At 29.1% G+C, this 125966-nt stretch overlaps 1 protein-coding gene across 1 annotated transcript; it reads right to left on the reverse strand.

The window, feature by feature from the left end:
* Nucleotides 1–41287: 41287 nt before the first annotated feature.
* On the reverse strand, nt 41288–120494 carry LOC107439320 (carboxylesterase). Its single transcript, XM_043042697.2, has 11 exons — nt 120371–120494; nt 89855–89913; nt 77266–77427; nt 75593–75806; nt 65727–65939; nt 61230–61505; nt 58035–58356; nt 56901–56972; nt 55683–55841; nt 50329–50474; nt 41288–43856 (listed from the first exon to the last, which is right to left on the reverse strand). Exons 3-11 carry the CDS (start codon nt 77364–77366, stop codon nt 43545–43547), a joined length of 1815 nt encoding a protein of 604 aa, XP_042898631.1. The 5' UTR covers nt 77367–77427; nt 89855–89913; nt 120371–120494; the 3' UTR covers nt 41288–43544.
* Nucleotides 120495–125966: the final 5472 nt, after the last annotated feature.

A 125966-nucleotide genomic window follows, 5' to 3' on the forward strand; every position in this document is an offset into this window, starting at 1 on the left:
ATTAAAAAATAACCAAAATTAAGTGTTCTTTTACTGGATGTTCATTCACTGGTAAGAGCTGTTCCTTCACTTGGTCTTCTTACTTCTTGTTATTTGAACCTCCAAAACTTTAAAACAATATTATGTAAGTTCTCTACAATTTTTTTTACATAATTTGCAATTAGTAAAAAATATGTTGACACTGTTATTTAACTAAAATTACGAATTTTGAAATTAATATGATTTTTTAAAAGGCAAAAGAAACTTAAGTGTTCCTTCACTGGCTAGTTTACCCTATGTTAGCATAAACAGCACTTAGTCAGGGGACACACTGTCTGCTAACACACATTAAAAATAAATAATAATAATTATTTATTTTTATTGCTTTTTCTTATTTAATTTATCCATCATGGGGCCTCGGAGCACAATCAGTTTTTGGTATTACCACTGACGACAAAAGGACTCCTGTGTGCAGGCAATGTTTCTCTTGATGAAGAGCTGTTTTTGTTACATTTTGAATTTCTTTTTTTTTCTTGATTTGTGTTTCTAACTTTCCAAATTATAATAATTTACTCAGACATTTATTACGGTTTCAAACAGCTGGAAAAATATTTGCATCTAATGCATTTGCTTTTCAGAAGTTATTTATTGCACAATTTTATTCATACTCTCTCAAAATCATTTTCAAGAAATGAAAGAAATGATTTCAATAAATTTCGGAATACTGATTGAGAGCATTCAGAATCGAAAACTGCGTATCATAAATGCTAGAAGAGATTTCAATGATTTAGTTCTCGACTGGCTCATTTAACATATTTAACGATCCTTATGACGTCAATACAGAACTAAAAAATTCGAATTTCGTTAAGAAATATTTCATTCCATTGGATAGAAATTATTTGAAAGACACTTTAATATCAGTAAGATTTAAATTTGTGAGGTAAACTGTTAAAAAAGGAAAGTTTTCAATAAAATTATTATTAAGTGTTTCGCGTACTTTTAAAATCCTCAAAACACATTGACTATTTTATTTATCTTTCCCTTTTAAATGTAAAATGCGTTTTATATTTATTTTAACCCCTTCGGTCCTAGCGTTTGAGTATTAGAACACTTTAAATTACTCTATATTCCTTATTTTTAAGAGTTTTAACTGTAAAACTTAATGTCCTACTGTTAGAATTTAATTAGTTCGGTAATTGGCAAAATGTTGTAAGATTTAATATTTACTATTATTATATATAGTACAGTGTGTGGCTCAGGGGATAGAGCGCTCGCCTTCCAAGGAGGTGAACCGGGTTCGAATCCCATGGATCGATTTGAATTCCGCACCCAGCTTGCACTGACCACAGTGCTGGCGCATAATATACACAGTGATAGACGGATCTGAGGTTAGAGCCCCCTTGACGTCAGGTTAACCATAGGAGGTTTTCGTGAATTTCTTCTCCATGTTATGCAAATACAAGTTAGTTCCACTCAAAAAGTCCTCCACGAAGGCAAATTTCTCCCAATACTTTATCCAGGAGTTCCCTTGTCTTCTGGAATAGGTTAAAAATAACAAGGCTACGGAGATGAACATTTGTAGATCGTTAACCCGAAATTGGATCAAATGTTCAGTGACGGTAATAAAATATAGTACAGTGTATCTAATCAGTCATTGATTTTTATTTTCACATTTCAGTATTCATCCCCGAAAGGGCTAAAATGAATCAAACTTGTTTAATTGATAATGGCAGCGTAAACAAATAAAAAAAATGCAGCCGACTATCATTAATATTGTTTGTTATTTACTCTTTTTCTAAAAGATTTTTAATAACAATGATATACAAATGCAAACCTTATGCTTTTTAAACAAAAGATATAAATAGATAAAAATAATAAATCCTATTTTTGTTTCAAATTCCTATTCACGACAAAAACTAAAACCAATAAACCATGATATTGTTTTTTTCGTCACCTTCTCTTTCCCCCGTTTTCTCTTTTCTTCGTATTGGCTCGTTTTCTACTGTGTTTCTCCCCCCCCCCTGAAAATAGGCGGATATCTCATGAAGGTCCATTTTTCTCATTGTTTAAAAAGAAGTAGGCACTAGGGTTCTTTTTCGTCTGCAAATCTAGCGTTGGGATTTGAAGCGAAAGAAAGAAGTCGAAGAAGAATGATCAAGTTGCCATTTTATAGCTCCAGGGGGTGCAACTAAAGCACCATCTAAAAGTTCTATATCTCGAGAACCATTCTCACGGAAGTTTTTACCCTGTAAGAAACTTATCGAAGTTGTTTCGCAGCTATTTAAGAAAAGAACTGCGCACATCTACAATAAAAAAATTCAAATACCATGTGCTTTTTTTTTCCATATATTTTCTTCAAACTTTTTCATCATAACACAAGAATTGTTTCTGCTTAAATCTGTGTTAATTAAAACACAAAATTCGATAATTGGTAAGCTTTGTACTAATGTAACTAATAAATTATTTTTTATTAATATTGTTAATAGTGTTTTTATATAAATAATATTGATAAAGTATATTCATTTATGGAAAAAAGTATTTTAGTATTGTATATTACTTTTTGACGTGGCAAACCGAAATGACGTGAGAAACAGATGGTAAACCATTTAGAGAATGTCCGGTTATTTTACAATTAAAAAAATAATTAAAGGAGAAGAGAACAAGATTTATGCTTATAACAGTAAAAAAACATCGTGAACATCAACTGTATTGCAATATCCTATATTTTTATTTTTGAAAAAAAAAACGGCATTTAAGTACGTAAAAAAATTTTAAGGATGTATTTTATAATTTCATATCCGTTATTGAATTTTTCTTTTGTTGAATCATTTGAGTTTACGACTATCAATGTTCAACTTCGTAGCCTTGTAAATTTGAGCCCAATCCAGAAGACAAGAGAACTCCTGGATCAAGTATTGGGAGAAATTTGCATGCATGGAGGACTTTTTGGTGGGAGTACTTTGGCGGGAGACTTTTGATGGGAGACTTTTGATAGGATGACTCGCATTTGCTTTTCATTGAAAGGAAAACTTGGAAAACCCCTACGCTTAGCCTGAAGGCCGGGGGACTCTGACAAATAATCTGTCTACCAATGAGGATAATATTATGTCAGCGCTGGGGTTGGTGCGAGCCGGGTGATGTAAAGGATATTTTATTTTTATATTATTTTATAACCGTCGTTGAACAGCTGACCCAATTTTTTTGGGTTTATGACTACTAATGTTCAACTCAGTAGCCTTGCAATTTTAAGTCCAATTCAGAACACAAAGGAACTCCTGGATCTAGATTATAAGCGTCGTTGAACAGCCAACCCAATTTTTTGGGAACATGACTTCTAATGTTCAACTCCATAGCCTTTTAATTTGGAACCCAATCTAGAAGACAAGAGGATCCAGGATCCGGTGAACTCCTGGATCCAATGAACTCCTGCATGGAACTTTTTTGTAAGTTCATTGCTGAAAAACCCCTTTCAATCACTGCAGTTCTCTCAGACAGAGAAAACATCAATTCCACCATGCGCAGTATGTTGCTGTATTTCTAGATTAGAGGGTCATTTTAGAAGTGAGCAGCTAGACTCTTGTAAGATAATAAAAAGTGAAACTGCATCACGAACATTAACCGGAAAAGTGCCGTCCGCGTGGCCGTTGGATTCGGACGTTCGGTCCGCGGGGAATTTTTGACCACCGAGGACGGGCAGACGGGCGGTTTTTCGAGCCCTGGTTCATACTATCTTAAAGGTGTAAAGTATGCCCTTCAGGCCGGTTGAAAGAGTCGGGCACTTAATCTCTGTCCACTCGTCAACAGTGAAACAAAGACAAAAGATCTCTGAGCTTGCTGACTATGAAATGAATTTGACCCTTAAGATTCCACATTCGTATGAGTATAGATGGACAAACTTATTCAGAATTCTCTTTTCCGCTTTTCGAGACGCAACGCTTGGCAAACATGCTACTCAGCAGAAGCTATTTTTGTTAGTCTGTTTAACTTTAGTGAATTTGTTACTTTTAAATAAAGATTTGAAAAGCAAAATTAAGAAATCAGACTCTCAGTCCAGGAAAGCGAAAACAAAACAGTAAATGGAAAATCCAAAACCTTTAAATCATTGTCAGTATTTAAAAGTAAATTAAACGAATTTTGCTCACTATTTAAAAGTACTTAGTTGGAGGAAAGTGTGAAGCTTAAAACAGGACAGTCGCAAATAAGACGTGAAAGATTGCTACGGACCCATCTAATCTTTTACTCAAGAATGATCCTCTGAGGTATCCAAAATGTAGAGAAAACATGGAAAAATTAAAAATTACAGAGCAGTGAAAAAAGGAAAAAAATAAAGTAATAACAAAAATAATAAAAAAATCCGTAAAAAATATTCCGAAAAAGGAAAAATATATAATCTTTTTATGAGCTCACACGATTATACCCGCAAAAAGGCGTGCTTTCTAATATAGTATAAATATAGCCAAAGTAAAATATATTTTGCGGATTTTTAAATTTTTTTCCCGTTTTTCGGAATATATTTTTCAGGATTTCTTTTATTATTTTAATTATTATTCTTTTTTCTTTTTCTCCTTTTTGTATTTATCTTTTATGCTGTATATATATATATATCTATAGATAGATAGATAGATACGATTGTTAATCATAAAACATAAAAAGGATGAAATTTTGAAAATAATAGCAATTACGAAAAATTTAAAACATAATTTAGAAAACTCAATTTTCAAAAAGATAATTTTTTCTATATTTTTATTTTTTTAATTAATTATTTTTTCTTTTATTAATAATCATTTAAAATTTTTCATAACACATTAACGTTTTTTTTCTTTTTTCCTTCATGCAATTTTCTTACATTAAATGTTTTACGGACTTGCAGCTTATGTTCAATTATTAAAACTCTACTATCTCTTTTCTTTCGTTCTTAATTATTTATTACTATTATTATTGTATAAATTTTCTAGTAGAATATTTTCTACATTAGGTAAAAAAGGAAAACACGAAGGTTTAGTTATTTGCAATAAATGAATCAAATATTAACTTTAATATGGATATTCAAAAATTTAAATTCATTATTATTTAAAGCTTTTAAAGACTAGAGCATTACACAATTATTGAGAACTTAAAATGCGATGTTTGAACAACTACAGCATTTTTAACAGTTATTTATTTTGCTCTTGGCGTTCAAAGTTAAAATTTACTGACTTCAATATTTATCTAGTACCGAACTTATTTGACTTTTAAAAACTTGGTTAATATATTCCAGCGTCAAACATCTATTTATGTACTTTAATTAGAATGATTATATCTTACCTATGCTTGAGCATTTAAAATTAATAAATCACCGACGAAGTTTTAGTTTTAAGACATAGAAATAATATTTTTAAATAATGCTTTAGCTAAGGAATATGATAAACGTTCATGAAACACTTTCGGATAGTTCTTTTAAAAAAATAATTCTTCTCACATTTTATTTTTATAATGAACTTATAGTTCATAGAATGCACAATCATTATTAGTAGGTTGGTTAAGTTGATAATTCAACCGATTTCGTTAAAATTTCGTAGATATTTACATTAAAACTGCATAATTGAAATGATAATGTTCTTTTAAAAGTACTATCAAATCTGTATCATATTTACAGTGTAAAATAATAGTTTAAGGCTATAAAAATATCTAACAATAATTATTTTAATTATTGGAAATATTATTGATATAACTATTCATAAAGTTATCTTTGGCATAACAAATTTCATAATTTTATGCAATTAAGACTAAAAAGTCAAGGGCAATAATTTAGTCATTAAAATATCATTTTTTTTCTCTAAAATATATAATTATTATAATTTTATGTAAGTTTTAGGATATTAACACTTTGGATATTAACACTTTGGGTATCAACATTTGGAATATTAACACTTTGAAAATACATGATGTTTAATAACACTAAGGGACACGTTGATTTTGGTTAAAAGCTGATTTTGAGAAAATATCTTTACGATAACACATATTAACAAAAAAAAAATAACTTTAAAATTCCTTGAAACTTTGTAGGTAGATTTTAACTTATAGTTTTGCTCTATGTTTTGAACTAATAGTTAAGGAGGTCTAAGTATAAATTCGTTATTTTTATGTATTATTCGTTATTTTTATGCATTATTCGTTATTCTGTATGTAAAATTTTACTTTAAATCACTAGTAACTACATTATTGACAGAGAAAAAAAGACTATCTTCTTTATGCATTATAATTTGTTGTAGAGCTGTTTGCATGTAAAAAACAATTATTCTAAAATTTGCACGTGTTTTGAAAAAATTTTTTGAAGATTTGTAATGTTTACCTTAGATTTATTATTTTAAAAATTTTGCTTATTGAAGGCAAAAATAAAATCTTTATTAAGTATGTCTTTTAAAAACAAACATGTATATGACTCAGTCGGATACCTAAACTCAGTTTAGTCAGAGCGAACTAACATGAACTAATTATGCCTTTGTTCCAATTTAAATAATGGTTGATGCTTTTAAATTTCAAATTTAAGCTTAGTTATGCTATTCTTAGATCATTAATATTTCAATTGCTCATTATTTATAGATTCTTTATGAATTTTAGTTGGCCAAAACGACAGGTGATAAATAAGAAATGTATGCAACATAAGCTTGGAAAAAAAAGTATTTTTGCCATAGCAAAAATAAATGCTAATGAATTAATAAAATATTTTTTTCTTTTTTTACTTGAACAGTATTTTTTTGAAAAACTACAAATCTTAACTCATAATTATAAAGTAGACTTTATGGTCACATATTATTACATATTAAAATGCGGTTCGTTCAAAGACCAAGTATTGGTAGCCTCATTGATCATTAGCTAGTTGAATTCTATATTTTAATAACTGTGCTTACCAGCAAACATGCTAACTACAAATGTAATAATATTTCAGCAATAATCATTTAGATAAACTGCAATTAATTTTTTTAGACTTTCAAGTAAAATTGTCCTTCAAGAGAGTGACTTTCCTTAGTTAAATACGGGTTCAACCATTTCATAAGGTCAGTACAGATCTTTCTTTTTTTTAATAATTTAGTACTACTCTCAGCTTCAAACAGTAATCGATGAGCTAACTCAACTCTTTATAATGTTTAGCACAGTACAGCCGATTCAAGTTCTAGTAGAATTATTATTTATATACAATATAAATCCTGTTGGCTTATTTTATCCTCACAAATTAGACATTTAAAAAAATTTGTATGATTGTGCAAATTATGCATTCCCTTATTCATAACATTCATTGCCTAAATTTACATGCATGAAGCGAGTTAAAACATTTGTAATTACTTGTGATATTTATTAATAAGAATTAACATAAAAGGTGGTTTATAGTGGAGTTTAACTTTTTCGTCTTCTATTTTAGATACTCAATTGCAACATTACACCAGATTTTTTGTTTCATATTAGTGATTTTTTTTCTAAACAATTTAATATTTCATGATAACGAGTCTGTTAAAATAATTTATAGCACATTTTTGCGAGATGTACAGCAATTTGAAATCCCAGACAACAAGCTAGTTTTTGTATCAAATTGAAAAATTTCGCAGAAAACAAGGACGTAAATTTTTATAAAGTGACTTTATGGCAGCAGTAAACCAAACTGTAGTTTCGAGGTTGCTCTAACAAAGAGAGTAGAGCTTCATATTCGATATTCTTGCCGACGATCTTACCTCATAAACTGAAAACATAAATCTCGGCATACATTAAAGTCACTCTCTTGTGTAACGGAAAACAAATTTCTTAAGTAAAATTCTTACTTGAAAAAGATTAGCGTATACTTGTCTGTTAGAGACGGGTCTGTTCATTGTTACTATAACTAATGTAAAACAATAATTTAATTTCAACTGTGCATGTACCTTGGAATGGCAATTAAAGTTACTTTAATTGATGAATTACAGTAATTGGAAAAGACTGTTATGGCTTAGGATATAGTATAAATGTTTTTATTTCTCGGGTATAAAATTTCCTACTAACATATTGCTGTAGACATTTTTCTGTAATTTAATACTAGATTTGAAAGCCGTGATGGCTCAGTGGTTATGACTGGTTAATTGTCATTGTGAAGACCTGGGATTTGATCCCTAAACTTGAGGTTTGATCCCTGGAGTATACCACTGGCTTAGAGTATGGTATAAATGATTTTCTTTCTCTGGTATAAAATTTCCTACAAACATATTGTTGTAGACACTTTTCTGTTATTCAATACTAAATTTGAAAACCGTAATGGCTCAGTAGTTATAGCTGGTTAATTGTCATTGTGAAGACCTGGGGTTTGATCCCTAGTGGTGGCTTGCAGCCCAACAAACTTCCAATCGATGGGTACCAGACAGACTGTGAAGTAAAGGTGGCTCTTACGCCCCTTTCCAGAGTCAAGTCGTATGTCAGGAAATTGTGGAGCCCTCTGGCACACAACGGGCTGTTGCGGGAATGCTTTTGAAATTAAATTTAAAACATGTGTGCACACATATTAATTACGCGCAAAATGTGAAAATTTAAATAAATGTTTATTTTTCCTTCATATTAGATTAAAATAATTTACTCAAAAATTTTAAATACTGTATACCAGCAATTTATTGCTAAAATAGTTGCACATTTTAAATAATACATAAGGTTTTATTAGTTTCATAAATTTTTAAATAAATGTTTCAAAGTTTCTTTGCATTTTCAATTAGTAATTTCTCTTAAATATGCTTAAAAAAAACTTTTTTTTCTCCTTAAAATTGGTATATGCAAGTGGAATGAAAAGGAAAACAAACTAGAAAAAAAATCACATCTTATCTAAATATCTAATATCTTTGGAAAGATATCTCGCTTTTCCAGGAAATTACATATAAAACTGAGAACATTTCTTTCGTTATAGCAGTACTAAAACAAGTACCAGTAACGAAAACTACTTTAACAATCAGAGCAAATCTCCCAACCTAGATATTCCTTCTGACGTTCTGATCTCATAAACAGTGAACATAAATCCTGCTGAACATAAAATCCCTTTCTAAACAGAGGCAAAGGTACAGATTCCGAACTAAGAAACTTTACTAGTGCTGACAATATCCATGGGTTTAATGGGCAGGAAAAAGAGTCCGACTTAATTTCCTTGGTGAAATTGTTTGAAATGTTTCTATAAGGAAGATACTTTAGCAAATGCTATGCAGAGGCATAATCCGATATCTAAATTGTGCATGGTTTTTGCTGTAATCTGAAAAAAAAAAATTAAAACTATTTCCTTTTATTAAATAATTTTCCATATGAGGAGCCTTTCGCTTACTTATTTCAAATTGATCTTTCTGCATGTTCTTGATTATTTTAAAGATACATTTTAAAAATAGATAGATAAGAAAAAACTGCAATTTGGACTTTTCAGTTTGAAGAGCAAATAACCGTTATACATTAGAAAACAAAATGTTTTCGTAAATATTGGTTAATATTAATGGTATGGACTGCTGCACTAAACGTTTCTGTTTAGAAAATTTTGCCCAACCAATTAAAATATATAGCTTTAAAGAAGTATTAAATTTTAAGACTAGACTAAATATTTTCAAAGATATGTATTTTTTTATTCAAAACGAAACTTAGAAATTATATAGATAGACTAATTATTTAATTTCTATCATTTGGTATAAACTTTCCAGTTAAATCTAATCGTATGCACAATTGCAATAAAATTTCAGAAGTATGTGTTTATGCTAATGACATATTTTCATATTATAGAATCATTTTTGCAAAAAATTATACCTGGGTTTTAAAAAATACAATCTGCATTTTGAAAAATAAATTAAAGGAAAACTGACAAAAATAGAAATCCACTGTTCGTTTCGTTCTCCTCAGGAAGTCAGCTTATTTACTATTTGCATGTTTTAAAATTAGTTAAAATATTTATTTGCACATTGAGTTATTAACTAATAAATAAACATGGCGCAGTTTACACAGACATGTAATAGATAGCAGCAAGCACTCTTCTAGAGTTTGTTTTTTTTCGAATAAAACGCTCCATTGATGAACTTCGTAACTAATTTTTTAAAGTTGGTTAAAATGTTTCCTAAGTAGATGTTCCATGTCTCTTAAGTAAAATGCAGCTAAATTTCCAGAACTCTAAAATTTCCAGAGTCCTCGATTTTTTTAAACTGATTTTTTAAAATTCTCTTAATTTTTGTGAAACCCAGTACGCTTCTAAGGATTCTTTTTTGAAGTGTCTGTGTACTTTTAAGTTGTCCAAAAAAGTTACCTAAAGTATTCTATATGAAAAGACTTTGTTTGAAAAATCTCAAAAGCAACTTAAAGGCAGCGCTTTTACAGTAACAGTTTGCTAATTTAGCAATGCAGAAATAAAATAGTTTTTTTTGCTGGACAATATAATGTTTAGTTAAATTTTCAAATGGTTAAATAGATTTTTTTTTGTCACACACCGCCATCAAATAGATCATGAGATGTATTTCGCTGTCATTAAGTAGAAATTATAAACACCTGTAAAGAACCTATCTAGAATAAATAAAGGGCAATTTGGTGAAAATAGCAACTTTGGAATTGGTGTGGCTTCTCACTATATTGCTTCAAGCCGCTTCATTATAAACGTATTTAATAATTATGTGAGTCGACTAACTTTTAATATAAATTATGTATTGAGCATTAAGATAAATGGGGAAATTAAAATTAAAATTTTCCTTTTAATTTACTAAGTATTTATTTACTTTAAAACAACTGCTTAAAAGGACTAAAAATTGTTTCATCCAGTTTTGACCAGTTTTGGATTTTATACATTCCTTCACATAATAAGACTAAACACAATGTATGTAAAAGTATATTGACAGCACCACTGATAGTACGAATTGTTTAGTAGCAAAAAAAAGATTATTATTGATAAAATGATCAATGAAGACAGCTTTAAAGATAAAAAATAATTTTGAAAACACATTTTGTGGAAAAATACCGTGATCAATATTTGGAACTGGGGGTGAACGTTGATAACACTTTCTAAAACTTATCTAATTTCTTAAGAGTTTTTGAGTCTAAATTGACAATTAATAATAATAATACAATTAGGGATAAGAAGTAAGATCAGAGACAGAATTTAATAAATAATACCTTATTCTGTGCTTTCGAGAATAAACTGTGAATATTCATTTTTCATTGTAAAATTATTCGAAGAATAGCATTACTTTGTTGTTTTATATACTGCTAATACTACAACTATAAAAAATTTCGTCATTTCTTCAATCATAACAGAGACGCGACTGTTTTTGATTTACTTCAGAACAATTTTAATATTTTAAAGTTAGTAAAATATTCGGGATGAATTTCAGTATAAATCATCAGCTCTTAAGTGTCATTAAAATTTATTCGGTACAAATACGAGTATTTTGTAAAAACCAAACCTTAAAACAATTGATATTGTAGCTGACTGGTATTGTATCCACACTTCTTACAAATAAATTGCATCTAAATTATTACAGCTGTTTTTTTATACAATTAAAATAATTAAAAACGTATTTTTTGATACAATAAGAGTTTTATATTACGATACAATTTTCTACCAGAAGTAACTTTTCTAGATTAGCTATTGATGTTTTATACTGCATTAATTTTAAAACGAGTTACGATCCAAATTAACGTGAAAGAGTTCTTTTGACATTTTTTTTCTAATATTTTATATTTAATTTGTATTGTAACATGTAAATTTGAAATTTAACTCTAAAATTTGAGCCGCTAACAGATTATTATTCGTATTAAAATAGTTACAAAACCCAATGATGTAAAAGATGAATATTTAAAAATACATAATATCGGAATCACAGCTGAAGTAATACTACATCCCATACATAATAAAATAATACACACACATACTACATAATAATAACCCAACAGTATTTTATATATTCTGAAAGAAATGTTATCTTTACATTTTGGGCGAGCGTTTTGCTTCCCGGAAACATAACGTATTATTTATGCATTCTGAGAAATGTTTCTGACATAATAATGCTCAAAATGCCACATATTAATGGTAGATAAAAAAATCTCTTATAAGTTTCGAACCGTTTGAACTTTCGCCCGAAATTAATTTTAATAATAGGCTGTACCTGAACTTTGGAAAAAATCAAACTCCATAAGGATAATAAAATGACCTGTCATTATTCTGCAAGCAGAACTACCAAGTTTTCGTTTTGAAAAAAGTGTTCTGAATATAAGGTTGAATTATGTCGAATCAATACTTAAAACGGTGTCCAATTGTGAAAAAAACTGCTTTTTTCCAAATATTATATTGTTTTGTGTTTGTTACTCGAAGAACTCGTGGCATCGGAAGCATTATCTTTTACTTGACTACCCCTGATGATTTTTCTTTTCTTCGAGTATGTATACTGATATCATGCCCCAAGATTCATCAGTATTTTTCGTATTGTAATCATATTTCTGACATTCAAAATTTACTTTCTTTGCCAAGGATCTATTTTTAATGTATTAATATCCACTTACATACAATATATTTTCAGTCTCACCTTTCACTTAAAGAAGTTCTTTTTTTAATCCCCTGACACTGTTAATCTCTTAACATCAATAGTTGTAATTAAAGCTAAAATAATATTTATTTATTTGCAAATTTAAAAATACCATTTTAAATACCCTTCCTATGAGAATCACAATCAGATATTCATTCCACCAGTTGGGATTGTATCGTAAAGACAACTTTAAATGGTCATGTCAACAAAAATAGCACTAAGTAGGAAATCGTCTATTCATCTAACAAAACAATTTAATACCTTGTAGTTGTTGAATGTTAAAGAAGTATTAAAACTGACTCCATTAAAGAAACAAATAAAATTTAAAGCTTTAGTTGTGTATGTAACATATTTTCTGTGATGGGCATATACGTTAAAGCTTAAAAGAAAAAGAAAACATTCTTAGTATAAGGGTGTTTGGTATATATTTCAACAATACGAAGGCAAGGAAGAAACTATATTGGCTTCCATTTTATGTTTGTATATGAAGCCATGTTGTTACCCAGCAAAAACATTCTCTCTATAAACAAAGTTAAAAGCCTCATGAATCAATTCTTTGATCAACACTAGAACATTTGAAAATACTCAACATATACTACAAAGTCTGCGATTCTGAAACCAATAAAATTCAGTACTGTCCTTTCTTCACATTTCCTTTCCTTTTCTAGACTGTTTAGCTCATTTCGAAGATTCATTTTGCTTGGAAATGGAAGAAACTTTTAAAAACCCCATCCTTCTTGCAATTTATAAAAAAAAGTACTAGTGGTGGATCTTATTTTTTTCCACAACGTCGTCTGAAAGTCTAGCCAAGGGATTTGAAGTGAATAGAGAAAGTCGAAGAAAAACGATCAAGCCGACCCTAAAACTCTTTCTATAAGTAGTTTTCTAGTCGAAAGCAGTGTATAGATGAGTAAAAACTCCCGCTAAGTGACTTATTGAAGTTGTTTTAAAAGCTATTTACAGAAAAAGCAGATCATTTCTATTCATAAATGTTGCATTGTTGTTAAAAATATCTTTCTCCAAGTATATGTTTAGAAATATTACATTCTGTTTAATATGGGTATCGAAAAACAGTTTATGCACTATAAAATTTCATCTTTATGATAATTACATGGATAGCAAAGTACGGGCAATAAAGTAGCTTTGTATAGTGATTGATATCTATTACTTATATTGAACCACTTTATTTTAATTTAGCAACTGTATTGTGTGACAATTCTATATGAGATACTTAGTCGCTTTTTTTAAAGTCAAGTGTCCATTCTCAGTGATGAATTCTGGCGATACTTTTTATGATATTAAATAACAATTCGCCTAACACTGGCATTGATAGCTCTCGCAGAATACCAAACAATTAAAAATACGTAAATTTCAGTTTTTTAAGGATAAATTATAGCTGATAAATGATAGCGCTGTTTTAAATTTTTGTATGTAATTATTAGAAACTTATTTTGAGTTGAGGAAAAATCATTACATTTACATATTATAAAGGAAATTTTCTTGATTTCTCAATTTTGTATGAAAAAGAACATAGCTATATGGAAACGTGATTCTTTTTCACTAAGTATAATGGCTTGTGCTCTCTGCTGTGCTTCATTTTATATTTCTTTACATCAGAGGTGGAGCTCGATTCTTGTATGTACTATAAAAACATACTGTATACCCAATCATTATAATAGAAACTCCAGTTTATAAAAATCGTCAGAGTAAAGATTTAAATATCATATTAAGTCAATGTCCAATGAATAAAACTACACTGTAAAAAAAATCCGAATCAATAAACGGTAAGTGCCAGTTATTTCCATCATTAACTTCATTTTTACCGGAACATGTTACGGAACAAAAAAATCTGATATACTGTAATTCATACAGTAATAATTACCGTAAAATCACTGACTCACTCTAATTAAATAAATATTATTCTAAAAGTATGGTATAATGTTTTAAGGTAAAATGGATTTTACGGATCATGCATCTGAAGTACCGGTACTTTTTACCGTAATTTAATCCGGAATTTTGTATAGCATAGCAATAATGATCTATATGCAAACACTAAACATTAAAAAAAAACAAAAAAACAATAATACTCCAAAAACAATCATTTAAAAAAGCCCCCCCTCTCTCTCCCTCTTTATACATATATAAAAAAACTACTGCAAAAAATATGTATAAACGATAATAATTGAGACTATTTTTTCTTTCGCTATAATAACCAAATTAAAAATATAATAAATTTCCGATAACTGAGTTGTCTGAATTAATTGCAACATAGTGCATAATTGAATACTAAAATATGATTTAAGTTTGTCAAAAAGGCAAAAGATTTTATTTTCTATTCTCTTTAAACTCTATTTTTTTGTTTAGGAGAAAAAAAAAGTTTTGCATATTAAGATAATATATTTAAAATATTTTACTTTCTTGAAAAAGCTAAAACAGCTTAAAATGTTTCTGCATTATTTATAGCTTGAAAGACCATTTATCACACAAAATGATGTAAGGGAGGCTTAAAAAATGTTTCTTACCAAACTAAGGTTTAAAAAATACAACTATAAAGTAGCTCAAAAAGCTCTCTAGTTGTTTCAGACTAAATTGAATAAAGCCCCATTTTGCTTCATAAAATGCTCCCTATAGTTTCCTCTACTATGTCGGCATAGTTTTGACTGAGAATCGTTGAAAGTTTACAGAAAAACATGACATGATTATGACTGCAGCATAAAACGGAACTTACACTGTAACAAAACATTGATTTTAAAGTAAAATTAAATTTTGTTTCTGCATTATGTTTTTTTTCACATTAAACGAAAATTATACTTTATTAAGCTAAAAAAATTCTGCCTCATGCTTTACATCCCCTTATATTTTGAATGTTTTTAACTATTAAGTTGAAAATTCAATTACTGCTTAGACAATGAAGTATCATTTTGATTTTAAATGTGACATGTATGAAGTTGTATAAGATAAAACAATTGAAGTAGAATAAATATGAAGCATAATTTCCGATATTTTTTTAACTTAAAAAATAATAAAATATATGTAATTAAATATAAGTACAAAGAATTATGCATAGTTTTATCATTTATTAGAATTTATTTTTGGGTAGGTTGTTTAAAAAAACCAGTATTGAGAGGTGATTCAATCCCTTATTGAGTGGAGTTAAGTGGACTCATAACTTTCTTCTTGCTATTCATATCAGCTAATTATTTGTCGGCGTATTTTCTGGTTTTTTTTCCACCTATTCATATATTTATTTTGGTCCCGAAATCTCATTACCATACAGTACAGTAATTTTACCAGATTTTTTTTCTCCGTGTAGCATAATTTAAAACTTGATTTTGGTGTGACATGTTTCTTTTATTTTGCACCATGCATTAAGACCAATGGTCTTTAACGCATGGATGCGTTAACCAATTTATTCACACCGGTAAGTGAGTAAACTAATATCAAGCTGAGTAAAAGTGTGTAAAGTTATTTAACAAGCACAAGCCAAAGTAAAAAAGTTCTTACAAGTTACATAGATATTAGTTTAAATAATTTTTACGCATTAGGAAAATAATGATTCGCCACAACAATGTCAGTAAAGAATTTTGATCAAAAATTTCATCTTAATTTTGTTTTATATTCGTAGACTAATTCTAACATTTTAAATAGGCAATTCATTTTGAAAATCTCTCTAAATAAATAACAAAAGTCTCCAGCCACTTTTCCCAAATTGAAGCTATTACAACTATTTAATCCATGTGAGTTACGTTTTTTACACATTTTACTTTAAAACCAGTTTCAAGTTGTTTTAAAAAAAACAACAATAAATAATTAAATAACAATTATTATTATTTGACACGATTTAGTGATCCACATCATTTAAATCAAAATTGTCGAAAAAAATGTATTTAAAAAGCATAAAAGTTTAGCCATTCGCTCAAAAATCATACATAACACTGACAACAACCAATGCATCTTTTTTTTAGGTTTGTGTTCGTATAAAAATAGCTTTGTTAGGATGAAATACGAAACTATTACAATTAGTTAATGCTAAAACTATCTGCAGTTTTCAGATACTCCAGCTGAAATACCTTAATAAGTAAAAATAAAACCATTTATAGACTTCTAATGCAATGCTGAATGATTCTTACAAGTCTTGTTGAAACTTAAAATGCAATAACACTCAGACTATGTGTAAATTTTATAAATGCCTAATATGGTTTTTGCACTCGAAATAATAACTAATTCAATTTTATATATAAAAAAAAATATTCATGATCACATATATTTACAAATTAAACTAACATCATTTCGCTGTTAATCCATCAATTCAATTGATTTCTTCATTTGCGACAATTTACCGAAATCAGTTTTTTAGTTGCTTATTTCTTTCTTTCTTTCTTTTTTTTCTTTAAAAAGTTCATGTGTGCGAACAAAAATTATGCACGTGTCGGTTTGGTTCTCAAAAACTTAAAGAAACTATGTTAAAATGAGAGGAATTAATTAGTTTTGTTCAGTTACAGCATGGTATCGATATTTATATGACTTAAAATTTAATTGTTGTCGTTTAGCTGTAATTACAAACCACTAAATCGTAGCTTGAGAGAAGTCGGTCAATCAATTATGCTAAAATGGAGACATTTTTCAATATACTTTTTCTAAGAAACTACTTATGATATCGGTTTGATAGTTTTTGGGGATATTTGAGATTATATCAATTGTGATAATGTTTTAGCGATGACGGGGATACTTTTTGAGTTATTAACGATTTATTGCCAAAAAATGAGGAAATTTTTAAAAAAATTGAAAGTACTCAGTTCAAAATTTTTTTAAAAATAGTTCTACCGAAGAAATATGTAAACAGTTATCACAGTGTAAATGTGTTTGTGTAAATATTCTGTGACAAAGCAATATCTTGTTTATATGCTGAGAACAGGAACATCGAAAAATGCCAGTTTTAGCATTATTTGTATATGCCCTACTGATTCTCTTTAAGGGAATGTGATAAAATTCAACTTAAACTACAATTTACAGTGATAAAAATTTCCAGACAAAAATTTAAGCAATTTTTTTTTGTACAGTTGCAAGTAATATTAACAAGGAACTTTGAAGCATATTAGACTGTTTACATTTATACTATTACTGCCAGTTTTACTAAAAGTCAAAATCTATACGAAAAAATCTAATGTTTTATAAAACTTAACAGCCAGGTACATATCTTATTAAAATCCAATCCAAAATCTTAAGTTTTCAAAGGAAATTTTAATATAATTCACAACAAATACATGTCCCAATTTTAAATAAGTGTTTCTTTGCACTTCTAAATGAATAAATGCATAGATATTGCTAATTTTCTAGAAATATTTCGAATGATGCATACTTAGCGTAATCTTCTTGCTCTTCATTTGGAGGAATATATTCACCATAATTCGTAAAACTTATTCAATTGTTTTTGAATAAGGCGAAAAAATGCATTTGAATATTTTCAAAATATTTATAAAAATTCTTGCCAGTGTTTAATTTTCTAAAGATAAATATGCATTTATTTTCCCACTAGAATAACATTTACAACAGAAATGAAGATCTATTATAAATATTTGATTTAAGAAGACGCGAAACGCGTTAGTTTATCAGAGGCTTAACTAATTATAACTTCAAGTATTTACTTTTTTTGTAGTACTTGTAGTAATTTCCGATGACATTAATAATTGAAGACCTCGGAGGAAATATGGTCTATGCTATTAATAGGTGATGCGAAGAGAAACTGATTCGATTGCAGGGGAAAGGATGGATTTTTGTCACAGAATGGCCAATCTTCACTGTGTAATAAATCTTGAGGAGAACTGATTTCAAAACTGAAATCACTATTTAACAATTCTGAAAGTTTAACAGATGGCAATACAATCGTAATTTTTGCGTAAAATGGCCGTTCTTGGTCTTCAATTATTGTTGCTTGATAATAAACTTAACAGGTATCTGGATTCTAATCATTTCATAGTTTTGGATATAACATTCGTAAGTTTGTTTGAGAAAATAGCTATTGTTACCAATCATTTTCAAGTTCATGTAATATTCTTAGTTGAAGTGTATTAAAAACTGAAATGACAGCAATACATCTGTTTAAATTAAATCATTGGATAATGTTTTTCATTTTTATTTAATTATTTATTTTAATTTCATGGTTTTAAGAACCCACAAAACTAGAATGTGATTCAATTCAATTTCTTAATACGTAAGATTTATTATGACATAAGAAACTTTTAGTTTACTTTCATAACATTTTATTTAAACTTATAAGCTTATTTCGATACTCTGTGCTCGGGGAAAAAGTACAAGTATTTGTAACGAAATTGTCCAAAGTAATAGTTACTTTTTATAATTTCTTTTATAAATGTATTGCCTAAATATCATATTTTCCAGTTACTATTTACATTGAAAAATTTTCAGAAAATTTCAAATCGTATTATTTTAAACGACAGTTGCTGTAATATTCAACATTCTCTCTAACTTAAGTCATAATTACATACTATTTAAATGAAATAAATTTCGCTATTCGTGTTTGGCAAGCTTCTTATAAACACACAAAATTTGCATTGAAATATTCTTCAAGATCAAAAATAAGCATGCTTTAGATCTCTCGTTCACTTCAAAAGCTTCAGAAAAAGAACATCGTTATTGCACTAAAACCTAAAAACCTTAAAATGAAGCTCTTCTTCATAGAGTCGAGAAAGACTTATTGATTGACCTGTACCCTCATAGAATTGAATAGGTTAGTTGCAGTCGCTAAAAAAATGCCACCAAATTACAATAATGTAAACTGCTTTGCTTGACAAGAAAATGCCAAAAAAATAAATATGCATTAATCTTTCTATAGCATAAAAGAACAAATATTTAATCATTTACTAGTGGGCATTTCCAAATTATTCTCTTACATGGTTTTTTTTTTATGAATACGATAAAATTATTTTTATGTATTTAAATTTGGTGCTAAGACAAATATATTACTGAATGTCTTGCGTCACGTACTGGTTAAAATTTTGGGCTTAAAATCAATATACAACGATAATTCTTTTCATACTTCAAGTATAAAGCTAAGACTTCTAAAGCTAGTATAAAATTTTAATTTTATTTCTTAACACATGTTCGCAGCAAGCTGAGCATACTCACGTTTAGATACTTAAGTTTTCTTGATTAAATAATAACGTTAAATAATATGTTATATATAAATCTTCAACTGGAAAATATTTTGATTCTTTATTATTATCCTCTTAATTATTTTCACCTCTTTTAATAACAGTTTATGTTACTTCAATTCACTTCATACATTGTTCTTTAAAACTGTTTAAGCATCATTACCTTTTTGTTTTGTCAATTTATACAATTTTCCCTAACACAGTTTAAAAATAGTAATTACCTGTATTGTTTGTATTTGTAATTTTACTAGTATTTCTTGACCTGATGTTTTTAATAGATAACGTTTTCATGTATTTTCGTAACTCAGCAATAATATTTTAAAAGCAATAACCTGCAAATTAATGTAGTTTTTTTTAAAAAAAAAGCAAATACGAGATATTGCTTGTAAAATGCAAATTTATTTCATTTCATTAAACACGCTTTCTTTCGTTAAAACCCAATGCAAATCATTTTGACTTATTTGTACAACTGCAATATAGATTTTGTATATAAATGGTTGAATAAGGTTTTTGCTAAAATGCAAAATCTTTAAGGGCACAATCTTTTTACTTAAAACTATGAAAATGATTTTCATTTGATGAGGCAAAATATAATTAAATCTTATAAGCGATAAAAAATACTATTTTGAAATATTAAAATACTTTTAAAGGTTTTTATTTGAAAAATAAGTTAAAAACTAATTTTAACCATTCATTTTATAGTTTTTCATTATTGAATTTTTCATTAATAAACTTTTAAACACCTTTCGAGGCAGGTCAGAATGAAAAAAAAACATGTTGGTAACGAATATATTTTGTGAAAAAAAGAAGTTGAAAAAAAAACTATGAAGAAAAATAACTGAAAGGAAATTTAATTTCTGGAAGAGAGTTTCCTTTTAACTTTCTATGATTCTTTTATATCATTTGGTAATTTAATTTACTTTTTGAATTTGATTTATTTTTAGAAGGATTCACAATAAATACCATTGATGAAAGTATTCTCATTTAAACATTTTTTTGCCAACAAAGCTTTTGTTAATTATTCTTTTCCAACAAGATTTATTTTGAGTCTATTTTTATTGGAAACTATATAGAAATAGGAGAATCAGAGGTTTCTAAAATCTAGGGAACTAAGAAAACAATCAAATCAAATCCTTAGACAGGCTACAGGACTTACTGTTTGCTAAATATTGTTTAACTCATCATGGCTTAGCATAGTGTATATTTTTTAAATGCGTGATAAAATTAATGCCAAAAAGACATAAGAAAGAAATAAAGGAGCAAAAAACGATGTCAAAAACTAATGAACGGTAACTAAGAGAGTTGGGTTTGAAATCCTATAAGCAAATTCATTGTGAGGTAAGGATTGGGGGTGTTTCTTATTATAATGTTTTAAGTCCACAGTTTATTTTGTTGATTTCAGTTCTAATTGACTAATAACAATCTGATGGTGTTTTTTTTTCTTGGGTTAGATATTGATTTCATCACGTTATTGGATTGTCAGATAAAGCTTGAAAGCTTTTGTTATTATAACGTTTCAACTTTATAGTTACTTTTGTTTATTTCAGCTCTATTTAAGTAATGAATTCTAACAATTCAATGGCGTTTTTGTTTTCCTGGGTTTAGTAATAATTTCATTATAACATTGACTGATTTTCTGATAAAGGGGTTATTTTACTAATGATTCCTTGCAATTCGATGGTGTTTTTTGTCTTCCTGGAGGGATTTTGTTTTCTGTTTCCCTGCAATTCATCATAACATTGATTCATTGTCAGATAAAGTTTGAAAGCTAACTTTCGTTCATTTTGCTCATTTTATTTTGTTCATTCAATTTAACTAATAATTCTTTGCAATTCAATGGTGTTTTTGTTTTTATGGGTTAAGTATTAATATCTAATAAGATTGATTGATTGTCGGATAAAGTTTGAAAGTGTTTCTTATTGTAACGTTTCAACTCCACAGTTACTTTTGTTTATTTCAGTTCTATTTTAACTGATGATTTCTAATAATTCGATGACGCTTTTGTTTTCCTGGGTTTAGTATTAATTTCATCATAGCATTGCCTGATTTTCAGATAAAAGGGTTATTTAACTAATGATTCCTTGCAATTCGATAGTACTTTTCGTTTTCCTGGAATGATTTTGCTTTTAGTTTTCCTGCAATTCATCATAACATTGATTGATTTCCAGATAAATGGGTTATTTAATTAATTATTCCTTGCAATTCAGTGTTTTTTTTGTTTGTTTTCTAGGAGGGATTTTGCTTTTTGCTTTCCTGCAATTCATCATAACATTGATGTATTGTCAGTACCGAATGATGATGTTGTATTTTATGTATGATGTTGTATTTTAAAGTTTACTTTTCTTCATTTCAGTCCTATTTAACTAATAATTCCTTGCAATTCAATGGTGTTTTTGTTTTCCTGGGTTGAAAGTATTAATTTCTTCCTAACATTGATTGATTGTTAGATAAAGTTTGAAATTGTTTCTTATTATAACGCTTCAATTCCACAGTTATTTCCGTTCTTTCAGTTCTATTTAATTAATGATTTCTTGCAAACCGATGACGTTTTTGTTTCCCTGGATGGATTTTGTTTCTCGTTTCCCTGAAATTCATCAAAACATTGATTGATTGTCAGATAAAGTTTCAAAACGTTTCTGATTATATGGTTTCAACTCCCCAGTAAATGTCAAATTTAATGCTAATTGCTAAATAATGAATTTTAAGCGAAATGCACAGTTCTTTATGGATATTATACTAAAAACACAGCGATTCATAGATATTCTACGAAATGTGCAGGTCTTCATGCACGGCGGATATTATACGAAATGAGCAGTTTTTCATATATATTATACGAGTTACACGATTCTGCAAGGGATTAAAAATTTCTAAGGTAAATAGAGGCTTAGAAACAGTAAGGCACACTGATGATATATAATTTAGGTTCTTTTCTTTTTTTCTTGCGCCATGCATTATCTTATCAGCTTGAAAATTTTGGAGCTTATTAAAAAGTAAGATCCTTCAGATTTTCTACGATCTTAATTTGGCTCTAGATTCTATCCAATTATCGTATCCATTTAGGGCTGGATTGCAAGATACTATGAATCAACCTTAACTGAAACATTTACTGTAACTTCTTACGATGACGCATGCTTGCACCATATTGGAATTCAAATTAGCAAACTTTAACGGTGAACTGAATTGTCTGATAATATAACAGAATTCGCTTATATCAAATTATATTTTTTTCCATGTGGCAGCATTTAAAAAGATTACTTACTATTCTTTTATATAAATGTTTTTAATTCTTTATTTCTGCACTAGTGCATCAAGTTTCTAATATATTCAATAACTATACACAATCTGCAAAAGCAAGGATCACCTTTATGGTTTTTAAATAGTTGATCAGATTATGAAGTACTATGGCAATGTCTCAGAGAAATCTCTTTAAGTATATTTACTAGTTAACTGTAAAATAATACTATTATGCTGGTGTCCAAAACTTTCTAATGATATTTGAAATCACTACAAATAAGTACGGATGCCATTATTGGTTTTGACGAAAATAATCAACTGAATTTTGAAAAAGTGCTGAGTAGCTGAGTAAACGTTAAAAAAGTGATCTTTTGATGATGCAGCAGATTATTAGTCTGTAGTCAAATTCTTGCCACGCTCGATGAGACATGACACGATCATTTGTGAGGAAAGTGGTTGTGATCACCAGTCTTAATTCTCTTAAGTGATCTGGCATAGGGGCACGAATACATAATCTTGGATGTAGCTCCATAGAAATTGCTAGGAATTAAGTCTGGAGAGCGTAATATCCATGTCAGCGTCCTATCCGCAACCAATCCAATGAAGAGAAAGCTCGTTAGGTAGGAAATCACAAACACCTGTCAGATAAGTAGGGAGGAGTTCCCAGTCTTGTTGAAAAAATTATGCATGAATAATCTTCCTGTTAATGTGATATTAATCACATTTGCAACACATCGAAGTAAATAGCGCCATTAACTGCAAATTGACTTTAGACTTGAAGTCTGCCGCCTATCCAAATGTTCACTTAGTAAGCATCCATGGAAAAAAAAAGCCTTTTGGCATTTCTATATCTGATAAAGAAAGATTTGTATCAGCAATGTTTCGTTTGTTATGCGCCTTCCAAACCCCGAAGAAAACTGTGACACACCCTGAATTTAACATCAAAATTCTATTTAACTTCAAAAATTTATGATTACAAATTTTGACAATAAGTGTGTTTCGAATACGCGAAGTTAAAGTCATAATCCAAAGACATTTTCATTTTTAAAATAAAAATGTTGCTGTTTTTCTGGTGTCTTTTAAAAGTTAACAATAGGATCCAGCACTTTTACGTATGGCATTATTGTTGCCAAATTAGAGAGGGAATACCTGATTTCTTATGGGTTTTTTTCGCAATAGTATTAAGTATAAAAACAATGGTAGAGACATGGAGAGAGGTAAAATATGTGGCCACAGAATGAGTTGGAGAGATATAATGGAGGCCGTATGCTTCAATTCGGAGTGAAAACGAATATGTATATATGCATTAACACTAAATTGCCCAAGGAAGCCATTTTGACTGCTATTAATTTCAATTAGAAAAACAAAGATGCATATAATGACACAATTTCTTACAATGTTGTACAACATATAACTTTTTTATTGTTAATATTTACTAATAACTAGTAATATAACTGTAAATAATATAAAAAATATTGCAAATTAATTTTAACAAATTTCTTTACACACTATTTATTCTTTTACAATCCAGTCATTTTGACTGCTTTTGGGCAATATAGGTATATACTAAGTTTCAGTCTTTCTACTGTTAAGCATAAAATTTATTTTTATTTCCAAAAATCTTCTAAATACCTCAAAGTTGCTTTTTAATCTAGTGAATTAAATCTAAATTGGGAATCTGCAACTCGAAAAAAGAATGGCATTTAAAAATACATAGTTGCGCATAGCATGTTAGCTTTAAAGGAATAAGGTTTGGTTATCAAGTTGAATCTATTTTCAAATCTATATTGTATAAAACGCTAATACGTACGTATGTATGTATCAGTAAAACCGATGATATTTCTTTTCTCGCGCTCGCAACAGTTTTCATTTTTAATTGATTGGATTCGGCGCGCAAGAGCACGTAGTGAGCAACCAGATAACAATAACCAGAGTGAGCATTATCAGGTTGTTCAATTCAGATTCATGCACTAAAAACATGACAATATTTAATTTAAACTCAATTAGGAATTAATTAATTAATTGAAGTGAGAATGCTTTAAAAGGCCGCTGTTGAATTGATATTTTTCTACTGGGAGCTACCTAAACGTCTAAAAAACGTTTAAGTGTTTGTATTGAATGCATTGAATTTTTTTATATTTCGCGTTTATTTATGCATTGAATTTTCACGCTTTAAAATGCAGAATATTAGTGAAGCAATATTTGATAATTTATTTTGCTAATATGTTTCTTATTTAGCTAATGTTTTGATTTTTTCACCATGTACAATCTAAATAGCTAATATACTTTTTTAAAAGCCAATAAGAACATTGGTAGAATTCTTCTACATAAGTACAATACTATGTCTTTGATGATAAAATACTATGTCTTTGATGATAATATATTATGTCTTTGTGCTAGAACATTGTGTTCATTGGCGAGCGAGCGCAGCGAGCCATGGTTCACGGCGTGAACCACATAGGATTGCGTAGCAATTCTCGGGGGTTGGCGAGCTTTAGCGAGCAGGGGGCGGAGCCTCCTAGTAATATCTAATTGGCTACCTTCAAGTGAAAACATGCGTTGGTGTCAAACTTGATTATCTGATGAATTTACCAGTCAATGAGATTCAACACCCCCACGTGACGTTTGCATTTCCCAAATTGAAAAATATATCAACACTTTATATTTTGTTTATACTTCTTTAAAAGTTAAGGAAATTTTACAGCGGCCTAGGCCTATATGCCCATTCGCCGAATGCAGTGGAACAACAATTTTTAATTTGACAACAATTATATAGAAATAAAATGTTAAAAATTTTACAGTAACAGCGATGGCAACAAGCCTCGAAAACATTGAAACACATCAGAAAGAAGGTCAACGGACCCTTAAAATTTAACATATCGTTCAACAATTTAACATAAAAACAAATTAAAACAATATTGATCGTGCTTGGTGTTGTACCGTTCAGGCCAACAGACCCTTATACTAACGAAATGTTTGTAACATCACGAACTCATTTTTACTTACTAGATACTACAGTTGAATAAAGGTATCAATAGGATCGAATTGAGAGCTAGAGCTAGTTGCTGGGTAAAAGGAAAAAGTTAAGAATTACACACAAGATATAAGTACACATTAGCACTAGCCTGTCCTAAAGAACATAAAATTTGTATAAATCAGTAAAATGAAAATTTTAAAAACGTTACAATTTTAAAACATTATGTTTAAAAATAAAAATTGACTGTACAAAGCCGTTTACATGCATAAAATTTCAAGATATAAAATTATTTGTGGATAAAAGATAGGATAAAGATGTAAAAAGACAAAATTGATAAAATAACAAGTATAGATAAAATATACCCTAAGATTAAAATCATTAAAATATATTCGTCCAAAAGGGACGTAAAAATTCATTTAAAATTTTAAAATATTTGCAAATCAAAATTTAAAAGCGTGTTTTTAAAAATACTAAAAAATGGTGGTATGCAGAATCAAGGATAAAAGCTAATTGTGTATAAAAATTAAAAAGAAAATCATTTAAAAGTTGAATAATTAACAGTTAAAATCAATAACAGACCAGTGTAAAACAACCAGCCGAGCAACAATTAAAAAGTGTTGAGTAAAAGGGAAAGTGATGTCTAAAACATAAAAAAATGTAAATACAAGATCTAAAATTTAAAATATGATATATTAAAAGTTTGAAATTTAAAATACTACGAGTAAAATTATTAAACGAAGTGGTCCAAGGAGTATTTAACTATATTTATTGGGGAGAGCAAATTAGTTGTTAAATTGGGCCAGCGTCTCCTCGAGAGTCATTTTAATGATCTCTTTAATAATGGATTTGCAAGTATTACTCGTGAAAATTTGTTGTTCATTTCTCCCGAGGAAGTGGTTTTGTCTGAGTGTCCGGAATCTGTCGCAGTGAAAGAGTAGGTGCTCAATCGTTTGAATATCTTCACAGTTATTGCAAGTATCACTTTTATTAAAAAACTTTTTTTGGTAGACCCCGAACACTCCGTGCCCCGTCAAATATTGGTTCAGATAAAAATTTGTTTGTAATCTTTTAACTGACGGGGTCTTAATAAATTTAAATGTTTGACGGCCCTTATTACTGCTCTCCCATTGATTCTTCCATATTGAAGTTAAGATATTTCTAATGTTTGTTTTAACCTGTTTGGGGGTCCTCAGTACCTGGAGATCTATTGTGCTAGAACAAATGGCGTTTTTGGCTGCCTCATCTGCCTCCTCATTGCCCTGGATCCCCACATGTGCTTTGACCCAGTTCAATTTAATGTTGTTATGCCATAGTTTTTTTGTTTCTTCAATAATTTTTGAACTGGGTTCTGGATCAGCCAGGGCCTGTAAGGAGGACATGGAATCAGTATAGATTGTTACATATTCGATATGTTGTTGATTGATCCATGCTAGAGCTGTTTTAATTGCCATGAGTTCTGCTAAAAAGATATTTGTGTTGTCGGTGACTCTGGTGGAGACCTTATGTATTGTGATACCATTCTGTTTAATAATCATTGCAAAGGCTGTCTTATAGTGATTAGGTTGTTCTGTATCCATCCTAGAGCCATCCGTATAGATCTCCATTCCGTATAGATCTTTAAAAGTTAAAAATAGAGAATTTCTTTTTCTCTTTTAGTCGACTCATGTCTAAATTTATTTCATCGAAATTGAGTCAATTACATTAAAATCGACGGTAATGACGCTAGAGTTACATTAGAATCTTTCTACTTTAAATATTAAGAGACATTGAACTATTTCTATTTCAAAAATACATTAAAGTACTATCCTTGAATAAAATAGCTGAAATGCTTAAAATTGCTGTTTCTCTTTACCTTTAAAACTAACTCTTTATCCATTTATAACAAAAAAAAAATTAAAATAATACAAGCTATTTTAAAAAGTTAATGACTCTAATGCCTTTTTTTACATTTTCAAATTTCATTGACGAGAAACAGAAGTGATTTTTCCAGTAAATTCAAAAAGTTCTAGTTTCTAAAAGTATTCTAGAGTGACTAAAGGGTATGAAGTAGGCTTGAAAAGAATTCAATGACGTCGCTTTCAGCTGGCTCATTTAACAAATTTAACGATCTTCATGACAGAAAAAAATCTGATATTTCAATAAAGAATATTTCTAAAAATGAAGTAAAACTTGTATTGAAGAAAAAGTTTAAGAAAGCGAATTGCTTAAGTAAACCTTAAAATGAAAGCTTTCAACTCCAGTTTTCTCAATCATGCTAGAAATGGGTAATTTATCAAAGAAATAATGACTTTCAAAATGTATCTATAAATATTTTTTATATATTTTTTTTACATTGAGTATTAATAGTATCTGGATTTTTAAAAGAGACTTTTCTTAAAAATTGGATAATTTATTGATTATTCCTTATTAATTTTCGCATTTTTAATTGATGCCACTTTGATGTTTGATTTTAGGTAAGTGATTTAAATACGATAGTAGAAAATGCATAATCAATTAATTTATACAAAATATGTTCATAAATTCATGGAGATTCCGTGTCATTCCATGTACTTGCCACGCTATTTACCTTTTTTTTCTCATTAATTTCATGCCATTTATGCGGGTAAATTTGTAGTACGTACTTAACCTTCAGATCTTTTTTAAAACCTATAATTTGGCACTGTATGTCCCGTTTCCTAGTTAGATTAAATGTCACTTTTAATTTATTTCTATGCCCTTCTACCTTGGCTAATATTTTCTCTGATTCCATAATACCGGATACCTTATGACTTTTTTTAAAATTTTCCCCCAATAAAACTAATTTGTGATATCGTATGTTTACATTTTAGAGGTATGCAACTTATTTTAACGTTTGTCGTACAGCAACCAACTTCAAGAGAGTAAAATTCAAAAGAAAAGAGAATTTAAATTGTGCAAAAGGAAAAATTGCCTTTTTACTTGTGATCTAAAATTAGATTAACAAAAATAATGTGAAATATAAGGCATTATTCTAAATTTTCTCATGTAAATTGATAAAGAAGATTAAATATATTTTTCATTTTTCTTCTCAATAAGTCTTGATAATCGCGATTCGATTTAACATAAATATTAATTTTAAGAAATTTTAAGGAATATGTTCGATAATAAATGTAATTTAAAGTTGGATTCATAGGAATTTCCTCAATTACAAAGTGAAAAAAAAGGAATTACGAGGTAGTAATTAATATTGCATGCTGTTTTATTACTCATTAACCAATTTTTTAAGATTTTATTTTTAAATCAGGAGGGAGTTTTCCAGATAAACGTTGAAATCAATAACTTACTTCGCCTCATATGGATCATTCAAATGTAAACAAATTCATGGAGGATAACGATTTTATGTATAATAGGCATTGTAGATTTCTTTTTGAAGTGCCACTAAGAGAGTTCGCTTTTCTTAAAGAATACATGAGCTCCAAAACCCCAAGATACCTCAGTGATCTCCCAATTTTTTTTCCAAATATACTAGATAACGTTGTAATATAGTCAGACTTTCACGTGTTTGAATTAATTCAAATTATTGGATCTTCTAACTCTCTATTCAAGCCCATTCAATGCTGTATTCCGTCTATTTTAGCTAAAAGTTAAATGAAAAAGTTTGGTAAATTTCACTATCATTTTACAATAATGCTCTGGAGGGTTTCTCACGTATACATTTGTTCTTTTATTATATGGCTGTCGAATTTTAAGGCTCTATATTTGCTTTGAAAAAAAGCATGATATATAGCATAATGTTTAGGTTACGTAGAATAAATTGTAATATTTTAAGTACCATTTTATTAACTGCTTTTTTTCCTCTTATTTAATATATTTGTGGTACAAAACTAAATCATTGAGATCTTGTTATGGAGATTTAGGGTTTTTCTCTCAGAAATATTGCTTGAAACCCAACCAACTTCAGATCGACCAGCACACAATTCTGACTTCGTTTCCACCATTGTTTTTTAAATTGTATCTGCCCGATCAGTTAGTTGATGATTGCCTGTTCCATACTTTACTTTAGTATTTCTATAAAAATTATTTTTAGTTTACTTCATGCTTCATGTCTAGTTTGTTGCTTTATAGTTCAAAACTTATCTATCGTCATTTTACAGTTTAAACAAAGGGAATAAAATGAAACTCATTTATATTTAAGCAAATATTGGCAGGGAGGGAAGTGATAGATTTACATTTTGTGGCACTTACATTTTAAAATTTAAAGTTCACTTGCATATGATGCATCATAAACTCAGGTATTTATCTCTACCTATGTTGAACAGCAGTTGTACGTGCTAAGTATTTTTTTTTTGTTGAATTTTCGTTAATTGTGTTTTTTTTTATAGGAATAAAAACGTAATTACGAAGTTATTAGTTAGATTTATTGTGAATCCTTTTTAAAGTTATTGCAGAAATTTTAAGCATGAATAGTGATATGGTGTCACATACTGCCATACCACTCAAATTGTTTTTTTTTCAACAATAGTTTAAATATTCTACGATACTCAAGCTGTGGCTCGAGAGGTGCGTGAGCCTGTAGTACTGCAAAAAATGGAAGTTAGGGATGAATTTTCTATCTTATCTCATGACAGAGACGGAAATAAAGTTAATACAAATGCCTACACTCCACTCTGTACTATGCTGAAATATCCTGAACTCATACTTACTGTAGCTTGAGTGATTTCATGACTCACTAACAGATTTTAACCAATGCCAATGTTCCAAAATGGGAACATGGACTTCGAATTTGAATTTAATGAGCATTTAAAGTCCAAAAAGTATCATTTTTCATACATTTAAAATTTACGGTGTGGATTTTCTTTCCATTTATTTTGGTTCTGTTTCCATAATTATTTTATGAATTTTAGAAATGAGATGTAGTTCGTAAAGTTTTATCATGCGTGTAATATGATTCGCCACAAATCAAATCTAATTTTTACAGTACTACTACGTAACTTGCAAGCTATTAAATAGAGAATAAAGTTAGGCATCATATTCGAAATTTTAATAAAAAATTTTAAAGTCAAAGCAATAGTTTAAATCTTAATGTCTTATTTTTGGAACATCGGTGTCTTAAGAGTTCTATTTTCAAATTGCAAGTGATGCATTGAGTTTGGTTGTGTGAATTTCATTCAATTGGTATAATGACTCATATTCAAGATAAAGAATGATGTTTGAATAGAAAAAGACGTGATGCAAGTGACTCTTTTCACGTGAATTTTCAAGTGACTGATAACGTAATGACAGGGGCAGAATACTTAGAAAATAGCAATATATCGCTCATGGGCTGCAATAACTGCACAACTCAAAAAATCAAGTTTTGAGATAAAGGGGTTTAAATATTTCATTGCTAAGGATAAGAAATGCTTCAGTTTGCTTAAACAAAGATTACCTTCAAGTTAAATTATGAGCTGTGCTAGTAATATTGCTGCTGAAAGAATGTGTATTTTCACATTTATACCTGTTCTTAGTCCAAAACACTTGTTTTTTGAGTTGTGCCACTATTGCAGCCCATGAGCGATATCTCTCTTATACTCAATGTTTTTTCTTTTGTTGAAATTGAAAAAAATTCTTTCTGATGAAGTGATGACCATCAGGGGCCCGTTATATTCTTTTACGGTATTTGACAATCATAAAGTTAAAATTTAACATCAAAGGAGTTCCAATTTGTACCTAACAATAATAAAAATTTTTGCTATTGATATTTTCTCCTATTTTTATTTAATTTCCGATTTTGATTTATTATCAATATTTATTATCGATATTTTTCAGCTAGAACCTGATGAACTAAGAGTTTTGATTTTTGCGAAAACATAGATAAAAATAATTTAGACCCTCTTATGCCCTTCTATGTCTGTATAATATTGTTTCAAAAAGTATTATCGGTTAAGATGAAATGGAAATAAAATCCTAGAGTCAAACGCAAATAAAAAACGAAAAAGGGAAATTCCTATTATAAAATCGAAAGAGAAATTTGATGTGCCAAACATAATAGAGAAAACGGGAAGCAATTTTTAAAAAAAAATATCATGAACCAATAAATACAGTGTTCCTCCTGATGCATTTATTTAAAAAACAATTCCTGGAAAATATCTCGAATGTCTCGTTAATCTATTATAAGTTTATGCGTTAAAAACGTTTAAACTGTTAATATATTTCTCAAATTGATATTTTAAATTTTCATGATTTTCGAATTAGATAGCATATTGTTCCGACAGAAGATATGTACTGGAATTCAGTGGAAGCCACAACCACCATCAGCAAAAACAGCTCCTGTCAAACGCCAATGTTCCAACCAAAAATGGAACATCGCTAAAAATGCACATAAATTTTTTTTAACCTATTTGGTTTTTTCTATTTCTTTGAGTTGATCTTTAGTGGTGAATTTTATAAAAATTTCAAGCGTTCTGGTTTCTGGCATTTTAATGGTTAAAATAAAACTAAAATTCAATACGTAAAAAAATTAGAAACAGCCGCGGGCAACTCTTGTAAACTGTTGCAATTGAAATCAAAGTATTTCCTTTCAGGCAACAGCCAAAAGGTGCAAAAAGTTGGTAAATATATGGCTTAAAACTGATTAAGGTGTTTTAATCGGTACAGGGGTTGAATAATTAGAATATTTGAATACAGTTGTGCTGTGCATTCAGCTTCGTCATCGTTCCTTAAGTTTGTGTGTTGTACTAGATCATTCTGAAAAGTGACCAAGTTGGTCTCCAAATTTGGCTAGTATTAAATTGAAAAGACTGTTTTCAACTATTTAACAATAAACAGTGCTGCTAAATAAACAGCAATATTTATCAATTACATTAAAAAAATGAACTAAATGTCCTATTCTCTCTCTTGCTGTAATTACCGTTATTGATTACCATATAAGAAGAAAAAAGTGATTTTAAAGCAATAATTTGATTTTTCTTAAGAAACTCTCAGATTAATAATGATAAATGAATGGCTTCCAGGCATCGAAGCATCCAACTGTCATAAATACTTTTAAATTTCCCGATTTTTTATTACGCATATTTATTTCCTTGTCTCAAAACCCCGAGCTGGTGGGAGAGGTTAAAAATGTTCTCCCTTTTTGACTACGAATAATAAATGGCTTGATTTAAACACAATGCAAAAGATTTGATTAATTGCCACTGTTTCCAGACAACTTTCATACTTGTTAATTTATCTTGCAGGAGTTGTCTCACAATGTGAATAAATTTATAAATACATGGAAAGCAATTTCGACTGAACGATATTCCGATCCGCGAAATATGATAAGTAATTTTTAATTCACGAAGGACATTAGTATAATCCACTTCATTTTCAAAACCATTAATTTTTTATACTTGTATTTATTGCAATGAAAATTACTAGAACTTAGTAATTAAATTTTGTTCCTATTTTAAAATGCTACCATTGGTTTTTATTACCTCATATCACAAAGAAATTGCTTTTATGCATCAATTTAATTATTAACTTGCAGTATTATTCTTAATATATAATGAATCGATTAAGCAGGATGATTACAAATTATTTCTCATATGTTGGATGGTAGCAGTCTGGATGGAAAATAGAACAGTTATGGTGAATAAAATATTTTTCTAACCTTCTGAATAAGTCTCAGTTGTATAAAGGTGATAAAACAACACTTCAAACTAGCAAATTATTTTAGTTTTACTAGTTTAACTTAAATTTTCCTGAAAATGTTCATTGAATTCTTTTTCATCAAGCAGTAGTTTTAAAATTTTACGGTATTTTTTTAGAAGTAATTTAATTAATTAGATTGAAATTAGTCTATTCGGATTTTTTTGTTGTTGTTGCAAAAGTACACAATCTAGTGGTAAAAACCTAAAAGAAGTCATGTTTTATTGCATATTTTTTGTGGTATAAATGTTAGAAATTTTGTTTTGAAATTACATACAAAAAAATTGTTAAATTTTTGCCATCTGTTTATTAAACATGTCTAGACAATTGAAATTTATTTTTTTAAACTTTTTAATAACTTATTGGTGACATGAAAAATGGTTAGACTCCACCTCCATGGAATGGGAGAATTTAGAATGCAATAATTAGTATGCAATATTTTACTAAAATGATCAGGGTTTGTATTAGCAACTGAAGGGAACAAATTTATTGTTGTACTTATGCAAACAAATACTTTAAATTTTATAATTCAGGAATGGGAATTTTAAATCTGAAATTCGTTCTCTCCTAATGATACAGATTTTTTTAAATAACATTTCTAGTCTGATTTTTGTCGAAAGGACCAAATTTAAAAGCGATATATTTAATAAGGGGTTGCATAAATGTTGCAACAAACGCCTAGGAGAATTAGGGTACATCATCAGAATTACACTACATAGAAACAAATGCCCAAAACTGTCGTCATACGCGGCTAGGGTCACTGCTCTATTATGACTTGTTAAGAAGCACGCGAAGAAACAGTTCATAGTCAGGAAGCACTCCTAGCTACGTACGATGACATTTCCGGGCATAATTTACAAAGCATTTTTAATCATGATGTTGTGCCTTAACACCCCAATGTTTTTAGCAACATTTATGCGACCCCTGTTACATATAATGTTTTTAAATTTGTTTATTTCGACAAAAAAATAGACTAAAAATGTCATTAAAAATGTGTTGCGTGAAGTGTGAAACCGATTGCAGATTAGAAATCAGTGATACAAAAGTATCTATGATCTGTAAAAGAGATCTCATACAACAGGAAAAAAAATTGCCCATTAGAGTAGTTATCGTACAGATAGATTTTTAACACCTAGCCACCAGGCCCTTTACCAGCTCTGAAATATGCCGCACTTATTGGAGCTTTAAGAGTTGCAGCAATAAGATCTCAGAGTCACATTCTCGTTGTGCCAAAACTTGCATATGCCTGACATTTAAAAACTAACACAATCTTTCGGTTTAGCAAAACTCAATGACAACAATGCGTGACATTTAAAAATTAACACAATCTTTCGGTTTAGCAAAACTCAATGAAAACAATGCGTGACATTTAAAAACTAACACAATCTTTCGGTTTAGCAAACCTCAATGAAAACAATGCGTGACATTTAAAAACTAACACAATCTTTCGGTTTAGCAAAACTCAATGATCTATCTCAATGATAGTCATTAGATCATTGAGTTTTGCTAAACCGAAAGATTGTGTTAGTTTTTATCATTGAGTTTGCTTGCTATTTTGGGATAATAGGTATTTTTTTGTGATAATAGGCTGTGTACTTAAAACTTTTTAATTAAGCGTTGTGACTTAATTAAAAAACAGCAAGTAAAAATTACATTTTTAATTTACTACTTTCCCAGCGCAAATAATTACCTCAGCAAAACCGCGCAGGCATAAAAACTATAATATCTCTAAGCCCTCAACCTAGTAATCCAAAAAACCTATCTTCTTTAAAGTAGCCTACTCTGCGCATTTACTAAAACAACCACAAAAGTTTTCTGTAGTAATATACAACGCACACAAGCCACAAAAGACATTCCATATCAAGAATTTATTTTCCTATCTGAAAGGAAAAGTCATTTTTTTTTCAATAAAGTCATTTCCTCTTACTATTCGAAATAGGAGTTGTACCATAATAACAATATTTGTTTTCGCCTAGACATCAAAATGCAATTTTGGATTTGCAGTAGGTATAAAAGTGCATTTTTGTTTCCAATTCTGATAAACCACAAGCATTGAATTTTGAGCAGCAGAAGGGAACATACAAGCATTTGCATTTTCCGAATTTTATTTTTCTATTAAATAGTTCGTTGCGACTTACATCCAATATTAAGTAAGAAAAATTTATTATTTCTCGTGGGTTATTGTTTATTGGATTCAAAACCGCACTGCAGGTTATTGTTATTTCGTAGAAATGCAATTCAAATATAGAAAATAAATAAAAGAACTCTTAGTTTTTCTCTACCTTCTTTTTGAAAGAGCTCGTAATATGGTTAAATGTAACAATATAATTATCAACAAGGTTTATTATATGTGACTGTATGTATTAGGGATTTGTTCAAACATGTTTTAATGAAACATGTTTAAATATGGATATATGCTTGAATATAAATTAAATTTTAACTATGCAAAGGCATGATATGTCTTTTTTTTATATGACGTTAACTAATATTAAAATAAGTGTTTTTAAGGCAGTTTTTTGGGCCGGGATAGCCTGGTCGGTAGGGCGCTGATCCCATGTCCGAGAGTTTGTGGGTTCGAACCCCGCCGGCCGAAGACTCCCCGTGTAGTAAAGTGACTGATGCACGTTAAATCTGTCGAGTCGCAAAAGTCCTTCATGTTCCCATAACAAATTAATACCTCTGGGGATACTGGATTGGAGATCGATCGTTCTCTGATTCAGGTCAAAATTACGATCTGTGAATAGATGTATGAATGGGTCCGCCCTATAAACGGGTGCGACGTATGGTGTGGAAGAAGTCGAATTCTTGGTCATAGATGGCGCCACTGGAAAACAAGAACATTAGCACCCCCTCTGCCTAAACAGGCATACGTCAACAACAACAAGGCAGTTTTTTTAAGTTTTTAGCTAATAATACTGCAGTATTCTCTGATTCGGCTTAGATTCTGAAACGACAGTAGCTGTCAGGTCAACGAATCCTTTTTCCTTTTTTTTATCTTCATGATAAGTTCTGACCACAGTTCTCACTCCAAATCTCACTCCTCTGTCCTCCGGACAAGGAACTGTCTTCGGAAGAAGACGATGCGTCTAACTGAAAATACAACAACGAAAAACGAAACAACAAAGAAATATACGTAGAAAAAAGTTAACTATTTTCACATAAAAGTAAGAGCCCAGTGAAATATTCTGAAAACACTAAAAGAACATTCAAATTTACACCACAGATTATGGTATTTAAAGACAATACTATAAACATTTAAACAAGGAAAACTAAATTCATTGTACTTATATTATTGGGAGTATATATTAGTTCGATCCATTTTCAAAACATGGCTCTGGTTGTTATGAATGTTTCATAGTGACAGCTGGTTTCGGTGGTTTCAGAGAGGTTAAACATCTGTCAATAATATTCAGTTTATATCGCTTTGAGTTTCATACAAAAACCCTGCTTTTTACTTTGTTGAATATGTCAAATTCTGTGGTAACTAAGCAGCATTTGCGGGATGTTTTATATTTCTGCTTTTATTGGAAGAAAAGTGCAGCTGAAGCGCATCGAATGCTTGTAAAAGTTTATGATGACAATATTCCAACTAATAAATCTGTAGGGACTGGTATCGACATTTCAAGAAAGGTGAATGAAAAATGGTGAATAGTGTTGTATACTATGAGCTGCTACAACCTGGCGATTCCATTACGGGCAATCGGAATAGGCTACAATTGATTCGTTTGAGTTGTGCATTACGAGAAAAATAGCCGGAATACGAGGAAAGACATGACAAAGTTATTCTTCTGCATAATAACGGTCGACCTAATGTCGCAAAAGTCGTGAAAAATTATTTGGAAACGCTCAAGTGGGATATTTTACTGCACCCGCTGTATTCGCTGGACATGGCTCCTTCTGATTACTGGTTGTTCCGACAGATGCAGCACGATTTGGCAGGTCACCAGTTCCCTTCTTTCGCAGAAATTGAAAATTGGCTCCCAACTTGGATCGCCTCAAAAGACGAGATATTCTTTCGAGGTGGAATTCAAAAATTGCCTGAGAGGTAGGAAAAAGTAGTAGCCAGCGATGGACAATACTTTGATTAATCTGCTCATTCATTTTGTTCTGAAATAAATCCATTTTTGACCACAAAAAAGCGGACCGAACTAATTTGTACTCCCAATATTTCACATGACAGGTAATCTTGATAAGGCACATGCATTGCCATGTGCACTTCTTTTCCTATATGTAATTATAATATTATATCTTTGGAGTGCTAGTGCCCACTTTGTTAGCTTTGCACTATGTGGGACACTGAGCGTCGAATATGTGTGTGGGTCATGATCAGAAATTACTTCAATTTGTGAATCAAAAATCCATGTATCGAACTGCTTTAATACCTCCAACACTGAAAAAGCCTCTCGTTCGATAGTAGACAATTTTTTCGCTTCCCAATAACACCTTTCTAATGAATGCAATAGACATTTTTTTCTATATTCATCAGTTTGGGATAAACAGGCTCCCACGGCAGTTGCACTACCTACAGTAAAGTGTTGAAGCGGCCGCTTCATATTGGAAGTGTACGGAGAAATCATTTTAATTAGCAGCTCTTTGAGCTTAAAAAGACGACTGTTCAGCTGAGTCGTCCCAAAGAATGTTTTTCGGATCGTTTTTCTTGGTAAAGTTAGTTCTAGGTAACATTTTATGTGAAAAGTTCGGAATATTATTTCTATAGTAGTTAGCCAAAACCCAGAAGACATCTAACTTCCTTTGTAGTAGATAATCGGCTTACTTTTCGTACTGCCTCAATCTTTTCGGGATCGGGGGAATGCTGTCGGGATCCGAGAAAATGACCAGAAAATTTTAGAGTCTTTTTCCAAAGTCACATTTTTAAAGATTCACTTTCAGCCCTGTTTTGTTCGATGTTCTGAACACATGGTCAATATGATAAAGGTGATCTTCCCAAGCTTCAGAAAATATTTCAACATCGTCCATATATGATAGGCAATATTTCCGATGAGGCAATAGGACTTTATCCCTCGATTTTTATCTCTCGAAAAGTACTTCCACTGTTTTTCATGTCGAATGGTAGAACCTTCCATTTGTAATGTTCAGAATGAGTTACAAATGCAGTAAGATGTTTAGCTTCCTCCTTCATAACTATTTGCCAGTACCACTTTGTCAAGTCTAATACGCTTATGTAATTTGTTCATCAATTTCAAATAAAAGATCTCTGGCATTTTGCATAGGATGGGCATCATCCTCTTTTCGATATGCATGCTATGGGAGGAGTTTATTTATTTTCCCTTGTTAATTTGTAAATTTGCTTTGTAAATCTGAGAATATTTTTAAAAACATTTTTTAATAATTTCTTCTTCTCCCTTAAAAAATCTTATTTTTTCCCCCTGCTTTCTAGATATTTCTAGCTTTTTCTTTCTATATATACTAACTATATATTTTTAACTATTTCTTTCTATATATATATATATATATATATATATATATATATCAACTTTCTCGGGCCATAGATCGGCTGCTTAAGAATATTTCAATTGAATATTTCAATAAAATGCAGAGCAATAAAATTATAACAAAACAAAAAATGCAATGTTCCCAGTTATATTAAATACATTTCTTTTAAAAATTTTGTTTCAAAATTTATTTGAATTTAATTTATTCATAAAAAAAACCTGAAATATAATTTGAGTATTGGCATTTTTATTCGAAATCTACACTTTCAGTATATATTCCCAATATTGTCACTTATCAGGAAATATTAAAAAAATATTTTGAAAATGTTCGGGATGAGATTTGGGACCACCATTGGGATTACCTTTCATTTTGCTTTATACTTAGTGTATATTACAGTTTGGAAACATTTTCCCAAAACCTATTTTACTATTCACTCTTATCTAATTTTTTCAACCGTTTTCGAAATACCATAAGAGAAGAAAAAATTAGGATGTTAGCTTTGAAATACTTATTATGAGTAATGTAAAAAAGAGATATTTCAGACTTGGAGTTTTATTCGAGATATGAATAGATTTCTAAACACAAATAAAGAAAAGAAAATTGAAAAGTTTTGAAATGCTTTTAAAATTACTAAAAAATTACATTTGGTCTATTGAAACCATGAGTAATGCAGCATATTTATTACAAAACAACTTTGGATTTATTATCTATATTAGAGTTCTGATGCCTGAGTTAGGCGAAATATATCTAGCGTATTTTATTCAATCAATAATTTAATGACTTTTACAATAATGCGATTTGTTTCATTAAATTCCTTTTAGTTCCTTCGGTTAAAGTTTTAATTTCTTCTGTAATAATCAGGATCTTACTCATTAGTACATAGTATAATTTCATGTAATAAACAATGCAGTTAACTGTTTTAAATGTATTAATCCATTTGGGAATAAGATTCTGAAGTTAATGGAGACAAGAAGTTCTAAGAAAATAACGTATCCTTAAGGGCTATTCCCATAAGTTGTCTAACACGTGATACAAACAAATAATTATACTTTATTCAAAAATATTTTGTAAATGCTTATATATGTCAGAAATATTTATGTACCAAATTTTCACGAATTAAAATATTTTCTTTGATTTTTCTATGAAAAAAAACCTGTTTATTGTATAGATTATTTCCAATTTTGATCTAATGTTAGAATTGCTCTTAAGTAATATAAAACCATTTCTCATTTTTTTATTTATCAGTTTTATGTATTGTAAATTATACTAAATATAAAAATTGGCCTAAAAATTCTTCATATTTTATTACTTTTTTTAAATTAAGCTTTTGTATGTTCTTTTTGCTTCCATGTATGTAGTTTTTTCTCTTCGCTTAATTCTAAAGCATTCTTGGGAAACTATTTCGTTTGGAGTGTTGCCAAATTTTAAATCGATTCAAATGCGTTTAATAGACCAAATATTGTTTTACTTCTTTCATAAATCTCGGTTCCATCTTATAATTTATTTAAGCTTTATTTAAAGCATTAATATTTATCTTTTATTTCGAGTATGTTTCTCCGAAAACTTAATTTTTTTAAGCTATATATTTACGAAATATTTATTTTGTTTTTTTCCGGGTTATGTTTTGAATTGAATTTAATACTTTAAGTCTTTGAATGGGTCGCAAGTTTGATATTTGAATATTCAAAATGCTTTTTTTGCTTGATAAAATCGAAGAAGAAACATAAAAAGACTACATTTTTTACAACACTTATTTATTTAGCACATGCCATATATTTATAAAGGCATATAATTTAACAAAATCCTTTATAGTACAGAATAATAAAAGACGTAATATTTTACAAGTATGATTAAGCTTTTCTTAATCATTAGAAAAAAATACAGAATTTGCTTTCATTACAAAGATTTTTTTCAAAAAAAGAAGTCAATGTCATGAATAATTTAATTAATTGTAGCCAAGAAATAATTTTCTTAATAAACATCATTATAAATAAAATATTTAGCTGTTAACTGAATACAAAATTAAGAAAAACTCTATAAAAATATATATACACAAATTCTTTGCATGCGAAATCTTTCGACACAAATTGAAAAAAGCAAAAAATATCATTAAATGATGTCTAGTAATAAATTAATATATAAATGAAGCTTGAAAGACAATTTTTTTATATTACACTAACAGATATATTTGAGCAAGTCCAAGCTACAGTTGTCATAAAATTATTAAAAAAATATTTTTACTGAATATGAACAAATAGTAAATTACTTTGTATGTTATTTTTTATACAATTTAGTAATAAAGCTTAGGGGTGAAAATTATCCTATTTTCTCTGGTAGTTTTTTTTGTTCTAATTAATAACAATATTTAAGAAAAATTTACTTTAACCCAGTTTCAAAGTGCAGAACTTTCCTTAGTTAGCATAAAAAGGTCTCTTATAGTTTTGCATAAAACAAACAATTCCTTGTTTTTTTCTCTCTCCTTATTTTCACTAAAGTATATTAATGATTACGTAATTATGTTATAGACATAAAAATATTGAATTTTAAGGGATTTAAAAGTCAAAAGTACAAATACATTTTTTCTGAACAATATTCAGAAATTTATGTAAATAAAATTGTATAACAAAGCTGCCACCAATGAATATAATGTTAAGAGCAACATGATAAAATGAGCTCTGTTTTGTCCGCTCCATTTATCATAAAATGCTTTGAATTTTGAAATTAATTAATTCAACTCGTCCTCCGGTTGGAGTCAAACTTAAGAGATCTAATAAATTCCTACTAGTTGCAATTCAAAAATAAAATAAAGATATGCGACTATATAGTTTCAATTCCTTAATATCAATACATACGGCTTTCGAAAAGTTTTTTTCTTTAATTACTGTAACTGCTTATAGTCTACAATGCAATTACAATTATTACTTCTTATGAGATAATGAGCAGTAATGTATTACTTTTATATAATATATTTTTTAAATGATTGTCAAGATAAATTATGTTCACTAAATAAAGTTTCATTAAAATCAAGTGTATAAAATTAAGTGAAAACAGGTGCAGTAAGAAGAAATTAAATAATTATCTTCAACTCTCAACTTTATTATTAAAAAAGGAATTTTTTCCACTTGCAGCTGAAGTTTTACTTTATTAGAAAGAAAACAAATAACTACTTACAGTATTATTCCACTGATATATTTTTTTTCTGTAGAGATAAATGCAAAATTCACATAAAATAAAAGTACGTAATTGTTGTATTTATTGATAGATGTTTCATTTTGGCACATTATTTGAAAAATATTTTCTCTGACATAATTATAAGCCATTTTGATAGTAAAAAGTTTTAAGATTTTTAAAATAAAGATATTATTTAACAGCAAAGGGATTTTTGTAGAAACTCAAAAGACAATACCAAATCACCCACCATATGATCCAGATCTGTCCTCTATCTTCCATGAGCTCAAAAGTGCTTCAGCAAGAACATGGGACAATAGGATGAAAAAGTCAAGGTCGGTAAGTTTTCAGAGCTCTGATTGTTTTCAGAGCTTGGCATTGTGCAAGTATTTGCACAATAGTGACAAATGATTAATCATCTGTAGTCAAAACCTTTTTAATTTCATTTAATAATTTTTATGAAATAGATTCTGACTGACTCTTTAATGATTATTTCGGACCTGATTTTATAGTCCGATATAGTAACAGTTTGTTACTATATCAAAATGAGTATTTAAATGACATTTTGTTATTAGAAAGCATTGGAGTCTCTACACGCGAAACAATATTGAATTGATTCACTGATTACGACTGACTCGACAAACTGACATGAATTAGAACACTAACTCATTTGAAGAATAAAAAAATTCAGACAACTAGTTTTGATCATAAGAATATTACCTTGAAAGATTTATTTAAAAATTAAATGGTGTAAGAAGTTTTTTATTATTTACAGATAAATTGTTAAGTTTAATCTTTAAAAAAAAAGTCCTTTTTCCTAACCACGCTTTTCATTTAGGAATAAAGTATATTTAGATAATTTAAAAGGAAAGAATTCTGTAACCAAATTTATAAAAGTCGTTCTGCTTTCCAGAATAAAACAGATTTGTTATACAAACACACAGTATCATACATATTAAGTAACAACAAAAACTTAGTAATTGTAGTCTTTCAGGAAAATAAATATATTAACACTTTTCGACTCACAGAATTATATACATATATTTTTTTTCTCTGAATAGAGCTTCTAGTCTCTTAAAACATAGTCTTCATTTTAATCAAGGACGCAATTTAAATCATTTCTCACTTATGAGGTAATTCATAAGAACGGATCTTAAAATGATGCAAATGAATATTTTACAATGTACTACTGTAATGCATCAAAATAATTTGGCACTCAGTAACGACCACATTCTGCAATGGTATCCAACATTGTGCAGTTAATGGTAATATCCATTTGTGGATAAATAATACTGTGTAAGCAAGAATTAGCCTGACGCCACTTAAAATGTTGCCATTTTTATCCGTGAATCTCACATCAATGCTTCAGATACTGTTTGGGACTGTCTGTTCCAATGAAAGAAATAACCTTGCTTAACTGACCCATGCATAGTCTTCAAACCCCTTGTCCTTCCAAAAATCACACTTGTCTTGATGGTAACTGGGAATGATTGTAACGTTGTCTCTTTCGATCAGGGCTATGTTGTTTGGGTACGTTTCCCACCCTGGAATGGGTGAATGATACCCTGCCGAATGAATGAAAGCCTTGACCAGGCGGTGCAGTTCATCTCTGAATGCGAAATCACTTTGAGTAGGAGCTTCTATGTAGTGCTCCATATGGTCAAAGAAAGCAATGGCATCCCAAGGATGAAATGAGAATGATGATGGGTAACCAAGAGTTTTTATCTGAAAGTGATAATACAAAAACATTAAATCATATTTGAAAATAAACATAAGCAGAAAGGGAATATTTAACTGAAGAAATTAAAGAATGTTTCATTTGTGAAAACTAAATTGAAATTTCAGGGGAAAAAGATAATTATAGTTTTAATTTTCTACACAACAAGAATTTATTTTGAAAAATCGTAAAATTTTGGAGATCTTTAACACGTTCACGCCGGGGTGACCCACCGGTGGGTCGCGCTAGATTGTCTCATCTGGCAGCGCACCAGAGTAAAAACTGGTAACAATAAATTTCATTTTTTAGTTTTAATCCGGGAATAATAAAAATCCATAACTACCAATTGTTTTTAACGGATGCAATTTTTATATTGAATTGCTTCTTCGCCGTGATAAATTTCCTTACAGTGAATTGTTATTGTTGAGAATAGCTAGTTGAGAATAACGTTGAGAATAATGAATAATGTTGAGGATAATACTCCTCCCGAATATTATATAATATTGAAATAGTTCTTCTACCAGTATTTTCTTTTTTCCCGTATCAGTATTTTCACTTTTCCCGGCGTGAACGCATTAAATGTGTTTGAAATGGAAAAAAGATTGTAAGCGCATTTGTCAACAATCAATAGATTAATCTAGAAAACTGTCTCTTGACAGCAAATTAAAACGCTAGGATTGGACAACTATAAAACTGTAGGATTGGACAACTATAAAACTGTAGGATTGAACAACTATAAAACTGCTCGCACTACGGCACGAGAAGTTTGAATAGGTGTTTGAGATTGATAGTTTCTGTTAATGGAAAGCTTGTGGATAAGAACTGAAGGCGAGATAAAATGCTTAGTGCCAATTTAAAAAACTCAAAATTTAATTATTATAAAATTCAAAATAATTCACGCAGAACCTTCATACCCGCACCTCTTTAGTTTCAGCTTAATTCTATTGACTAAAATTTGTATTATCGCTGTTAAATTAACTGTAAAAATGAAGCATATAATAAATTACATGATATTAGTTTACTACAAAGCCTCTCACAAACCTCAATATTTATCGGAAACTTGAAGTACTTCTAAATCACATGTGTATATGCCACACTCGCACAACCCATAAACGCCTCTTGTTAATTGGACCTTATTATGTTCCAATTGAAAGGAACCGCTTACGTATAAAGATATTTTTACCTTTTTTACTCTGCGCAATAAATTAAAAATCAAAAAAAGCTTCATATTCTCAATCTTACATTGGTTTTACTAATTGATGATAGCCACCATAATAACTTTTTTTCATATCAGAAAGATACTGTTTTCTATACGGCCACCTAGCTCTCAGCTCACAGGAGAATCGTCAACCTAGTTGTATAATATAAACCTAGTTGTATAATTTACACCTAGTTACGACCGCAGTAAACAGAATCTTGCATTATCTGAATCTCCACAACTGAATCTTGCGTTAAATTAACTCCGAGCTAATTAACGAAAATAATCCCTGATTGAAGATTTATAAGTCTTCGCTCACTAGGTACACCAAAAATAATTATTAATAACGAAAGGGAACCGAAACACATAAATTAAGCATCCAAATACGATGGAGAGAACTTCACGTCGCAAGATAAAATAATAAAAACATTACAATATATAGCAGGCATGTAGGCTAATTCTCAGAAATCCCCCTCTTCAAAAAAAATCATCGGGAAATTATTTAAAAAAAAAAGCTAAATTTTAAAATATTTTAACATATAACTAGAAGCATATTTTATGTTTTTTTCTAAAGTGTATATTTTAAAATTATTTTATAAGTTTGAAATGGTATAATAGTAAATATAAAAACAAATTTGAAACATTTAGAACAAATAAATCGATGGTTCATTGCTGTTTCTGCACGTCTTAGAAACAAGTTAAGTTTTTTGTGAATACAAATGTAATTTTTAACTTATACTATCAAACCACTCATTTAATTTTGAAAAAAATCCTACGAAATGTATCTTTTTTATAACAAATAAATTTTTTAATTCTTCTTAAAAAATATTTGCTTGCCAAAAATGTTGTTCATTTGCGTTTGGGCAACGTGAAGGTTGTTTATTATTATGAGAGGAACGAAACTACATTTTTCTCTGTTGCATTTCCACGTTGAATAAAAACCATACCAGAACTTTTATAACTTATAACTGTTCAAAATGAATGATATATTCTTTAAAAAAAATGCGCATGTAATAACGTATTCTGCAGAAACTTCAATCTATTTTACATTTTTTTCTGAAACAAAAATTAATTTAAAACTACAAATGTTTTTAATAGTACGTAAAAATAATTATGTATAAAGAGTATAGAATTCGCTAGGTAAAAGAAAGTCTATACATTATAAATGTTCAGATTATAAATGAGAATTAAAAATTTTCATTGATATTTTGCTGCAACATGTTTAATATATTTAAATTATGAAACGTCCTTAAGCTATATCATTTGTTTTGTAATAACATTTTACCGAGAACAAAATCTCTCGTAATTTAGGAAATTTCGTATCTCGAGAACAATAACTTCAAAAAATATCTTTTTCCTGAAGTCGTAATCACTATAGCTATTGCTTTGGCGAATGCATAAAATAAGAAGGAACAAGACATAATGAAACCTTTTATGCCAAACTTTCAGGTTATGAAGAAATAACTTATCATAAAGAAGTATTTCTTGCAGAAGAATAGGTAAAGAAAGTAAGCAATATCATCCTATCTTTAGAATATTTAAGGTAGCATGCATTGAAATATCTTTTGTTATCCCAAAGCATTTTTGTGGGATCTAATGAAATACTCCAGGAACATACGGATATAATTTATTTAATTGATTAGCACTTGGTTTTAAGGACACTTTTTATTAGATTCAATAAGTACATAAGCAAATAATATTTCACATTTGCTGCACGCAACAAATTGTCCATTTTTAAAATAATGGCATTCGGTAAATGCTTTAATTCAAATTAACTGATAATATCATGAGATTTAAACTAAATTCAATTCTTTTCAAATTTAAGAGTTGCCTTTTTGGTTCTTTTTAAATAATTTAATTCTTAAACTTGCCGACCGGCCTGAGTAGGGGGCAGGGAACTGTCCTTGCATCAGAAAAGTCATGGGTTCGAATCCCGGGCAAGGCATGGATGTTTCTTTCTCTCTTTCTGTGTTCTATGTCCCTTCTCCTTTGTGTGTGAATATGATCCGCCCTATAAACGGGTTGTGGTTGTGTGAATGGCGTGGCAGAATTCGAATTCCTGGCCATAGATAGCGCCACTGAAAAACAGGAACAATCGCACCCCCACTGTCTAAAAAAACAGGCATACGACAAAAAGAAGAAAAAAATCTTAAACTTGCTTGTGTGTTTCCGAACGAAAAAGACAAGTACTACAAAATAATTTAAGTAAATTTTTTCATCCATTATAACAAATAAAAAAATAATCAGTTTTCGTTTTAAAATTTGTTCAAATCTTGACCAGTTTAAGTAGTGTGGCAATTAAAAACTCATCTTTGTTTTTATAGTACACCTTACTTGTAATATCCTCATTCTACATAAAACAAGTAAAGCTTGCGTCAGGTTAAAACAGTATAGATTGGGACTTACTCCATTGTAAAAAATGACCTATGACTTCTAGTATTAATTAACAATTTCGGCTCTTGACTACATTTAGATACGCCAAGAATGTTTTTGAGAAAGAAATTACTATACAACAATAAATTGTATAGATCTAGAAAGCTGGTTTTTATTGCTGCAAATGACATTAACTATTATTGAAATCGATATTACAGAATTCGACTGTAATTTTAAATTTGCCTCATCTGTTTTAAAAAGTTGACTATGCTACATTAGTTAAGTTTTTAATTCTTAACGAAATATTTTTTTAATAAACCAAATATGGTTAGCACTATTGACTCAAGCGTCAAAAAAAATTCTATCAATGTACATTCAGAAAGAAAGTGTAGTCAAAACTATCAGAGTATGGTAAAATTTAGCGTGTTTCCGGCACTATGAGAAAACCAAAGAGTTAGGTAATTTTAAATGAAGCGCTTCGGTAAGGATTTTGGTAAAATTAACAATAAAATATGGTTTTGTAATATGTGATAAAATTTGATAGATATAGCAAAATTTGGTTATTTATCACACCCTAGAGCATGGCATTAAAACCATTTATTTGGTTAAATTTATTTCTCAGTTTCGCATTTTTTACTATATGTGTGGAAGTGAGATCAATAATTTTAAGAACTAGAATTTTTGGTAAACCTAATTTTTTATGAATGTTACATGAATCTATGGAAAATTACTATATATTTTAATTTTATGAAACAGAATTATGCTTATTTTAAACCAGAAGTTAGTTTACTATATAGTATGGTTATTTAACCCGAATTTTTTTCTTTGAGTATATTAAGTTGGTAATAACTCAATTACTGATAGTTTGGTTGTGAACTATTTCATAACCTGCACAATGGAGAACTATATCGTTTTATGGATAATGTATCCTCAAACTTCACATAGAAGTCAATCCTAACCAATTTTGAAATATCTTACTATGGAAATATCAGCAAGATTTAAGGATGCAAGTTTTGAATAATTCATTGATAAATTTAATTTCGTTATTTTCTGATTTATATTAAAATTTTCTTAAATTTTCTTAAAATTTTCTTAATAATCTGCTTAATCAATACTTTAAAAATATGTCGCGCAAAATAAAGAGAAACTGGGCAGCACATTTTCTTTTTAACTTTAATTTTATACCAATTTCATCGATCTTGTTTCTAAAGAAAATGTCGGTAATAAAAGAGAATTATTGTTCTTATAAATCTAGCTTCTAATCTGTAGTAAGTAAGTATTCTTCCCAATTGCCCGAAAACGGCAGTGCTTACAGCCACTGCTTCAATTGATAAAATTTAACGCTGCTCTTTCATCACAATTGTATCTTTTTTTATTTTTTACTAATTTGTTTCATTCTTCGCAATCCGTCTTGTTTAAAAATAGAATAAAATGTTGCTTGCTAGCTTTCAACTCTCATAAAGATTAGCAAAACTTTTGGTGAGTTTTTTATGTCCTAAATTTCATAAATTGAAGATTTAGTAATTTTTCAGTTAAAATCTTAGTTCTTTTGGTTAACTTATAAATATTTTTTCTCGTTTAAAAGATATTCCATAGAATTAACTCTATATGCTTTACTCAATCAATCATTAACTTTTGTTTCAATGATTGGAAAATTGCAATGTTAGTATGAATAACTTCACAAAATTCAGTATTTTTCCCGTAAATTTATAATAATTGCCCTCAATTTAATTTTAACATGATTCGATAATTTTTTGAAAAGTACACTGTAAAAAATTCCAGATGAAATTACAGTTCAAAGTACCAGTACTTTCGGCCCAAATCCGTTTATTCATAAAATATACTATAATTTTTGAAGTAATACAGAGTGTGATTCAGTGATTTTAAGTAAATTGTTACTGTAAAATTTACAGTATATCAGATCTTTTGTCCCGTAACATGTTCCGGTAAAAATTTATTTCACGATAAAAAGTACCAGCACTCTGAATGTCGGTACCATAATTTGATCCGGAATATTTTTCAGTGTAGTTTAAGACATAGAGACATTTTTGCAATTTTCTTTATTTATTATATCTTTTTTGTGTTCAATTACTTAATACTGAATAATTTAAGTTTTTGGAAAACTAATAAACAATTAGAAATGTTATCATGAAAATTGCAATGTAAATTAATAAAAAAATGCATGCATATATATCTGAAGTCGTAATCACTATAGCTATTGCTTTGGCGAATGCATAAAATAAGAAGGAACAAGACATANTATATATATATATATATATATAAAACGTTTTTTCATAATATAATATTTGAAACTACATGCTGATGACTACTACCGCCATTTCTATTTCTATTCTTTTATTTATGATTAAAAAATATATATATTTTTAAAACAATATTTTTCAAACATAAATACTTTATGGTTAATGTGGGAATAAATTGGAAGTTTAAACAATCTGTTTCGGGACTTTTAATTCATTTGGGCATGCATATGGTTGTAGTGTTATTAATAATTTGTTAGTCTGAAGTAAATTTTTATAATAATATTAGTAAACCTGTGTTCGAGTTTTCGTGATTAACTTTAGGTATAGAAAATTCCGATTTAATTATAATTGTTTCAATGCTTAACTTTTAATTCCTTATTGGATGACGTAGTTACTAAAATAATTTTATAATACGTTTGGTGCAATCTGTGTCCTTAAATCCTACATCCAATTTAATTATTTTTTATAATTTGTCCTTGGTGTAAACTTGCTTTAATCTGCATTTCGACATGATAATCGAGTACGTCATACATTTATTTATCTTTTTGCTATAAATATATTTTGCTATAAATATTGTTTCGCTTTAAATATTGTTTTGCTTTAAATATTTTTTACATTCACTAAAAATGTTAAAAGGAAAATACTTACTGAAATGGAAGGAGTAGATGTAACAACGTATCTGTAAAAAGGAGATGATGTTGAATTAACTAACTTCTTTATCATTCTGTCAATTGGGCAAGTTTGTCTGAGATCAGTGACCATACTGCTATACACTTCCTCTGCTGTCAGGAAGTCTAGTGAATATACAAAGAAATAAAGATTGATAAATAAATATATAAAAAAATCGTATGCTTATAAAATATGGACATACATTTCAAGTAAATTAATGCCTGAATCTTAGATTTTCCCCTAGTATGAAATATACTGCTCATAATTATATTAAATTATACATTGTTAACAAAGATATGAATGATTTTTTAAGAACTGGAAAGCTTAACTCTCTAACTCTAATGATGGCCTTTGTCACTGTTTTTTTTTATCATAAGATATTTTCTAGAAAAACAGGGAAACGTTTGTTAATAAAATATATAACCTATGTAGTTTTGTGTAACAGCATTTTGTACAATGCGTTTTGTTTGCGTAATGAAATGATTGACCACCTGGATTCGAAAAATATTCACCTGTGCTTGAAAATTATTAAATTCAAGAGTGCTGAATATGTGACATAAAAAGTAATTTTGATAGGAAATGGCTTTTATCTCTTTTGAATTGAGCTTTTTATATTTAAAAAGAAGTTTCAATGAAGATGTTTAGATTTATATCTGATTTATAATTCTCCCCCTACTTTTGAGAACAAGCAGTTCTCAAAAGTAGAGGAAAAGTAGTAATTCTCAATGAGATAGGCCAGTTTATAAAAATAAAGACCACTAGCCCGATGAATAAATTTTCTTTCAATAATTGAAGATAGCATAAATGGTCAAATATTTAAAGAAAAAAAATGTCAAAAAATGCATTTAAAATTGTAATATCTTACGAAACATTCTTTTGAAGCTCTTAAACAAAAACAGCCCTGTCAGCAGGCGCAATTTCAAAGCTGCAGTAGCATTTCTGCATGCTTTTTATTACTAAATTTTTAACGATTGGGTACTTGCAATAAGAAAAAGAAGAAGATCACAGATAACCATTCATATGACCTATGACGTCAGCTGTAGTTGATCGTTTAAACACAAAATGGCGTGCTAAAGTTGATCTAAGTTTCTCCACATAAGTTAGAATGTTAATTAACATGAAGTTTACTAAATACAACAACGTATCGCACAACAAATTTGGTGAAATATAATCATTTCTCGTTTACATCTTTTACTTAATTTAGATTTATTACTTTTTAATGATTTTTTTTGTTATCATGATATATTTTTTTTTGTGTACATGGCAACTTCGATTCATAAGTAGTTTATTTTAGCATTACATGGCTTCATACCTGTTTTTAAGTAAAGTAAGAAATAGTGGAAGAATTGAAATCCTTGTGAAAGAATACACAATGCGTCACTTAAGATAATTGATACTTGATGGGCTTGGCTTACTCGAAATTGAATGGAAAGAACAGCTGCTAACGTAAATAAATTCCGCGTTTCAACAACCAATCAGGATCAAGATACCCACTACGCAACTTGTAGGCATCCCATATATGTCAGTGCATGTGTATTGACAAGTAATGAATTGAATATGTTATGTGCTTGGCTTGGAAAAAAAATAATACAAAATGTAGCGAAGTTTTGTGGTTATGCTTCACTTAATGCTGCTATGCATAAAGTTTTATTATGTGCATTTTTTATGTATCTATTCCATTATTTTCTTATGTACGTCACTATTACTTTGATGTTTTCTGAGAATGTTTCATTCATTATTTCTACTGTTTTTGTGAGTTTTATGATTATTTTAACAGGACAGAATTTGAATTTCATGTATTACTATAATTTGTAGTAGCAACATAACATAACTGAATTATTATTTTAAAAGGTTATAGTTGTTAAAACTGGGGAATTTCCTTCCCCAGACATTCTTTTTAACAGTTCTTAGATACTTTTGTATCGCTGATTTCAAATCTGTAATCAGTTTCTCTCTCCAAGATTCAAGTTTTAAAGTTATTTTTAGTCTTTTCTGAAGAAATGTACAAATTTATAAACGCTCTATATAGCAGAGGATAGCACAAATGTTGTGCCAAACTTCTAGGAGAGTTAAGAAACATAGTCATGATTTAAATTGCATATGAACCCATGTCCCAAAATGGTTATAGGAACAGTTCATTATAGGAAATATCGACATACGCTACATATCATAGAATAGTTTCCATATTATCACTTGTTCAGAAGCACACGAAGAAACAGTTCATAATAAGAAAGAGCCTCTTGCGGCATATAACGAAGTTTCGGAAACGGGTTTCCGCGCAATAATTATCCTGATGATACTTTCTTACTCCCGCAGAAGTTTGTCGCAACATTTATGCGAACCTCTGTTTCCTGGGCCGGGATAACCTAACTGATAGGGCACTGGGCCCATGTCCAAGAGTTCATGGGTTCCTCGTGTAGTAAATGGAGACTGGTGCACGCTAAATCTGTCGAGTAGCTAAGTCCTCCATGCTCCCAAAGCAAATCAGTACTTCTGGGGATACTGTTCCAGGAACTTCCTATTTTTCTGGATTGGCTCAAAATTGCATGGCTATGGAGTCGAGTTTTAGTAGTCGTAAACTCAAAACTGGGTCTGCTGTTCAACGAGGGATATGAAATAAAATAAAAAAATAAAAGCCTATGTCACGTGGAACGTTTCATCTTATACATTTCGACGAAAAATAGACTATAAATGTCATTTTAACTCTAGAAGAAAAACTAATTTTAGATTTGTTATCCCCACACGTGAATTAGGCAATATCAAATATTTGTATGAAAGCAAAATTTTTTTTCCCTAGTTTAATTCAATATAAATAATACAAGATAGTCATTAGGAGTATAACTTTCATAAGCGCGAAAATACAATATTAAAATTGAATTAACAACTTTATAATTAAGATTCACAATACACTACGTCCATACCTCCAAATAGTAAATATCATCTTCAAGTGAAATTGAAAAGATAGGCTTATAGACTAGTAGGCCTTACTAAAACTCTTAATTCTTGTAAAATACTAATGAATTAAAATTTATTTCATAATCTTCGCTATTTTATATATATATANGTTATAAATATATATATGTGTGTGTGTGTGTGTATATGTATGTATAAGAAGTGTCAAAGCTGTAAGGTATTTTTTTCCTTGTTGTTTGCGAATTCAGTTTAAAAGTACCAAATAATTATTTAACTTTCTCGTTCTAGTCTCATTATTTATGTAATAAGCTTATTAGTCATTCTATCGTCAAGAATTTTAAACTATGGCAGAAAACATTTAAGAGTACGTTATTAAAAGTATTAAAGGAAGAAATAATTTCTTTTAAATGGTAAAGATGTAAATGAATTCGGGAAGCAAAATTAGTTGCTGAGAAAATTTCAATTTATATGCAAATTACATAAGGAAAAGTACAAATAACGCCATAATAGCATAACAAAAGATAAAAAATGAAGTAAACACAATTATTAAATTCTTAAAATTTAAACATTAAAGAAGGAAAATTTTTAAAAGCTTACGTATTTGAAGAATTAAGGACTCAGAGGTTTTCTCATTACTTAGGACAAGGATACGTAACTCTAACATAGCTTGATTTTAGATTTAAAATCTATAAATATTTTTAAGTACATTGTGAGTCATATAAGCAAGATCTGTTTGGTTCTACAGTATCTTTTTGTTCAGTTGTAATGGGATTTTTCAAAATATCGTGTACTTTAACTGACACCCATAATTTCGTAATATTTAATGATGCTAATAAGTTTTTTCACGAGATGTTTACAATTTCCATGGAAATTACTTCAAAAATAAGTGTCAAATATCTTTGCACAATCGAACAGAAATTCTTTTGTTGTCAATATGTCGTTTGATGTAATAAAAGTTCAAAAAGGTTTTAAGTTTTTTCAAAGAAATTATATTAACCACTATTTATTTTGGTGTTGTGCGTTGTGATGGGAAAAGATAAAACATTTTGAATTCTTTTTGAACGTAGGATGAAATTAAATTTTTTCTTTGATTTTTATTCTAAGTGGTTGCGATCTATGATCACAAAGAAAGAGAAATATGGATTACTTCAGGCAGATAATTAAAAGAGTTTTTTGCACCTGAGGGCGAAAACGGTATACATTCCGGTTGGTCTTCATTAGACTTAAGTAATGAATTTACAATCTTTACAAATTTCTTTTTTATAGATTATTTTTGTTTGATATATAATTAAATCGAAAATTTCTTTTATAAAGGTAATAAATTTTATTTTTATTGTTTTGAAATTGTAAGCAATTTATTTCCTTAGAAGAATTGTTATTGATTTGAAAATCATGGTATTTGCAGTCATCAAGACGAATGCTATTTAACAATAATGACTGTATTGTGTTTTTTAGTCTATACGGAAAGAAAATCATCAATATGAATTATGATAGAATTCTCATTCCTTTTTAAGTAAGGAATTCTTTAGAAAAAATTAGTCTCGTATTTCTTAGTTATGAACAAATATATATATTTTTTTGAGCTAGTGGTCTTATGATTTCCTGTGATAAAAATGTTCTGCTTTTGTACGACATATGTTTATATACCGAGTTTCGATCAATTTAATACGTAATATTGTTCGTGTTTGACGTCTTAAAGTAATTATAATTTCTCCAGTCATGGAATTAAACTCGACCACTCCACCAATAAATTGTCTTATACATCAAAGGCACTCAAGTAATCTTTTCTTGTCGTTATTAACAGCATTTTTTTCTGTTGACCACAGTTCTATTTCTTCACATTAACTACGTAACGACATTAGAATTTGGCAGAGTGTGTATCCAGTTCTTTTATCAATTCATTTTACAATCACGCAATTCCTTAAAGATGATTTCAGCCTTTGGCTGAGCTCATTTCGCTCTTGGTTTTTTCACATTGAGCGTGTAAGCGCAGTATTACCGCATCTGGCTCTAGTAACAATAAAATGTACATTCAATCAAATCTTTTAAAATGGAATCCAAATGCTTTAAGATTTTATAAATACGAATCATTGGTTGTTTCTTTGTTAATCTTCCATTACCAGTCTCGTCTTAAAACATCTAGCCTTTGTAAGATGCATATTTGGGAACAATATGGAATTTTCAATTTTCATATTGATCTGAAGAAACGTTAATTGTATATTTCTGTAATATTGCTGTTTGAAAATGTGAATTGACATTATATTTTATTCGATATTTTAATGTAGAGAAAATGCTTGTCATATCGATCTCTTAACGTAGAGAAAAAATATGTTTTATGTTAGATTTTTTTAAAATAGTTTTTTTTTTTTTTTTGTATTCAGAGGTTTGTTTGGAAGTTTATTAAATATGCTAAAACTTACCGTTATGTTGAGACGAGTTGTACTTTTGTAGAGCATCATGGCTAATTTTTGGATCAAAACTTCCTAAACTTGTCACTACATATTTGGTTAATTGATTCCAATCCCACTTATAAAGATCATCAGGTCCTGGCCAAGCATCTGTCGCTTGAGCGGTTGTACCTGAAAAAACATATTTCATAATTATAGTAAATAACACAAGAAAGACAAATATGTATATTTTCATTATCAGTTCAAAAATAATGATTTAAATTGTAATAATAATGAAATGTTAAAAATTTACAAAGTTAATAAAAATTAAAGCCTATTTTAAAAAAAAGACACAGTTTATAAGTTTCTTTTGAATTAAATTTGCATTAACTTATGTAAGTTGAAAACTTTTATTTATCCCTGAGGGAGTATATATCAGAGATTTAAATATTTAATTATGAATTATAAAAATTAAATCTTGCATCAAATCGGGTGGATAAAATCGGTTTTTGTGTGGAATTTTTTAAATTTATTTTTATTTATTTACTTACTTTTATCTTCTTTTTAAATTTGAAATAAAACAAATTTGCCTTAAAACTAAAAATCAAGTCATATAATTTATAATCGTGTCATACATTAAATAACATTCACAATTGAGAAAAATATAACACTTAGTACCAATTAATGTCACATTTAATTCAATGCTAGACAACATTAGTTATGATATCTATCAGAGCTCCAAATAAATACTGCTTTAGTGCTTATTCAGGACTTTGAACTTTTTTTTTAATCGTAATTGCGATTTTTACTTATTTTTATACAGTTTGCTACACGTACACTATTTCAACATTTTTTTATAACTAACTTAGATTTATTGCATTTGCATTCCTTCAATATGTTTAATGGTCCTTTTTTTTAAACTCAGTATGCCTTTCTTTTTAACATTGCGTCATTAATTCAATTTATTTCAAAAATATGAAAAAAACGGTATTAAAATAATGCAAATAAATGAATTGAAGCTAATGCAATAAAATATTTTTTTTAAATAAATTAATAATACAACATTTAAATATCAAATAATTTTAATATAAAAAGATAAAACAACCACAACACAAAGCAAAAAGTAAAACTGTTTTAATTAAAAGATTAACAATTTTATAATAATAATATTATCTTATTTAGAGTAATATTACATTAATATAGAGACAACAACGTATAAATAAAATGATTTATATCTATTGGTATACTCACCTACCAGAGTTGGTATTTCTTCCACTTCACCATCAATAAGTGCATCTACTGGAGGCTGTACAAGCAATTCACCTACAAAATTAGCAAAAAGAATAATTTTGTAGCTTATTCTTTTTTAAGTTAATGAAATTCACGCAGACGCATCAAAACTCTTACGTTTTTATTGTTTTCAATAGGCTATAATTTTCGTAAATACTTTTCTTTTCTTATTGATGGTTTACTGATTATTTGTGCTCAAATGACAAATTTAATGATAAAATAATATAATTTCATTGAGAAAAGCGTTCATTTCTCCCTAAATGATTTGTGGAAATGTGTCGTTAAATTAAGTGACCAATGTGAAAATTTTCAATGTTTCAGGTGAGTTAAATTCATTTCAGAAAAATATTTATATTTTATTCAAGATTTGTCTTTGTTTGAAATGTAAACGATCTCCATGATGAATAGTTAAAACTAAATACAGGGTGTCTATAAAAGAGCTCCGGGATTTTAAAAATTCATATCTCACTAACTATAAAAGATAGCAAAATTTAGTCGATTTCTCTGAAAAGAGTAGCTCAAAAAGTTTTACTCATACCAATTGGGAATGTTTGTATCAACTGTTGGCGGCGCTGCAGGGCGTTGACCTTGAAATGGCATCGCGAAATTTGAAATGATGGCGACTCCGCAACAAAAGGTTTAATGTGTTATTTGGCTCATAGAAACGAAGTCTTTAGTTACCGTACACAGTGCAGAGAAAATTCGTCATGTTCAACATCTCAGGGAACGAATAGTCAATTGTGTGGCAACCGTCCCCCCACACATGCTCGCCAGGACATGGGAAGAGGTAGAATACCGTTTAGACGTCTGCCGTGCCGCTAACGGGGCTTATATAGAACTTTACTAAGTGTTAAAAAAAACTTGAAAATGTAAGCTTTTCAGTCATGTATAAAACATGTATGTATGTTTTTTGTTTCATTAAAATATTTTGCCTCAAAACCCCGGAGTTCTTTTATAGACACCCTGTATTTTAATTAAATGTCTAAATGTTGAGATAAAATGTGCTATTATATTAGTTCTTTAACATAATATAAAATATTTGAGGAGATTTGTCAATCTGATATAGATTTGTCTTTGTGTTTAGAATATACTCACCATCAAGAACAATTAGTTGTTCAGGGTAAATGCCTTGAATTGGTAAGTCATTCTGATCTCTTATTCGGAAGGATGGCTCATCTTTTCCCAAAAAGGCCTCAGCAACAGCTTTTGCCGTCATTTGGCGCAAACACGTATCGTTTTTGCAATCAGTGCGGGCAAGGAAAAAGGCGTGATTGTGTTGCGATAAATCCTCGAAAGTTCTGTTAAATGTAAATGCCGGGCCTAAAAGCCACGCTGTCCGAAATAATCCTCTGGCTGCTTCTGTAGACCGGAGGGCCATTATTGACGCAGCTCCAGCATCGGCACCAAATACTGTGACCTGAAAACAATGAAAGTTGCCAGGATTTAAAACGGTAACTAAACATTAAATTTATGCTATAAAAATGTAGCAAATGCATTATTGCACTATATTTAGAGCTAGTTGAACACGTGTTATTAATTAATCAGTACTGAACAGCACTACAAAATCATGCACAAATCTAAAAACGCGTATACCGACACCATTGAGGAGATTAGTGGAAGAATCCGGTAAGTGCCATTTTTAGCGGAATTCATGAATCAGTGAACATAAATTATTAGTTGTCTTGATATGGGTATGTTAAATGCAACAGAATTGTTTCTTCTTTCACTTTAATCTTGATACAACCCTTAGAAAAAAGTAAGGTGTTTTAGAGGTTGTTTTGAGGTTGACAAATGTAAAAAAATACACTTAAAATGAGGTTATGTTTTGCACCAAAAATAACCTCATAAACAAACATCAATTTCCACCTCATTTATACCCCATTTACTCCTCATATATAACTAATCAATACTTTTAGTTGAGATTGAGGGAGATCATTCATACCTCAGCTATACTTATTTGCTTGAAGTATGGAAAAAATAGCCTCTATACCTCAAAAATAACCTCTCTAAGCTGGTTGCTCAAAAGTATATTTTCAACAACGCCAAGTGTGAATAAAACAGTTTCATACACCTTGATTCTACACCTTAAGAGGTTTATCTTTTAAGGTAGCTTTTGAAATCAACTTCAAATAAACCTTAAATTAATCTTGACAATTCAATGATAATGATTCAATTTTTTTACAACAGTTGAAATAATCCGCTTAATATATGTAGTGAAACAAATTCTGTTAACTTACGCCTGTGCCTCTACTTTTCATGTCCAAATATTTCCTTATTAAGATTTATTGGTAAACATAAATGATTTTTTTAACGATAATATTTTAAAATTAAAGGTATAATGTCTTAACAATATTTGCTGAGTTTACAACTGACATTCAATACTTTTGCTTATCTAACAGAATGATATATCGCTCATGGGCTGCACAACTCAAAAAACACGTTTTTGGACTAAGAACATGCGTAAATATGAAAATACACATTCTGTTCAGCAACAATTCCAACAAAACTCATAATTCAACTTGAAGATAATCTTCGTTTAAGCAAACTAGGGCATTTCTTATGCATTTTCCTTAGCAATGAAAAATTTGCTCTTACTTATCTCAAAACATGATTTTTTGAGTTGTGCCACTATTGCAGCTCATGCATCAAAAACAATTTGCGCATGCATCACTGTGTGCAGGAAGTTGATCTATAAGTTATAAATCATTTAATGAATCGCTCTATCTGTAACTCATAGTAAATAAAGTAATTTGCTCCAAAAATTATAATTATGAAACGGTTAATAAGCACTTATTTAAATAAGCTTATTTTAAAATGTATCGTAATAAGCTAAAGTTATGAAATTAAGTTAAAATAAAGAAGCAACTCTTTTAGTTTTAAGCCTGTAATTTAGAAAACAATCAAAATTAAAAGCGAATAAGATATATATTATATTAGATAGATGTAGTAGAATAAGAAGAAAAATATTACAGGACATGCATTTAAATTTAGGATACAAAAGTATTTTAAGAGAAAACAATATGTTCCTCATCATTTTTTTACAGATGACAACCAAAAGAAATATGGACATTAATGAGAAGTGACTTGACCCTACCATGCGATTTTCCAGCTTGTAAAAATGTACCGACAATATTGGAAACCTGAGACATCATCATTAGATTTCTATATACAGTTAGAAAAAAGTAATTTGAAGTAATTTGACACTAATTGGTATTTACTTTTCTTCCCGCGGTTTTTGCCCCGTAAAAGTTTCGTGATGAATTTGTATAAGATTCTAGATTTCGATTTGGTAAGGGTCATAACATTAATGCATGGTTATTTGCTAAGTTTTTAATATTCTATTTTGATTAAAAGTTCTGAAACGATTTTTGCTGATGATAAGAAATGTGTTACTTAATTACGCATATTTTGCATAAGTTGCTATTTTTACCCGATTGAGCAGTTTTTTATTTTTAAAACAAAAAACAGTTTCTTTCACTTTTTCAAATGTGAGGTGTTGTGCTTGTGAAATGTCGGTGTTAATAGAGTATCGATATTAAGAGATTTTATCCGAAATCACTCAGTGGTTTTTTGATATATAAATGTTAAGTAACTTTTACAACTTTATTCAACTTTAAAAATTTGCATCTCAATTTACATAAATTATTATGTTTAATTGAAAAATTTAATGGCAGGTGAGTTAATCAAACATGAAATGACTCGGCATGTGTGATATAAAGTGTAAACTCACAAACGTTTGCATCGAAAAGTATACTTTATATGGCAATGTTCCAAATGAAGTATTTTGTTGCCTTACGTTTAATAATAAATTATGCACGTTTGAAAGCTGTACTCGGGGTTTTAGTACTTTGTACCTCAATTTGACTCACATCTTACCGTGCGATTCTGGTTCTTGAGCCATTGAACGTTATATTCTAATCTACTCCGCCTTTTAAAAAAACTATCGAAAACTTTATCGAAAACTAATGTTTTAAATAATTCTAAACAAGCCTAATAATAAAAGTCTTTTTACAGCTAAAAAATTGACTAACGTTATTGGATTATTTAAACATTTTAATTATGACATTATAAAAAAACGCTATGAAGATTTATGTGAACTATAGTTTAACTTTCGTTATATTTACTATGGTTCATTACTCACAATGTTACTTTAGGTTACCAAGACAGTTAACATCATTTATTGAATTATGCATAATTAACTGTCTTATTATAATGTTTTTGCGTTTTCTATCATGTGTTGGAAGGAAATTTAAATAAGCATAGTAATGTTTGAAAAAGAAAACCTAATACCTTGTCTGGATCTCCTCCAAAAGCTCTAATATTATGCTGTATCCATTCTAAGGCAATGATTTGATCCCAAAGCCCGTAATTACCACGAGCATCTTGGGGCATTTGAGATAGCATATCCAATGCCATAAAACCGAATGCCCCGAGCCTATAGTTGAAGGAAACGAACACAGAATTTAGACGCTTTGCAACTCTTCCGGAGGGGCAAATTCCTGGTTCATGCCCGCTCCCCCATTGAAGAAATCCACCATGAATCCATACAAGTACATCTAATCCAGCCTGTAGTGAATCAAACATAGATTTACTAATAGGCACTATGGATACAAAAGAGATAATAACACGAAATTCTATTGAAAAAATATCAGAGAAGATAATCGTATGGGCACAAATGACATTATATAAATAGTTGTCGAAGTATTTATTATATATATTCTCTTTTGGTCACACTCATAAGGAATATTTAGTCATGCAATACAAATTTTAGCATAAATACTTAATCATACTGTGTTCATTATGTTAATTCTATGATTGAAATTTTTTTTATTCTTTTATTTTTATTTGAAAATATATAAATTTAATCTATAACTATAAATTAATCGTAACTTTTACTTGGATATTAAAAGTATTTATAACCATAAAAGACTATATATCAGTGAGAAAATTGCTAAATTTTCCAAAATGTTACATTGAAAACAATTACCATATATTTGGAATAATATATATTCATTACAACCTCATGAAGAAAAAATCCTCATCATTCTTTCTAAGGTATCTAACCAATAGAAAACAATATATTATTAAGACAATCGCTTAAACTAACTGAATAGACCATGCAATAGTGTTATTACATGAAAAATCCCATAACTACATGCTTAGTATAGTATCAATTTACTTTATACAGTTTTCTGTATAGCCCGAATGGTTTTGAAGTATTAATCTGAGTGAAAAACTTAAAACATTTGAAAGCATGATTAGAATTTAGCTAAATTAAAAAAATAATGAAATCTGCTTCAATAATTAGTTGTGATTTTAAAATTTATCCGAATAAAGTGTCAATTATATTTTTAAATTATATAAAAGGTATTTTAAATTATATAAAAATATTAACCGAAGACATTGAAGCACAAAATCACCTTCTCTAATCATATTAAATTAGCGTTTTGCAATCTTTGTTGAAAAAATATAGATGCATTTTTACATTATTTATAAAGTGTTTAACAGTATGAAAAAAATACTCAAATGCGTTCCATTACAGTAGTTAGAATTTATTTAAAAACGAGATTCGTAAAAAGTTTAATTTTTATTTTAAATCCAGTCATTTCAAATGTTTATAAAATATACACCGATGAAATTATAATTCAAATTAACTTTTTTTTAAATTAGATCAAATATCAAGTTAAATGCAGAGTGTAAATACTAAAAACACAATAAAAAAGTTTAAAATCATTACTGTTTTTAAACAGCAATGTTCAAATTAAAATATTTCAATTTATTTAGCAGTGTCAAACGGATCTACAACAGAGAAAATAAGCAAACTGAAAATCCAATAATACTTTCCCAGAATTCATTGCATAAAAAATTCAACGGTATTAAATAGAACGCTTTTCAGATTATTGAACATCGAAGTTCGACCAAACCCCTTTTAATCCTCCAATGCACCCCGTGCATACATATTCCCTTGTCACTATGCCTATGACAGGCGGTGGTGGTTAGAAAAATGATCTCTACCCCTGACCAGGAGTAATAAATGGCTTGATTTGAATACAATACGAGGATTTTGATTAATGATCAGGGATTTGAGACAACTTTTAAACGAGTTAATTCATCTTTGGGGAAATGTTCAACAGCGCCAATGTTTTGTTAATGTTTGGAAAATGTATTCCAGGGTGTGCTAGGTCTCTTGATACATAACTCTTTGAGTTTGAGATTAACAAGGAAAACTTTGGCAAATTACTTATATTAAATGACTTCAAATTGTTTAATGCTATTTGTAATTAGTTGCAGGCTTTTTAGTTTGAATATTATGAGAGAGTTAAAGAGAGCTTGCTGATCTTAGATGTAATTTGCTGAAAGTTTCTTGAAAGCAATAATTGAGTTATGGTAATAGCTATTTAAAAAAAATTGTAAGGTTTGTTTTCTGTGCTGCAATTACCAAGAAATTGCGTGGATGTTTACTACTAATAATAATATGGCTCATGGGCTACAATAGTGGCACGACTCAGAAAGCACGCGTTTTGGCCTAAGAACAGGTGTAACTATGAAAATAAACATTCTCTTCAGCAGCAATACTAGCACAACTCACAATTCCAGCTGAAGGTAATCTTCGTTTAAGCGAACTATAGCATTTCTTATGCATTTTTCTCAGCAATGAAAACTTTAAATCCACTTATCTCAAAACATGATTTTTTGAGTTGTGTCGTTATTGCAGCCCATGAGTGATATATAAAAGTAATTTAGGAGATTATACATCCCAGGATTTTTTATTTTTGAAATTAAACTTCCAATAAAAGGTTGAGTAGCATTTTGTTTGTTATTACTTTAAGAAACAATTAGAGTTACTACTTAGATTCAGCACCAACTATATTTTGCATCGCTTTCTTAAAAGAGAACTGACACAACTCAAGGTAACCCTGTTATATCGTCTGTACAAATTACGCACTATAAACGCTGTAAGGAATCTGATATCATTCTTAAGATGGCTGTGTGGTTAACATTTGTTTTCATAACATAATGCCTCGAAAACTCAAAATACCTTTGATACAATATCTGTACAAATCTCATCAATGAGGTAACCATAAATGCGATATTTTTAAACAGATGGTATGTTGTTTTTTTTTACTTTTACTTATGGAACACCTAGAATAACACCGATAAATAATTCCATTGGAACTTGCATACAAGTTATGAATCATGTAAGTGATGATAAATAATTTCACCTCACAGGGGTTTACTTTCTTTAGGTAAACTCTCGGAGTCACGCCTCTGGAGTACCCTAGTGATCTGTCCTCCATTTGTTATTTGACATCGGGCATGGTAATACGGAATTTTGTTGACACTTTACGACATGGGACTTTGTGGAAACTTACCATTCCTTCTCTGAAACTTTCTGTCGAAGCGGTATTTTGAGTAAAACTGGGAGCTGCATTTTCCGATCCCTTCATTCAGGCTGAAGACGTTCCTCACTGCAGTATCCTAAGTGTCCTACTTTTCATTATTCATGTTTCGCTCATCTTGAACGTATTGCCAACGTCCATATTTCGTTCACTTTATGTTGACAATCTAAGCATGTCATGTATAGGATCTGACATGCGCGTCATAGAGCGTCAATTGCAGTTTACCGTGAATAAAATTGTAGAATGGTGTGAGCAAAATAGTCATAGTCTTTCACCTGCTAAAAGCTCCTGTAAAAGGTTTTGTAGATTGAGCAGAATGCATTTTAATCCTGTTCGATCTATTCACAACATTACCACACCCACTTTATGTGTCATATTTAGGTGTCATATTTGATCAGAATTTTTATGCCTCATATTTTACATCTAAGGAAATAGTGTGAAAAAACTTTGAGCCTGTTAAGTGTTCTGTCGAATGCCGTTAGGGGTGCAGATCGTATCGTCCTACTCAGACTATACAAAGCGTTAATACTATCACGTATAGATCATGATTGTGCAGTCTATGGCACAGCTACTGCATCCAGCCTGAGGTGTTTAGACACAATGCATCATACTGCTTTACATATTAATAGTGGCTCTTTTCGCACTTTACCAGTTGAGAGTTTATATGTAATTTGTATCCAATCATCTCTCAATTTACGTCGCATACAATTTTCTCAAACCTATTTTTATAGCGTCATGTCCTGTAAATCACATCCTCTAATGCATTGTGTTACTTCATCATGTTTGGGGTGACTGTATAAAGCTAAACCTTCTCACATCATTCCATTTCATGCTCATTTATACAAGTATTCGACATTTGTGAATTACCATCGCAATTAGTGTATCCCCTTCTCATACCACCATGGACCATTACGCCATAACAGTTTTATTTCCCTTTTATGATTTACAATAAATTGAACGTTACACCCATCATTTATTAACAATTATTCACTTCTCATCGTCACCAATATTCTGAGTATGTGCCTGTTTTACTGACGATTCAAAATCGGCGGGATACGTAGGCTGTGGTGTCATCACCGCTGGTTATACTTATAGCTACATGTTTCGTCTTCACTGCAGAAGCTGTTACTATCCTTTTAGAATTACGACTGATTTCTTCGCTCTCTAATCGGAAGTCTTACAAATACTCTGATTGTATGAGCGTTTTGTACTAGTTAGAAATAGCAGCAATAATCATCGATTTTATACTTCATTAATAATTTATTAATCGCTCTTCAAAAAAAAAAGGATTTGACATTTCATTTTGTTAGATGCCGAGTTTCCGCTTATTTCTAAATAATATTGACATAAACATAAAAAAATAATGTATCAAGAAAGAAAATCTTACCGATGTATCGAGCCGCGGTGACCATACATTTAGATATAAGCAGTCCTCGGTTCCTTTTGTTTGGCGAGTAACGGGGTCCACATGAAAGCAAGGTTTGGCGTATTTGTGAGCTCTTCTTCGTTCTTCTCGACCACACCATTCACCATCTGACCACCATGAGATCGGTTTTTTCCACCTCAAGTGACCAATTGGTGCTTTTGCGTATGGTACACCCTGTAAGCAAAATATTGTGAAATAATTTTGAATTTGGGTTGAAAATAATGAATACCATGTGTACAATAGAGTTCACAAATGATGAACATTAATTAGTAAACAATAATTAGTAATCATCTTAATTAAATATAATTATAATTAATAATCATCTTAATCATAATTATAATTAGTAATCATCTTAATTTATCATAATTATAATTAGTAATCTTCTTAATTAATTATAATTATAATTAGTAATCGCCTTAATTAATTATAATTATAATTAGTAATCATCTTATTAATTATAATTATAAATAGTAAATAATAATTTATAATAAATTAACTTCATAAATTGCAACTTATAAATAGTTATATATAATAGTTCAAAAATTATAAACAAATAATGATATGGATTAATTTTATCTTTAACTGTTCTAATGAAAGAATATGACAAGTACGTGCAATGTAAATTTCTAAAATAAAGAAGAATACTGTGATTCACGTTCAATGGAACTTACTGCAGGGAAATTTCTAACATTGTTGTTTTAAAATTATTTCTTTAATCTTAAAATAAGAGAACAATATGGAAGACTTCAACAATGCAGATGGCTTTTAAACAAAAGAAAATTGTAGAAACAAGTTATTTAATATTTCAGAGCAGTACAATAGTTCCTTCTGGCAAGATTTAATCATCAACCCCATCTCAGCATTTTAGAGATACTAAAAGTGCTAGAATGTCCCGAGATACTTTTGTTTCAGTTGCGAGCATGAATTAAAAACTTTCATTTGAAACGTGTCCCTTATTACATTGTTTAGCTATTGTTATTAAATTAATGATTGTATATTTTAAAGAACATTTAGAAAAACACGAGAGGACAAAAGAGTCAGAATAAATATGACACATATACCTGTAGAATTTTAGTTTCAAAAATATTTATTTTAGTTTATTTTCCTTGAAATTTTGCAATCTATTACTGTAGTGTCAAAACAAACTGAAAATACGCCGTTGACATTCTTGTCGTTCAAATTCTTTATGCCTAACTCTCTCCTCTATAATTCTAGTCAATGATATTTTGGCATTCTCAATATCATAACTTTTACTCCTCTGAATTATTTTCTTTATTTCAAACACATATACTTGTTGAAGAATTGTTTCAACTAATTCCTCGACTAGACCAATGAGATCTGATTTTTTTTCATTTATCAAGAAAGGCCATAACTCTTACAGCATTATAATGGATGAACTACGGTGTCTCAGTATATTTTCAAGTAATTTATTATCTTGTAATATAATTTAAGGAGTTCAAACCTTCTAAAAGAAACCAACTAAACTTTTCCAAAATCCACAGCACTGCCACCACTAATAATTCTGTAGTGTCACAACAAACAGAAAACACGGCATGAATTCTAAAAATTTATTTCAAAACTTAATGTGCAAATTCTTAAAAGGAAAAAAGCGAACTAGCTATAACTAAGAAAAATAATATCATACTTGTAGATCGTGCTTAACTCCATCAAATTTTCTTTCCCTAGCTCGAGAAAATTTTTAATAAAATATGTTCTGATCTCTATTTTGTTAAAATATGAATGCTACGTTACATTACCAACAAATTAAAGGAAGAAAAGGAAAATTCTACTTAAATGAAATAATACCTGATATGAGCTTTCAAATCTCAAGAAATTTTCAAACAGAAATCCATCATATCAGTATACATATTATGCATTAAACAAGAGTATACAATTAAAATTTTTGAAAAAAAAATGCTTATGTGTAAGTTCTAAATAATGTTTCGATGGTTCGATTAATGGCGTCTGGAGAAAATTTTCAACTCTTCACATAAAATATTGGAATTTTCGAATTTAAAAATATCTGTGCATATTACACTGTTAAGAAATTTAAGAGCGAGTTGTACCATAATATCGTTCAAATCTACTGCAAAACTTCATGATAAGTTGAACCATGTTTTCATGCATCGTAATCAGATTATACGGTACTGTTGTTCAATTTAGACGGAAATATGGTCCAATTAAACTCCTTAAAAAGGACTCAATAAACTTTAATACATTCTGGTCCAATAGTATACCAATTTTTCTGAGAGTGTATGAGAGGTATGGAAAAAAAATACAGTATGAACTGCATGAAACGTAGGCAAATTCATTGATAGTTTAATAAAAAAACGTATGTTGTAAAAATGTGGTTTCTTTGTACCAAATCAGAATAAACTAAAAAAATTATTTTCTTCACAGTTTAAAACAAGACTCAAACTGCATAGTAAATTATTATTTCGTCTAGGAAAATGTTTAGAAGATTTATTAATCTTGATAATATTAATGGATTCAACTAAGTAAGAAAATGTTACTTAAATCGTATTAGTCACACCTGGCTAGCCCACATTAATTAGCTTTCTGCTGTAATCATTTCTCCTGTACAATTCCGAGAACAATTTCTCCAGTACAATGAAGCAATACCTGTACAATTACCTGTACTTTAATCAATTTTTTTCGAATAATGGTGAAACGGATATTGTTTTACCTTTTCTGATATATCTACTTCATGTTTGGAACCTATCATTGCATTTTGCTGCTGTATTAGTATTCTGTTTGAAGTTATGGGCGAGTTGAACAAAATGACAGTTTGATTTGCTGCTACCATAACACAAGTTGAAGCATTTTATTATGAGAAACTATTTACTTCATGAAGTTGACAAAATGATATAGTTCATTTCGAATGTAAACATAGTTCAATTTAACTATCTCTTAAGTTTGCATCAATTTTAAATTATAGGTTTAAGCTATTAATATTACGCTTCGTTGCTCCGTTTTTAAAAAAAAAAATTTGAGAATGAGCACATTTTAAATTGTTAACAACTGTTTTATGTTAGTTATAATTTTCACCCATCATTACTCTGTTTTAGATTTACGCATAGCAAATCAATACCTCTGGGGGTACTGGATTGGAGATCGATCGTTCTCTGATTTAGGTCAAAATTACGATCTGTGGATGAATGAATGGATCTGCCTTATAAACAGGTGTGACGTATGATGTGGCAGAAGTCGAATTTTTGGCCATAGATGGCGCCACTGAAAAACAAGAATCGCACACTCTGCCTTAAATTTGCTCGGTTTCACCAAGCAGGCTTGCCCGCATGGCAAGCGGCATTAGAACCAACCAACCAGATTCACGCAGTTCACACGTTCTCAACGTTTCTATGTTGAATACCATTTTTGTTTTTCCCTTTTTATGTTTATAGATGGAACCTATCAGGCACACATTTTTGTGTGTTTTCTTCACAAAATTGGTATTCTGTTTTAAATTATAGAAAAAGTTAAACTGTAAAACCAATTTAATTTGCTGTTACCATTTCAAGTTGAACCATATCGTTATGCTTGCACGATATTATGGTTCAATTTAACACTCTCTTGAGATTGTTAAATTTGTCATAATTCTTTTTTTTTAATTTTTACCCAACATAATGCACGTTTGAATGCAATTCAAATATTTTAAAATTTTTTATACGTTAAATGCTTCTTTTGTTATATTAGTCTATGGATGTGATAGTAAGTTGTACTAACATCTTTACACTTTCCCGCTGGGTTGGTATACTGTTAGAAATTAAGGGTCTTATAAAGTTATGGTAACAGATAATACTTTGCTTTCTTATTTGTTTCCAAACGAATGGTTTTGCTTAGCAAGTACTTTTGGACTCGTTTTCCATAAATTACTTTCTTTTATCTCAACTCCAAATTTAATTTAATCCAGTATGGTATTTCCTTAGATGCAGTACCTCCTTCATGACTTAAATAGTTTTAATTAAGTCTTAGAGTCTTTCGTTTAACGATGAGCAGGACCTTAAATTGAATGAAATTGCTTAGGACATAACTTTATGACCCAGAAGAATTTACCTTCATCTGTTAGAAATAAATAATTGAGGGAATCGTAAAAATGTTATTGCGTCGAGCTTATTGCTTAGAACGTAGAAAACAAAATTAATTGAAAGCATCAAGTAGCAAAACTATTATTTAAAAGTCTTAAAACAAATCTATATTAATCTTTATTAATCACTGCAAATAATTTCTATTCGCAAAGTAAATATTCTTTCATTAAATAAATGTGAACCCTAATTGTATTGTACATTACATTTAAAAGAAATTTAAACATACATTTACTTTTTTCTTCGATAAAAAAAAAACAATTTCATGAATAAAAAGTTTACAATCATACGCAATCAAAATCTGTAGAGTTTAACTTAGTCTGCTAAATTATTATTTAGTAGAAGATGTACTTTAAAACATGTACATTTTAAGGCTAAACAGTATACAAATATGATATAAAAATATTTGTCATATGACGACTTTATAATTATTTTCAGTGAACGAAGCAATACTACAGTACAAGAGATAGCTTTTTGCCATGCTATAAATTTCATCATTTCAACGGGAAAAATAAGTACTTTTAACAGTATTTTTTTCCCTTCATTTCCAGCTCTACAGCCTTTTGTGGGTTGAGTTTTCTTTACAATAGGTCCTACTTCTTCAATAATTAATCGAGAGATTAATTATTAAGAGTTAATTAATGTTATGACATTACACAATACTAATAATTATTATCAAAAATAATTTTTAATAGGATGGATATCGTGATATTACAAATTCATTTTGTTTTCATCTTTGCTACAAATTATTGCCAATTTATTTTTTACTATTTGTTGCCCTTTTCGATGGCTTATTTAATAAACACATTTATTAAGAAATTACAAAAGCACATTTATTAATCATTAATTTGTTTTAAATGTTGCTACAAATGCACAAAAATAAAAGTTCGCACTTACAAAATGTATGCATGTTTTTAGTTGTTTAATAAGAATAATTATATATTGATTTTTAAATGTATATCAAATTTGTTAAATAATTGTATAATCTTTAATTTTATATCTACTTCTGTTTAGCTTAATTCATTTTCGCCTTAATATTCTACCCTGTGCGTTCGTATGTTTGATTTACAAACTAATTTTATTTAAGAATTATTGGGTGAAGGCATTTCAAACTAACTGTTCTCATCTGAAAATGGTGCAACTTACCTTTGTATATAATTGCCAAATTTTTTATATAGCATGTAGTCGCATTTTTAACTTACATTCTCACTGTTATAGTTTTCTTTACTCAATTATTCATTTTATTCGCTTGTTTAATGACAACATATATTTTCATGTGCCTTGAAATTAGTTCAATGGTTTTATTGCGAAATTATTTTGCTCAAAAAATATGCACATTTCTAGTGACATCAAACCTTTTAAACAATTATTATTATGTCAATTTCGCATTTTTTTGCATGATAACTGCAGTTCTGTTCTTAACAATATATTTAATTTACCTTGACACTAAAAATGTGACAACTATGTATTAAAATCTTTTTACAGTAAAGTAATGTTCAACCCACAGTAATCGAAATTAATAAGTGTGTGTAAGCATCTTTAAATTAACTGTGTTTACACTGAATTGCATCGTAAAAATAACTTTACCGACTCCTATGCGTTGAAGCCCTGAATTATCTAGCATAAGTAGCTTCAATCATTTTCCCACGATTTCGGTTTTCCCGATTTTTCCACATTGCCGATTTCGGTTCAGATTTGTTGTCGCCGATCACATGGGTAAACAGTCGCCATATTGGTGAGTAGTTTGGCCAGTGAAATATCTATTTTTTTATTTCCAATGGCACATTAAAAGACAATTGAACATCAAAAAGGTGACAATAAATCTATAAATAAGTGGTTGATAGAATTGAACCCTACAGAGGAGTGAATGGTGGCTTTCCAAATCCCTTTCATGCAAATACGAGAATTGGGTGTTGATCACCAATTTGGGATAAAAGGATCCAAGGATTTTCATTTTATTCTGATCTCTTTTTTTACTGTTTTACTTATTACCGTTATCATTTCATTTGTTAATTTTTGTTTTGAGCGGTACCAGTTGAAAATGTTAAAAAGGTTATTTTTTATTCTATTAAAAATATTTTAATAGATTTGTAATAATTTAATTTTTTTTAATAATCGAAAAGTAACGTTGATTCCAGTAATAATCGCCAACTTGGCGAGTTTAAAAAAGTCGCCAAAAGGTGGGCTATTCTAGGATTTCAAAAAAAAAGTAAAGATATCGAGATTTTCATCTTTTAAGAGTGTGTCAAACGATTTCGCACTATCAGATAATGAAGTTTATAATTTATTAGTTGACGCCAAATCGGAAAACTTAACGGAAGAATATGACTAAATTGAGGAGTGTAAGGAAAAAGTTGGCACTGTTCGCATGGAATTGAAAGTATATTTGGAAACATCCTCCACATATCATGAAAGCAATTTGTCTGTAATTGCTGAAAAGACAAAATTAAATCTTCCTAAAATAGAATTAGTTAAATTTAGAGATTAAGTAAATGATTGGTAAAGTTTTTGGAGTCAGTTTAGTCGAATACACGATGATCAGTTTATGAAGGACGAGGACAAATTTCAATACCTCATTCAGAGTATGGTTGTGGGAAGTAGAGCAAAGGAAATTTTAGAAAGTTATCCACCATCCGCTGAAGACTACGCCACAGTGATGGAATGTTTAAAAACAAGATTCGGTCTGAAACAACTTCTCGTCGAATATTATGTAAGAGAATTATTAACTTTTGTGGAATAAAGCTGAACATAATGCAACTTTATGATAAATTGGAATCTTATCTGCGTTCACTGCAATGTATTGGTGTAACAAGAGAGAAATGTGTCGCCATGTTGCTTCCTCTTGCAGAGTCATATATTCCTGACGATATATTAAGAGTTTGGCTACGAAATTCTATAATTAGCAAAGAAAGTGATACTTATGGCTGTAAATTGTCCCAATTATTATCATTTTTGGGAACTGAATTTGAGAGCGAAGAACGTATCTCCTTGGCGAAAATTGGTTTCACGCATAATGATTTTTTTTCTTCGAAAAAGGGACAAAGATTTTGAAACATCCATCTCTGCGGTTACGGCAAATGACTTGTCGTCTGGGACTAAATCCATGCCATCATATTTCAAATTTAACTGCATATTTTGCAGGAGAAAGCACAAATCAGGAAATTGTTTTAAGGCTAGAAAAATCTTATTAGACGAAAAACAGGAAGTAATACGGAAACACAAGGGCTGTTTTTCATGTTTAAAAGTTGGACACAGATCGAATGACTGCTGGGTTAATATTAGAAGTATTGTTTGCAATAAAACAGATTGGCCTTTATTGTATTCAGACGTGCGCAAGACAAATAAGACAACGTTTGTGGACGCGTTTGCCGAAGAGAACATGACCTTGCGGAATAAAAGTCACCCAGAAGTATTATTGAAAACGTTTTTAATAGTTATTGAGGCCAATGGATAGAGCAGAGTAGTACGAGTACTATGTGACACTGGATCAAAATTGTGATGCCACAATTGGCATTACATATTTATTTCCTATCCCTTTAAAATAAATCAAAGACTTAAGCTTTTAAAACGAAATTAAAATATTTATTCCCTTTTTGCATCGATCAACGTAACGGATAATTTTTATTTCATTACTAATGCAGACTTATTAATTCACTGTCGCATCTAATCGAAAACAAAAATCTATTTATAACTTTTTATTCAAAATTTCTAACCGAAAATATGTTTCAGCTGCATGGTTGTAATAATTCTCACAAATTTCTTGGCGATTCGTGATCAAGGTATTTTTTAAACCCAATATTGATATGCTGGTTGGCTTTGTTTTGGCTATGCTATATTTTGATAAATCGCCAACTTTTGGATCTCCTACCCGTGCATCACTTTTGTCCGTTAGGAAAAATTGTATTCACCTTTAATTTCAAATTTGTGGAGACTGGGAGTGTCCTTCTCGGGCCTCCCCAGTCTCAATTTCTAACCGTCAGAAATGATATTCTAGCTGTATGATTTCTCAATACAGAGTATTTTGATTTGATCCCTTTAAGGGATTTTTTTTTGGATGTCAAGAAATGGCCATTCTCTATCACTAATTATGTTTAATAAAATAAATTTTCACTAAACGATTTATATATTGTTTTACTGAACATGATCATTTTTAATATTTTCATAATCAAGATGTATTTTCGTACGGCCAAGTAAAATCCACTTTACTATAAATGGCCGCCACTGATGGAGAGCAACCTCCACCATAAAAGTGATCATACCTTCTGAAATCAACAGTAAATGAAATGGGATTGGTGACCAAAATATGTGAAACTTTGACGCTTGTAGCGTTTGCCGGAGCCTGTTCTAGAAAGGAGCATAAATGTCAGAAGTTACGATTAAGAAATAAACAAAAGGATAACTTGTTTGAAGTAGAAGTTTTAGACGAACAGGTCATTTGTGGATAGATTCCAAGTCTGAAGGAAGGTCCGGGGATGACTGAATTACGTATTAAAGAAATCCGAATCACTCGTGTAGAGCAAGGCTCACAAGAAATCGAACTTTTGAGAGGAGCGGATTACATTGAAAAATTCCACTCTAACTATTAAGTTAGAATGTGGATTGGTAGCCATGGAAACTTACCTTAGCTGGATTGTGAGGGGATAACTGAACCATGCGCATAGTTCAAATGGACTCTGTTCAACATCACTCTGCATTCAAAATACTTATGTTACTGATTTCTGGAAATTATAAATAATTGGCATATCTGATCGATGCCAAATAATTATTCCAGTAGAATTTGATACTAAAACAATAAATCATTTTTCAAGAACTGTCAAAATAAAACAAGATGGTAGTTATGAAATTAGTTACCATGGGGGAGAAATATAGATGTTATGCTCAGTAACAGAGATATTGCCAGTAAAAGATTGAAAGCGATGGCAATGAGGGTTATTAAGGAAAATTGGTTGGACAGTTATCATGATGTTCTTCAAGAATGGATAAAGGAAAGTCTTATTGAATCAAGCTCATGCATATGCATAAGGTGGCATGCGCATAATGAGGGCTTAGTTAGTGTGAAAAAATTCTAGTTGCTTAACCGTAATAGGGGAAAACGGTTAATGAACTGTTTTTCTCACAGTTAGCAGTTTAATTACCATCTTATTTATGATTATCTGGCCGTTTTGTTTGGATATGGTAGAATAATTTTAAAAAAATTTTATTTAAGGATTTTTTCTTAGAAATTTTTTACACTGTCGAATTATTTTTGTGAAATTAAACATCATACCTAATTATCAATCAATATTAATCTTTGTTAATTATTTTCAATGATCTGATTAATAAAGGAATGTGATTACCTTGCCTGGATCACTCTAAACATATTTTTTAAGACTAAGTACATATGCCCAGTATTCATTTGCCCGTTATATCCCGCACTGATATTTTTTTAAGGTTAAGTGTCGCTTCCCTTTAAATTCAACACTGATTTTCTTTATGTTAAGTCCCATTGCTCTCGGCATTCCCAATACTGACTGTTAAGATGAAGGATCAGATTTGTCTCTGCGATTAGTTTAAATATTCAATGATACGATAGCACAAAAAAATACACGTTGATTTTTTAAAGAAATATTGGGCTCCTTAAATTAATTTAATGTGGTTTAATTCAAAGAGTTTGTGTTTCTTTTAAATAAAATGCTCAATAAAACGAAATCATGAATAATAGAAACTACGTATGCTGAAAAGTATAAAAGATCAGCCATTTACCTTAAATACAAATGCTCCATCCTCAATGGTTCCTATATAATCGCCACAATTTGTTCTAACTACAAGCGCATCTTCAAATGCTGCTGACGAATCTCGATGATTGGACGAAGGACCACTGGGTATTGATTTTGAACTGAAAAGAGCTACTTGGATTGCAGCAACTACTACTCCTGCTAGTAATAAACTGAGGACAACAACTGCACCTAATAAACACCTTCAAAAATAAAAAAAAGCATTTAATATATTTCTTATGTAATCAAACAATTGAATTATATACAATTTTCTAATTTAACAATAAATTCTATAATGTCTAGAAAATTTGTAAAATATACGTAAGAAATTTGTCGAAAATCCAGACGAGGTTATTTTAAATATATCATAAAATCATGAAAAGTGACTCTTTTGCATATCGGATCTATGCAGAATACTTTGTGACTAAATGCGACTAGATACCTTGATTTTGGTTAAGATGTAAAATATAAGAATTAGTAAAATTTTGTAGTTTGTAAATAGGTATTTTTTAATTGAAAAATAAAGATAAAAAGTAAGTTAAATAAAATTTAAATAAATGTTTGAATAATAGTAAGACTTCGACTTCAGATAAGAAAAATAATGTTCTGTTAAGTTAACGTTCTTATTGTCTTAATGTTTGATACACTAATTCTATTATTTTCGTATGATCCCTTTTCATGTCAAGTTGCGACTTTTAAATGACTTTTGACCCAGTCAAGTTGAGTGTTGTCAAAATATTGTTTGGAAGATATAAAATGGTACATAATTATAGCTCCAAGAATTGAGGGGATACATGTTTTAAGTGATAGTTTAGTGAGTAAGAGTAAATAACATTTATAGTTTATGCATTGCGTCGATTGTGTATGTTAATTAAAATTTTTGACTTTCTCTTCCATAAAATCTTAACTATCGAAAGTTATAAAACCTGAACACTGTTTTAAACTGCTAGCGTCTTAACGTTTGCACTCTTGGCAAAAAAGATGACTCCTGAAGCTAAGTAACGATTGTTTGTTACTAATTCGAAAAATACTCAAAGATTCTCACTTTGTATTTTTATCTACGAAGACTTCCCAAATTAAAGGACGTGTCAAAATAAGGCAATGTATATTCTGATAAATAAAATGTTATAATAAAATATGTCTAAAATAAAGTCTTTCCAAGAAATCTCAATCTTTCAAAAGGGTAATTTCAAACTAAGTTTTTTAAATGTTACATCGATGTTGTAGGATCTTTTTTTTAATATATAATAAAAGTACGAATTTGTCCAGAATCTGCTGCTTATAAGTGACATACATTGATTTGCTGAAGGTGGTTCATCTAAGAATTAAAAATTTTAATATTCAATTTTTTGGTATTCAAATAAATATCTTTTACATTAATTGATTTGATAAACATGTAATTTCTATGTAAAATTTCCTTACAATTAATAACTTTAATTCTAGCTTATGCATTATAATACGTTTGATTCAACTTCTTTAATACTTTACTTTCCGTACTGTACTTTCTTTAGGAAGCTTTATTTCTTTTTTATAAACCACAAAATTTGGACAGGAAATATACTGTCGATTTTCGCCAGCCAAAAATTATTGCACGTGCAAATGCATAGCATGGATGGAAAGATTTCTCGCAATCATTTCACCTAAACATTACTTTATAAATACCTGTGTAACTTCTTTCTGTGAACTTTTCTGTGTCTTCTGTGGATGAATATATCATCATCATTATCTAGATGGCTATAAGGACGGTGACTTAGAAGAGACATAACTTGATTGGATGCTAGGTCAGCATATATTATGTTAATAACCAATTCATCTGGCAGATATCTGGAAAGAGAACACATTTGGTCATGTTAAGCGCTAAATTAAAGCTTGATTTAACAGTTTAGTTTTACCGTTAAAATAAGAATCAAATAGCAGAATGGTGAGATTCATTCACTTCATTTGGCATATATATATTATTCTCTTTTATTTTTTAATCAATATTTTTAGTATTTATTTTGTTTTTAAAGGAAGAAAGAAAAAGATGATTTGACTGTTTTGTTCATCGCACAAATATTTCATAAATAGATATGTATGCCTGACATATATTAGTCCCAAATGTGATTGCATGAAAGTCATATTCTTTCATATCCAGAAGAAATAAACATTCTATAAACTGTATAAACATAATGAAATCACTAAACGTTAAGAAATTAATAAGAAAAAAAGAGAAATTTTAAAATAAGAAAAATATAGAAATTATAATTTATAATGTGCATCATATGAAATATTTCTCAGACTCGGCTTTACTCTTGAGGTTATACTACACATTTTTGGAACTTAAGACTTCGATGGTTTAAGAGGTTTAAGTGGTCGGTTATTGTTTCAAAAACCTCAGATTTCTTAAGATATATAAATTTAATTAATTCAAAAACATTAATCCGACATAACTGTAATTGTTTTCATACAGAAATCGTATTCCGTTCTTCATAGTGGTATTGTTGAGCAATTTTCTCAACGAATTGCCAAAGATTGCATTTTTCCAATTCGTATCGTATTTAGTTTTTTCGCTTAAAAGTTGGTTAAAAATAAAGTAAGTTGACAACTAGAGCTGACTTGAAAATAAAAATAAAATTGCATTATTAAAGATTTAAGTGCTAAAAACTTCGTAAAGTCTTTGCATAGTTTATAAAATTTAAAATTCAACTTTGTTAGTCAAATTCAACTTCGAATTCAAACGATTCAGAGGCGCAATACAATGAAAGTAAGTATGTATAAATAATTGTTTGCTCAATATAATTCAGTACTGATTTCTTTTCTTGCAAATATTATTGACTATTTTTCTTTGTCTATGAGAAATTGAACTATGGTGAAAGAGGATCCTTAATGAAAGTATGGTTTCAAAGGTTATATTACTTCTGCTTTATCCACATCAGTCTTTCTGTCAGAGTCTTGCATAAGCTGGTTGAAAGGCGTGGAAGAGTTTATTTCGTATTAAAATATTATGTTAGAGTAGAATTTATTCCTTTGTCGCCTAGTTGGTGTTGTGGGTAGAATCTTCGTCTGGCTTTGGCGTGAGTTCTATTTCTCTGGCTAAAAGCGAAATGTCTGATGAGATTGCCCTTTCTCTGACAATCTCTTTGCCCCTTATGGTAATGAAATGCAAAATTTGATCGAACTACTGATTTTGGCCCACGTTATTTGGAGAAAAAAAGTGGCTGTTTGCTGTAATTATTGCTTCTTTTTTTTCTTATTTTCTTTTTTTCAGACATTTTATAGCGTATAATTTGTGACAGTAAACATTTTAATTTTTTCTGGTGCTAATAAATCTCATATTCATTCCATTTGAATTCTTTTATAATACTATTTAATCAACTTACATACAGTACTTAATGACGGTTACATTTGTTGAAACATAACTGATTCCTGATTTTCTACCCTTAAATTTCTCGTTATTTCAAAGAAAGGTAAAAGCAATTATCGTATTTTATTCTTAGCTTGAAGAAAAAAAAACAGTGAAGCAAACATTATCATGTAGCAAAAAACTTTAATACCCTAATCAATCGATATTCAATTTAATTATTCATGTCTGAAAATAATAGCGCTTTTAACTTTCTAAAACTCATACAACTGGTTTCACATAGAAAAAAAAACCAGAAATTTATCTTTCAAACCTAGAAAATGGAAAGACATAGATTTGTTTCGATAGCATAAAAATATTTTCTAAATTTTTTTTGCAAAATTATCATGCAAATATTTTACTACAAAATGTCAACTTGAACCAATGATTATGTCTATAAGATAACATGAGCAAACCAAGCACATAGCGGCATTTTGTTTCAACAGACGGTTGATAATATAAAATATACGATTTCTTATCAACAGTTATTTAGAATCTGTTGAATTTACGGACAAATTTATTCTGGTTTCAATCGCGTTTAAGAGTTGAAATTCATCTATAATTAAATAAGGTTATTTTTAAATCAGAAAAAAATGAAAATGAAAAGAAAAACATTATTAAAATAATCTGAGAAACTGAACGAATTTTTTTTTGCACAACAGGAAACAAAAATAAACCATGGAAATCAATAATACCTCGAAAGAGCATAAATGAATTCATCTAAAAATATATTGCTTATTAATAAATCATGTTTAAATTGTTATGCACTGTCGAAAATTATTTTAGGATGATCAGTATCTTAAGATTTTATTAACCTTTTAAATATAAAGAGACGCAAAAGTGATATAAAACTAAAAAAAAACACGCAATTAAATAAAAAATGGGATAACTAAATAGCCGTATTTAAAAGACTAATCCTTATCCAGACATACAGAAACACGCATTTTATTCTTAACTGTAAAAATAACTTTTCTACTTAAGAGCATGCATAAAGGATGCTAGAAAGATTTATCTAATGACCTAAAGTGAGGTGGAAATAAAAAAAAGTACCACAATTGATTCTCTTACACCCAACAAATTTTAAAGAAGATTCAAAAGAATGTTCCTCAGCCAAAAGGGTGTGTATGGGTATTTTATTCAAATAAGATCCTTGAATTGATTATTTTGCGAGGCTGATACAAAGGAATAAAATATTTAAGGAAACCTGAAAAAGCTACACACTTCTTCAGATTGTTACAGCTTCTATTATTTTAGATGTTTTTTTTTCTTCTAATTTTTCACATGCGTTTTTTATTGTTTGGTGAAAAAGTTTCTGTTAAATATGTAGTTTAATCAAGATTTTATCAGTGGGATAAAGATAGTTTTAAAGTTATATCACGAAAAAATACCTAAGATTCGCCATGCTTTAAATGTCTATTTGCAACTCATTAAAGTATTTGCAATGTAAAATAATGTATAGAAGAGGGTCACTAGTTTTCTATCAGAAAGAGCAAGAATTTCGTAACTGAATTATTTTTCGCAGAAACTTTTTACCGTTATGATTTTTTTTTTAGTTTAACTGAAATGTTTTTCACTTCACATAAATGCAGTTATTAAAGCATCCACAAGCGACAGTTTTCAAAAACCCCATTTTTTGGTCTCTTATATCTATGTCAAATCAAAAAATGGCAGCGCAATTGCGTTCTTCAGGCAAATACTACTCTTTATTTGTGGGTTTGACTTTTTTTGGAAAATCTTTGAAAGGTAATGAGTTTTTCTGTTAGTTTTATTTCATCACACAGTTTAATCAACTTACCAAAAGTGCAGAATATCATTCGCTTGACGCAATGTTTAAGAGACACAATTATTTTAACTATGATTTCGCTAAGTTATCAATTTTAGTTGGTGAAATGCACATTGAAACTTTATTGACTATGTAAACCTTTTGTTCTAGCAAGAAATTCACAGATATGCCTACCGATATTTTGAGAAGTTAACTATTCAATGCTTTATAGTAATCTATTTTTCTGAGAAACCAACCGTGAACATCTGATTGAATCTGATAATTTTTCTTACATAAAAATTAATGATGTGTATTTAATTTCATGGTATATAGTGCAATTTATACTGACATGTTGAATGTTTTAAATATTTTATTTAAAAAAACTAGTTATTTCATATATTTATCCCGTAATAATTATACAAAAATAATGGTATATACGTTACATACATAGAAATATTTAACCATCAAACTTTCTGCACAGAAGAAATATTTCGATTCAATCTTTACTCAATTGTTAAAAATAAAAAAAAATCATTTTCTGTAGCATGTGTTACAATTTGAAACAATATGATAACTAAAGCTTGTTACTCAATTCATGAGTAAAAATAATTGATTTTCAACAAAAAACGTTAACTATCTTTCTCTTATTACATGAAGGTTCACTTTTTGCGTATGAATTATCATGTATTCATGATTTTATTTATAATATATGAAATTTTTTTTAAATTTTTACTTATAACTCAGAAAATAAAGCACACTATTATGAGAACCTGTCCGATCCGGGGTGACGCGCTGCATATTCGGATTTATGAGCGTACATTGTTAGTACATGAGTGTACAAAGTGCTATAGTGAAATACCGAAATGTTCCATTCCACTATTTTTGATGTGAAGTAATTACCCCATTTTCTTTTTGTGGTAACACTAAAACTTGTAATAAGTATCATTGATACGTGATATATAACACAAAGGAATCGTTGAAGTCCTTTTTCAGACAATTTAAAGTACGAACTATTTAGTTTAGGATACGCCACAATGATTTTTAAAAGAAAATTAGTTTGTAAATCAAACGTATGCCTTGCATAGAGAGAATATTAAGATGATTTCAAACTAGACTTGACAGAGCAAAAGGAAACAGAAATTTTTTTGTGTAAAACTATTTAATAAGTTCACAGTTATTTAAGCGTTAAAATATATTTTTCCTTATTACACAACTACTTTTGCTTTAGTTGATGAATTGCAGCGTGAAACCTTGAAACAGATTCATACTAACTCGTACTCGATTATAAACTTACGATATCTAAAGCGCGCAGCATTGTGTTTTCAGAAAAATATTACACCACAGTTTTCAATGTGTACAAAAAAAAATACCATGCAATGATAAAGATGAATATTTCAAAAATATAAAATACTGGAAAATACTGGATATAAATACTAAAAATAAATAATGCTAAAAATGTGCTCTAAAGAGAACGGATCTCTGATATTATATATGTGTGCGTATTTCAGCATATAATAGGTAAGAACATTCCAGTGAACATTTAAACTGATCGCCAGACCGTAATTATTGTGGTGAAGTACCACACCTAATTCCGTGCTGAAAAAAAGTAAATGTGTACCATACAATGATAAAAATGCGCATATCATTAATATAAAATGCCAAAAAAAGCTAATTAGCCTTCAAAACGTAAGGACATAAATGCTGCAAGCAAATAATGCCAAACATGTGCTCGAAATAGGACTGTTCCTTTATATAATACTTGTGTTTATCACCCCGTATAATAGGTAAAAATGTTCATGTGAACATTTAACCTGGTCGTCACACTGAAATAATTGTGGTGAGGTACCGCACCAAATTCGGTGTTGAAAAATCCAAAAATTTTATTGTTGAATACTTTAAATTTAACACCAAATCGAACATTCAAACGCATTTTAAAGGGTGTATTTAAAATTTAACACCAAATAAATAATGCTTACAACACAAAGCACGTAATTACACTATTTTTGAACTGTTTTTACCTACATAAACGACAATTTTGGCCATTTTCAAACATCATTAAATGAAATTATTTCCAATTGTGCATGAGAAAGCTTAAGCTTGTTTCCCACGCCGCGAAACATTCCACGGAATACAAAGTTCAATGATACAAAATGCATGTTTGATTTTAGTTGCGTACTATGATAATTAAGTTCTCATAAGAAGATTTACATTAATCTTATCAAATTAAACATGTTTAAAATATTTCATTTCTATCTGATTTTACTCTATAAGGCTAGTTCGAATTTGTATTAATGTTTTCTTTGTGCTATACGTATGCTTGATTTACTATCTAAATTTATTTTAAGAATTATTCTTCTACTGAACATTGCTTTGGTGTAAAGTACGCTTTTGCTATATGTTTATTATTTATATGCCTTATAAAATAAGAACTTTCTCTAAAAATTTATTTTTCTAACATTTACTTTACAGGCATTCGTTTTTTTTTCTTTCGTTTTCGCTATCTCACTTTCTTGAAGTCTTCATAAGAACAAATTTACCAAAAACTTTTTTAGTGAAAAGATTTTCATTAAAACTTTTTTTTTCTCGTCAACTCCATTTCAATCGGGAATTCTTATCTGTATAATAGGAAACTTTTCCCGATGTTTCAAAGAGAGAGAAAAAAAGTTGAAGTCTCTCATTTCCTATCACTCCGCTTCTTCCCAGTTAAAATTCTTTAAGTAAAAATTTCATAAGACTTTATATTTATTTTCAAGTTTTTTTTATATTTCGAAATTTTAAATTGATACAAATCTCTTTGAAAATAGTTTTGAAATTGTCAGGGAAATGCAATTGATGAAATTGATATTGAAGTTAGTTAATAAGAAAATCAGAGAATGTTTGTTTTTTATAATGAAAAGTATAAGTATAAAAAATTTATACGGATTAAGACTGAATTAAAAATATATATACAAATAAATAAATAAAAAATAAATGAATAAATAAAATAAAAATGCATCACTGTTATTTACCAAACGATAAGTTTTGAAAAAAGAAGTCAACAGGCATTACATTTTGAAGTTTCTTTTTAATTAAATTTAAATTCATTTTATTAAATTTAAATTCGTGATATTAACATTGTTACAGATTGGAAAATGTATTATCGGTTCCTAAATTGAATTAAAATATGAATGGAAACTTATAAAATGAGATCAAGTTTAATTAATGAAAATAATAAAATGGCAGTTTTGTTTAGTATTTCCTTTTTTGAACATTTCTTTTAAGTATTCTTACTTAATATTTCTTTTTAATCAGACTAAAGTATTTTTAAGAATATTTTCACCATACCACTATGTTATTGTACTACTAAGTTGAACTTATGTCTATAAGAGCTACAATAATTTGAAACTGCTAAGCTTTTTTCTGCAGAACATTTAAATAAATAACCCACTTGTCAACTACTTTAAAAATAAATATATTTTCTTTGAAAGGAAAATAATTGCAATTAAGGGTTTGAAATAAAAAGTGTTCTGATTGTTATCCATGTTCGTTAATTTATTTTTGAAGATTATATTGGATGTCTTCAAAAAAAAAAAAAATAATGAATTAACTACTAATTACTCGGAATTCCTTTTTGAATAAATAATTACTCAGCATGCTTAAAAAATATTTAGATAATTTTTCTAGGAAGTGATTTTTCTTTTTACATTAACTACCACATAATTATTTATTATTTTTCTATTTGGGATCACTTTTTTTATCTCCCCGCAAAACCTTTTAAATTAATAAATATTATTTTATTATTAATCAAAAGCATTGAAACTATATATGTGAGTAATATTAAAATTTTTAATATGCTTACTTTTTATATTTTATTACAACCCAGTATAAATGTCAACTTCTTAAAAAATTAACTTAAATGATTATATCTCCTATAGATGTGTAATATATGTAAAAAATAATTTTTACCAAAAATTATTTTTTATATTGACATAGTTTTAAAAAAAAAACTATAAAAGCGTTTTTTTTAAATTGAAATGTTAACTTTACTGCTGTAAAAAATATAGATGTAATGTTTGCTGCCGGAAAAAGCTGTATTTCAATTCAGTACGTGATTAAGTATAACTTATTTAAACTGAGTCACAATTAATAAATACTGATAATTTAAAATGAATATAAACGGAAAATTCATTAAAGTGAAAAAAAAATATAGAATAGACAGCTAGAAAAACTTCTTTGTTGCTTCTAATGACAGTTGGAGAACCCAAGCTCTCCAGCCACCTGCTTTTTGTGAATTAAGTCAAGAAGGTGTGCCTTTCATTTGACAAGAGAGCACCACAAGGGTGATTATGCGTCTTAGCTCAAAGCCCACGGATAGATTACAGAACCACTCATTCGTTAGGCTACTTCCCCAATTTATACACAGATTAGAAAAGGGAGAAAATATTCTCCCGATCCCTGTACAATCTGATTAAAAAAAATAAAAGACAAAATTTTACAAAAAATTGGTTTAAAATTACGAAAAAAATTTTGAAAATTTAAATGCTGAAGTGAAAACGGGTGCTAGAAACAAATACACAGATTAATGAAAGTTATCAAAAATTAAAGAGATATAATATTTGACAGTCCCGAGTAATTTTAAGCGTAATAATGTTAAGTCTTATTCGTCCAAATCATTGATCTCTATAGGTTATTGTATTGCTGATACGGGACAACCTAAATAGTAGAAGCGAAGCCTGTCAAATGTATCAACTCACTCCAAGGTTAGGCTTAGCTCAGCTCTTTCGTTTAACATTAATGTCAATGTTGCATGATTGCAGTTTTAAAAAATTCATTTTAATTTAAACAACAACCAGTTTTGAGGTAATTATTTTAATAAAGTTTCCAAATACTTACTTTCTTAAGAGAAATTATGGTTAATTTCTCTTTGCTTTAAGAAATAAATTTTGGCCACTTTTCTTTTATCATTCTCGCTAGGTATCAAGAAGTGAACAAAAGACATTCAGGGTGATTTTAAAAAAAAATCGGCCTACTTGCAAGATGAGATTTAAGCTCGGAGCATATTTCAGAGGTATAAGCTAGACATTTGAGATCGACAGCAAAGTGGCACTCACGGTTATGGTTATAGGTACTGAATCTCGAATTTTTCGAATAGCAGTATCCACTTTTTTTTCGTCTCAAAATGTTCAGGGCATGCAAAAACCTGGAGCAGAATTTTAATTGTACATGTTGAACAAAAATCGGACGCGTTAATGCACGGGGCTCAAAAAGCAGCTCTCAGCGTGGTCACAAAGCTAGCAATCGTAACGCACATTGGGAATTTGAATATAAAGGAGGTAAGACAATTATGACAACACAAATCGAAAAAAGCGAAAAGCTAGTTCGGATAACAAAATTCCTACATGGGTGCTAATACAGGCAATTACACATAGCATACAGAAAGAAAACTGTAGACAATGTAGCCGAGTGTAACATAGCATGAGGGTTATTATCAATCTCACATTTAATGGTGTTTCAAATCCAGCAAAGTTTGTGAATTGCACATGTATACCCCAAAATTGAGATATCTCTAAAATCAGAAATTCTTAGGAGGGAGATCGGGGGATCATGGAACCCATAGTTTCAGATGACGCGATTACCAAGATGCTGTTCTAAGACCCTTCGAACAAACGACGCAATAAGTGGAGGTGTGCTGATTTACAGCCATACAGTGTCTTTTAGTGCATATTTCCCAACAATTCTGAAAATACCCGATTTTGAAGTATGGTTGTATAGCATGAGCCTCTCACAGAGCGTGTTACAAACCCAGCTAGTGTTGTTTTTTTTAACAATTATAAGCCGAAAACAGCATAAATTTTCAAATGAATTAAGAGCCTGTGAGCATTGACTTTTACACAGAAAACGGGTCTTGCTCTACCTTGTCCTCTGCACTTAATTTTACTATTATTAGTCGGCTATTTGGAGAGATCCTAAATCAATTGTTCCTTATATATTGTCAAACAGTGTAATAAGAGATCCGTGCTACAAACGGCATTACGATTTGAAGACATATAAATCAATTAAATTCTAATAGTAAAATGTATTGTTAAATATTAATAACCATTATTTTTTAATAACTTTCTTAAGCAAAAAATTTTAATTCTCTGTTTTTATATTATTGCTCGTTTACGTAAATATTATAAAAATTTATGAAAATATTTCAAACGCTTAAAGGCAAATGGTTGCTCACCAACAGTAGCTAGATGACTTAAATGTACATAAATTATTTGTTTGAAAAATAAAATTTATAAATAAGTCTCAAATTGTGTGTTAAAATTATAAGAAAAGCTTTTTAAATATCTATTTAATTTAAAATATTTAATTTCCCCGAAGTTTTGAAATGGCAAACAAAACTTGTTGGTTGTCAAAGGTCAATTTTAATTACTAATTAAACACGTCCTATAATTATTAATATTGATTTCAACTGTTTAAAGTAAAAGCTCAGTTACTTAATTATACTGACCTTTAGTTTTTCCGCAGTGTCATTAAGTTAAATTGCTATTATTTCTTCAACTAAATTTTTCTTTAAATTGTATTTTTACTATTCTAGATCTGTGTGTTCTCTTAATTTAAAGAAATTTATGACTGTTAAAATTGGTTTTGTTTTGGTGGTTTAAAATAAAATTCAATTATTCCATATAGAAAGTATTAATTTCTAACACTACGATAACTAATAATGGCAAATAAATTCGCAGTTTGATTTTTATTATTCATCAAAAAACAGTATTAGCTCATATTACAGTACTGAACATTTTAATAACAAAATCATGATGGGGCCCATTTCTTCCAAACTCCGATTTAAAAGTTGAGACATATATGAGCCTAATATAAATCCACGCTTACTTCTGCAATATTAGTGACAATTTTTACATATAGTTCTGAATCACCTGGACATGTTGGGGGAGGGAATATCGTAGTTGAACTTACTTACAGCTTCAACATTTCGGCCATTTGCTTCATTTTTACTGGGGAAGCAGTTGTCCTACTTTTAACTTCACGACTTATTTCGACGCATTCAGCACGGAATTTTTGTGATTATTCGGAAAGTTAGAGCATGTGTGATAAATAAGACATGTGAAAAACGAAGTTCAACTAATTTCAGTTTTTCTCCGACATTTTTAATACCTTTCTCGAGAAGGGTTTTGATATTTTGTCTTGCTGAATTCCCAGCCACGTTAATTTTATAGGAAATACTTGGTATACTTGGCTGATACTTGAACGGTTCAGCTGCTCTATCTACCTCTGCCCCAATAACCATGTCTGTACCATTGTCTGGCATGGAGCATTGCAATGGAAAATTTGTTCAGTCTTTGTGGCAGCAACTCTGTGTCCCGTAAAGCGAAAACAAATAACATTCAGTTAAGCCTACAATGCAGCCTTGGTCTGCACATACGCACGAGCTTAGCTGAAGTCAAGCTCACCCGCTTACGAATAGGACGCACTAAAACGTCTAATTTTCATTTGTTTTTTAGGAAACCTCTTCAGAAATGCATTACGTTTAATGTTTAACTCACAATTCAACACATTTTAATAATTTGATCCAGTTTTAACTACTATCATCCTACCTTTTTTAGTAGTTTTTTTATGTATGAAAGACTTGTTAGATGAAAGTCATCATCTTAACATTTTTGCATTTATACGCGATAAATATATTTTATATTGTATATAACTGGTTTATCGTATTTAACAATTTAATCTGATTTAATTAACTTTTTAATGTACTTGTTTTAATATTTGTACTAAACTGTAAATTTCACACATGTCAGTACGAGAAATTTGCAGTGCTCATTTTACCTTTTAAATTCTTTCAAAACCATTTATTAGCCTCAGCATTTCCACTTTTAGACTTGCTGCTATTAAATATCAAATTCAATTCACTGTGCAACCTCAGTTTATACTTACATATTGTCTTGATTTTTGGCTTAACGATTATTAAATCGTAAAATTCTATTTATCAGAAAATTGGGTTTCCAGAGATGGCTAGTCTAAAATAAATTGAGACGTGATTGATCGGTTTTCATTTAATTATCAGTTATTACATATTTTTAATTAATCACATTTGTTCTGGAGAATTATTCATAATTTTTTGCAATCTGATCTGATCTTTTTTAAAATTGTTTCTCTGAGACAGTATATCTTCTTGTGCTATTAAATCTTGTATTCTTATATCTTGTATATCTTCTTATATCTTGTATATCTTCTTATATCTTGTATACCTTCTTATATCTTGTATTATTCAATGGTTCATGATGACGCGTTAAAAATAATGATTAAACTGTGCGCATGACAAACTATGTCATGAAGTAAAGCACAAACATGTATTTTTTTCCTAAATTAATCCGATTCTAAGAAAACAAATCTTGTTACTTAAAATAATGAAGACAACCGTTGTCAGGAAAATTTGGTCCCAATAGATTAACTAGAAGAATGGTTGGTGGTTTGAGGTTGGTGGTTGAGGAACGTTGTCAGCTTTTCGCCTTGTTTTTGCCGAATTTTAAAGATTATGCACAAAATTATAATGGTTACAGAATTGTAGTGGTTACAGCATTATAATGTTTAATATTATGTTTTTGAAATTGTTTTAGAGATAAAGTTAAAATTTTTTAATTACTTATTTCGATAAAGATATCAATGTTTGTATTTACGATTATATTTTCATAGTTTCTTGTATAAAGGATTTTGCCCAAACTTCTAAAAGCTTGGCAATAACATAATAACGGAAATAAAATACTCAAAATTATTAATAGTGTTACAACATTTTTTTCAATTTAATGTTATGTTGGACTATGATTGAAACTACGCTATTTAAATGATTTGAGGGAAAAATTATTTTTAGCACTTTTTAATATGAGTAAGCTACAAAGTAATTCTTATTTATAAGCGTAATTGTAGTTATAGTTTTGCCAAAATAGCTTCAAACTAGCTAGAAACTAGATCGAACTTTAGATGCAAACACAACATTTAAGTGGAAATCAGAGATGTTCATTCGTGTTTGCTTAAATTATGAAATTTGAAATAATTTCATTAATAGGTAAAAGTGAATGCTTATTTATGGAAGTGAAAAGAATGAAAAGAAATTATTACAGGAATCTTACCATCCATTCCACACTAATATGAGTATAGGTCAAATCAATTATTTCTATTAGCTTCCAATCTGAAAATATAAAAAAAATACAATTCAACTAAATGCTGGTGCATTAACTACAAAAAATCAAACTGTTCTATATGTCATAAAAAATATTTTTCTAATTATATTTCAAATATTTTATCTCAACAAGCAGCAAAGATTTTATGACAATTAAAAATGTTTCGAAGAGTAAAAGTAAATTTTATCTAATGCAATTTTAAAAACCACGAACAAATGCAATTTAATAAGACTCTTAATTAGCTTTTTAAATTAAATTTGTTGACAAGCAAATTTATTTTTAGCTTATTTTGCAGTTTCTTAAGCGCTTAATAAGGTGAAATAGAATTTTTTTTTCAATTCTCCTCATCACGTTATAAATTAACGTAATTACTTTTTCATATTTTTCTGCCATCCTTCGGTTTACAAAAAATTAAAAACTTCACAGATTTATTAAATATTTTTGAGCAATACACTATTCATTACTTCTGGAGAAGGTAACGATATTTTACCAAGGAAGTTATCGCAACAAAATATAGAAAATATTTCTCAAGAGATTTTAGAATAAACGTTTACAGAAAATGAAATGATGCACAGATTATACTTGAGAAAAATAAATTCGCAAAAAAAGCTTGCTTAATGAAAATTTCTGTGTTTCAAACTTTTTATGTAACTAATTATGCAATTATCTTATCTGAAGGTTACAATTTTAAAAAGAATACATGAATAAACATGCTTTAAAACGAAATAAAAGCTAGTTTAAAAATTAGAAAATATTTTTGAAAAGGATTTGTTATTACGGGAATTTAAAAATAACTCTGAATACTTTCATATAGATTTTAATTAATTTAATTCAAAACGAAAAGTAACTTACTTTAAATCAAAAATTTTTGTTTTAAAATTTTCCCTCACTTTATCAATGTTTAAAGCAAACATATGAGAGGAGATATTACAGCAGTGGTTTGACATCCATTTATTTTTTTTCACATACTAGTACTGCTTTATCAGTTATAAATGTACTACAATTAAAATTTTGTATGCACTTAGGCTTTTGAATTGTTTTACCGTATTGTTTGGCGCAGCATGTCCTCATTTGGACCTTGTGCCACTAAACCCTACATTCAATCAATCAATCAATCAATCAATAGGAACTAAAATTTGCTAAAGTTTTAGCTTAAGATTGTTTTTTGTTTTTCTACAAAAGGAACAATGGAGCTTTTATAACTTTTAATTTCAGAAAAATCAAGAGAGGTGAAGAAAAGCGGGTAATTTCTTTGTAAATAAATATAGCAATTTCAATTCGTTGACGAAGCTCAAAATAAAGCATACTTTAGAAACACGTGAAGAGTTACAAGGTTTAAAATATCAGGAAAATAGGTAAACTTAGCAAAATTAAAGTTGGTCATACTCTAAAAACCATTGGTGTTGTTTATAATTGGCTTATTAAATGGAACACACATCCACGTAAAAAAAAAAAAAAAACTTAAAAATTTACATTTTCAAGAACATTTTTTGAATCATACATTTTGATAAAACTGCCAAAGTACTAAAGATGTAGACATTTTTTTTCAGTTTACATTTATATATAAAAATAGTTTTTTGATCCTTCAACTAGAATATTAAAAAAAAACACAAGGTTGGCGCAACTTTGCTAATAGATGGAATTTCTCTATAAAACTATTGAAACTCCTTTTGCCCTTAAATAGTAAAAAAGTTCTTTGGATGTATAATCATGTCCATTAGGACATATTTTTACCTTATGTCCATTCATGTCCATGAGGACATAATGGCATTTTCTCCAATGCACTTCTTTCGTTGTACTTTTTAGATATCTAAAACTCATCAGAAAATGTTCGAACTTAAGTTCTACAGCCAGCCAAAAACTTAATCCAAATTTCATAGCCTACCCCATGCACTGAATAAATTTTTAAAGTCGTAATTTTTAATGGCAAGAACTGTTTGTTGAATTTTATTTGTTTTCCTCCACTTTAAAATACAAAATTGAATTTTTTACAAAAATTTACCTTTTCTCGAATGGTAAAACAAGTTAGACATTTTTAATTTCTACTGGAGATTATATCTTGAAGCGATCAGAGCAGAAAAAAAATTGTCAAATACTTAAACAAATAAGAGGGTTCGGAGAGAAGTAGTGGGCAGGAGGGGGATTTATTTAGAGGAAGAAAACTTGTAAAGTGTCAATCTGGTCTTACTCGTTTTCGAATGAAATATAGATAAGCAATGGAGAAGTAACAGTGTCCTAAATCCAATTAATATTATCAAATCTCTATCGCGGTCATTTTGACAGTAAATAGGCGTTCCAGGTGAACTGTCATTTTATGCACCCATTTTATATTCTAACAAAATTTAACTTTAATGCTTTTAAAAGTATCAAAAGGTTAGGAAAAGTCACGAAAGTCAAGCAAGCTGGTATAATTATTTTAGTACTTTGTGCCTCTCAAAAAAAATTAAATATACCTTATAATTTTTTTTAAAAAAATTAGAATTTTTTTAAAGAATTGCTTGTGAAAAAAAATACTTTTCAGATATTTTTTGACAGTTCTACCAGGAAAAAAACAAAGCTGTCCCACATTGTGTAAAATAATAAGCCATAGCAATAGTTTTTTCTTGCTATGTATCGTTAAGAATTTAAAATATGTAGTATACATGTGAATAGAGATATACAGATATATAAGTTAAATAAGTTTATGAAAAAAGTTGGGGGAAAAAGACAAGATAGTTGAGAAAAATAAGGGCAAAATTGAGTTCAATATCGACTATTTATATCTCTACTTATTGCCTCAGGGGATATATCTCTAAGAATTAAGACATATAGTATACATGTGAATAGAGATATACACATGTATAAGTTAAACAAATCTATCAAAAAAGTAGGGAAAAAAAGATAAGATAGTTGAAGAAAATAAGGGCAAAATTGAATTCAATATCGACTATTTATATCTCTGCTTGTTCTTTCAGGGGAGTTGCCTTCTCTTGGCAAATGCAGATCCTACGACCTATAGTCTTAGTGATCTTTCCCCTGTCCTATTATAGTACTGTTTTTCATCTTACATTGGCTTTAACCCTTTCGCTACAGCAGCGCGCTCCGCTTAAGTGACGCCTTTGTACAGTGCACCACGCATAGAAACGGGAACATTACATGTAGGTCAGCTGATGTTCGGATTTTCTTATTTAAGTGTTACATGAGTTAAGTGTTAGTTAGTTGGAGAGTTTGCAAGTATTTAAATAAGAAATACAAATTGGGATAATTCAAAAAATTCTTAGTAATTTAATTCAGTATGATAAATTTTGAAACAAAGCAGACAAACATATCTGTGTGTACGGCTACATGCAGCACTAGTACAAATAGAATATCTCGTGGATGCCGGCTAAATACATCACTCGTACTCAGATACATTGCATAAATGGTGACGAAATACGGTGCTCGTAACAAAAGAGTTAAAATTTAGCACTTATTATTTTATCCTGGAATTTTTACCATCTAAATTCCAATCAGCCCAATTCATTTTCCTGCTTTTCTCAAATGACATTATTGAATAAGCTTTAGATAATATAATAATGTCATTTGAGTATAAATAATGTCCATATTAGCAGTTCACAAACTAGGTTTTGAAAGCCGACTGTCAGATCTGTTATTCATCATTCCGATGTGTAAACATTCATATCTTACTTTACTAATTTGATGCTGCTTTACTGATTCCGGCTTTTATACAATTAAATTTTCAATAAATCCAATTCACCTCCTTCCTTATCTGAAATGACGTCATTGCATAAATTTAAAATTTTTAAAGTTCTTCAACCATAAAATAAGAAAACGTAGAATACCAGATTAGTAACTTATGTTACTTTTTCTAAATATAGAAAAAAAGTGCTCCAGAAAATATCTATGAGAAATTTCATCTGTCATAGAATAAGAAATCCCAGATACCCTTGATATCTTTCAAAGATATATATCCTTTCAGGAAAATCAAAGGGGATTATTGACATGGCAATAGGTTTTCTTTTTCCATATCTATACCCGTTGGGAATTTTATCAAAGATAGTTTTATGCAGATTAGGTACTTAGACCCAGATCAGATTTTATAAACAAATAAAACATATTACAATGCCTTTTTGCATCATTATATGAATAATGCAACAAAAATGAAAATTTTACAAATTTTATTTTCAAGAAGAGTTTTAATGTGGAATTGATTCCGAATATTTTATTTTAAATTTGTTTTTGTGGCACTGAAATTTCTCAATATGTTTCAAAATTGCAGCAAGATTTTTTAAATATTTATTTTGTAGTATGTACCTTTATGGGTGGATTTTTTTTTAAATTTTTTTTTTTAAGTTAAGCATGGTTTATATGATTTTCCAATTATTAATCCTACTTTTTTAATGCATCAGACTTAGTTTTTAATACCGTAAGATCAACTGCCAATAGAACGTAAATGTAACTTGAATTTACTTGCATAATTTATTAGTTTCAGTGACATAAAAAGTTGATGCTTTGGCATAAAGACGGTCAGAAAATATAATTTTATCCATCAAAATTTAGTACTGGGATACTTCAGGAATGAAGAAGCATATTTACATAATATTTTTGAAAGAAAAAAAAATTAATTTTATGCGTTGCTTTCAGGACGAAATCGTCAAATCACCTCAAGGTTAAACTTATAAAAAAATGTTTTTTTTCTTCTTTTTTTTTTCATAAGAAAATTTATCATTCAAAACTTTCTCAGGGATTTTACCTCTTTTAGGTAAAAAAATTACTTATTTAGTAAAAAAATTACTTATAACAATGGTTTGTCTACTCCTGTTCCTCTGTGATTCAAATCCAACAATTCAATATTTTAATAAAAACGATGAGAACATATTTAACAGTTTAATAACCATGACCATATATTTTGTTTTTTCAAGATCCAACATGGAAATCGAATGATTTTTTTTATCAAAAAACACTCTATTGAGCTATTTGAAACTCTGGATAATCATTATATTGCTCCAAGCACTTAATTTATTAATCGCTTCCTCAAAAGTATACATTAAAAACTATGGTGTAATTTCTCTCTCAATATGATGAGCAACCCAGAAATATGTGCGAAAGGAAACTTTATTACAAATTAACACCAAATAGAGCTTTTAATTACAATTTAAAGGGTGTAATTGAAATCATTTAAAGGGTGAATATGAATGCTTTCAGTTGTGTAATAAGAATAATTATATTTCAAATCTCTGAGAACTGTATTAACTGATTCTATAATGTACAATTTTTATCCGTTATGAAAATACTTATTCGATTTCGTCTAAAGATTCTTTCTGTGCTTCGTGCATGTTTGATTTACAAACTTATTTATTTAAAGAATTAGAGCAAATATGCATTCTTACATATATATTCTTACTTTATATAGTAAGTATATTTTTAATGACTCTTATGAGTATCTTATCTTACTATAATTATGAATTATGAATTATTATAATAATTATGAATTATTTTAATGTTACTGAGTAACAAAAAATAGAGGATGCCACTTTATACCTCAAAAATATCATTGTTGAAGTGAAACACTAGATTCAAAAGTAAATACAATTGTAAAGTAGTTGCCACCATTTTTGGCTTGGAGATTAAAAATGTTTACTGCGAACAGAGATAAAAGTTTGCTATTAAATTACGTAAGTATACGTTAAGTTGCGTAATATAGACATAAATATTTTTTTAAAATCATTGTGAACTGTTTTAAGTTATTTTGGATTATATAATTTTAATCCGCTTCGGTTTTGTTAACCCTAGTTCATATTCGTCTTAATATTCTCTTTGCTATGCGCGCGTTTTGGATTAATGAACTAATTTTATTTTACAAATTAGTGCATATATATACAACCTATATTAATGATACGTACTTTACATAATATCATAAAAATAACTTTACCGACTCTTATGTGTATCTAATCTTACTGAAGCTGTAAATTCTAGCGTTGCTGAATATGAAAATTGGGGCAACTACTTTGCACCAAGTAATGAAACAGGCCGTTATCCTGCTATATTGAAGCACCAGTAACCAAGTGTTATAAATGGTGTTTTATTACACCATTTTGGTGTTAAGATACAATAAAATTTTTTACTGTTTACAAACACGGAAAATAGATTATTTTAATACGAAGCATTCTCAAATAAAATAAACACATAAAATTATTTAAAAAAATAGTATTTAAACACTTACAGAAATATTTGAAAGCAAATATTAAGCTTAGCATAATGTTCTTTAAAATTCGCATCGGCTTAAGTAAAACATATTTTATTTTATTTTCAAAGAAGCAAAAGTTTTCTTACATTGGAATAAAAGTCTTCCGCCAAAAAAAGCATTCTATAGAGAAAAAAATTCGGTTTAAAGATTTAAAAATAAAGTTCAGCGCATTCTAAAACTCATTTTCAAGGAAAAAAATTTAGCTTTAAAATAATAAAAAAAGCTACAATTTCATTTTTAGAACATTGATCGCCTTTACCTTTTACTGTATAAAGAATGTGTGGCAACATATCTCTGCGGATTTCGTAAGCTAAAAGAAAATATTAGGGATTTAAGAGGAAGATAAAGTATATTTTCAAATATTGAAAAGTGTTTCCTAAGACTTTTATGGATGGTCAAACATGTCTTCGGATTAATTCCAGTATCTTCAAATTATTTATAAAGTGTTGCCATTTTTAAATGCTGAAGGAAAGTATCTTACATTTTAAAATTAAAAACTAAGTTTTGACTTTTAAGAATAATGTAGTAATTTAAATGTGGAATTTTAAATTAAAACAGACTCTTATAACACTTGTTTTTTTTTAAGTAAATGTTTTTTAATCTAGTTATTAGCACTTTTGAAATTTTCTTAAATATAAAACTTCAACTCAGTAGGTTTGAAGTTTTGAGCAGTACCTAAAAGACAAGAAAACTTTTCAATTAAAAAAATTTGCCAAAGTCACTTTCGTAGACCATTTTTAAGAAAAACTAATATGCATTTTGCTTTAGGAGCTAAACGTCACGATAGTTCAATGGAAAAGGGACACTAAAACATTATCTTTTTTAGATTATGGATTGTTTGTTTGGATTTATAGCTATAGCTCATTAAAATACTTTTAAAACTTCAAAGACAGCACTTTTAAATTTCCTCCAAAAAGGTTAAGAGCAAATAATAATTTATTGTTATATGTAGATTTCATCACCCCTATAAATAAAATATCGTATTAACTTTAAAATAAATAGTGTAGTATTGTTAATTCTAGCATTTTCTTCAAAGGATAGAAACTCGCAACTACTAAAGAACTTTGCAAATCATAATTGAGGTAATACTAATAAAAATCCTTTTAGCTGTGCTGATTGTAAACAAGTGAAACAGCTTCTTTGATAGTTAACCTGATATTCCGTTTGTGTTTGGAGTCTGTATACACCATATTTATACTAATTTTAGCAATACCATACATTTATGTATATTCACTATTTGGAAAATTAGTACATTTTGACTTAAATGACAAGAACATTATAATTATATCTGCAGAAAAGTAGAAAGGTTGATGCGTAAGCAATCAAGTGCATTTCATCATTTTATGGAGAAAAAAATCTTATCTGAAAATAATTTTCTTCCCATTCAGAGAATTCCAAAAAACTTTGTTAGATGAAAAATAAGCTTATTTTGTAACAGTACGCTTTTTCCCTTTTACAATAATATCCCCTTCAAATTTGATGCCATTCTGATCAGTGACTTATAATCACCTTATAATCATAATTATAATCACCTTGTACATTCGCATGTTTTAAACATCAGAATAGACATCAACAATTCAGGAACTCATACTAGTAACAAAATAAATTCATTTTTTTCCAATTTGTTAAATTTTTGACAATCGATTTCATAACTGCCTTGATTAATGTACAATTAATATTCTTTTGCCTTGCAAGCAGTATGAAGTAAAACTACGTAAATTTATTAACTTTTTGAATAGATAGCTTTCACCAACTATTCATGATTATGGGCTTACTTTGATATTGCAATAACCTTTCAATTCCACCGCGAGCTACTATTAAAATTTTACATTTAATTTTAATTTATTGCTCAAACTATTAGATTCATTTTCCAACTTACCAGTATTGAACTAAAATAAATAATGCCATACAACGAACGTTTGCAAATCTGTTAGCTTATATTGTGTACGTCCTTGTGGCTTCAGTATGAGCTCACTGATTAATATACTGATTAGTATGAATTCCACTAACTTCGTGATGAATTAACTAAATCACTATAAATTATCTTAACTATAAATTATCAACTGAAGATTGTTAAAATTGAAATAAAGTTTAACACATTTTTTTTAAATATAAACAGATTATTTGCTTTTCTGCGGAACTTATGGCTTAGATCATTAAACAATGAATCACTTTGACTTAAAGTAAAAAAATAAATTAGACCTCTTACAATGTTAATTTCAGTTATACCTTATCTCACTAAATGTACAGAGCCGAAGGGGGAGGAAAACAGCGAAATCACACAAGGCAACTTTTCTAGATCCTTAGAAGATTCTTTTCACCAAATATGAGAAAAGAATAATCTTTTACAAATTTAAAATAACCTTTTATACATAATTTTAATTTTGTAAATATCAAAACAGGTTATTATTCCATTGCTCATTTGGGAAACAATATTTTTGTCATACAGAAATTCGTAAATATGTGTGTTCAGCGCTCATGTGCAACCGCTCGCTTAAGAAGACGCTATATCATGAGAGAAAGTTTTCAGCATGAATTCTTTTTCACCTCCATAAATACAGTCCGACCTCTATTTAACGAAGTCGCTAAATCCTGATAGTAAGTTCGTTATATGGGAAATTCGTTAAATAGAAAATCATCTTTTGAAATACTTAAACGACACAAAACAGGTTTCAAATTCATAAACACAAGACATAATTAAAATAGCAATGGATACATCTTTATATTGTAAAGTAGTATCTGCTATTTATTTTATAAATCTTAATCGTAAAAGAAATCTGCATGGAAAGCAAGAAGAGAGTAAAACATTATCTAGTGTTACACAATCATGCTAGTTGCCTTTTCAACTAAAAAAAGCTGAATTTATGCATAAAATTGTAGCTGCATTTATTATAAAAGTAATTTTAAACATACATTGCCGCATGCTTTCTTAAGTTTAATTGCTACTGATAAAATCCTTCAATTTTGTCGCTTGAAATGCGAACAAAAAGGGAAAGTGATTTTACTGCTTTCTCTAAAAGTTAAGTGGCTTCGAAATTCAATTCAAGGTTATTTCCCCCATAAAATGCGTTAACAAGTTTAAAATGTTCTGAAATATTTTGGGAAATAGGGAAAGTGGATCTCAAAGAAAAGTTCGTTAAATAGAAAATTCACTTCGCTATTTGGAAGTTATTTTAAGAAACAATTTCCAAAATGTTCTTGGTCCCGATAAAATTCGCAAAATAGAGAAATTTGCAAAATGGTAGTTCGTTATATAGAAGTCCGACTGTAAGTACAGAAATTTTCAAAATATCAAAATGGAAACAAAATCTGAAAGCTTAACTTAGGATTACATATTGGGAAAGTTCTCTTACAATAATTTCCTTGCATTTTTAATTTTATTTTTCAGCAATTCAAACGCCATGGCGTATTCAATGTTTGTCAGAACTAACTTTTTTCTGTATCTTAAATTAGTTTTGGAGGTGAAACAGAATTTGCTCTGAAAAGCTTCCCTCGTGTAGCGTTTTCTTAATATTTCCTTTTTCAGACCTTTGTTGTCAACGTGAAAAAGTATTGTCTTTAAATGGACATCTACACGTGACATCATCGTAGGTAAATTAAGGCATTTGCCAATGTACATGGCGTTGCCAGAAGCTAACCAGATTCGCCACACACGCGTGAAGTAGCTTACAAGTATCAATTTAAATTCGATATAACTAACATGGTTAGGCATAATCACTTCATTTCCTCTCAAGGTGCAAGTACTCAATTATTTAACTGCGCATTTGTTCTTATATGCGCATCAGTGTTTTAATATAGATAGACTGTTTCAAACCTTTGAAAAAGTAAATAAATTTAGCGTTAAGTTTTTGAAGGTTTTTCAATTATGAGGCACAAAGAATTTTGAAAATGTAGAGAGTTCAATAAAACGAATCAACGTTATAATTGAAAAAATTATGCCACACAAACAAAAATGCTCTTCTGTGTGTGTGGTATTATTTGAACTCTTTTAACTTTGTTCAGCATCATTTATATGCAGCACAGATTGAACCGATTCTTTACTTGAATAGAAGTGTTTCATTACTTAAAGTGCTGAAAAATAATTTAATTATTGCAAAAATATGAAATTTCAAAATTATACATTTTTTAAATGTCAATAGCAAAACTTTTAGAAAATAAATTAAGGTTTTGATATTTTCAGTTTTATTCGATAAGAACAATGCTAATATTTACATAATTAATAAGTTATTTAAAGTTTTAACTCTTAATTTTCATATTTTTTAAATGTTTCGCGAAAGATTCGAAAACAAGTATTATTTACCTAATAAATGGTAAAACATTCCAATATATATAAATATATATATAATGTAAGGACTAAAAAAAATTTACCCAGACTACTTAAATACAGTATTTAAAATTCCAATTAAAAAATAATTTCGGCTAACGTTCATCTTTCCGAAATTTTTGGCCATCTATTTTTCTCTAGGGAAGATTATAATTGTAAATCAAAGAGTTCAAATAAAATTCTTTCTGATAATAGATAAAAAAGATGAAGGCAGTTTTAATTCATATTTTTTGCCATCTCTTTTAACAGAAAAAAAAACACACACACAATGTAAAGTTCACCAAAACTTTTCTTTTTTTCTAAGAGATGTATGTAATTTATCGTCTAGTCAGCAATGGTTGAAAAAGAGATGGTTTGTTGACTTTAGCTTAGGCTCTTTCTCGGTTTATTCGAAAGTTCCCGAAGTGGAAATGAACAGCTCATGGAATGGGGCGATCGATGGTAATAATTAGGGAAGGAAAACGACGCTACTTGAGTTTAAAAGAAGACGATTGGCAATCGATAGGCAACACACTGGCCATCGGTGCGAAAAGTGGTAATCGATTCTAGCATAAGCTAAAACTTTCTTCAACTGAGCGAAGCTTATGAAAGTGTATGTGGTGCCTTCTGGTGTTCAAGCGAAGATTAATATCGATATTAATATGTAACTATCGATAAAATTTGCGAAGAAAATATCAATTGCTTCTGTCTCAGCCATAGGACTAATTAAATAAGATTTCTTTAATTCGAATCCAAGTAATAATGGTAATTTTTTTTATCGGAAAATAAGGAAAAAATTAATTTCACTTCTCATCTTAACTTTTATTCTCAATAATATCGAAACTGAAGAATACGAAGACTTTAAAAAAATGTAATTCTAAATGTCAATATATTATTTTTTTAATCTTGAATTCAACTTGAAAGATGAATAAAATATCCAAAGTTTTAAGCTTACAATAAAAATTTCACTTGATAAATCTATGTTATACAAATTCGAATTCGTAATATCTATATACTATACTTTATTTTATATTGACTAACTTTTACTTGACTTTAGTTAACTAAAGGAACGTTAATACTAGACTGTGTTATAAAAGTAAGTTCGAACACTGGTTTCTTTACTAAGCAAACTTAATAATAATGCTGACAACCATAACATTTTATTAGTTTATAGTAGTAAGATCAAATATTGAACTTTGACTGAACTTTAATTTAAGCTAAAATTGAATTAATGATTAAGGTATAAAATATAATTTGTTTAAATAACTATAATTGCAAAAACAAGACAGCTTCAGCAGTGGTTTGGTTGTAAACAAAAAATAAAACCTATAAATTATTGTTTCAGTAATTAAGAGCCTGTTGTAGGAAAATTATTTATCTATAGATCCGATAGATCTCAGTAGAGTAATAGACGATAGATCTCAATACGTCCGTTTCAGGCATTCTCATTGAACATGATTTTCAAGACACAAAAACGATACAGATTTATTTGGCTGTTATCAGTCTAAAGTTATAAAAGAATGATAGCTTAGTTTACTTATTATTTGTTTATTCCTAGTTTGAAGGTAATTATATGTATTATTTATTTTAAACTCGTTCCTAATATTATTGCCTGTTATTATAAGCATTTTTATTTCAATTATAATAAAAATTAATATCTGAAATAAAAACGTTGTTTCCTTATTTTAATGTAAAGTAATTGCATGCTATTAATTTTTTATATAACATTTTATGATAAACCTTACAATAATTTTAAATACAGTTTTCCATTTTTCAAACTGTGAAAAAGTTTGGTTTAGTTAGTTGTTTAATAAGTTATGTTTACTTTTAATCAGTTAAATTTACGTTTATATTTAAATTTATGTTAAAAAAACATAATAAATGTTATGCAATTGAAATGATTAATGCAAAATAGAAAAATAGAACTGCAAAGCAATATTATTAGCATTTTACATTTTTTTTAAATCATCTTTTTTTAACAAAAATTATTTAATGTGTTTTTTTAGTTATCGAATAGTAAATAACAGTTTGAAAAAACAAGCTTGGTGGTAAAGCTGAAATGATCATCGATGTGAATGTCTAGGTTCAAATTTTATTACAATGGAATGAAAAACTAAATCTCTGAGTTAAAAAAATAAATGTGGTTATCAATAAGAAAAGTAAAAGATATCCAAGCTCGTAAAAGTTAAGCACGCGGGAAATGAAATGATGTATTTAAAAACAAACTTTAATTGATTTTTTTATGATATTGAGAAGAAAGGAATATTAAAAAGTAATTCTCATTTAATTCCTTTTTTTTAAATATTTTATTCGTGCATTTTTGATTTTTTTTATCCTGTATTGTTTAACAATCGTTATCTAAAAATTTAAAATTTTAAGAATGAGTAGTATCGTAACTTTTGTGCGATATAATACCACACTAACTCTATTTAAATTATTTTTGTGAAAAATAAAAGTATGAACTACGAACATATTGTGTAATTATATAATATTTCTTACAGTTTTGTTATTATATTTCAAATAAATTAAGAGTTTTTTTTAAGAAAGTCATGTGTAAGAAATTGTAGGTTCAGTAGACAAATTTTGTTATTTTATGATATAAAGATGCATAAATTGGCTTTTAAGAAACAATTTAACATGTTTTGCAAGCATGTATTTTTAAATAACGGTAAAATATATCAAAACAAATTTGCTATTTCACATCTTGTTACTTCAATAATTCTTGTACACGAAATTTATTCTATAACCATTCATTTGTGAAGGAGACTATTTATGATTTAATGCGAAAAAGGATAATTTGATTTGTAAAAAAAATTAACCAGTTACTGGGTGAATTATTATTATTAGTTTTTTTAATTCCAAAAGACGAACCTTTGCATGTAAAAAAATAAATCGGGATAAATAAATAAACGGAAGAGATGTATTATGCAAATTGTCAGAGAAAACATGTGGAAAAACTTCCCTCCCGGAAATTCGTCTTCTAATTTATTTAAGTGCTAAAATTTATCTTCGTTGGCTAAGATATATCTTCCTTTTCAAATTTTTTCGTCCCAGTTTTATGCAAGGATAAATTTTTTTGCTTCTCCTTTACTTTAATCAGACATCGGAATTAATTATTTGATTAATATTTTTAAAAAAATAATATCTGTCAAAACATTTTAAATGTGTAGTTTAAATAAATATATCTTAAATTATAATAAGTATGCAAATATAAGAGCTTCTTGAAATTTTTCTTTTAGAGTATAAAGTTATAAATTTTGTCGGATCGATTTTAATGTCCTCAAAAAGTGAAAAAGGAAATATAACTTTTTAATATTTTTATTGTAGTGAAGATATTAAATGTTTGATTTTTTTTTAAAACTTAAAATGAAATTTTATTTCTTAATATTTTTCTGTAATCAGTACAGAAAAAGGAAATATAACTTTTTAATATTTTTATTGTAGTGAAGATATTAAATGTTTGATTTTTTTTTAAAACTTAAAATGAAATTTTATTTCTTAATATTTTTCTGTAATCAGTACTGAGCAGACGACACAATTCTGAGTTTATTGATGTTCAATTCAGTAGCAGTGTAATTTTGAATTCAAGCCCAGAAGACAAGGGTACTACGTATTGGTACAAACTAGCCTTCGTGGAGATCTTTTTGATGAAACAACCTGCATTTACTTTACCTGGAAATTAAATCCACGGTTAGCCCGACGACAAGAGGATTCTAATCAATGAACCGTCAACCACAGAGGGTATTTGAAGGCAGCACCGTGGTGAGTGCGAGCCGGGAGCAGAATTCGTATCATCCAGACACCACTGGAATTTAAACCTGGGTGACCTCACAGGGAGGTAAGTGCTCTATAACATGAACCGCAACGACTTCATTTCTTAATATTTAGCTTTATGACTGCCGTTAAACAACAGACCCAATTTTGAGTTTGCGACTACCAATTTTCAACCCCGTAACTTTGTAAATTTGAACCCAATCCAAGATCACAAGTATTGGGATAAATTTGCTCCAGTGGAGGACTTTTAAATGGAGCTGTTTCACCTTTGCGTTACATGGAGAGGAAAACCACGAAAACATTCCATGGTTGGCCTGACGGAAAGGCGACTTTAACCCATGATACATCTACCATTGAGGATATTTTTATGTCAGCTCTGTGGTCGGTGCGAGCCGGCTGCGGAATTCGCATTAGCCAGATTTTGCAAGGATTCGAAATCGTGGGAGGCTTACGCTCTATCTTATGACCTACCAAAGCTCTATTTCTTAATATTGTAGAATGTAGCTTTCGGAATTATCATTGACGTAAAACTTGAAAAAATACAATTGGACAACACTTTAGTACATTTTTAATAGATTAAACATTTTTTAATATCAATACACAAAATCTTGTCGAAATTGTAAGGTTTGAATTTTGATTCATTTCAATGATTGGTTCTTCAATACTTAGCAAGAAATCTCTATGCTGGTGTAGAGCATCTGTCAAATGTGACTGGCTATGCAAATAATAATATCAGCTTGGTATTTCAAAACTTTCACGAAAACTCAACTATTTCAATCATTTTTGAAGCTAAATAACACAAAATTTTGAAACTAAATAACACAAAGTTTCTCAAAATTCAAGTACTTTAAGCAAAATACGTAACGTGTATTGTTTTGTTTTTTTCTTGTAAAATTTAAAATTTTTTGTAAAATATCCTTCCATGCTCATCTTAGTTGTTTTGATAATACGTCAAATAAAAATTGATTAAAATATGTAAACTTTGCACTGAACAACTGATAATTTCGTTTCCATAAGAAAATATTAGTTAGTACAGATTACAACCTAGTACATGTTTATACTTGCGAAATTACTCTCTTTATTAAAAAAGTCGAAATGTTCCAGACTCCGCCTGTGTTTTGAATGTTTAACTTAACATCGTATTTTTTCTTTCTTCGCAAAACTAAAAAGATTAAAGACTTGAAATTATAATGGATTGTAAAAAAAATGTACAGTGAGTAAGATGGAAGTTGATAATTAGATCAAGAATTAGTTATTGTCAAATTTGAAATAAGAAATACCATTCGGGCAGCTCTGCGGGCCATATTAAGACAACTACAGAATTGAAATTTTCTATGGTGAAGGGGCGCAATATTTGTTTCTGAGCTTAATATAGAGTTTTTTTTTTCGAAATTCTAATTCGTTTGAAAGTCGTTATTCGTCAATTTTAAGTGCTTTTCTGTGAAATTTTTCTCCCTTTTTTCTGTCACGTTTCATTATCTTTTGTTGCGCAAAATCCGTAAGATTTAAAAATTTGAAATTACCATGGGTTGTAGAAGAATGTACATGGAGTACGACGAAAAAGAAAAAAATTATCATTCAGGATTTTATTCGACATTTATTAACAGTTAAAATGAAGGGGGCGGATACAATTCATTGATCTGTAATCCTCTGAAAAGCAACTACAGAGATGAAATTTGTTGTGGTGAGAGAATCATTTTAATTTGTGGTCCAATTTTTGCCACGAAAAATTAATTTGTTTATTGCAAATTTAAGTCCTAACGAGATCTTTATTTTACAAAATTTAAGTAAAAAAACAACGCAATTATGCAGTAAAATAGCAAACATGCATCATAATTTTAAGCGCTGCAAACCATATATATTACGAATAAAAATAGTCCCTACATAAAGAAGCATTTTTGAAATGATTTAAAGCAAACAAAAGAAATAAAATAAATTGAGGTCAAAAAACTTGCAAGAACGATGAATTAAATTTTGATTTATAAGTTTTCAAAATATATAAATATACTGCCTAGCATTGGTATTTTTTTTATGCTAAACTCATTTTAGTTTAGTTCCAATCTTCATTTTTTCCCTCCAATTTATTGTTGAACACTTTTTGGAGAAATGCCATTGCCTAGGGCTGCATGAGTGCATTTTTTTGAAAAATTTATTTTCCATGCCTTTCTTGTTTACTTGTTTTTTAATGTTTCTTTCCTTTCTCTCACAGATGCATGCAGCTGTACAGTTTCAGTTATATTCTGATGACGGTCTGGAAAAGCAATGATTTAAACCGGGACTCTCGTATTTTTTCGATGTTTGTTCATCTTATGCAAATGTATTTCAGGATCTATTCTGGTACAAATGCGGGTTCGAAAAAAGTGTCATAACGCATTCGAAGAGAAAGAAAAATTTTGGTTTTCGTATATGATTATGTCTTTTCAGTTTTTGATTTCAATTTGCGTCACGAAAGAATGAAAATCTAGATTTTCTGTGCAGGTAAATTGTAACCAATAAAATACATTTGCGCAAGATTAACAAACAAACCATTAAAATTTACCATTTTATGAATTTCGATTGAACATTGTTTAGTCATTCGATAATTGAATAATTTATTGCATTATAGTATAAATTAAAATACTAACTTATTAATTGAAAAGGGAAGAGTAATCACAGAGGGGATTTACGTTCCTAGAATTAGTCCACGAACCCAATTTTTCTGTTAGACATAGTTGTAATACTATTGATTAGTTTAATTTTGTTAGCATGAAGACCATTTGCATTTCGTGTTTCAATTTAGCAGCCCGACGTAGTGAGTAAAAACTGCACAGTAGGGAAAATAAGTAATCACAGCGTTTGGACTTTTTAAACATTTTATTGTTCTGTTTTGGTGTCCCGTGCGACAGTAAATCTCTTATCTAGGAAATGTTAATCTGACGCTTTTGCCAAACCATAAACACAGCAACTATATAAGAAGATTTTCGTTCTTTTAAACTTTTTTGTGTCTCTTTTAATATTTTTATTTAAAAATAGTAATCAATAAAAATGATAAAATTAAATTAAATTTTAATTTAAATATATTTAAGATATTATCATAAACTATGTGAAGCAATAAGTATTAATACTCTGCTTCGAGTTCATTTTTGGCATTCAAAATTCGTAAATTATTGATAGTAAAAATTCAAAACATTATAGCTTTGATAAAAATTGTAATTTCAGGAATATTTTATATAAAATGCATATTTTTATCCTTGCTTTCTAATTTTCAACCCAAGAGGAAACATAAATGTAGAATTAAATGCAACACATCAATATTTTCCCTTAAGAAAAGTTAATCTAATCTGTTGAAAATATTTGAAAAATTTAGCATCAATAAATCAAATATAGAGTTTAAACGTTCGCGACGTAATGTTATGAAACAACTCGTTAAAAAATCGTTTTGTAAACAACTCGTATAGAATAAACTTGAATGCCTTGCATTCACAATCTATGATAAATCTTGTTGTACCTGCCATAACTCTAGATTGACCAATCTACTAATATAAGTTGATATTTTTAATTAAATTAACAATCAAAATAGAAATAATTAAATATTTATCCGGTTTAAAAAATTTTCAATAGCTATGTCACTTTCAAATAATACATTTCTCAGCAAATAGGTCTTTCTATTGCGTCTTTTTCAGTAATCACATATAAACAAAAATTATTTCTGTAAATAAATAATCTTTCTTTAGTGACTAAAACATTCATATAAATATCTGAGATAGATCGCTGAAATTGAACGGCAGTACTTCGTATCAAAACTTTTGCAATGGTATGAATTTAAATTCATACAATATTTTACCTATCAATAACAAATCTAGGGTTAATCTATTGTGCATTCCCAAAAAAATGCTTCTTTAGTTGCAATGTTTTACAACGAATGCAGCATGTATTTGCATTTATAAGAAAACCATTTTTTTACAGTCGTCATTTCGTTAAATTTTTCATTAAAAATGATAACAAGAGTGTTCTTTTCATAATGATGGAGTGGTTCAACGGCGGTAGATATCTTAACACAATGCAGTTCAGATAAAAAATTACGCTTTAAAACACTGTTTCATTCAAACATAAAACGCATTTTTTCTAATTGCACTCTAATTTAATCTACGTAAACATTGCTTAACTAATATAAATAGTTTTGAATGCTCCATAGTGTTTATACAACCAAATCAGCTCTTCGCTTTAAATACATTGATGCTTAAATAAAATCTCCCCTCATAGTTGAGTTAAATGTAATGTAGGGCTTGTTTGTGTGTGGGTTTAGAGACATAAAGAAATACGATTTAAAATATGATTAAATATTTACGTTCATTTAAACATATTTACTCTGGCAGCTGAAATCATATGAAGAGTAAGCGTTTTGGTAAATATTTGAGTTATACGAGACAATTAGGAACATAGAATTCCTCTTTTGAAAAAGCAATCACCACTGAGGTATATAACTGTATACGATTAACAATCTATTCGTATGTTTATAATAGAAATTAGGGTAGTAGATATCGTACTCATTTAAATGCTACTCAATTTAGTAATAATTATTTTATATTACCAACAATTTTGAAGACAATTTAGTATCATGGATGTCACTCACTTTAACAATAAATAATTTATATTACCTTTAATTTAAAGGAAAACATAGCTGTCAAAAGATTGATATAATTAATTAAATATTTATAACCAAAATGAGTATTTTACGGTAATTTATTTATTAAAATTATCACATAAATGATAATAATTATTTAATAGTTCTAATATAAATAAATGGATGAATACAAGATGTCCCCTACCTATGTTTGTTAGCAGTTTCCTTCCCTTTTAACTTTTGGTTTAAGATTATGATGGTTCATAATATTTCGCTCAGTATAAGGCAGGAATTCTTTCGGTAGAAAAAACTAAATTAACTCCTAAAATGTAAGTTTTTCAACTCAAATACTAACTATTTCGATCTTAAAATATCCCACGTAGTCATAGTACGTTTTAACTCAAATCCTATATTTGTTCGCAAATGTTTATGTTTGTTGAATTTTTTTTACTAATTGTACAAATTCCTGCAAATAGGAACCAAAATAATAAATTTGGATCTATAGCGTTAAATGCACTTATATATATTTCACCTCATCTAGATTTCCTATTCTTATTCAAACCAAATCATAATTCATAATTAATTAAATTTATTATTATGCCTTTGAGATAAATCTGGGTTCCTCGTCTGGAAGGCCATTTAATTCCATAACCGCCATTACTAGTATTTCAACCAAAGCGCATTATAAATAACTTAATAAATAATGCATTTAAATTCGGATCTCTCTAGTCACATCTGACTTTCTATTTGTAAATTATCGAAAATGTAAACCAAACACATTTTTCAGATATACACATTCATTCAACATTCATGCTCACATTTAGTCTTAAGATGTATTAGTTGGAATGACAACAAGACTTTTGAATAACTTTGTTTATTGCATTAACAATAAATTTTGCGATACATTTTATGCATATATAATAAAATCTTCTCCACCGTAATATTATTTTGTTGGGCTGAAAAACAATTTACAGATTTTTAGTTCTATCTACACTATTTGAAGGCATTTTTTTTTACTGACAAATAATAATTTTAATGTATAGAGCTTACTCCGCTTCTAATGAATTATCTTTCATTAGCTTTTTCAATTCGCACTAGATTGAAATTTCATTATTCACAAATTGTGCTACATAGATATATCGTGTCACTAATAATTTTTAAAGTCATCAAGTATGATAATAGTAAAAAGGGCTAAAGTTTTGAAATTTATTCTTTAATTTAGTGAAACCAAAACCAAATTTCATAAAAATAAATAAAAGAGGGTGAAATATTATTTTGAATTAAGCTTTCCTAAGAAATCGGGTTAACCGTAATTGATTTAAGCATATCAGGTACAAATGTTTGAGAAACTTCCTTGAAATTTTCTTTCTAATTACTGAAACTATTCATCACGCTATATTCATCACTGTATATACAAGTTTTAACTGCACAAGTGCAACTCGAGTCAAACACACTGAGTATATATATAACATTTTATTTTTATTTTTTCAGCGTATTCATGAGCAGCAAATTATTTTTATTTGCTATTGTATTTACATTTCTGCACAAGAATAATGTTTAATTAAGTCCCAATATTTACCATTTTGTTTAATATAGGGAAGTTTCTAAAAATTCATAAATTAAAATAAATCCTTGTCAATATGAGCAAGCAAAATGCAATTTTTACTTGCTACTTACATTTCTGCATTGTTAAACACAATACTTAAACAAAATAATCATAAAATAAATAAATAAGTAATACTTTTTAGCAAAAATGTCGTTGTTAAAATTCCCAATTCATTTTTGTTTCCTTTTTCCTATTTGTGAAAAAATCTAAAGTCAGCTTATTACGTAGATCGAAAAAAACCAATAGAAGTGTTTTGTGGCAATATAATTATATAGGTATTTTAATAACTTTTTTCTTCGCTGTTTTTAGATTCAGACCACTGTCAATCCAATATATGTTAACTGTATCAGAGTTTACCGATAGTAATGCAATGTTCGAGTAAAACTCACGCTGAATAGTTTTACATTTTGACTTTTAACTTTTTCCGTGCAAATATGCGCAACCAATTTATTTTCATTGTATAAACGTTTCTTTACAATTTCCTCACACAATTTTGAAACTTTCATTTGCTCTCATCATTTTTCAATTTTACAATTTACACAACTAAACATAATATTTTAATAAGTTTTAAAAAAAAAGACAAGTAATAATTTTGCTGTCAAAACTTTCAAATTTGTTAACTTCGTTGTTTTTTCTTCGTTCATGCTGACAAAAAAGTTTCTTTTTTATATATATACAAAAAAAACATATTTTTTGTGATTACATTGTTCTATAAATATAAACATCGAAATGTAGTAATGATGAAAAGAAATGAATAACCTTTCAAATTTTGGTCAGCTTTCCATAATGCAGATCACTGTGAGTCTGTCTACTATATATATNAACTTATATATATAAATTATCTAAAGAAGCAAAAAACTAAAAAATAAAAATATTTTTAACATTCCTTCAGACAATTTCTATTTTTTTAAAACCACCCACATTTTCCGTAAAATCACATAAAGTGCACATCCTTAAACAAGCAGATTAAGCACGTAATCGAAAAATCAATAACATTTTAAGCATTTTAATATTATTCTCGTTTTTTGCCAAAGATTAGTTTCTCCTGATGATATAAGAAGAAACATTTCGTGTGCGAAGCTTGCTTATGTTGTTTTAATTCACGGTACCTGCTTTGTAAAAGGTAATCGTAACGATACGCTTTTTTCACTACGGTTTTATGAAGCTCCCTAGCTCACCTTCACTTTTACCATGGTGGTTTTATAGGAACCTGCTATGAGCCCAAAGGTTTCTGGTTCAGTCAAAGATCTCAACCTCTTTTTAGCAATTCTATACATTGACGACCACGCTATTCTCTCCAGAGAGTCTACTAAACTATTTGAGATTGTCTATTTCAGATGTTCATTTTGGAGTGTGAGCTCAAAGTAAAATTTAAATTTTTGAGTGAAAGCTTAAAACGTTGGACAGTATATAAAAAAAGAAAAAGGCAAAAAAAAAAAAACTTTCTTATACTTGCAATATTTTTTCTTTCAGTAGCAAGAGTGAAAGTTCAAAAATATTTGAAGTAAAACTACAGAAGTCGTAATGACAATAGTCCCGCAGTGGACTGATCGTTAAGACACGGTTCCCAGCAGATCACCGAAGTCAAGCATCACTAGCTACGGTCAGTGTGCGGGTGGGTGACCACTTGGATCAGTCTGCGTAGGGACCGAGGGTGTGCGGTATTGGTCCTCGTTAAACTGTGCTACCGCAAAGTGCTCGACTTCGCGCGCAGGTCGTCGGGCTACCGAAGCGGGGGTGCCATCCCTTCCGCAGAGGATCAAAATTGTGATGGCATGTCTTCGGATCATCCTCCGGGATGTTTCCCAGACCGTCGCCAATAGCCCATTGTGCAGCTCTAGTGCGACGTAAAGTAAGAACAACAACAACAATAATGACAATAATTATTTTGAAATTATCAAATTAGAGTCTTAGATACTCTACCAGTACGTAAGACATTTCAATGTAGCTAGCAATTAAGAACCTTATATTTTCCAACGCTTTCCGTTGAGGAATTACTAAACTCATCCACTCGACTCTGAGTTTCGTTTTAATTAAATGCGGATCCCACGCCAAACCAATTATATTTCCTAAACGTTATTGGCTTTTGCATCACTACCATGAACTATTTAATTAATTTTTTTGCTTCAAACATAGCATAAGATTGTTGAAAATATAAAGCTGTCTTTGCTTAACGATTACTGCTCTTGTTTCGGCAAACTCTACACTCAATTATGTTCACGTCGCAGCAGGCCTGGTGGCCGAGCGGTTAGCGTGCCTGACTGCGAAGCCATAGGCTGCGGGTTCGAATCCCGCTCTGGGCATGGATGTTTCTCTCTCCCTTTGTGCTGTCCTCTGTTGTGTGTGTGCGTGTGATGTGTGAATGTGGCCCACCCTATAAACGGGTTTGCGGCAGTGTGGCGTGGGCAATGTTGCTCGCCTCCGTGACTTTGGTTCACAGGTGCCTACTGGGTAACGCGAAATGAGCAACAATTCTGGCATAGTATAGGCAAAGATTCAAATTCAGTGCCTGCCATTAGAAAAAAAAATGTTCATGTCACAGACAAAGCATCAAATATGAAACTATATATTTTTTTCCTTTTCCTTTAAGATTTAAAATTGTTGTCTCATAGTGTTCGTGTTGCAAAACCATCCACAAATGTGAAAACCAAAACTCGAACTGATTCATTCATTTTAACAAACTAAAAAGCAATTAGTAATTGCATTTAAAATAAATACAAATACTTTTTTAATGACATTTCCAAATAAACTCTACACTTTCAACTTAATTTGTATACGTTTCAACCTAAAAAATATCAGTATATGTAAAATTCCAATCAAAAGTTAAATTAAACCTTCAAGTTCCCAAATTCAGACTTCAATATAATACACAATTATTATAAACGCTTGAATTAGCAACATTAGTTTTAAATTTCAATCATTCATATATCTATAATAAATCATTATTAATCTCTAAATCAGCTTTAAAAATAGAAAAAAAAGAAAAGTAAAAATTACTAGTTATTTAAACCCACTTATTCATAAATTGCTTTTGTGTGAAAATAAATATTTATTTCAAACATTATAATTTTGTATTTCATCAAAAAAATTTAACTATATCAAATGTTTATCTTGTATATAATATCAATGGAATTATTTAAATTTAAGTTTTAGTGAAGAATATAAGGTCCAATATAATATTGTCAATGTGTATTGTATATTTTGGAACTTATTCTATATGTTACCATTGCACACATAAAATAATTGCAAGATTGAATTTCACCCAGTAAATCATAACTATAACATAACAAAACGCAACATAATTTCTATCTTCTAAAATCCGAGTATTAAATTTGTGTGAGATAGGATACAAAGCAACTCAACTTGCCTTAGCATTCAAATCTAAATATGAATGAACACTAGTTCGCGATATAACAAGCATTACATATTTCAAGCTATTTTACCCCAAAGGGGCTAAAGGTGCTATTTCTGAATTGAAACTGACAGCAAAAGGAATCAATACGGATATTTATGTAGTTTTGTAGACACAACGTGATGCAAAGGTTTCCCGGAATCAATGATATACTTATTTCTATTAAAATTAAAACACTTGCAAATAAATTTTTAGAGTTTGAATTAAATTAGAAGGAATTATCATAGAAGTGTGGTGAATTCCTTGAAAATTTGTTTTAAGTTTATTATTTTTAAAAAAATTATACACTAAAATAAGAAATGGAAATACATTATTCACATAATCATTTCTAAATTTTTCTAGAAATTTCAAAATGATACAAATTTTTCTTCAATCATTTTACTATAAGTGTAATAAACAGATACGACAAGATTTCAAGAAAAAGAAAAGCAATAGCTGAAAATTAAAACAGAACAAATAATGGAATTAAAATTTTACTTGTCCCAAAAGTAGATAAATTCAGATACTTAACCCGTAACGCTAAGTTTAAAAGTTGTTACATTTCAGCAGTGGTTTTTGAATCCTTGAGGATACTTTTAAATTTTATTCGCAAGGAGAATTTTAATTTATATAACTCGCTCAAAACGTGATATATGCAGAGTTTTAGTCCATGGTAAGAACTACAAAACACGATTATGATATGAAATGTGACGAAAGATAACTTTTAAAAATATATAAAAATTGAAAAATCAGCTTCCAGCCAAACTCGTTTAACAGAGGCTGTGGAGTAACTACCACTATAAATATTAAATACCAATTCACTAGTATATAAGACATGTTAACTTGCTTCTATCATGAGGTACCTTTTGATAGATGAAGGTTGACATAGTCTATAATAAAATCCCCACATTGGTGACCTACGGACGTGATAAGAAATTGTCAATATTGATGGATGAATCCACATTAAACAGTTGATTTGCTTAAAAAAATATACTGCTAAAAAAAAAAAATGAAATGAAAAAGAAATCCGGTGAAGTAAATAAAGTCTCCCGGTTAATAAATAATAATGAGCGAAATGCTAGAAAAAAAATAATAATAGCGAAAAGCTATAAAAAAATGATGGGAAAAAATAGCAAAAAGCTATTTAAAAAAAAATAAAATAACAAGCAAAATGCTTGGAAGAAAAAAAAATATATAATGAGCAAAAATTGAAATTAATAAATAAACAGCATTAATCAACTAGTGGTAATTGTTCATCGAATTCTATCACAGTTAAAATTCTGGAAGGGGAGTAATGTGGCGTAACTACCACTATAAATATTAAATACCAATTCACTAGTATATAAGACATGTTAACTTGATTCTATCATGAGGTACCCTTTGATAGATGAAGGTTGACATAGTCTATAATAAAATCCCCACAAGGCATCAAAAATCAAATATTGTTTCAAAATTCATTCACGCCATCAAATATCATATATATTTTTAAAAGATCTCATTCCTCAACAAACTCAGGACACTGGGTACATCAGAAGGCGAAGAAGAGTCGAATTCCTTGTCTGAAATTGCATCAGAAACAAGCGAGACTAGATTGGACCCGCTAAGTCATGTCATACGGCTATAAATGTTATAATGTTGCAGTTCAGTGATGAAAAAACAATGTAATTTATTGTTCTGGAAGACAATTGTTATTATTGGAATAATCTAAGAGAAGGACGAAGCGACATATTTAGCAGACAAAATGGCGGATCTTTACTTTCGATTTGGAGTTTCTTCGAATTCAATGGACAAACAAGTTTAACGTTAGTGAAAACTCAGAATGGTCGTGGAAACTTATTTGACTCTCAAAGCATAGAAAGTAGCTATCTAGTACCGTTCAGAGATATATTAAGAAGGCTGAAATGTGTTTTCAAGAAGACAATGCTAGTATTTATGAATCTATGGTTATGAAATCAATGGCTTAGAACTTAAAAATATAGCAATTTTAAAATTACCTGCACTTAGCTCTGATATAAGCCCATCGAAAATGCTTGGAGTATGTGATGTATCGTATTACAAGCTGTATACGAGAACGGAAAACAGTACTGATCAATTCTGCAACCAAGATCAATATATATTGATCAATATACCAAGATCAATATACAGATTGATCAATATTCAACCAATAAAACATCAAGGTTGTATATTGATCAAGAAAATATAAATTTTTTTTGTATAAATCTGCTTGTTCTTGTGAGTAAAAAACGGTTTATTAAATCAATTATTAAAATTAAATATTTTCTTTTTTTTGTGCAAACATTTTTATTTGTTCTTAAACTTTTGTGTCAATTGAAACTGGTGAAAACGGGAATATATATTTTTCCGAATTTTCATTTTTTCCGATTTAATATTTAAGGTATATCTGATTTAATATTTTAATTTTCTCTGACATTTTTTCTATCGATTTATTGCTTATTCAGTAAAATTATTGGAAAAAAATATGAAACATTTATTAAAAAATTTCATGTTAAAAATCGGATATGAATAGAAAGACTTTTCTCAGAAAACTGGCCAACCGCCTATGTGATTTCCTTTCTAAGACCTTGATAAAATCCGGAAAACATAAGTTACTGGCCTATTGCTTTTACAAGCTGTATTTGAAAACTTTTGAAAAAATGATGAATCGGCTTCTTGTGTTTTTACTTGAAATCCATATTCTTCTTTTTCAATACTAAAATGACTCTCGTAATGGTCGAAGCACCATGGACAACTAAATGAAACTTCAAACGTATCTTTTATGTCTTTCTAAAAAAATCAACATATGCCTTCCATTTTCCTTCACATGGAGTGGTTTAATGACAGAACATGAAGGTAACAGGTTATTAACAGTGGATTAGGTGGCAATATATTTTATTTTATCAAACCTTTTATCTAATAGAAATTTTACGGTTAAGAAAAATTTCCTTTATGTGATGAATTTTACGGAATTTTCCTGAGGAATAAGGTGTTCCCTCCTTGAAGAAGTGTTTTAAGTATGATACTCTTTTCATATTGAAATTGAACGGTATTTTTCCTAAATTAAATCTTTGCAACAATAAATGGTGAATTCTTTGAAGGTTATTTTCGGATTTCATTACGATCTACAAATATTATACACATTTGATGACAAATGCTACTATTTGAGAATAAAATTTTAATATGAGCAAATGAGAAAATAGTTTCATGTTTTCTTTTCGCCAAAAAACTTAATGTGTGTTCATTCTTACAGTAGACAAAAACTACATCTTCCGCCTTAAATTACGCTAAATAATAAAGCCATTTCAGTTGCTGATGAAAGGAAATTCCTGGAACTGATTTTTAATTCCAAACTAACGGTCGAATCACACATAAATTATATTGGAAAAAAATGCTCTCATTCGCTAAACATTCTAAAAGTCCTCACTAACTGTTCATGGTGTGCTGATATGGACTCAATGATAAAAATATATTGCTCCGTTATGTGTTCTTAATATGACTGCCTTCACATGTCAGCATACTCGAAGAATTATAGTCGATACTATAGCTAAAACAATTCAAAATTTTAAATAGTAATTTCCTAACCCCTTATGACCTTTGAATTTGTAAATCCTTGGTACATTATGGAATGCAAAAATCAATAACAAACCAAATTACATGATATTTATCCTATTCCTGATAACTTTAAAACAATTGCCGTTTATCGTAAAACCCAGGTTTTAGCAAATAGGCCGACTATCGGTCATTTCCGTTTTAGTCATAACAACTTACTGAAAGCCGCACCAGTTGTTCACAATGTCAACTCGATGGCAATTTTTATCCTGACCTTTCATTCCTGCTCGGTGACTTTACACATCACGTATCAAATCGTTAGAACTATATTCTTTATTTTAAAAACGTATTATAAAAGCCTAAATAAAACGCAAGATATAATAAATGCAAATAAATTATAAAGGTAACTGGCACAGTGTACCAATATAGAGGAATATGGAGAAATATAGAGAAAACATGGAAAGAAATATAAAGATTTTTTAAAAGAAAAGAAGAAAATATTAATAAAATACTATTAATTACTTATTAATTAAATTAATTAATTATTATTGATTTATTAATTTTATTTTTCTTAATTTTCTTCGTTAATTTCTCTTTGTTTTATCCTTTTTGCCTTTATTTTATTATAAAATGCAGTATAGTACAATATATATACAAAGAGAGAGGTAGAGCAAATTTCTTTATTTACAAATGAGCTCAAAATTCTGCGAGTTCTTGTTCTTGTTGTTCATTTACGTCGCACTAGAGCTGCACAATGGACTATTGGCGACGGTCTGGGAAACATCCCGGAGGATGATCCGAAGACATGCCATCACAATTTTGATCCTCTGCGGGGGGGTGGCACCCCCGCTTCGGTAGCCCGACGACCTGCGCGCGAAGTCGAGCACTTTACGGTAGCACAGTTCAGAGAGGACCAATACCGCACACCCTCGGTCCCTACGCAGACTGATCAAAGTGGTCACCCACCCGCACACTGACCGTAGCCAGTGATGCTTGACTTCGGTGATCTGCTGGGAACCGTGTCTTAACGATCAGTCCACTGCGGGACCAAAATTCTGCGAGATTAAGGAATTAAATAGTAAATAAATAATAATAGTTGTTATACGTTTTACAATCACTAGCAAAAACATAAAAATTGGCTGCTCTGAGCATGGTAGGATTAACTAAATGATCACTAGCAAACGTTTAGGCCTTCTAGTTCATCCTAAGCTTTAGAATTAAACCTTGATATGAAGCAGCTATATACAGCGTTCATTGTTGAAATGGTGACACCCAAAGACATTGCAGTCTTTGTTGGAATGACAAGGACCTTTAAGGGAAGATTCTATTTGCATGAGGCTACATTCCGTGAAATTTCACACTAAATACCGTCCATCAATTCTCATCTGAATCACAGATTTAGTATTAGGAGATGCAGAAACTGGAACAGTCTCTGATGCGCATTCTGCAACTGGAATGCGATGCGTAATAAATCATTTTAATTGCTCGGATGAAGTGAATAAGCTGGATGGATTATTCCTTAGATATGTTTGCCCATTGAAGGGTATTTTCTCGAATTGTTTAAGAGCGTGACAGATGAATGTTTAAACCAATTTGGTGAAATTTAAATCCATGTAATTAAGTCCAGTTATTATAACAGTAAATAGTTGAAATTGCTTTGTGATGTATGGCGCTCCGACGCTCAATATATTGTTTACAGCAATATCGAAGACTTACAGAATTTATATCTTATGATTTTTTAAAAAAATATTTTCGGGTATTTTGAAATAAAATTTATTATGTACAGCCAATATTTTCTTTTTCTACAATCCGTATTTTAAACCGAGCATATGCATGTAAATATATAAAATGGTTCAATCTGAGATATTTTAAAACATTAAATGTATCATGAATTATATTTATTTCGTATTATAGGACAAAAAAAGTGTGAAAGAATATATAGTGAAGGAATAGGGAGGATTCGGGGAAGGGATATATAGCTTAATGTATAGTTAAAATCCATTTTATCTTAAAATACATTTCTGCCGAAAAAAATATTACACTGTACTTTTTACTGTATTATTTATTTAACTAAAGAGTTTCAGTGATTTCATTGTAATTATTACTGTAAAAATTACTGTATATCAGATTTTTTGTTTACTTAACTTTACTATCACTCACTTCAAGGAGAAAATTTCCCTTGACTTTTTATGTAACAGTGAAAATAGCTATAATTTTTTGTGACATGCATTTTTTTTTTGATTCTTCATATCAAAGATATTTAAATAATCTTGAGTAATACATAAAATTTCCGATATTTTTATAAAAATATTAAAGTTAATAATTTACGTTTCGTTTAATTAGGTTATTACTAGTTTCGTTTTCTTCAGAAAATAAATTTGGTTTATTACACCCGCGTCAATACACCTTAAAAAAAAGTGAATGTAAGTTCATAAGGAATGTGAAATTTAAAATTGAATTCATTGGATAGTACTGCAATTTTTATCAAAAGTTTTATTAAAACAATGAAAATTGAGTTTATTTTTTACAGGTACACCGGTGTTTCATTTTTTAATATCTTGATCTATATTTTATTGAATTTCTTAGCATAAAAAAAAATTCGATAATATAGTACAATATAATCAGATTTTCTTACGCAATTATTTTCTTAAAAGAAACTGTCGAGAACAATGCATAGATTGAAATATTTATAGCGACTTAAATTGAAAATTGTGTGATAATTATGAATAATTTATATTTGTTTGTAATTTATTTTTCCAAGAAGAAGTTGAAATTTATGATGTCATCAAATATTTTTAGTGAAATGAAAAATGAATTTAAAGTTGTCAGTAGCCTTTACTGTATAGTGGTGTTACTAATAGAAATAAAAGAAGAAGCATAAGTTACACTTTAAGTTATTTTTACAGTAAAATAAATGTTATTTTGACGGCAGCATAAATATAATATTGAAATTATAAACTACAAAAATATATTTTCTTTTTTTTAAATCACAAACTTAATATTCAAATCAGCTTACCCAATAATTAAGGAAAGACAATCATCAACTCTAACGGTAGCTGGGGCGCACACAGACAACGAAAAGTAATACGTCCACCGTTGGTGAGAAATGCTTCTCTTGTGTCGCCCCTTCTCTTCAGCGCAAGACGGGGGCGCTACCAACGCCCCATTCCCGCCAGACTGTCTTCTGTGTCTTCTTTTTCTTTTCTTTTTTTCTCACCGAATGTATTTAATCGCAAGTTTTCGAAAGACAGACGTCGTGATTTCATCAATTCTTGGTAACTGCTAGTTTTTTTTTTCTTTTCTGGAGGCCATTTTCTACAATTCGTTTAATCTTTCCTTATTTAAGGTTTTTTTTTCTCGAAAACGTTTTTTAAGTTAAAAGAGAAATAATTAAGAACGAAAAACGAAAAAAGTAAGTTTTTTAATTAAGTGAATCATTAAGCTACGTAATAAACGTTCGTATTTTTGCCCGTGGGTGCAGTAAAGACATTAAGAACAGAGGCGTTATGAAAGTTCTGTAATATTTTGCTATATTTTTTTTAATTATGAAGCAAATAATTGCAGTTTTCAACTTTTTCTGTGCTAAGTCTTTATTCTCATCTTATTCAGTTATTTTTTTTAACAGTTTAACATGATTAAACTTTACTGTAAGAAATAATAATTATTTAGGATTCTTAAATTTATTGAAATAATATAAAATATTTTTCGTTTTCAATGCTTAAAGTATTGAAGTTTAAGAAAAGAGTAATTTAACTTTTGTATTTTTATTTAATTACTATTATTAATGATTTTTAAAATATTAATTGAATTTGTAACGATTTTCACTGAATAAAAAAGTATAGTTAAAACTGCCAGAATTTGGGAAATTAACCATGATTTTGGCTCTATGGGAACTCTAAAAAGGTCGATACTTTTTACCGAAGCACTTTGGTAATATTTTACAATACGTACCAATATTGTAAAATGTTGCCAATATTTAGCAATATATATTGTAATAAATTAACAATAAAATATGGTTTCATAAAATATGATAAATACGGTAAATGTGGTGAAATTTGTAACTTTACTATGATACTTTAGAACAAAGCATAAAACCATTTATTCGTTAAAATTTCAATTACAGTTTTGTATTTTATTAAATATGTTGTAATTAGAACTTGTTCCTATGAAAACTGGAATTTCCAGTTAAACCATTTCTGTATAAACGGATAAATTACCAAATGAATGGTTTAAATATTGTATATTGTAGTCTTCATTACAAGAATTTTGGTTTTTGTTTTATCCAAAATGTCACACCACATAGTACGTTAATTTAACAGAAATGTTTGCTCCTTGTAATGATTTGAAGTTACATCGCAACAAAACAATTATTCTCTATCTGGCTTTAAGAAAAGCTTTGTTAAATATGGCGGATTTTCTTCTTTTTTATTGGTAAAAACTTAGAAGAGGTATTTTGAATAGTATCAAACTTTATATACAGGAATAAGGGTTATAGCTTTATTTTCGCTGCTATTAAATTATCCTTTTAAGTATATGTTCTATTAAACATTTTATTTAATTCACTTTTATTATTCAATAATATTTGTTTAAAATGAAAATCAATCAGGTCATCACTATCAAATTCAATTTGTCAAATTGACCGTCATATTTGACCGTCATATTGACCGTCATTCAAACTAGATCATTCTTAATTTAAAGAATTTTCTTTAATGTACCTCAACATTTTACGAAGACAACGGAAGTAAAAAAGGGTTAAATTGAACCTCATTTATAAAACAAAAACTTTCATAGTTGAAACCTCTGACATTACGCATGCGGGAAGTGTTTCTAAATTCTTGTTTGAAGTAATTTTGATAGAAAACATGCTTTTTAATAATTTTTTTATTTATTTATTTTTTCTAATTTATTGATATATAATTGTAAAATAGAGAAATAACTATGGAATAGCATGTCGAGTAAATGATTGTCACGGTTTTTCTGGCCCAAATGAGCATTTTAGTTAAAATATTTAGAGACCAATTTTGATTAAGTATGATTAAATTAGGTCAATGTGAACTAAATTTCTCCTTTTTTCACATTTTAATCCTTTGATAACATTTGTTTTCATAAATGGTGTGAAAATTTCAAAAACTTAGGTGAAATTTGGGATATACCTTTTTAGGGTTTTGAATCTGTATGTCATTCTTAATTTCATTTTTTTTCAATATTTTTATTATACCGAAATTATTTTATTGTTGGGATAGTTAGCTTGCTTTTATGTCATTATCAAAAACTTTTCATTTAATAGCTAAAGTATTTTTTTTTGTACAATTGAATATTTCTGTGTTAAAAATCCTCAAAGTAAAACATATTTTAAAAAAAAAATAGGTTGGCAATTCAATCTATTATAAATCTATGATAGAAATAATTTTTCTAAAGTCATTTTCCAAGAAAAGTCAGCACTTCAGCATAAGTAAGCACTTAAGCGTAAGCATAAACATTTTTTTCTTAAAAAAGTTCATACTACTCGCCTAAAATATGACAACTTTCAAACAAATTTCAGTTTTACTATCTCTAAATAAAACTTTAGGTTCCATGGTTCTAAAGAAGGGTTTGAGATTTTTAAAATTTACATAATAAGTTACTCACACACGTCAAACAATTTCGTGAGATGTAAACCACGAAACTCTTAAAATAACTTTGGGATAAATATTTTAAAACTTTTCTTTTTAGATAGATATTGATCTGTTTTTTTCCTCTTTATGAAGTTATTGTTTTGGATTAAAGCTGAGAAATTCATGTCTCTAAAATTTTGTGTGGAATACCATTGAGTGGAGACATTGAAAAATGAGAAATTTCAAAGTTTTTTATTCTTTATTTCCTTATTCAATTTCTCAAATGCATTTAGAAGTGTCGTGAAACGTGGTGAGAATTTATAATGAAAGCTGAGGTCAAATAAATAATAAATAATCCGATTCTCTCATTCCTGTTTTGCATTCAGGACTCAGGAATCTAGAGTTTTTGTCAAAAAAGAGTGGGAAAAAAAATCAATGCGATTTCCGGGGATCCGAAGAATTCTTATTTTCGGAGTTGTTAAAATGGAAAAAAAAATAGGCAAACTTTTACTCCAACCAGTATTGATATTGACTTTCCTTGAAAGTTACTCAGTGAGAATACCGGGACATTTGTTAGATTAAGTTAAGAAAAAATATACCATATATCTGGGGCCTCCGGCTGCTGCATTTCATTTTCCAAACGATGAAATACTTTTTCAAAGGATTGCACTAAGGTAATTATTATATGAACTAACGTTGAATATTTAATAACCAGTTTTCAATATTTAATACAATAACTAACACACAAAATGACGCCGATGTAACTTCTATTAGTTCTGAAGACTTTAAGAACACTGCAAAAAATTCCGGATCAAATTCCGGCAAAAAGCACCGGCACTCATTGTGCCCGTAATTTTTGTCATAAAATCTCTTTTTACCGGAACATAAAATATAACAAAAAATATTCAATCATCGTAACTAGCTAAATATTACTATCAAAATTGCGGTATAATATCTTACTGAAAAAAGAAATTTTACGGTAAAATGGATTTTACGAATGATACACCCTAAGTACTAGTACTTTATATCGTCATTTTATCCAGAATTTTTTAAAATATATTGCGCGTCAACTTAACTTTCTTGTGTGTGTGTCTGACAAGTGTATATTAGCTGTATATAATTTCCTTATGTATGACTATGAATGGAAAAGAATTAAATTGTTTTTAATTTAAGATTATGACACCAATAATCACTTTACATTTTGATTGAAATAAATAGATATGAATTATTTTCATAATGTGCTGCTTAATAACTTGTATTGAAATTATATTAATATTAAAAAATAAATTAAATACATTTCAAAATTGAGTTAGAATCAGTTTCTAAACAGTAGTAAGCAGAGCTGGCCAAACAATGAGACACGCGTAAAACGATAATTATAAGACACTGTCCCTCACTATTTTTTATAAACTTTTAGTTCTGTCATTATTGTTTCATTTCTTTGCCATAAAGCAACAATATGTAAAAAAGTTAAATCCGACGTTGCTCATCTAAAAAAGTCGCATTATTAATAAAATGATCTGTTTATAAAATATGTAATTCTCGTAAATAAGTAGTTTATGTACTTACAGACTTTGATAAATTCTAAGAACCTAATGGAAAAGTATTTTTAATTTTAACTGTGACCTTAACGAATCGATGGTTCCACAGCAAAAGTTAGTATACACTGTAAAAAATTCCAGTTTTAATTTCTATAAAATGTACCCGCACTCAGAGTGCCGGTGCTTTTTGACGTAAAATTTATTTTTACCGGAACATGTTAAGGAACAAAAATATGATATACCATAATTTTTACAGTAGTAATAATCGTAGTATCGCAGAATTGCTCTAATTCAATACATATTACAGTAACAATTACGGTAAAATTGGATTTTTAGTAGAATAGACTTTACGGATAATGCACCCTAAGTGCAGGTATTTTATACCGTAATTTTATCCCGAATTTTTTGGAGTGTACGAAGCTTTGAGTTAAGTGTTGGTAAGTAAAATAAAATATATTCTTTAAAAAATAATATTATTAAAAAAAGAAATAAAAACTTCTTTCGTTAAATATGAATTTGTAGGTGTATTCAACTGGATTTAAATTGGTTACAGAAGAGAATATTCTTAATTTTTTTAAAGTGCAGTATAGAAGTTCTCGAAATTCAAGTCACGTATCTTACTGACATCTATTTAATAGCAAAGTTACATTTTTAATTAGGGATTAGTAATGACAATTTAAATTTTTTTCTAGTAATTGTTTTCCAGAAAACAAGACTTACACTATAGTAGGAAAAATAACTGTAAATTACGATAATAAATTTGCTTTGTAATTGTTTAAAATCTTAATGGTTTAAATCATTTAAATTATTTATTATAACATTATTTCTATATCTTGTAAAGAATGAATAATGCTGGTAAAATTATAAAAGTTTGAGCACACCTTCTTAATATATTTTTATGATTTGCAGTTTTTAATTTATGCTTCACTTGCATACATTCTTTAGAAGAAAAAAAAGTTTAAAAGTGTTCAGAATAAAAATACTTTATCGTTAATAATTTTTATATTCAAATCTAAACAATTAATTGCATGGAATTTATCCTAATCTTGATAACTGTGAAACATTGACTGTTGATCGCAGAACTTAGAGTTTTATTAACAAGTTATACATTGGTCATACTCGTTTCACCCATATGCTTTTACTGAAAGCCGAACCTGTGCCAAGCTGTACCAATATCTAGTCGATATTTCCATTAAGCTCATATTAACTGACTGCAGACGATCTAAATATTGGAGGAAAACATTTTTAGGCATCTTTATCCCGAGCTTTTATCCTTACTTAGTGACCCTATATGCCACAATCTCATTTATAAATAACTATATTCATCTATTCATTAATATAATTATTCATTAATGTAAATAAAAGTGCAATATTTTTTCCTAGTCACCGGAGCAATACAGTCATATCTAGGCAATAAACAGTGACTAACTGAACCTATATTCAAGCTTACAATTATATATATATATATATATAGATA

This window comes from Parasteatoda tepidariorum, chromosome 7, assembly GCF_043381705.1.
Source record: "Parasteatoda tepidariorum isolate YZ-2023 chromosome 7, CAS_Ptep_4.0, whole genome shotgun sequence".
In the NCBI taxonomy this organism is placed as follows: Eukaryota; Metazoa; Arthropoda; class Arachnida; order Araneae; family Theridiidae; genus Parasteatoda; species Parasteatoda tepidariorum.

What these genes read in the sequence shown, in the direction of transcription:
- LOC107439320 (XM_043042697.2), bottom strand. Translation starts at nt 77,366, where the DNA reads ATGTCTCTTCTAAGTCACCGTCCTTATAGCCATCTAGATAATGATGAT. An exon ending in CACAGAAAGAAGTTACACAG is followed by an intron (nt 75,807 to 77,265) that starts GTATTTATAAAG and finishes TTATTTTTGAAG; the next exon opens with GTGTTTATTAGGTGCAGTTG. An exon ending in ATGGAGCATTTGTATTTAAG is followed by an intron (nt 65,940 to 75,592) that starts GTAAATGGCTGA and finishes TTTTGCTTACAG; the next exon opens with GGTGTACCATACGCAAAAGC.